This window comes from Salmo salar, chromosome ssa05, assembly GCF_905237065.1.
Source record: "Salmo salar chromosome ssa05, Ssal_v3.1, whole genome shotgun sequence".
Lineage (NCBI taxonomy): Eukaryota > Metazoa > Chordata > Actinopteri > Salmoniformes > Salmonidae > Salmo > Salmo salar.
In genome coordinates this window covers 33,317,002-33,461,180 of record NC_059446.1, presented here as the reverse complement: position 1 = coordinate 33,461,180, position 144,179 = coordinate 33,317,002, and the positions used below count along the sequence as shown (strand labels likewise).

Sequence of the window (144,179 nt, the reverse complement as noted above, 5' to 3'; positions counted from 1 at the left end):
TAATAATAATATATATACACATCAGTCCTCATTTTACAATGCTTACCTACTAGGTATGTAACAATTTACCAATAAGCACCAGTCCCCGATTCCAATTTTTAAAATACAAGTACATCGGTCTGCAGACCCCAAACCCATCCAAATGTAGCATGCGTCTGTCAGAAAATCGCTTCAAACGTTACAAATCACTCACTGAAATGTTTTGCTCATATTACATTATTTCTACCTTTCGAAAATACCTCTCATCTTTTGTCACAACTGATGCGACCTCTCCTTCACTGTCGAACTGCATGTAACTGTGTTGACAGTCATTGATCTACAAGTCATTTTGCATGCAGAACTACCCCAGGCCACATCAGTAGCCTAGTCAAACTGTGCACTTTGCCCAGCTTTGCGTGCTGACCAACGCAAGGGAGGCGGCCTGGTCCTGATCTCGCACATCTGCGAGGCACCTTCAGCATTCAAATTCTACAATTGCTTGTGCGACATTAGGCTTTATTAGTTGAGTGACAACCTATGAAATTTGCTAGGTTATTATTATCTGTGCGCTATTGAAAATTGTGTTTTACCGGAATAAAAGTAAGGTACTGGAAACACAACTCATCTGGCTCTACCTGCTGAACGGGGCTTACAATAGATTTTATTTTGAATGTTCAGGTTCACCATCAGCAATAGTTTGGTAGTTTTGCTTTAAACAATAAGTGTATACGGTCATTTTTAGATATACAGGGTAAAGTTGATCATTTCATAATGAGGACATAAATCACTTTTGTGAGGCGCACTGCATGTCCAAAGCGAGAGAAGATCACTTTGTAAAAAACTTCCAAACAGTCAAAACCATTTGCTTTTGAGATCAGTTCCACAGTTCCGCAATATACTGTACTGTATATGCAGTATACATGCGTTAGCCGTGGCATAGCTCATTTGTAAATATTGATACATTACTAACTCAAACACTTAATCTGAAAAAATGACAACTTCATTAGTGGGTGACGGTGATTTCAGAACCAAAGTGGGGGGACAAAGAAACACAGGCTACATTTTCCCCCTAATCTGATAGTGGTAGTGGGGTGCTAGATGCCTAGTCTCCCTCTCATCCCTACACCCCAGTTCTCCTTTAAAATGTATATCCTTTTTTTGAACTTCTCTAATCTCTTTTTCTTCTCAATTGAGCCCTTTCTTTTTGGGTTATCATTGGATTTCATCACCACTACTGGAGAGGCTGTTTCATTGGATCAGACCCACTGAGGAGCTACACTGCCCTCCTTTGGTCTGACTAAGAACTACACTTGTTTGTGTGTCTGTATGTGCAGGCCCGTGTGTGTTGATGTGTCTGTGTTCGTCTCCAAACCAAAGTTGTTGTAGTTCTGCTCTTTACCCGCCAGCACTGAAGCACTGTGAAAAGGTAATGACTGTACCACATTCTGTACATGCAGTAACTTTATTCCCATGAGCCTTTGGGCTTGACAAGTAATTCTCCCATGGGCCCCATGTGTTTATGTGATGACATTAGCAGACTGATGGCTGTATTCTCTGTCCCTCTGTCTTTCTCTATCTCTCTCTACACCCCTCCACCTCGCTCCATATCCTATATCTCCCTCTCTCTTCCCTAGTGGTTAGAGGGTTGGGCCAGTATCCGCAAGGTTGCTGGATCGAATCCCTGAGCTGACAAGGTAAAAATCTGCCGTTCTGCCCATGAGCAAGGCAGTTAACTCACTGTTCACCAGGGGCCAAAGACATGTATGTCGATTAAGGCAGCCCCCGGCACTTCTCTGATTCAGAGGGGTTGGGTTAAATGTGGAAGACACATTTCAGTTGAAGACATTCAGTTGTACAACTGACTAGGTATCCCCCTTTCCCCATCCTCCCTCCCCTCTTTGTCTCTTCATCTCTTTCTACCTCTACCTTCCTTCATGGACACGGTTGGCTCAGGTGACCTTGAAGATGGGAAATTGCGCTGAAACCGGAGAATGAAAAAAGTATCTTCCTTTTTCCCACCCAGATTTTTGCTGACAGTTCACCTGTGGAGTCTAGAAGGGAAATACAGTGTCACAGTAAAGCAGAGAGAGAGAGAGAGAGAGAGAGAGAGAGAGAGAGAAACAGTGAGAGAGAGAGAGAGAGAGAAACAGTGAGAGAGAAAGAGAGAGAGAGAGAGAAACAGTGAGAAAGAGAGAGAGCGTGAGAGAGAAAGAGAGAGAGAGTGAGAGAAAGAGAGAGAGAGTGAGAGAGTGAGAGAGAAAGAGAGAGAGAGTGAGAGAGAAAGAGAGAGAGAGTGAGAGAGAAAGAGAGAGAGAGTGAGAGAGAGAGAGAGAGAGAGAGAGAGAGAGAGAGAGAGAGAGAAGAGAGAGAGAGAGAGAAAGAGAGAGAGAGAGAGAGAGAAACAGTGAGAGAGAAAGAGAAAGAGAGAGGTCTTTGATGTTGCTGTGCCTCTGAAGTGGTCTACCTCCAGGTGACTTTAGCAGAGAAATCCAAGACTGGCAATATTATTTTCACAAACAGAGACAGAGAAGCGCACTCACACACACAGAGAGAGGGAGAGAGAGAAAGAAAGAGAGAGACAGAGATAGACAGACAGGGAGAGAGAGAGACACGCACATACACACAAACACACTTACACACTTACACACACACACACACACACACACACACAAACAAAAACAAACACACACACCAGATAGACGAACACACAAACACACACACTACCAGATACAAACACAGACACATGCATACACCCATAAACATGCATGTACAAGCTTTGTGTCACTGTTATTGGTGGCAGACTAAAGATCAAATCCACACTTAGGAAAACAACGTCACTGTTCGCCCCCCAGTGCCTTTCTTATTAGGTGTGCTTGTTGAAAGCATGGCACAACTTTAGAAACCGTTCACACTTCTTATGGGTTCTTTTTTCGCTGCCACCAAAACCGCAAAAGCTACCAACACCAAAAACAACTTTAGAACGTGCAGGCTGACTGTTTTCGGGTTGCTTGAGAAAACCTTTTTGATACTACTAATACTTTTCACACTACAACTACATTTGCATAAATCCCAATGCATTTCAATGGCCATAGACTTTGAACGGGAAAAAGTCTGGTTGTAACTAGTCTTAAACCGTTAAAACTTTAAAATGTGCAGACCGGTCTGGAATAGGTATCTTGTATAAAGCTTTTTGATACTATTTATACTTTTTGAACTATAACTGTATTAAATGTGCATAAAATCTCCATAGACTTGAATGGGAAGAATTTACATTCGCCACTGCTCACGCTACAAACACCACTAACGTTGAAATGTGCAGACTGACTTTGATAATCTTTATACATTTGGAACTATAACCATTCTACATTTGCATAAAAGCTCCATAGATTAGCATTTCAGATGTGCAGACTGCCTCAATTTAGATTTCTTCAATAAAGCTTTATGCTACCATTTACCACAGTCACTACTAATACCCCTACTATTGCAGTAACTACTACAAGTACTACAACTACCATCCTTACTGCCACAGTCACCACTACTACCACTACCATTACTGTAGCACACTATAAACTCCACTATAATAACGCCACACTTACAAACCACATAGGTCACTATAACTACCATCACCACTATTACTACCATCACTACTACTACCATCACTACTACTAACACCACTACTAATACCATCACTACTACTAACACCGCTACTACTACCATCACTACTACTAACATCGCTACTAGTACCATCACTACTACTAACATCGCTAGTAGTACCATCGCTACTACTACCATCGCTACTAGTACCATCGCTACTAGTACCATCACTACTACTACCATCGCTACTAGTACCATCGCTACTACTAACACCCCTACTGCTACCACCAGTACTACTACTACTATCACTACTACTACCATCACTGCTGCTACCATCACTACTACTACCATCACTACTACTACCATCACTACTACTACCATCGCTACTACTACCATCGCTACTACTACCATCATTACTACTAACACCACTACTACTACCATCACTACTACTACCATCACTACTAGTTCCATCATTACTACTAACACCACTACTACTACCATCACTACTACTACCATCGCTACTAGTTCCATCATTACTACTAACACCACTACTACTACCATCACTACTACTACTATCACTACTACTACCATCACTACTACTACCATCACTACTACTACTATCACTACTACTACCATCACTACTACTACCATCACTACTACTACCATCACTGCTGCTACCATCACTACTACTACCATCACTACTACTACCATCACTACTACTACCATCACTACTCGTACCATTATTACTGCTGTCACTACCACTACCGCTACTACTACCATTTCACAACCATAAATACTTCACGACTAGCAAGCACACCACATTTTTCTTCAGAAAAGTTCATTTTCAAGCTGTTTTTGTTTTGTTGATGAAACGAAGAAGAAACAGAGTAGAGGAGAGTCCAGCAGCTTGGTATGACGCTTGGTTTGTGCGATGATGTCACAGGGGAAAAAATTGTGTTTGTTGTTTACAGTAACCTCTTTGTTGTTGTAATTATCCCAAACGGACCTCGCTGTTCCACCAATGAAGGATCCAAGCTTTAAAGTGTGCGTACACATGCCTCTCTGTGTGCGTGTGCGTGCGTGTGCGTGTGCGTGTGTGTGTGTGTGTGTGTGTGTGTGTGTGTGTGTGTGTGTGTGTGTGTGTGTGTGTGTGTGTGTGTATGTGTGTGTGTGTTTGTAGAGTATGTCATTAGAGTGCCTTGTATGAATGGTGGAATGGCAGTGCCATATGTTCCTGACACCCACAGTTTTGTTCAGACTGGGCCACCTGCGGTGTGGAACACAGATATATGAAATAGGATTATTATTGGACACATCACATTCTGTTTTCAACTCAAATCTGGGCATTATCCCCCACGCTGACAGGACTGCTCATTACACACAAATCCATACTGTTACAGACTGACAGGGGAACCGACCAGGGGCGCATTCAAAATGGCTGAACATTCTGGAAAGAGATGGAGATGTAAATAAGAGGAACACAACAGCCAGCCGTGATGGATTTGCATACAGTGACTCTCACACATCACCCCTTCATGGGTCAAACACCCACTCACACAAACAACCAGGCTATGGTGTTGTGCTCCAGTGGGGACACACACGGCGGGCAGAGATCGTTTTGTGTGGTGTTGACTGGCGGATCAGGTCTTCACGGGTCAGGCTTCCAGAATGTTCTAGTGTGCAGCTGAGCTCAAAGATCAACCACACCAGCAGTCGTTTCCCCCGACAACCGAGAGCCGCTGAACTGCACCGACCTAATGGACCTCTCTGACTGCCACTACAAACACACACACACACACACACACACACACACACACACACACACACACACACACACACACACACACACACACACACACACACACACACACACACACACACACATTATGCAAACAGAAACACACTAACACAAACACGCCACATACACACACACACACACACACACACACACACACACACACACACACACACACACACACACCACCATTATGCAAACAGAAACACACTAACACAAACATGCCACATACACAAACAGAAGTACTCACACTCTGAAACACACAGTCTCTCTCTCTCTCCTCAGCTTCGTTACTCTTCTGTCATTCTTGGGACCTGTACGGACGTCAAACTTGAATGTCAAACTAGAGTGATCTCCCTGCTCTTCCATTCTGTCATTTTGCATTGATGGGTAACTGCTCCCAGGCACCAGGCACCATGCACCCTCTCTCTCTCTCGTGTGTGTGTTTGCGTGGGTCTGTCTGTCTGTGTGGGTGTATGCGGGCACGTTCATGTGTGTCAGTGCTTGTGTTAAGAGTTAATTGCTCTTGGCTTTCTCTGCCATGCAAATTGAATTCAGCGACATCTCTCTATTGCCCCTGCACTCACCACCCTGTTAACCCCTGACTTCCGGTTAGAACGGTGACCTGAAGCCTTAATAATTTCTGACCTTCGGTTAATGAGGAATCCAACACACACACACACACACACACACACACACACACACGCACGCGCACACGCACGCACTCGCACACACATACGTCAGAGAAGTTTGACTCATTGAGCCGCAGGTTAAGCAGCAATCTGTTGGAAATAAATGGAGAAATACAATGCAATACAGTATGAATTGTTTGTTGTATTGTTTACAGCTGAGGCCAATCATCATCTATAAAGAATGCTTAGAGACGGGGACCCATTCCCTGACGACACAATCAAACACTACATATCACTACACACCACAGACTACGCATCACTACAGACTACACATGACATCACTACACAGTACACACATGTGCTTTTGATCAGCTGATAGGTATTCCCTTGCTGTTAATCAGACCGCAATCCATCAAAAAATGATAATGCGTGGCTTTACTGTAAATTCACAACACGTTATCCAATGGATGTGCACACACACACACACACACACACACAAATAAAAAATACACAAACACACACACACCTTCCCTGCATTTACATAAGGAGTGAATGTGAGACCAGCGTCTCAGTGTGTGTTGAGTCAGTTGCAGCCACAGTGTTTTTGAAAGGCCTGCCGCTCTTCTTCTGTGGTTCTGGTGTGTTGTAACGTCCCTAACTGAGCAGCGAGGCACCCTGCGCTCACACACCATACTCTGAAGAGTCACGGGGACCTCTAGAGGCAAAGCAGGCACAGAGTTCCTCCCCTCCATTCACTAAAAACCAATGGAACCTGGCCGGAATGGCATTAATGACAAAGGACCAGTGACGACAACAACAACAAAACGCTGTGCTCTCAGTTTGGTTCGATGTCCAAATCTGTACACCGTGTGTGTTCCTCCTCTCCAGTCGTCATTAAGATCTGAGAGAAGACAAGAGTGATGGTATCAAACCAGGGAATTGGGTTTGGTGGTTTGGGGGGGGGTACTTTTTTAATAGAATGTGTGGCGCAATAGCGGGTTGTGGAGTGTTGTGTGACAGGAGGTTAGCAGTGTTATCTCCACTGATCCAGGGATCTAGGAGGTGATATGGAGCTGTGGGATATTAAACGTCTATATCTTATCGAGAGACACACAGCCCTGTGTTAACCTGATATTATACAACAGCCCCCCTACACCGCCGGTATAGCGAACACTGTCCGGCTTTATTTCAGCAAAATTAGATAACCTCTCCTCATGGAGTGTTTTTAGCATGCTTTTGAATTACACCCCCTATCGGAAAGGAGGGAATTGTTTATTTTCGAAGTTCGTCTCGTGTCATTTCTCTCAGCTCAGAGAGAGAAATGTTCACCAATCCACAGTTTTACTGTGGATTGGTGATTGAACCTGCCGCATATGGACAGACTAGGGCTTGGATTCAGTCAGGTCACCTGTTAACAGGCGATAGCCGACACCCAAATAGCTGATGTTTTGGCGGTGTCGGAGCTGGAACTGCGTTGGAGCTGTCAAATCAGTGAGCAGCTGCTCTTGATCACTGTCATGAAGCCACACCCATCCAACATGTTAGAAGTTCAGAATGAGAAAGTGTAGGCTATATAGAAATAATTACGCTCATTTTGAAAATCATTCAATGAAATAAATGTGGATTTCTATCAGCTTAATGGAGGTGTAGATCACACCTCACATTCCAGTGTCTGAACTTGTAAACAAGGCTGCATGGGATTTCTCTTAATGCGACTCCGTGCAGCCAATGGCAATGTCCGCTTTAGGTATAATGTCGTGAGCCGTTTGTGGATCTGACAGTCCTAGCGCAGTTCTACCTCTGACACCACCAAAACAACAGCTATGCGGATGTCAGCTATAGCAGGTCTGATTTAATTGGGCCCTAGTCCTTCAGCCAGATATCCATTGCTGAACAATGCCTCGCTCTCACCTCAATTAAATTCAGTTCAATTCAATACAACTTTATTAATCTACTCATGGGCAACCAACAGAGCAGGCATACACCGTTTCCCCACAAAACGACTGTTGTTTAATGCAGGTGAGGCAGACTCCCACAGAGTTAATGCCAACACAACGGAGTCCATAAAAGCTTGAAAGTGGTGTCTCCGTTTGGGCTGTGGAAGCCAATTTGCCGCCAGCGCCATCTAGCCAACCTGTTACAGTGGACTCCACTTTGAAACAATTAAGCCTGTGATGTCTTAGTTCCTTTTGGCTCTGATAAGCCTGTGAGAACAGGGGACACTTTGGCTCTGGAAAGCCTACGTGGAGTTGGTCCATGTTGGCTCTGCGGAGCCTAAAAGCAGGGCTCCTCGTTGCCCCTGATCATCATGGTGGCAGCGAACCATCCTTGGGGAGAGGAGAGGTAGTTACAGCCTCATAATGGTCCCCTTTTGTCTCATATTACCTCCTCCACTCTGGGCATTGTCCCCCTTTATCACATGTAATTGAATCACGACGGAGCCAGAGAGCCTCTCCAAAAACCATAGAGGAGAGAGCCACACTAGGAGGAAAGACAGCAGGGGATGTTTCTTTATATATAACAATCATTAACACCAGTGATTAATAAAAAGGGCCAAGCCGAAATGGCACACTATTCCCTTTATAGTGCACAACTTTTGAGCAGGGCCCATAGGGTAGTAGTGTACTATATTGGGCATACTAAGGTTCCATTTCAGATGCAGCCTCAGTGAAGAGGAAGTGGATTGATTTGGAGGTGATGATTCTGTCCTCTCAGGTTGTAATGAGACAGTTCAAATTGTATGCCTCCGCCTCAACAGGACAATTACAGAGATTAACCATGACCCGAGGGATTACACAACTGGGGGCGGACAATGGGGACGGGACGTGTATCACGTCACTGCAGAAAAGGTCACGAGGAAACAGGCTCAACTGGTCTACCGGGAGGACACGATCTATCGCTCTGGGCGGATTTATCTTGTCTGATCTGTCACGTTTAATCTTCTATCAGGTCTAGTGAAGTGACTAAGGGACCGAGGAGAAACTGTTAAACACAAACCAGTGAGCAGCAGTGAATGGATGAATAAAGTAAATCATAATGGCACTCAATTCCCCTACGGTTCCTGAAACATGACGGCAGGCGGTAGTGATACGCGGATCATCTGTTTGTTCACCCGCACCTGCTAATAACCCATCCACAACCACCCGACTATCTGTGATAAAGTGAAAATCTGAGGACCGCACCCGACCCTAACTTGCAAATAGCCTTGATAAACCCAGAATAATGTCATAAATCGATGAATGCTTCAATCTAGTTGGCATCGGTAAAGTTATCTTTCATCTCTGCTTCTCTCCTGCAGCAGATGTTTAGGCACCGGGGAGAAAATGCAATATTTCTTTCATTCTTTTAAAGCAACATTTCCAAATTACATCAGTTTAACCAAATTAAAAGCAGTGACAATATGCATTCACATAAAATATGGCTGCATATTTTATGTGGTTGAAATACTATCAGATTTTATGATGCTGATAAAGATGGCACCTTTACAGACAGTTCCTAACCACGCATTCATTCTCTCAAGATGCTGAAAGAAAGAAATAATATTTCTCCACTCCTGTTCCAGTTTATCTTTTTACTGCAAGAAATACTTAAATTCTGCAGGAGTTAATATTATATTAGACTATGTGGGAGGTTATAGACCTTCGGTCAGTGTCCAGATTTCAGTTATTATTTAACTCATCTGAGCAGTAGGCTACTGTTCCTTTGATGTGCCATATTTGAAGTCCCTGTCTTGTGACTCTCGAATTTCTATAGCGCCTCACAATAATCACACATAACACTGCTATCGTCCTCTTTTACCACTTCACTAAAATCTTTCCCAAACATTACTGTTCTGAACCTCCTTTCTCTTTATTTTCAACTCCCCATTTTGCAGCTTTTATTAAATTCAACTCCAACATTGTCCTTTTTGCCTCTGTGGATCGACCTTAACTTTTTATGCCCAAGTTCCCAAAAGCATTTGCCGTTTTGCCGTGTATTTGGCATGCGTACAGTAAGATTACACACTAATGGCAGATAAAAAAATAATGAAAGAATAATGAATGCACAAGAATGATACATTACTGGATTTTTTATGTATTGTTTAATCTTCATTCAACCCACCGGCCAACCACCGCCCTTCATCCACACAATATTTCATGACCGTAAACCCGCCCGCCCCGCAGATTAAACCGCGAGGACTGCAGGTTATGAGTCAGCCCACGCATCACAAGCGGGCGCAACCTAACCTTGAACACGCTCTTATAAACACATTTCATAGGATAACACCCTACTCAGCTATGGAAGAAGACGAACACTCTCAGCAGTGTAACTCACTATTCAATAAAGCTACTTGATAGACCACCCATAGAGCATAATAACCATAACATGTACCACCCGTCATATGGTGCACACCGGCCATAAAACACCTAGCGCCTTCCTGTCGCAGCCCGCGGCTGACGAGGCAGTGTGATTGGCTTGTCTGCTTTTATCTGGCTAATGAAGAGAGGAGCGGAGAAGACGAACAATGTCCAGTTAATCTGGGAGACATTTTAAGGGGCTGAAGTTAAGGCACTATTGCATTATAAATCACCTTAATAAAGAAGAGAAAGGAGATGATGGTCCCTCTTGTGTTGAAGAGTGGGGCATCGTTTCACCACGGCTGGTGTGTGTGTGTGTGTGTGTGTGTGCATTAGTTTCTGCATATTACTCATAGTATTGCATAGAAATGGCTGTAAGTTGTAGATCATCAGTAGTAGATTATTCAGTACTGCTATATTACTACTATATTACTACTATATTACAAGTCCTTGGAAACTAGAAACATAATGTTTTTAATGCATGTCCCTGGGAGACAGATTGTCTTGAAAGTCCCTTTTAGTTTGAAAGGGACAAATAAAGAAAGTAATTTTCTCTGAACTGGCTCTTGGACGTAGAGCGGGGTAGAGAGATTGCCCTGGGCTCTGGCCCACTTCCTGCTTTCAGAACAAAGCCAGAACAAACACAGCTCATTGAGAGAGAGAGAGAGAGAGAGAGAGCGAGAGAGAGAATGTTGCATACTAATACAGCCAAAACACCCAGAGTTATTTGGTCATCTGCATTCGTTCCTGACTTTTTAATATAAAAACTCAATTACGAAGGTCTTTACTTTTGTCTTATTTTTCATGGTGGCTGCTGAGTTGAAATAAGAATGTGAGCTTGTGTATAATATATTGACGTCCTGCAAAACCATGATAGCCTGAAGCAGATGTTTTATCACCATAAAGAGTGTTGGACAATAAACTATTCTTCTATTCTCCTTTTTCTTCCTCTTCTTCTCTCTCCCTCCACCGCCTTCTGTATAAATAAGATGAGATGTTTCTCAGGTGAGATTAAAATAGGACCAACCCTGGTGTCACGCCCTCTTGGTTTATAACATCTCCACATACACTTAGGAACACCTGCTCTTTCCATGACATAGACTGACCAGGTGAATCCAGGTGAAAAAGCTATTATCCCTTATTGATGTCACTTGTTAACTCCACCTCAAATCAGTGTAGAAGAAGGGGAGGAGACGGGTTAAAGAAGGATTTTTAAGCCTTGAGACATTGATTGTGTATGTGTGCTGTTCAGAGGGTGAATGGACAAGACTACATGTTTGGTATACGCAGTGTATATGAAATGTTATTAATAAAGGAAATGGATGAGAGGAGAGGAGGAAGTAGGAGCAAGAGAGAGAACGAGAGAGACGGAAGAGAGAAAGAATGAGAAAAATAGAAATGTCCAAGTCTAATTGTTTTCCCACTTGCTGTGTAAGGCAGAGAGAGGGAGAAACATTGAGATGTGCTAGAATCCCTCTCTGTGCTCTTTGGCTAACAGAAAATTACATTTCATTCGCCTCTCCAGGTGATGTATAAGCACAGTGGCTCCTCGCTTTCTCACTGTGAGATGACATTCATTTATCAGCTGGGTTTGCTCTATTCTCTCCTCCTCTGCCTTCTCCCTCTCGATCCCTTCTTCTCACCCCAACCCTCTCTATCCCTTAATTCCTCTCTCCCTCTCTATCCCTCACCCCCTCTCCCTCTGATTCAGACTGGTGTTTATTAATAGATTTCTGCATGGTTGGAGACGGTTCATTACTGGGAGATTGAGCCGCTGTGTTATCCCAAACCCAGTGATAAACTCTTTTTAATTACACCTTATGAAACAATATTAAAAACTACCGAGCTGTGCCTAATTTTTTCCACCCCCTAGCTAGCCACAAACAACGGCCAGCGCATGCGCTCACATACACACAGTCATTTTAGGTGACATGCTACCATCCCAAGTGTACTGACAAAAAGTTACACACTATATCTGTTCTGTAACTCTATCATACTCTGCCGAATTTCAAGGATACAAACCCTATCCATTTCTCTTCCCAGAGAAAACAGGTAGTGAATTTATTAAGAAGGTGAAGAACAGTGCGGATGAAACACTTTGATCCTGGTATTGACCCAAAGCCACCCCTCTGTCATTCTCTGAATGAAGTGAAGATTGGTTCATTTAGACCTCTCCCACTAACGACCTCATTAGTCCATTTGGTGACTAAGCAATTAACTCCAGATATTGATTAATGTTTGACGTGAATAATGTTTCTCAATGGGATAGTACTGGTTAAATATTAAACCTATGGTAATGAGCAACTGATTGATTATATCAGCAGATTAATTAGCAAAGCACATGTACACGGCTCATTATGTGGTTAACAGACTGGTTCACGTGACAGTCTTGTTTTGGACTGGGCTAATAAGATAGGCTCGGAGGCCTTTTGGGTGGTACCTTACGACTCGGCATAACACAGTAGATGACCCATGGGCATGGCTTATCTCTCTGTTGATAATGGTGAGGCGGTGACACGGATTTAATAACGGCAAGACTTTTTTTTTTTTTTTTACCAAGCTCCTATATTTGCCCAATGACTGCCAACTCACATATTCCCATTTCAATAGGCAGCGATGTTGATATAAATATAAAATTACGGTACAGGCTCAAGAATTTAAATGAAGATCGGGATATTCTTAATCTCTATAACCATTTCCCTTCAGTCTGCAGGTTTTTAATTACAGTGGGCCAATAGTAGAGTATCCTGAAGTAGACTCTGCTCAGAGGTATAAAAAGGGGTATGCACACGACAAAACAGAATAAGCAAAGATTCAATACACCACGCACACATGCACACGCACAGCCCTATTTAGAATGTGTAAGGATCTGGCCCTGCCCTGCATTACGGCCGCTGATGTATTGACGCGTTTAATCAGTGTGCCATTTCTCCTCCGCGAGGAGTAATCATTTTTCCATTACACTACCTCCGAAGGATGTCCACTTGCATTTGTTTGGCCTCTTGGTGTTGTGTTTCTGGGCCACAGCTTTCCTCTGACTAATGTTTTGTTTATTTCTTTGATGGATTAGAGTCCTAGCTTTTCTGTTAGGCCCCTGATGCTAAATGTCACCTTCCTCAATCACTGCCTCCCAAACACCCACCCCATCGTGCTAAATTCCATAAAACACACACACCAGAGCTAACTTCCTGCTCTGAGAATTGTGACATTGGAGGGAAATTAAATGAATTATTATTACAAAAGAAGCGAGACGGGACAGAGGGAGATGAAATCAAGCAAAACATAAATATTTTTCCTTGTTTGTTTTTTATTTTGAATCAGAGTAATAATATAAATGCATTTCCTTTTCAGAAACAGCAACTGGAGTGGGGAAAAGTCAACTTTGACCCTCTCAACATGAAAGAGAGTGACTCTCTGTTTGGATCACAACGCTCCTTGCTGCAAAGGATCAGCAAAACATTCCCAGGTCTGTTGTAATGCCATTATAAGGATTATATAGGAGGATCAAAAACTAGGCAACAGAACAGTTCTTGACAACCAAACATTTACATAGATATGCTTGATTAAAAGGTTTGTTGTACCATCATTCTATGGTACAAATACATGTTATTTAGAGTATAAGACAATAACTTGAATATGTGCAGTAGAGAATTCACCATATACACTGGATGTGGTCCTCCTAAACCCACTATGTGGTGGCACATCCACACCATATATAAAAAGGCAAAATAAATGCAAAAAACTAACAGAAATGAAAAGGGAACATCCAGTTTCGTTTGACTTGACGACAGTCTTAATCACAGAAACCTTCCTTGACCCTCGACTTCTTCCTCCGTAATACGCATGCCCTCTTCAGGAGTGTAGTAATGATCAGACTTACCAAAGCCAAAGAGGCTTAAGGGTGGAGAGACAGGGTGGAGCAGGCAGGTATGATGCAGGGCCATGCTACCTTACTGGCGTGGTCTCATTCCATAGAGAGCTGAACACTCTCACTCTGGCCTTGGTGCTGCTGCTGGTCAAATTTCCTAGCTGTTAAAAAGGAATAAAGAATGATACCAATTTAAACAGTGGGATAGATTTAGATATTTGCAGAACAGTTGTGCGAGCTAGAGTTTATAAGTGAATGACACAGAGCTATTTGCTAAACCAGAAATATATTTGACTCGAGTGATTAACAGATTTGAGGTCAGTTCTTCGTCATATTTACAATTTCAATATGCATTTGACCACAGACTCTACCATATCCAAAGGTGGGCAGTATTTCTGCTACATGTATTTTAAATATGCATTTCAATTACTTCTGAGTATTTTGTATTTTACTGGGCTGAACTACACTCCAATGTATTTTGTAACAAGATACTTTCAAGAGCTGTAATTTGTATTTTCAAAATATGAAATACTTTTCTATATCATTTTTAGAGCGGTTCGCCATTTTGTGGCCCTCTTTCACCCTGCATTGTTATCAGAAGTATGATGGCACTATGGTGTGATAAGAGTGTCTGCTAAACTAACTAAATATAAATCTGTATGTAATAATGGACAATTGCACTTGCATGCAGAGTATTATTCTAATGAGCTCCGCCTCGAAACAAGGCGTTGTCTAGAAGGGATACAGCTTTGGCTTTTCGTAGCAGGTTTAGGAGAACTTACACAGCAGGTTAGGAAAATTAACATAGCAGGTTAGTAGAATTCGATTAAGCTCTATCCCATCTATACATGACCCCGAAACAGGGCCAATAATAATAGAGCTTAATCGAATTCTACTAACCTGCTATGCTTTGCGGTCCCGTGTGGCTCAGTTGGTAGAGCATGGTGTTTGCAATGCCAGGGTTGTGGGTTCGATTCCCACGGGGGACCAGTATGGAAAACAAAGAAATGTATGCATTCACTACTGTAAATCGCTCTGGATAAGAGCATCTGCTAAATGACTTTGCAGTTCCTTTTGGTATGTTCATTTTCACTAGGGACGGGCAAAAATGACTAAATACAATTACTAAATACCATAACGATCAATGTATCAAAATAAACTACAAACTGTCAATTAAAATACATGTATTTTGTATTTAAAAAAAATCAGAAATACATTTACAAGTAGCCAGCCTGAACAGCAACAACATTCTCAGTAACGATTACAGAAACGTTTTACTTCCTACTGTATGACTGTGATATGTTGTTGTTTATCTACCTTAGTTGAATGCACTGACTGTATACAGTGCATTCAGAAAGTATTCAGACCCCTTGAATTTTTCCACATTGTTACATTACAGCCTTATTATAAAATGAATTACATTTAAAAAATCCTCCATCTACACACAGTACCCCATAATTACGAAGCAAAATCAGTTTTTTTTTTAAAAGTTAGCAAATGTATTAAAACTAAAAAACAGATACCTTGTCTACATAAGTATTCAGACCCTTTGCTATTAGACTCGAAATTGAGCTCAAGTGCATCCTCTTTTCCATTGACCATCCTTGAGATGTTTGTACAACTTGATTGGAGTCCAACTGTGACAAATTCAATTGATTGGACATCATTTGGAAAGGCACACACCTGTCTATATAAGGTCCCACAGTTGACAGTGCATGTCAGAGCAAAAACCAAGCCATGAGGTTGAAGGAATTGTCCGTAGAGCTCAGAGGCAGGATTGTGTTGAGGCACAGATCTGGGGAAGGGTACCAAAACATTTCTGCAGCATTGAAGCTCCCAAAGAACACAATGGCCTCCATTATTGTTAAATGGGAGAAGTTTAGAACCCCCAGGACTCTTCCTAGAGCTTGCCACCCGGCCAAACTGAGCAATCAGGAAAGAAGGGCCTTCGTCAAAGAGGTTACCAAGAACTCGATGGTCACTCTGACAGAACTCCAGAGTTCCTCTGTGGAGATGGGAGAACCATCCAGAAAGACAACCATCACCAATCAGGCATTTATGGTAGAGTGGCCAGACAGAAGCCACTCCTCAGTAAAAGGCACATGACAGCCTGCTTGGAGTTTGCCAAAAGGCACCTAAAGACTCTCAGACCACGAGAAACAAGATTTACACAGCCAAGACAATGCAAGAATGGCTTCGGGACAAGCCTCTGAATGTCCTTGAGTGGCCCAGCCAGAGCCCAGACACGAACCCGATCAAACATCTCTGGAGATACCTGAAAATAGCTGTGCAGCGATGCTCCCCATCCAACCTGACAGAGCTTGAGAGAAATTGCAGAGAAAAAAAATGGGAGAAACTCCCCAAATACAGGTGTGCCAAGCTTGTAGCGTCATACCCAAGAAGACTGGAGGCTGTAATCCCTGCCAAAGATGTTTCAACAAAGTACTGAGTAAAGTGTCTGAATACTTATGTAAATGTGATATTTCAGTTTATTTGTTATACATTTGCTAAAATGTATATAAAAAAACAATTTTTGTTGTGTCATTAGGGGGTATTGTGTCTAGATTGATGAGGGAAAAAAACACGATTTAATACATTTTAGAATAAGGCTGTAACGTAAAAAAATATGGAAAAAGTCCAGGGGAATACTTCCCAAATGTATTGTATGTGAAAATGAATATACCAAAATGAACTGGCCTTGTTTAGGGGTCATGTCTAGATGGGATGCATTTGAGTGTCTGCTAAATTACCTAAATGTATGTTTCAAAATCAGAGATGGGCAATATTTCTGTTTCATGTATTTGAAATATGCATTTCAATTACTTCTGAGCATTCAACTAAGGTAGATAAACAACAACATATCACAGTCAAAGCAAGTAAAATGTTTCTGTTACCGTTACTGAGAATGTGGTTTCTGTTCATGCTGGCTACTTGCAAATGTATTTCTGCATTTTAAAATTCTAAATATTTTTTATGAAATACATTTCAAAGTATATTGTTGTTTATTTTGACACATTGCTCTTTATGGTATTTAGTCATTGGATTTTGTCATTTTTGCCCCTTCCTGATCATATCACAGGTGAGCACAAGGCCTAACATTGATGCGTCATTCTGCAACAGAACTGAGACTGACAAACTCACCAAGGGAGTACATCTCCAGCTGCTGCCGCAGTCTCACTTTCTGCAGACTGTCATAGAAGTTGGGTTCGGTCGTGGCTCCAACGGTAGGCGGCAGAGCGAATATCCTCATGATCTTCCTCTTATTTCTGTTGGGGAGAATAGAGAACCACAGTATGAGTCATAATACCGATAAAACCTAGTGTCAAACAAGTAAATGGTTCCAATCGTTTTTCCACCATTCATTTTACTCCATAGGGGATTATAGAAGCACTTAAAATAAGGTCTGTGTTTTGTGTAGGCTTAGCCTGGCGTGATGTTTTGATAACTGTGTAAATCTCTCTATATATTTGCATGTATTTACCCCCCCAAAATGAAATGCCAATTAGCTGCCAATGTGGCTATCATAAAGAACTACAAATGCCATGATGATGTGAACGAGCCTGCCGAATTGAGGAAAAGGTAAGAATCTCTGGATTAATTATCTAATGTTAGCTAAATGTAGTAATGAATAAATTGGCTACAGTTCTTTAAATTGACAATTCTGTGCACTGTCTTCTGCAAGTTTTAAATTGACACAATACGTGTTAGCAAAGGATTTGTAAGGATTTGTAGTCTGCATGATGTTAATTAGCATTTTCGAATTTGAGAGTAGATAGAGCAGGATATATTGACAAAAGGCACCTTATCAGAGAGATTTACATGGTTTATCAAAATGTCAGGCGGGGTAAGCCTACACAAAACACAGCCCTTATTGTAAGTGTTTAAAAAATTTCCTATGGGAAAAATGGATGGTGGAAAAAAGATTGGAACCATTTGCCTGTTTGACCACTAGGTTTTATGGGTATTATGACACCTCCAATGTTGGGCTCTATAGGAAGGAGAGAATGAGACCAAACCATATGTAATTCATGCATTAGCTGAATGGAAGTTTTTTAAAAGCAAAGCTAGTAAATATATGTTACTAGTAAGGCACACATTTAGTTGTTGATGATAATGATGCAAATATTTATCAACAGTCAGGCATTTGTTGGGAACTACAAAATGCTAAGGAACCTCTTACTTTCTAGCGTACATCAGCAGTCCGAAGCTAACCAGGATGACGAGCAAATAGACATTGGTGGCCTCGTTCCACGCCTCGTGCACGGAGTAATCCAAAGATTCCTCGTTCTCCATCACCCCATGACCGCCCATTGCGATCAAACAATTGTGAGGTAGCTATTTTTGTAGTTTTATAAATCTCTAAAAATAAGATTCCATGCAACAAGCGTGAGCTCACCGCGACTCCTACGATGTAAACAGAAAGGTGACGTCGTTTCCGGGTTCGTTCACAAGCCCGCCTGCGCTGGCAAGGAGTGGGACTGCATTGGGTGGGATGAGTCAAAGAGGCGTGCCTAATGGGAGTGACATAAATACTAGACGATGATTGGATTTTCAACCTCACAAAAGACCTCCCCCGATTAACTTTTTCAAAAGAGGAAGTGCATTTGGAAGTGCTGTTACTTGACATGGCGCCTGGAAGTGTTTGGAGATTAATTCGTCACTGTAACCTTGTAAGTAGTCGACTTGCTCATTGTTCCTTTTTTATTTTTGCATCTAGCCACGGCATGAACCACATGCTTTGTCTTTCTAGCTAAAATCACCTGTTTCTGTGCAATGGAGTTATTTTATCTTGTGTACGTGCAGGCGTCCCATCGGTATGTGCGGTGCGCGTTATGGCAGCAGAAAGCACCTGTGGCCGTGGGGGCCGCGGTGACCAGTAGACAGTTCTCCAGCGATGTTCCCCCGGAGAACATCAGCCGATACCCGATTCCAAACAAGAAAGACCTGCCATTCGACATGGTGGAACTAATGGAGGAGGTGGAGAACAAGGTAGGATGCAGAGTATTTTCGCGTCTCCGTAACCTCGAATGTTCCTGCCATGAAACAACGCTACTGTGGTGGGAATGGATATCTATATACATGGTAGGATCAGTGTGTTCTGCTCTTTGACAGGGAGGATTCCTTCCCAATGTCTTCAAGGTCCTGGCACATCGTCCAGCAGAGTTCCGTGCTTTCTTTTCCTATTACAACGAACTGATGAACAAGGAGACAGGTGTGTGTGTGTGTGTGTGTGTGAGACTTCAGAAAACCGAAATGTAATTAAGGATTCAACCCCTTTGTTATGCCAAGCATAAATAAGTTAATGAGTAAAGATTTGCTTAACAAGTCACATAAGTTGCATGGACTCATTATTTTTCATTCATCCCTGTACCCCACATGTAAGGTCCTGCAGTCGAGCAGTGAATTTCAAACACTGTGTCCGTGTTGATCTGAAATGTTTGTTGCTCTGTCATGTCAGGGGGACTAACGAAGGCTGACAGGGAGCTGATTGTGGTCGCCACCAGTATCCACAACCAGTGTCTCTACTGCGTTGTGTCCCACAGTGCACTGCACCGCATCTACTCAAAGAAACCCACACTGGCTGACCAGGTACATTCTTATCTCTTTATTTCTCTCCTGATCTGTTCACTGGTGTGCACTGTAAACTGTTATGCTAGTATCATCTTACACATTGGAGCTGTGAGTTGTTTGTCAAGCAGTTGATATCATCGGACTGACCAACCACATAAGTATAAAAGGTGCAAAACTCACCCACTGTCACCTCCTTTCTAAATGTGTTTCTATTTGAACTCTTTCTCCCCCTGGCCCTCATCCCCAGGTGATTGTTAACTATGAGAATGCAGAGCTGTCCCCTCGGGAGCGGGTCATGCTGGACTTTGCTCTGGCTGTGTGTCGCAGCGACACCATCACTGACCAGCACTTTCTGTCCCTGGAGGAAGTGGGCTTTGACCGTGAGGACGCCTGGGACATCGCTGCCATCGCTGCTTTCTTCGCCATGTCCAACCGGCTGGCCCACCTGACCGACATGAGGCCCAACGCAGAGTTCTACAACATGGGCCGTATGCCCCGGGACAAGACCAAGGGGGAGGGCAAGTAGTGAGGTGACAAGGGATACAGAAAACATCACACAGACTTTAAGTTCCTTCCTATTGATTTTTATGGGTGACCTAACCACAGAGACTCAACAGGGGATCTATCTAAGCGTGTGATATCAAATGTGACTGTTTAGTGCTGGTCTGCCACACTATCTACAGTAGAAACAGTTCATGTTACTTTGGAGTTCTCTGGGCTCAATTGTTAACTGAGGATTTTGGAATGTTTAGAAAGATGTTAACTTGAGTTTGGAGTGCAAGTATATGTATATCTCTGTAATATTCACTCTAGGACAGGCGTTTGGGATGTCAAGCAGTAACATAATGGAACACGCACTGCTATGCAATGACAATCCTTAAATTACTCTAAATAAAGAATATGCATCTTCTGTTTCTCTCTTCCTCCGTCTGTGTCAATTAGGTTAAACTAAAACAAACCCTGCTGTCCTGTCCTCTTGGTTCATAACATCTCCATGGACACTGAGTTTACAAAACATAATGAATACCTCTTTCCATGACAGACTGACCAAGTGAATCCAGATGAACGCTTTGATGCCACTTCAATCAGTGTAGATGAAGGGGAGCAGATTTTTTTTTTTTTTTTTTTATGCCTTTAGACAATTGAGACATGGACTGTGTATGGGTGCCATTAAGAGGGTGAATGGGCAAGATCAAAAATTGTGTGCCTTTATTTTTAGACTCTAAAGTCATTAGACATAGGAATCTTTTTCCTATTTAATTTTCATAACCATTGCAGAATTGAATCGTTACCTTCTGACTGTGATGGGTTCATATTCCTGAAGGAGCCATACAACAAATTACTATGCGCATCTCTCATTTAATTGGGCCTAGTAAATAGGCTATGTATTTCAAGTTTTGCAATATCATAGGCAGTGTGGTTTATAATACCGGTATACAGTCTAATTAACAGCTGATATTTTACATTGACGTGTCTCAAGTTTTATTGTCACGTGCACAAGTACAGTGAAATGCCTTTCTTGCTCTTTCCCAACAATGCAGTAATGAATATCAGTAGTACTATAAATTTAAGTAGAAAACACAAGCTGTCCAATAATGTTTCAGAATTTACGGGCAGTCCATATTTGGGTCAGGGAAAAGTCGATGCAAAAACATTGAAGTCAGGTCCATGACAATTTGCCATTTTGTTTTCTAATCTCTTTAAACTGTCAGTCCTTTTGCAGATATAGCATAAATTACTGCTAAAGATTAAAACATTCTGCCAACACATTAAATAGACTGGTAGTTTATGTAAAATATTTGACAGTATGGGTAAGTTACAGTAGACCTACTGCTATGCGACAGGAGCGTGCCATCATTGCCTATTTAATCTCAGAGCCTATGCCAAGGCAGAGCATATCATAAACCCAATAAACTAAATGTTTATCAACAGACCCGTCATTCAGGGCAGGTGGGGCAGATCTCCACCTGTTTTGAGCCTCACCTGTTTTTTGCTGTTGCCTGTTTTACTTGTTATTTTGTCATTAATACGTGTCACATATCAGTTTGCAAAAAACATTTATAATTGAGTTCAAGCCGCATACAAACATGGTCTCTTTTTGGTGTTCTTGAGTAAGGCAGCTCCAAAATGCAGGTGTTTCAGCCTAGCTCAGTGCTTTCTGTGGTGGTGGGACAGCCACCGCAAGGTGACACTATGTCACTGCAAAATCTACGGCGAAAGCTCGAAAATAAAAGCCCCATGGGTGCTGCCATGGAGTTACATTATAATTGCCCATCCAAGAAGGCTAAAAGGCCATTGGCCACAGATAAAATGACGTCAAATCACGTTATATCTACCGTAGCTTTGATTGAACTGATCATGTAGCTAAGAAAGTAATATTACAGTAAGTGTATGTTGTGTAGTAAGATGTTAGCAGCACATGTGCCTCACCCTAATAATTTGGTCCCTTTCCCACTCATAACTTAACCTATTGTTCTGACTTGGTAGTGCACATGTACTCTATAGCCTGTTTTAGAGAAATGTAATCAAACATTGTAAGAGCTGTCATTGTCTGCTTATATGCCCCCATTATTTATCCTACGGTTCTGATTTGGTGTACTGTTCTTACTGTAAGAATGGCTCATGTTCTGAATTCTGTCGCTGTTCATTTCAAAAGTGCTGAACAAATATTTATATTGAGTTTGTCCGTCCTAGCTTGCTCAATGTCTTAATCGAAATTACGGATTGCCTCTTCTCCGCTCGTTGTCCCCTTATGCCATAGTTTGTACATCTCAAGTCAGCAATATCAGCTATGTTTTTTTAAAGGCAGTAAATGAGGCTGAATGAACTGTTTCACTGCCAGACAAGGCTCCACTGATAGCCAGGTGTTGGGACTGCTGTTGGGACTAACAGTTTGTGGGCACCGTTTGTCACCGTTATAGTGCAATTAATGTAGTGTTTAGTGTTGTGTTGTGTTGTGTAGAGGCTTTGCTGGCATGCATCTAAAAAAATTGGGGGAATTTGCCCCACCAAGATTTACATGTTAAAATCGCCACCGTGAACAACAATTAGTCTTTTGCATGCTAAGGCATAATGCCAATAGTTCCAAATGATAAATTATACAGCAAAAAAAGGGCGCTATTGTCACCATAAAAGGTAAATGGAGGTGTTTTCCAGGCGGAGTTTTAGTGCTGTTTACGCGCTCACAGTTTTACGACAGGTCTGATTTATAACAGAAACATGCGTATGTATGGCGTGCGCCAAGTTTATAAATCTCAATATTCTTTAACTTTTCAGAAATGGCACACGCATACGTTAACGTGTAAAATTTATGCAACAGTTAGAAATGAGGCCCCAGCTCTCTATCTATTGCCTTTTTGATGGGAAGAGGGTAGCTGCATCCCAATATGGTAACCTGAGTATGGGCGAGTGGGTGTGTCGAAAGAAAAGTAGCAGGCGTGTGGAAAGGAGTGGGTGTGTCGATAGCACTCTGCTATAGGTTAACCAGTTTTGATTGAGCGCTGTAGAGAAAGAGATGGGTGAAGTCAAATTAGCCCGGTTCATTAGAAATAGTAGTTTGTTAATATTTTGTGGTAGCCAGGCTCAGCAAGGGAAGATTCTGCAAATGGAAAAGCTTAATGGGAAGAAGATTAAATGTCCCTGGTGTTTATACTAGATTGAGGGGAGTCATCACTGGGGTCCCAATATCTACGTCCATAGATGATATTAAAGAAAATGTGAAGGGAGGAAGAGTGATTGAGGCCAAAAGGTTGATCAGTCGGAAAGAGGGTCAAAGAAGTGGAAGCTTATCAGTGCTGCTTAAGTTTGAGAAGGTTTTGCCTGGAAAAGTGCAGATAGGATTCCTTAGTTTCAATGTCAGAGAATTTGTCCCATCCCCATTGTGGGGTTTGAAATGCCATTGAATGGGACATGTAGCTAACTGTTCAGTGTAAAGGAAAGGAAAGACGTGCCAGTGTGGAGGGGAACATGATTACACTGAATGTGGGCGCGACGTGAAGGTTAAGTGTTGTAATTTTGTGGGGGAACATAGTGCAGCGTTTGATGGATGCCAGGTGCAGAGAGAGGCTAGAGAGGCTCGGAGATATAGGATCAGTCATGATGTATTGTATACAGACGCTGTAAGGCAGATTGGTGGAACTACAGTGCAGACTGATGGAGCTTCCATGGCTGCTCCTGTACTAAGTGGACCTAATGTCGAGGCTGGTGGTTCTGCTGGTCCTGGCATGGTTTCGAGATCTGTTCAGAAATGTTGCGAACATGAATGTGCTGTGTCAAATGACACTTTGATAGTGAATAAAGTTAACCTTACCAATGAAAGCTATACAGTTATCAACATGACTCGGGTTGTGGAAAGCAGACATGCCAGGGTTGAAGGTTAATGTGGATACGGCAAAATAGTTGTTGGGGGTAACAAATGTTACTGTTGAAATGGTTGTAGACATGCTGAATAATCCTAAGGGTGGACTGTTTCAGTATGATACAGATAAAGTTGAATGAGTTATGGGGCTTGGGATGTTATTTCTATATTTTTTTTTGGGGGGGGGGGGGTGTAGGGATTTATTATTAGTAGGGATTCATTATTTGATTGTAAAAAAAATAATAGTTTGTCAAATTGTATTTTCTTAGTAGTACAGAATTAGGCAGACCATGATTGATTACACACTCCAGCACAGTAGGTGGCGGCGTGCACCTTAAACGTTTGTTTGCAGACCGCCCTGAAATCATCGAAGAATAAGAGTTTGTACTTCTGTTGGTTTTACACAAATAATTGTTAATTTTAAGTTATAAAACTGACGATTGTTTATTTATGATGTGTGTATTGTTGCTTCATGCGTTGTATGCTTGTGCTTACTGTGACTATCACTCTGACATTGGTTACTATGTACTGTTGCTACTTCCCGCGCCGTTGCTCGACAGTAGTGCTTGTCACGCGGAAGTGAAGGGCACTGTGTCCCGGTGTTGCCGTTTATGCCCTCCCCATTAAGTAGTAACTGTATGTAGGCTATGTATCAAGATGACATCTAAATGGTTATCAATATCAGTAATTTCTTGTGAAGGCTGCCATCCTACTTGAAATATATTTTTCCACGTTAGCTACCGCCGGCGACACGACCAAGTCGGCTGGCAGGCCGATACCACACCAGCGCACTGGTTACCGGCTTATCGACTCGTCGTGCAACCCAATCAGCCACGCTAAACGTGCTTGAGTGTCAGCAAATCTGCCCAATTAGCTGATTCGCTTTCATATACCCACTCCTTTCGACACACCCACTCGCCCATACTCCGTTTGTCATACCGGTTTCCGATAAAACCACTAGAGGGAGGTCTACCTCTATATTTGATCAACAGGACACAAAAAAATCACCGCATTGAAAGGAGACTTCTGGTTCTCTTTTAGTTGAGTGGATGTAAGATTGTCTATTAGCCATGAATAATTTCATTTCTAATGACAGAATATTTTATATTGACCTATCTAATTCACCTGTTAGAAGATCTGAGCTATTTCACTAATGAAAGTGTAACAATTGTTGGGGTCCAACTGCTGCATTGTCCCAGGGGAAGGAGAACCAGAGGTTTTGTATGGTGAGGTCTGGCTGCATGGTCCGGTCTGATCAGAAGGTCTATAGAAGAAGCCAGTCGCCTCCCATCAGGCCTGTCAGCCAGTGATGCATGGCGTGGGAGCAGAGGGAGCGTGACTGCACCATAAAGCTCGCTGTTTGTGTTTAATCTCATCGCACGTCCATTAGGTAATATTCCTCCAGCCCACGGACATCAGAGAGGTACACGTGTGTCTGTACTAGCCCATCTCACAGCCATGAGGACACAGCCCAGCCAAGGGTGTTTACACACCTGCTATCACAGAAAGGACCGGGGGGGAGGAGAGGGGCAATAGGAGGTAGGGAGGGAGTGATTTAAAAAAAGAGTATATCTTGAATGGGTCAATGTGATTTTAGCTATACCTTGATAGATTTATTCATTAATTACTCGGACGATTCAAGTCTCTGTGCTTGTCTGTGGTCCAGTACTGTGTGCTCGAGGCCTAGTTTATTTTCAGAGACACTATTTTTAATTTTGTGTCATCTGCACATGCTGCCACATCCAGTTACCTAGGGTGTGGAAAGACCTAAGAAGCTCTAGTGTGTGTATGCGTGTCTGTGTGTAAGTGTGTGCATGTATGCATGTCTATGAGTGTCTTCCAGCTCCAATCACCTAAGAGAGTGTTTGTACTGAAAGTGTTCTCCACAGGTGGTCCATACATAATACTGTTATTAACAACTCAATCCTATGTGTCCTATCACTCGAGATCAAACGACTTGACAGGAGGGAAATGTATTATACCAGTTATATAGTACCAAATGAAAAATCCCTCTGGTTCACAGCTCTAAAACTGACCCTCATCTTTCCTTTAAGAGACAAGGCTACTACACACATCTCACTAATACAGATTTATGATGAACTATATGGATCTCTTCAGTATTTCCCATTTGTCCAACTCTCCTATATTTCCTCTTCAATTTAGTTTATTACAAACAGTATCTGACTCATGACCAGGGACATGTAGTGTGTGGATGCTGATAGATGGGGTCAGTCATACTGTAAACAGACACTATCGTCTCTCAGGGCAGAGGTTTGGCCCAGGCCTGCAGTGAAACCCTTCAATTAATGTCTTTCTCCATCCATTGACAGCCAGTATAAAACAATGCAGCCATCATGGCGACATGTGGTTGATTGATCAATAGCCTTTATCCATGGGGCCGGGGTCAGGGTGAGAGGGGGTTCAGGTTGAGAGGGGCGACAGACAGAGGAACCATGGCGTTAACTGTCCTCATTCGCTTCCTTCTCTCGAGGAAGCTAAAACCACTGGGAGATTACACACGTCGACGGGGCCACTGTTTACGAGGCAGAGAGAGGACAGGAAAGAGGAGATCAGGCTATCAGCATGCACCGCAGACACAGATCACTTCCTCTCTTCAGTGAGTCTGTCTGACAGCCACAGTGCGGTACAGTAAGCGATAGCGGCAGATCAGTACTGCCTCCATGGCAGGAGCGACTGAAAATGTTCCCTTGAGAAGGGGTGAGCTTGTGGGTCATGTCATGGTAGATTTGTCTGGATGATTGTGCTGCCTCCTTCTGACCAGGGGTCCATGTAACATCAATTCCAATAGGTCTTACCTTGATAAGACAAATCAATTTAATACAGAAAATGGGAGAAATCTGGAGTTAACTGATCTTCTGAACAGATTTTTGACATTCTGTTTTATTTTGTTCTAGTTCTGGGATGTTCTCTCTTCTTCTCTGTGTGTGAGTGTGTGAACCCCCAGAGACCCAGTAGACCAGAGCTATCCTCAGAACATAAGTTAGGGTTTTGCGTGCTTTTCTTCTGCCTATTCAGGCCGCTCTGGGCCTTTTTCGTTTAAGGACAGAACTTTTAGTATCTTTGAGTATCTTTGAGGGTTGAGGGAGCGTGGAGCTAAAATGTAGAATATAAACCCTCTCCATTCTGTCCCAAGGTTTTAAACTCTGTTATCTTGGAGTTTTTGCTTGTGTTATTTTCTTTTCTGTGTGTAAGGCTGTGTCCCACCCACCCCTGAAGGCAGGCAGCCAGGCAGATAGACCGAGACAAGCCTCTAAGAGATATCAGAGCTGACAACCAGAGGGGTTCCAACAAGCATTCTGTCCTGTAAACACAGACATGCACACATTCTGCAGTCTCAGATTTGTCTGTGAGCAATAACAATTCAGGTCATTTGTACCAGTAGGTCATTTCAGAGAACTTGACAGAAGCCTACCTGTTTTCTGTCTAAGATAGCATCTCCATAGGGTACACAACATAGATGAAGCTACATGTACCAGGTCAGCTGTTTCAGTTGGGGGTTAACACTGTTGGGAGAGGAGGAGAAGAGGACTCCACCCAGGAGTGATTTTTAAAATGTCCCAGAGGGATAATCTTACTGCACATTCACAGTTACCTTAATTCCCAGAGATGATCTGTGTACTGGCTGCTGTTCTTAGAGAGATGGGATCTGTAAAGCCCATGTCATTTTCTGAGAGTGCTGCTCCTGCTGTTGAAGCTGTCTGCCACAGTGAACAACACAGTAAATATGGCCATATAACATTACGGAGACCACAGATTACTACTATGGCCGGGTGTCATTTTCATCTGAATACAAGGGATTTGGGTTTGCCTACCAAACACAACTCCATATACGTAGATATACACTACGGTGACAGTGGTGTGTTATGTGACCCTATGGATGCAAAGTGCACACAAACATAAATGCACCCATATAATGTTGTCATGCCTGTGCACATGGGATTTCCCTATCTCCTGCGAGGACCTCATATGCTGTTTAGTTGATCTCAGCATTGATAATGTGTTGTATGTAATGTAATCTCTATTACAGTCTCCGCCGGTCCACTGGGAGGTGTCATGGATTCTGGCCTGCGTGGGTACCCAGAGATGAGACACTGTGGGTGGGCATGATGGATGGCAGGAGTCCCTACCCACCCATGGTTCTCTATCGTCTCCCATATCAAGTCTTCATTTACCTTCCTCTTCATAAATTTAAATACATCTGCCGTCTCCATGGTATGACGGTAGGTCAGTAATTATGTTCCGGAATGTGAGACTTCTGTGGCAGCCATTGCTGGTGACAATCAGTGCCTCATATGGTCACAATGACATTTGAGTTTAAGTTTAAATGACAGGAAATTCCAATGTTATGTTGTTGTCTAGACACATTCAAATTCACCTGTTGACCTCAGACCACACATAAATCCATGTCTCAGACAAATAAAAAATGATTTATAGGTAAACACTGAAATATACAAATAAACATCCACAACAGTTGACAGCTTCTTCCTTTTCTTGCTCTCTCTGTCTCTCTCTGCCCACAGTATGTGTAGGACTGCTCTGTTGGAGGCTAGACAGCAGCTTTTCACACTGTGATTCACACACACACACAAACCTGGTCTAGAAAAGAGGGATAGAGGGGGAGGGCTGTGAGGGGGGCCTTAGTGTGGAGGTCAGGGGGTGAGAGAGGAGTGTGATGCTCTGTCACGGTGAGAGGACTGGGCCAATGGGAGGCTGGGGGGCTGCAGGGTCCACTCATCTCACACGGGGCTGAGCCTGCAGCAACTTGGGTGGTTTTTAATGTGTGTGTCCTCGCAGGGATGGTGAGAGGGAGGGTGCTTGTTAGTGTCTGTCTATGGAGGAGAATCACCCCCGGAGAGAGAGAGAGAGAGAGGGGGGAGGGAAGGATGGAGGGATATGTTGGGGTGAGAGCAGCAGTGTGAAAGAAGAGCAAGAGCGGGGAAAGAGGGGCGAGAATTTGTTTACTATGCCAATCACAAGTCATCAGTCACTGATGGAGCTAGCCATGACATATTCACCAGAACCCCACCATACAAACATCAGATATCATACTTATTCAAATCATACAAATGATTAAATTAAAACATTAAACAGTGCGAGCTAAGTTGGAGGGGATAATCAAACTCCTAAAAGAGGAAACAGAATCACTTTAAAATCATTGTGCGGCTCAGAGGACTTGAAACTGGCAACCCAACTTCCTTCATGAGCATTATTTTCCATGAACTGTTTGAGCAGGAGAAGTTGTGTCCCATGCAGCTTATGAACATTGCGCACCGCATGGATCAACTCTGCAACTCTTCAGCTTTTTGAAATCAAGCGGCAAATTGGACGCCTTGCAGCGGAGGATCAGCATCTACCCCGACGTAAGTGCTGAACTGCTGAAACAGAGGGAGACCTAGAGCGAGGTGAGATCCCAGCCACGCAAGCTAAACCTGAGATCAGGCTTCATCCACCCGGCGAAACTCATCTTGACCTTCCAGAACACAACACGCACGTTTTCCACTGCCAAGGAAGCTAAGGACTTCTTTGAGAAGCACATCAAACCCAACACACAAGGGGACAAGCCAACAGATGGATCCCTAGACTGGCTCATTATTCAAGTATGCTATCCATGTACAATCATACAGCATATGCCGATGACGCTGCCCTCAGCATTAGACAATGATGAGGACATCCCCTCATGTTTGGGTACAAGGAACACTATTACCATACTCAATTATATTGCCTATGGTCCAGGACATTTACACAGGGGTGACACCACAGCAATTAATGAACAATGGACATTATATGGAGGTGTCATACGTACTGGGACTGCTTTCTTGTGTGACTACAGCACATTGAATCCAGTTGGGCTAAATATGGCAATATACTGTACATTTGTAGCTATTCCCTACTACACTGAACAAAAATATAAACGCAACATGTAACGTGTTGGTCCCATGTTTCCTGAGCTGAAATAAAGTATCCCAGAAATGTTCCATATGCACAAAAAAATGTATTCCTGTCAAATTTTGTGCACAAATTTGTTTACATCCCTGTTAGTGGGCATTTCTCCTTTGCCAAGATAATCCATTTACCTGACAGGTGTGGCATATCAAGAAGCTGATTAAACAGCATGATAATTACACAGGTGCACCTTGTGCTGGGAACAACAAAAGTCTACTCTACAATGTACACTATGTGCAATTGGCATGCTGACTGAAGGAATGCCAACTGACATTTACTCCTGAGGTGCTGACCTGTTGCACCCTCGATAACTACTGTGATTATTATTATTTGACCATGCTGGTCATTTATGAACATTTGAACATCTTGGCCATGTTCTGTTATAATCTCCACCCGGCACAGCCAGAAGAGGACTGGCCACCCCTCATAGCCTGGTTCCTCTCTAGGTTTCTTCCTAGGTTTTGACCTTTCTAGGGAGTTTTTCCTAGCCACCGTGCTTCTACACCTGCATTGCTTGCTGTTTGGGGTTTTAGGCTGGGTTTCTGTACAGCACTTTGAGATATCAGCTGATGTAAGAAGGGCTATATAAATACATTTGATTGAATTTGATTGATGTCCACCACAGCTGTTGCCAGATAATTTAATATTAATTTCTCTATCATAAGCCACTGTCACACCCTGATCTGTTTCACCTGTCTTTGTGCTTGTCTCCACCCCCCTCCAGGTGTCGCCCATCTTCCCCATTATGCCCTGTATATTTATAACTGTGTTCTCTGTTTGTCTGTTGCCAATTTGTTTTGTTTCGTGAAACCTACCAGCGTTTGTTCCCCTGCTCCTGTCTGTTCTTGCTCCTGTTTTCTAGTCCTTCCCGGTTTTGACCGTTCTGCCTGCCCCACCTCACTGGATTATTGACCCCTGCCTGCCCTGACCCTGAGACTGCCTGCCATTCTGGACCTTTTGCACCTTCTCTGGATTACTGACCTCTGCCTGCCTTTGACCTGTCGTCTGCCTGCCCCTGTACTATAAATAAACGTTTGTTTCTTCGACACTGTCTGCATCTGGGTCATACCTGAAACCTGATAGCCGCCTCCAATTTCATTTTATAGAGAGGCTATTCTGAGTGGGGAGCGATCCAATGGGTGGGTTTCCCTGTGGGTCCTGCTTTTTATTTTACATCCATGGGCTTACCAACATTAAAGATGATAAATACATTTTAGAAAAACAATGGCAATGCTAGCTATTCTCTCTTGGAATTTGAAAGGCCTTAATAGTCCTATCAAATGTTCCAGCTGTCTAAAATGTCTTGCAAGAATTCATATTGGTATAGAAATGCTCCAAGAAACACACCTGCTCCATAAGGACACACAAAGAATAGAGAACAATTTGTCAAACTGTCTGCTTGTTCATCAAGCAACCAGTTTGATGAAGTACATTGGTCCTCTTGTAGCGGAATGCTAACAAATTTAGCACAAACTAACAGAGAAATCACATAGATGCTGTTAGCTAAATATTAATGAGCGAAAACTAACGTAAAATAATTGCAAAGACAGGCAAATCCAGCTCTTAAAGTTATAAAAGCATAGTTAGTAGCTAATGTCATTTTCGGTGAGTGTGGAAATTTACAAGCAAAAGTGAACCAAAAGAAATTGTGCAAATTGTGATGCATGCTTTTCTGAAGGAAGAACAGCATGTGTACATGGAGCAGATGGGAGAAGAACAGAGGATAACTCCTCCAGAGCTCTTTGACTTCTGGCAGAAAGCCATTATAAGATATCTGATGGCAAACATTTAGTAGTGAATTGCATACAGTGTAACTTAATCACCTCTAGTGCACCGCACAACAGATATAGAACACTAAGGACTCTTCCATTGTGCTATTTACAAAAAAAACACGTGACTGGCTCAACTGTTCTGGGGAACTACGGTAATTTAAAATAACGTGGCAGGAAAAACGAAGAACGCGATCTGCTTTATCTCCTAAGGTATTGCACAAGTTGACTGCAGATAATACCTTAAAAAGTAGCAAAAAATATTCAAATTGAATGAAAAACTTTATAAATAGTTTTGAGGGTATTGAAAAACCATTCCGTGGCTTTTCCAAATACCTCAGTATACGCTATACTGTGTATGGTATACTGCCCAAGCCTAGTTCTCAACAAAACAAATGTTCAGACCAAATAGCAACTACTGTCTCCAAAGTCAAGACAGAACTATATATATTGATAAGAGAGAGAGCATAATTTGCAATCCAATCGAGTTAGACTCAACCATTACTTCCATGGTAATCGACCCAGTCGTCTACTGGCTAACAAGCTTGAATCTGAATCCTGTACGTGACAATTAAACACTGAATCTGAATCAGGTGAATTACTATCAGAAGCCAGACAAATCAACCAAAGATTTTCCAGTTTTTATAAAGAATTGTACACCAAGATAGATTTGATTATTGCTTTAAAGATATAAGAACTCCCCTAAACTGAGGAAGCCGGTACGCTGGGAGCCCAAATCTCTCTCCATGAACTCAAAAGGGCATCACCTGGTTGGGACGGTATTGGGACGGAGGCCTATTTAACATTTTTGAACCAATTAGGTCAACTATTACTCTAAATGACTAACATAGCCGTTCACATAGCTTCATTTGGAAGGAATGTAAATACTGCATCCTTCCAAGCACGAAGGATGCCACACAGTGCTCCCACTTTCGCCACCTATTTTTGATAAACACAGATATAAAACTATTTTCAAAAATTCTGTCATCCCATCTCGAAACTTACCCAAATTGGTATATTCAGACCAAAGCGGGTTTGTTAAAAAACTATTATCCTCAGATAACCCCCGTCGTCTATTACGTACTGTATCTTACATCAGAAACTAAAAGCTCCTTGGGGAGTTCTATCTCTCGACGCAGAAAAAGCTTTTGATGGACTAGAATGGTCATATCTTTAGTCGGTTTTGGGTCAGATGGGACTTGGCTCCAATTTCATTAATATAAATAAAATACCATATGCTAATCCCTCAGCCATAGTAATAACAGACAATACCTGCTCTGCTCCATTCAGAATAACTAGAAGTAGCAGGCAAGTCTATCCCAGCTTACGTCTGCTATTTTTTATTGTATATTAAGCCCCTGGCACAGGCATTTCGACAATCGAAAGAAATTACAACAAAATCACTCAATTCTACGGACCACCTCATCTAATTATATGCTGACAATATCTTACTTACTTCATCTAGAAAATGTATTTCAATCTATCCCAAACGCTTTGAAGATCATAGACAAATTCAGCTCCATCTCAAGTTATAAAATAAATCTAACCGAATCTGCCCTACTTCCCCTCAAGAACCCAAAAGGGGACCCCATTCCTATTTATGGAATCCCAATCATTTCCCATTTTAAATATTTAGAAATATATATTTCCTTCTTTAGATAAAACAATTTCCAAAAACTTAAACAGAACGCTCAAATCAATTCAATCTCAGTAGATGGACTAATTACCCAGTTGGTCTAACTGGCAGAATATCAATTGTGAAAATGAATATACTGCCTCGGTTGAATTTTGTGAGCTCCTTCTCTTCCGGCTATTGGGATAAAACCCACAGTGCGTTTTCAAAACTTAAATGTAAAGGTTAGAGATCCCGGATTAAATTAACACATTTACAGAAAGGGAAAGATGCTGGCGGTCTATCTGTTCCAAACTCAAAATTGTATTTCCAAGCATGAAATGCTAGATGAAGATGCGGGAGGAGGGAGGAGGGGGGGCTAGGAGGGTGGGGGGGGGGACATGGTTTCCTATTGGGGAGGGAGGATGCGGGCAAGTGGATGGGGACTGAGGGGGTTGGGGAGCGGGATCCTTGTTTATTTTCCTTGCATAGAGAATTTTACAAAACTGTTTATGGTGCTCTTTGTCTTATGACTAAACAAATGAACATACAGTATCTGAATTAATATGATTTTGAATGTTATACCTCTACCTGTAAACCCCTTCTGAAAAAATGACAAACTAAAAAAGTTTGTAACAAAAGAAAAACATGAATTACTCTTAAAAATGAAATTTCCATAATTGGAATTTCAATCGAACATGCTCTTTTATCTGATACGAAGGAGACTTTTTCCAACGCAGGAATTAATATTCCATCGTCAGTTTTAGAATTAGCCAAAATCATTTGCATGTCATTCGGTTGCGTTATCAGCATATTGGAGACAACCTTAGTTTTGGTGCCTCCCGAGTGGCGCAGTGGTCTAAGGCACTGCATCGCAGTTGCTAGCTGTGCCACTAGAGATCCTGGTTTGAGTCCAGGCTCTGTCGCAGCCGGCCGCAACCGGGAGACACATGGGGCGGCGCACAATTGGCCCAGAGTCGTCCGGGTTAGGAGAGGGTTTGGCCGGCAAGGATGTCCTTGTCCCATCGCTCTCTAGCGACTCCTGTGGCAGGTCGGGCGCATGCATGCTGACACGGTTGCCAGGTGTACAGTGTTTCCTCCGACACATTGGTGTGGCTGGCTTCCGGGTTAAGCAGGCATTGTGTCAAGAAGCAGTGCGGCTTGGTTGGGTCGTGTTTCGGAGGACACTTGGCTCTTGAGTCTGTACGGGAGTTACAGCGATGAGACAATACTGTAACTACCAATTGGATACCACGAAATTGGGGAGAAAAAAAGGTTAAAAGTAAAAATGTTAAAATAAATAATAATGTTGGTATAGTGGTCATGGCTGTACACTGAGGTGTACAAATTGGAGGGAGTTTGTGGCAGTTGTCTCTGTTGTTCCCTCTCTCTTTCACATACACATCCATCTTCATTTCCACAATTTTTCTCATAAGTTATACCTGCCAACCCAGCGCTTTTGTTCTTACAAAACAAAATACAGCAGCCGTCCAAATCTCCCTCATGTCTCTGTACACAGGAACACGCAGCTGAATTCATCTGTTTGGGGATCTCTCTTGTCAGGATCCAGGATTTAGCCTGAATGGTAAAAGATTGACAGGGGGTTTAACTGTAAGATAATACATTGATTTTATTTTGGAATCCAAAGTAATCTCATTTTGGGTATATTTACAGGAAAACGTGTTTGGAAATGTAGGTTTGCTAGATTAGGTATGGAGAGAGGTAACACAGTTCCCCTCATGAAAATACAAAAATACCCACAAACACACACACACTCCCCAGCTGCAGGCATATCTGGGTGTCTGCATCAGAACTTCATACAGTAGCTCAACCAGAGTGAACCTCATTTTGACTGAAAGTTACCTCATCTACAGAGCTGTGTGTGTGTGTGTGTGTGTGTGTGTGTGTGTGTGTGTGTGTGTGTGTGTGTGTGTGTGTGTGTGTGTGTGTGTGTGTGTGTGTGTGTGTGTGTGTGTGTGTGTGTGTCTGTCTGTGTGTGTTGTCCTTAGTGCATCATACTTCCTTTTAGGTGGTTGTAGAATTTAACGTAACTTTTTTGGATTATGATAATTAGCGGTTATCGGCCTTATTCTGCTCTGCATGCATTATATGGTGTTTTACGTTGTACAAGGAGGATATTTTTGCAGAATTCTGCATGCAGAGTCTCAATTTGGTGTTTGTCCCATTTTGTGAATTATTGCTCTCTCTCTCTGTCTTAGAAATTAGGTGATGAGTGAGTTATTGGTGTGTGTGTGTGGGGGGGGTTAATGTTCAGTAGCTCATTACTATTACTGTGGGAAGCAGTCCTCTGCTGATAGCTGAGGTAAGCAAAGATAGACTGAGGTATACACGCACACACACACACGCACGCACGCACGCACGCACGCACACACACACACACACACACACACACACACACACACACACACACACACACACACACACACACACACACACACACACACACACACACACACACACACACGCCAAGTAAAATATGTGGAACTATACGCATGCTGCGCTTTGGTCAGTCTCTCCTCACGAACGTGACACTAAGTCGTATATTCATCAGATGATCTGTGATTTTACGATGATCCATATCATTAAAACTGCCCTTTATTACTCTGTTCGTCTTTCAAAATTCCCTCCTTCTCAATCGCTCTCTTTCTCTGCCCCTCTCCCCATCTCCCCCCTCCCTCTCTCTTTTGCTATCTCCCCCTCTCTTTTTCTCTATCCCCATTCCTTCCCACCTTTCTTTCTTTCCCCTCTCCCCTCTCCCTCTTTACATCTTTCTCATGCATCATCTGTGGTGTTGGGGAGGGAGGGAGTGAATCTTAAGATACAACACATTCTGTCATTTGGCTGGTAAACCCTCCACCACTCATAAACACAGAGCCTTTAAAACCCTTTTAAAACATCATCCATATCTGTCTTACACACACACACACACACACCACAAACACACGGACACGCATGGGCACACAAACCCAGTCATAAACACACACAATCATCTACAATGAAATGATCAGTGATGGTGATTTTGGAACACAAAGATCAACGGTATACACAGAGTAGTTCCTATAACCTTAGAGGCTTGGCGTATAATACACTCCAATGACTGGGCCTAGAATTGCTGGACAGTCACATCAACTTCTCTAAACATACTGTATATGGCCATGGCTGAAATTGGCTTTCAGTTCTCGGCTATCGATAAGCCCTCTCAGCTCGCCAAGCTACTTTATACGGCATTTATACAGTATTACCATTAGAGGGCTGCTAAGCTTTGAACCAGTTAAGTGGTTTGAATAGACAAAAACCTGAAAGGTCCATGAATATCTCCAATAGTGCAGAACCTAACTTTAACAGAACTGGGCCAACTAGAACAGATTGGAGTTACACAGAGGTAAAACAGAACCAAGGTGATGTCAGCGGTCGAGGTCATAGAAATAGAGCAGACAGAAAAAGCACAGTGGCAGTTTTCCATTGTCATTTGAATGTGGCCTGTGCAATATGGCTGTGCAATTGGATCAGGATGTTGTTGCATACATAATACTGATAAATGTTAGGCTGATCCATCATAGGGTTACTGTGTAAGCTTTGATGAACTGCACAGCCATGGCATAGGCAACCATAGGGTTCACACATCTCAAACTGCCATTTTCATCTCCATAGACTTCACTGTTTGCTTTTCGAGATCTGAGCAGTGAGGCCTTGCATTTCAAGTGGAGCAATTACGCCCTCCCTCACTCTCTCTCTCATGTCCATGCTCTCGCCCTCCACTCCGATGCTGTAGTTATTAATCAGAGGGACAGTGTAGATGGTAGAAGCCAGCAACTCTAGAGAGGAGTGCACCACGTGCGTAGCTGTCCCAGTGTTCGTTGTGCTATTGTGCCCTCAGAAGCACCCTGAAGGCTGTCATTCACACCAACAACACAAAGACGGGCCGCAGCCCCAGGGGGTAAACTTACCATGCATGTTCAACTTGTCATCACTTCTCACTCGTTCTATCTTCCCCCTCTCTTGTGAAGAAGCTGTGTCACGTTATGGACCCTGAACTCATATACTGCCTTCCACATAGTCCCTCTCTCCCACCATCCTCTCTATCTTTACCCCTTTCACTGTCTCAGCCAAAGAACATTCACTCTTACCATTTTGCTTAAATGTTCTATCTATCTTGAAGATGGATCAGAAGAACTAAGTGCAAGAGAAGTATTGGTATTGGTGAACGTGTTGCAAGACTCACGGATGGTCAGCTAGCAGCCCGAGTACAATGTAGAGACAGAGCCCTTGGACATATCATATTTCAGTGGTCTAAGAAGTAACCTTTGGGTCCCTTCTGCTTACGGGGTTGGGGTGCAGCCAGGTCAGATGTCAAAGTCAGCTAAACCCCTCCCGTTACCAACCTCCACGTCCCCTCTTAATAATGGCAGTCAGCACATTCCAATCCTCTGCAGCGACCTCATAATGAGAAATTCAGAGTGCTAAAAAACGAATTCTAAAAACAGACAGGCACTTTGCCCTGAGCGTTCCTTCTAAAATAAACACAAACACCTTGTGGCTAATATTTCCCCTCACTAAGAGTTATCAAATAGGTTTTGGCCTATGTTCCACTTTTATAAGTATTAACAAATCAGCATTTCTTATCTCTTTATCTCTTTCCTGGCTACAAGCCTTGAATGGGAGTTGCATGATAAAATATCAATGAACAAACCTGTGAGATACCAAGATTACTGACAAAATACTTATTTCACCCCAATTCTCTGGGACCCTAAACAGTAATCTAACTCACCCCCATATACACCCAGTCAGCCCATATCCACCCAGTCAGCCCATATACACCCAGTCAGCCCATGTATACCCAGTCAGCCCAAATAAAAACACCCAGTCAGCCCATATAAAAACACCCAGTCAGCCCATATAAAAACACCCAGTCAGCCCATATAAAAACACCCAGTCAGCCCATATAAAAACACCCAGTCAGCCTATATACACCCAGTCAACCCATATAAAAACACCCAGTCAGCACCCAGTCAGCCCATAAACACCCAGTCAGCCCATATACACTCAGTCAGCCCATATAAAAACACCCAGTCAGCCCATAAACACCCAGTCAGCCCATAAACACTCAGTCAGCCCATATAAAAACACCCAGTCAGCCCGTATACACCCAGTCAGCCCATATACATCCAGTCAGCCCATATTCACCCAGTCTGCCCATATTCACCCAGTCAGCCCATATACCCCCAGTCAGCCCATATACACCCAGTCAGCCCATATACACCCAGTCAGCCCATATCCTGTTATGGTTAGGGGGCAGTATTTTCACGGACGGATAAAAAACGTACCCGATTTAATCTGATTAGTACTCCTGCCCAGAAACTAGAATATGCATATAATTATTAGCTTTGGATAGAACACACTCCAAAGTTTCTAAAACTGTTTGAATGGTGTCTGTGAGTATAACAGAACTCATTTGGCAGGCCAAAACCTGAGAAGATTCTGTACAGGAAGTACCCTGTCTGACAATTTCTTGGCCTTGTTGATTATCTCTATCAATTACAGGGGATCTCTGCTCTTACGTGACACTTTCTACGGCTCACATGGACTCTCAGAAGGCGGCAAAATGCTGAATCGTGGCTTTGCAGGCTCTGGCTGAAACAAAGTAGCGCGTTTGGGTAGTGGCTGGTTACAGTACTGTGAGACTCAGGCTCGTGCCCGCGTCGACCGAAAGCTTTGTTTTCTTTCCTCTGTTTAGCTAAATGGAGATTCCCGGTCGGAATATTATCGCTTTTTTTACGAGAAAAATTGCATAAAAATGGATTTTAAACAGCGGTTGACATGCTTCGAAGTACGGTAATGGAATATTTAGAAATCTTTTGTCACGAATTGCGCCATGCTCGCGACCCTGATTTACCATTCGGATAGTGTCTGGAACGCACGATGCTATTCGGATATAACGATGGATTATTTTGGACCAAACCAACATTTGTTATTGAAGTAGCAGTCCTGGGAGTGCATTCTGACAAAGACAACAAAAGGTAATCAAACTTTTGTAATAGTAAATCGGAGTTTGATCAGGGCTAAACTTGGTCGGTGTCTAAATGGCTAGCCGTGATGGCTGGGCTATCTACTGAGAATATTGCAAAATGTGCTTTCACCGAAAAGCTATTTTAAAATCGGACATATCGAGTGCATAGAGGAGTTCTGTATCTATAATTCTTAAAATAATTGTTATGTTTTTTGTGAACGTTTATCAGTGAGTAATTTAGTAAATTCACCGGATGTTTGCGGGGGGTATGCTAGTTCTGAACGTCACATGCTAATGTAAAAAAGCTGGTTTTTGATATAAATATGAACTTGATTGAACAAAACATGCATGCATTGTATAACATAATGTCCTAGGGTTGTCATCTGATGAAGATCATCAAAGGTTAGTGCTGCATTTAGCTGTGGTTTTGTTTTTTGTGACATTATATGCTAGCTTGAAAAATGGGTGTCTGATTATTTCTGGCTGGGTACTCTGCTGACATGATCTAATGTTTTGCTTTCGCTGTAAAGACTTTTTGAAATTGGACAATGTGGTTAGATTATCGAGAGTCTTGTCTTTAAAATACTGTAAAATAGTCATATGTTTGAAAAATTGAAGTTTTCGGATTTTAGAGGAATTTGTATTTCGCGCCACACCCATCATTGGATATTGGAGCAGGTGTTCCGCTAGCGGAACTTCTAGATGTAAGAGGATATACACCCAATCAGCCCATATACACTCAGTCAGCCATATTCACCCAGTCAGCCCATATACACTCAGTCAGCCCATATAAAAACACCCAGTCAGCCCATATACACCCAGTCAGCCCATATACACCAAGTCAGCCCATATACACCAAGTCAGCCCATATACACCAAGTCAGCCCATATACACCAAGTCAGCCCATATACACTCAGTCAGCCCATATACACCCAGTCAGCCCATATACACTCAGTCAGCCCATATACACCCAGTCAGCCCATATTCACCCAGTCAGCCCATATTCACCCAGTCAGCCCATATTCACCCAGTTAGCCCATATACACTCAGTCTGCCCATATACACTCAGTCAGCCCATATCCACCCAGTCTGCCCATATTCACCCAGTTAGCCCATATCCACCCAGTCAGCTCATATCCACCCAGTCAGCTCATATCCACCCAGTCAGCCCATACACACTCAGTCAGCTCATATCCACCCAGTCAGCCCGTCTCCTGTCCCATTCATGTCCATATGAATAGTCCAGGTTGATCTTATCTTAGGCTATTTGGGATATTTATTAGGTAAGAGCAAAAAAAATCACAGGAAGAAGAGGACAGCAGTGTGACAACAACAGCTACAACAGAGGAGGACTCTGACTGTGGGGTGGGAGGAGTATGTTCAGTATACAGTAACAATGATAATTCATAGAAAAACAGATGCACGGACTAACTCTCTGACATGACAGGCAGTTTAGCTCAGTTACTTACAGTATTGACTGTCTGGCCTGAGGGCTTCCATATACCATGGTCTTTATGTCGAATTTAGAAAACCACATGATGTTTCAATCAATATCAACAGGAAGAATATGTTGATCTTTAGTTATAATAACCTCTCTGGGGTTGTTGTGTTCTCCATGTAACCTTTACATTTAGGTTAGATATCATCACAACAGACAGACACAGAGATCCTCCATGTTAATGTAACACCACTATATCCATTGCCCTATATGCAGCACAGATACATTTATGTCATATAAACTGATTACACCTACTAATAATAATAGATGGATAATGGATCAATAACAGATCTACAGTGATTCTCCAATAAATGGTGGGATTACGTGTCCATATTAGCACAGCCCCAGTCTCAGCAGGAGTTGTTTCACTTCTTCAGTATCCACTTGTCCAGTTGCTTGTTTCAATAGCTCTTGTTGTTTCAGGTTGTTGCAGGCTGATTCCTCTTCTAATGTGCAGGCGAGTCTTACATCATGATGTCACTATTCTGTCTATGAATCATTCCAGGTTTTCACAGTGGCACAGTCAACGTCAAGCAGCTACTACCGTGACAACAATGCCAACTGGGACCTAGAGAACACATCACCTCTACACCCGTGACAAAGTTAGATGCTATTTAGCGTCGACAAGCAAAAAGTAAACGGTGTGTACTTACAATATAGTGAAAGTAAAACAGTCAAAAAACAATAAGAAGCTCGTAAAGTCACAGTGAAACATCTCTGTATATAGACAGTTACCTTAACCACACTACATAATGTTGACAACAGTCCAGAACGTCCAAGACAGTTCAAAGTTCTAAAGGTCATGGATTGGAGGTCCAGGAATCCAAAGTTCAAATGGCGAGTTGATATTTTCATGAGATATCTGGATGGCAAGGCAACACACAGGAACAACCTCAGTTAAACTGGATCTATGGAGAGGAAAGGGACTATGGACAACCCTTGCATTGATACATGTACAGCATACATCTATTTACATTAAATCGATTTTTCTCAAATACACTCCAGAGTAATCTGGATAGAACATAAGGTTGGTTTCCCATACACAGAGAAAGCCTAGTCGTGTACTAAAAAGCATGCTAAGTGGTTCTTAGTCCGGGCCTAGGCTTAATCTGTGTCCGGGAAACTGGCATATGGTTGAACATATTGACACTATTTCTTTAAATAGTCCTTGGTGACGGCCTCTAAGAAGTTGGGAGCAGACATGAGAATGGTGAAGGTGCCGACGATGGAGAAGAGAGTGAAGGCCACCAGACACAGTCTGTCCACCACGGCAGCAGCAAACTTCCACTCGCTGCAGATCGCCACTTCCTCATCCTGGTCCCTGAAGCGCTGGGCGATATACGACACCTCCTCCAGGATCTGAAGGACCTCCGGAGGAGGAGTAAAGATCAACCCCCTTCCTCCTCCTCCAGCACCTCCCCCTGGGGGCTCAGCCTCCTCGCAGGGGGTCCCTTGGGGCCGTCCCCCCAACGCCACGCCTGAATCGCTGGAGGGGGGGCAGCGGGGGCTCTCCACGGCATGGTAGCTGAAGTAGAGGCTCATGCTGCCGTTGGGGGTGCCGGTGGGGCATGTGGAGCAGGGGGCCTGGGAGAGGGGTGTGGTGAGGCCCGTCATGGTGCCCATGGGTCCCATCTCGATGGAGCTGGCGCTGGAGTGGTGCTGTGGAGTGTGGCGGTACTTGTAGCCTGTGGGTTTACGCTCCTCGCCTGGCTGTTTCATACGCAGGAACCAAGCACACCAGTTCAACAGCACTACCCTGACCTGGAGAGAGAGAGAGAGAGAGAGAGGAGAGGGGGTTGAGACTACAACACACATATACACACAATGTGTGATGGTGGAAGACAATAACGTGTTGAGAATGACAATGATGACGACGATGAGGACGACGATGATGACAACAATGATGAGAATAAAGACGACAATGATGACGACGATGATGACAACAATGATGAGGATGAAGATGACAATGATGATGATGATGACAACAACGATGATTACGAAGGTGACAATAATGAGGACGAAGACGACGATGATGACAACAACGATGAGGGTGAAGACGACGATGATGACGACGATGATGAGAACGAATACGACGATGATAACAACAATGATGACGATGATGACAACAACAATGATGACGATGATGACAACAATGATGAGGACGAAGATGACGACAATGATAACAATGATGAGGACGAAAGCGGCGACGACAATGATGACAACGATGAGGACGAAGACGACGATGATAACAACAACGAGAATGATGAGAGATATGATGAAGATTGGGAGCGGGACTCACCCATCTGGGCATCTTGCCGCCCTGAGGGTCGTGGTGATGGAACTGCAGGACCAGAACAGTCACCACCACAGACAGACCTACTATCATCATGGTGCTTGCAAAGTACTGAGCTACAAAACACAAACCACAACCAGATCAAACATTAACACCGTGACATCATACATCACACAGACACTGACCAACAGAAGGGAGAGACGGTGCATCCAAAATGGCTCTGGGCAGGGTCTGTTCAAAAGCAGCAAACTAAAGAAGGAATAGGTTGCCATTTAGGACACAGCCAGAGAGTCTTGTCTTCGTAGTTGTAGTGTGGTTTCAGTTGAATGTGTCTTTGTATATCAGTGGTTAATCAAGCAGCCTGATAATATAACACTTTGGTAAAACACCGACGAGGGTGGGGGCAAACACCGCCGAGGGTGGAGGCAAACACTACCGAGGGTGGAGGCAAACACCGCCGAGCTTAAGAGCTGACTCTTTGAGAGCACATCATGGATGTGTCCTCTCAGGGGAGGGACTGAAGGAAGGAAGGGAAGAAGGGAGGGAGGGAAGGGAAGGGAACTCCACTCCACTCGAGCGTTAACCCCCTCCATCTCTCTGTTAGCAAACAACCGCTAAATGCTTCAGACATGAACAAACGCTAGCAGGAGGCTAGCAGGGCAAAGGGCACATGACCCACTGTGCGATCAGGGGTACAGATTATCCCTAGTCGGTTTATGAGGAGGAGAATGTGAAGGAGTAGGGATTTATATTTTCCAGAAAATCTAGAAAATCTACCAAGTTTCAATACTGGGAATAATTCATATTCATCACGGGAATCCCAGGAAATACCGCAAAAATCAGAAGCCATTCAAAGCTGCACCATATTGCCGGCTTGGCTGTGGCACTATGTAAAGATTTCAGAGCAAATGAAACTGATATTTAGTAATGATAAAGTTACTATCGCCAATGACATTGCTATGAATTGCGAAACAGGTCATTCATAAATGCAGAGCATTATCATGTTCCTCAATTAATTCAGCACATTTCAGCAATAGGCTATCTCAACACAGAGCGCGCTCAGGGCACACGGAGCGCACAACGAGTATAGCATTGTCGAATCATACAAATTTTGTAACGGCAGTCAAACAAAAGTCAAAGGACCAAAGTTGCTAAGCTTTCTAGATAACCTACTTCAACAAATGACAAAATATCTCCTATACTTGGCAAAACCTAGTTGATGATTATACAGATAGCAGATCAGCTCATGAATAACAGAGACATGAAAAGTGGAAAGATACTGAGAACACAAAACATTAGGAACATTAGGAACACTCTTTCCATGACATAGACTGACCAGGTGAATACAGGTGAAAGCTATGACCCCCTATTGATGTCACTTGTTAAATCCACGTCAATCAGTGCAGATGAAGGGAAGGAGACAGATTAAAGAAGGATTTTTAAGCCTTGAGATAATTAAGATATGGATTGTGTGTGTGCCATCTAGAGGGTGAATGGGTACGACAAAAGATTTAAGTGCATTTGAACGGGTAGTAGGTGCCAGGCGCACTGGTTTGTGTCAAGAACTGTAATGCTGCTGGGTTTTCATGCTCACCAGTTTCCAGTGTGTATCAAGAACGGCCCACCACCCAAAGGACACCCAGCGAACTTGACACAACTGTGGGAAGCATTGGAGTCAACATGGGCCAGCATCCCTGTGGAAAGCTTTTGACACCTTGTAGAGACCATGCCCCAACGAACTGAGGCTGTTCTGAGAGCAAAAGGGGAGGGGTGCATCGCAATATTAGGAAGGTGTTCTTAATGTTTTGTATACTCAGTGTAGTTTAAATATCAAGGTATCTTAACTTTTTAGGGTATAGGGGGCAGTATTTTCGATTTCAGATGAAAAGCGTGCCCTGAGTAAACTGCCTAATACTCGGGCCCAGAGTCAAATATTTGCATATTATTAGTAGATTTGGATAGAAAACACTCTGAAGTTTCTAAAACTGTTTGAATGATGTCTGTGAGTATAACAGAACTCATATGGTAGGCAAAAACCTGAGAAAAATCCAACCAGGAAGTGCGGAAATCTGAGAATTGTAGTTCTTCTTTTGAATCCCTATCAAAACTACAGTCTGTGGGGTCACGTTGCACTTCCTACGGCTTCCATTGGCTGTCAACAGCCTTCAGAAAGTTTTCCATCCTTCTCCTGTTACTGGGCAGAGAATAGTAGCTCAGTCAATGAGTGGACTGCCTGAGGACAAAGAGCTTGGTGATGCGCGAGCCCGCCAGTGCGCCCCTCCTTCTTTTTCTTCTTGAATGAATACGCTATTGTCCGGTTGGAATATTATCGACGTTTTATGTTAAAAATACCCTAAGGATTGATTGTAAACAACGTTTGACATGTTTCTACGACCGGTAATGGAACATTTTGACTTTTCGTCTCTGGTACTGCGCTCGCCCGTTATGCCTTTGGATAGTGATCTGAACGCACAAACAAAACGGAGGTATTTGGACATAAATATGGAGTATTTCGAACAAAACAAACATTTCTTGTGGAAGTAGGAGTCCTCGGAGTGCATTCTGACAAACATCAGCAAAGGTAAGACAATATTTATAATACTAATTCAGAGTTTTGTTGATGCCAGAACTTGGTGGGTAGCTGTATAGCTTGCTTCGATGGCTGAGCTATATACTCAGAATATTGAACAATGTGCTTTCTCCGTAAAGTTATTTTAAAATCTGACATAGCGGTTGCGTCAAGGAGTAGTGTATTTATAATTCTTTCAATAACTGTTGTCAATTTTATCAACGTTTATGATGAGTATTTTTGTAAATTGATGTGCACATTCACCGGAGGTTTTGGTGGGAATACATTTTCTGACCATCACGCGCCAATGTAAAATGCTGTTTTTGGATATAAATATGAACTTTATCGAGCAAAACATACATGTATTGTATAACATGAAGTCCTATGAGTGCCATCTGATGAAGATCATCAAAGGTTAGTGAATATTTTAGCTGTACTTTTGGTTTTTGTGATGCATGTCCTTGCTTGGAAAATGGCTGTGTGGATTTTCTTGTGAAGTTTATGTCCTAACATAATCTAATTTTATGCTTTCGCCGTAAAGCCTTTTTGAAATCGGACAATGTGGTTAGATTAACGAGAGTCTTATCTTTAAAATGGTGTAAAATAGTTGATCGTTTGAGAAAATGAAATTATGAGATTTTTGCTGTTTTGTATTGTCACGTCCCACCTTGCCCAGAGAAGTTAAAGGGGGACTAGGGGGTCTATGTAAAGCTGAAGCATTTCAGATTCCGCGATAGAAATGTCAGTGGTGTGAAGTACTTAAGTAAAAATACTTGAAAGCACTACTTAAGTCGTTTTTTGGGGTACCTGTACTTTACTTTACTATTTATATTTTTGAAAACTTTTACTTCACTACATTCCTAAAGAAAATGCTGTACTTTTTCCTCCATACACTTACCCTGACACCCAAAATTACTCGTTACATTTTGAATGCTTAGCAGGACAGGAAAATGGTCTAATTCACACACTTATCAAGAGAACATCCCTGGTCATCCCTACTGCCTCTGATCTAGCAGACTCACTAAACCCATGCTTCGTTTGTAAATTATGTCTGAGTGTTGGAACGTGCCCCTGGCTATCCATAAATAAATTTAAAAAACTAGAAAATGGTGTCGTCTGGTTTGCTTAACATAAGGAATTTGAAATTATTTATACTTTTACTTTTGATACTTAAGTATATTTTAGCAATTACATTTACTTTTGATACTTAAGTATATTTAAAACCAAATACTTTTTGACTTTTACTCAAGCAGGAATTTTACTGGGTGACTTTCACCTTTACTTGAGTCATTTTCTATTAAGGTATCTTTACTTTTACTCAAGTATGACAATTGGGCACTTTTTCCACCACTGAAAAAATGTAAAGGTCATTTGTGATTGAGCCGACATATGCAGCGTCTACCGTGAATGCAGTCTCTGTAAATGCAGTCTCCGTGAATGCAGTCTCCTCATACTGTTTGCTGATCACACATTCTCTACCGAAGGGCACCAAGTACGAGACAGCGCAGAGAAGCCCAGGAAATGTTACAGCGGTATTTTGACATGCATAGGCGAGAGATGTGCTTTGATAATTCAACCTATGGATTACAGAATAGAGTTAGGAATTTTCATGTGAGACAGGAGTCAGGATTTTGGGGATTTCAGTAGGATTGGGACTGGATAGGAAAATAGCCTAGGATTTAGGACAGGAGAAACCTATGTAGTGAACTGTTCATAGACCTATCAAATCTGAAGAGTCACAGTGACAGCTCAAAGAGGCACAGGTTATTTTAGATAAAGGCTTCCATGCGACAACCTGTTTGGATAATGTGCTATTTTATTTTTCGTTAATCTGCTGCTGCGCATGTTGTGTATTTTGTGGAATTGCATTAGTGCCACATTGGAGAACATTAGCGCCACACCCCGGGATCCCGGTTGCCCGTGTTAATCCCTAGGAAGGAGTACTGAAGAAGAGGAGGAAATGGAGAAGACAGAGGAAGAGTATGGTGAAGAGGAGGAGCAGCAGGAAGAGGAGGAAAACACTGAAGTAGAACAAAAATGAAAGATGATAAGTATGAGAAAGAGGAGGTCGAGACAGGAAAAGAGTGGGATTCTAATTAGGAGGAAGAGTTGGATGAAGAAACCAGATAAGAGCCCTGCCAGAGGGTGTAATAGCAGAGTGGAGGTGGGAAGTGCAGAGATGCCCCTACATAGTGCTGACTAACACTGCCCTTCACTTATAATTCTACACAGCCCATGCCCATCTGAGCCTGTCAGCATCTTCACACACACACACACACACACACACACACACACACACACACACACACACACACACACACACACACACACACACACACACACACACACACACACACACACACACACACACACACACACACACACACACAAAGAGATAGAGCGGTATTGATACATAATAAACACAACTAATGGAGCATTTCTCAGTAAAAGACGCGCTCTGTTACACTAACTCAACTGAGACACACACATACACACAGTCTATGGTGCTAGTTCAATAGCGCTAACACAAAAGCACACACACACACATATTTACATAATTAACAAATGTATTACTATTTTTGCAGGATTATACGTAGAAACTGCACATGTGTACAGGTACACACACACACACACACACACACACACACACACACACACACACACACACACACACACACACACACACACACACACACACACACACACACACACACACACACACACACACACACACACACACACACACACACACACACACACACTCCTCCCAGGCCTCCACTCCATGAAAGTGATGTGATGGGCTGAACTTGTGAGCACTATCATGAGTGTCTCATCACAGCAACGGAATCCTTTGAACTTCTCTCTCTCAGAACGTTACCCACTAAAGGTTACTCATCTCACACCACCCATCCATCTATCAATCCTGCCTTCTATTCTGCTCTTCTTCCTCTCCTCACAGGGAGCCTGGCTTGTCACGACCCACTAATAATGTTGCCAGTATCATCCTCATTGTCAGCCTGTTCCAACACCATCCTGCTCAAACATGACATCAGGGTATTGAGACTGACATTAAAGACATGTACAGTGAATTCAGAAGGTATTCATAGACCTTGACTTTTTCCACAGCCTCATTTTGAAATTGATTAAATCGTTTTTTTCCCCCTGATCAATCTACACACTATACCCAATAATGACAAAGCAAAAATAGTTTTTTGAGAAATATTAGCTAATTTATAAAAATAAAAAACCAAAAAATTGAATTTACATAAGTATTCAGACCCTTTACTCAGTACTTTGTTGAAGCACCTTCGGCAGCGATTACAGCCCCGAGTCTTCTTGGGTATGACGCTACAAGCTTGGCAAACCTGTATTTGGGGAGTTTCTCCCATTATTCTCTGCAGATCCTCTCAAGCTCTTTTAGGTTGGATGGGAAGCGTCTCTGCACAGCTATTTTCAGGTCTAGGAGCAGGTTTTCATCAAGGATCTCTCTGTACTTTGCTCCATTCATCTTTCCCTCGATCCTGACTAGTCTCCCAGTCTATGCTGCTGAAAAACATCCCCCCAGCATGATGCTGTCACCACCATGCTTCACCGAAAGGATGGTGCCAGTTTTCCTCCAGACATGATGCTTGGCATTCAGGCCATCGAGTTCATTCTTGATTTCATCAGGCCAAACAATCTTGTTTCTCATGGTCTGAGAGTCCTTTAGGTACCTTTTGGCAAACTCCAAGTGGCTGTCATGTGCCTTTTACTGTGTAGTGGCTTCCGTCTGGCCACTCCACCATAAAGGCCTGATTGGTGGAGTGCTGCAGAGATGGTTGTCCTTCTGGAAGGTTCTCCCATCTCCACAGAGGAACTCTGGAGCTCCGTCAGAGTGACCATCGGGTTCTTGGTCACCCTGACCTAGGCCCTTCTCCCCCGACTGCTCAGTTTGGCTGGGCGACCAGCTTTAGGAAGAGTCTTGATGTTTCCAAACTTCTTCCATTTAAGAATGATGGAGGCCACTGTGTTCTTGGGGACTAGAGGTCGGCCGATTAATCGGAATGGACGATTAATTAGGGCCGATTTCAAGTTTACATAACAATCGGTAATCGGTATTTTTGGCCACCGATTTGCCGATTTTTAAATTATTTTTATATATATATATATATATATATATATATATATATATATATATATATATATATATATATATACACACACACACACACACACACACACACACACACACACACACACACACAATCTCTCTGGCTTAACATTCACTAACGCACAGCCAATCAAACCAAACCATAAGAGGAAAGAAGATCATGTATAATAAACACGTGCACACACACACACACACACACACACACACACACACACACACACACACACACACACACACACACACACACACACACACACACACACACACACACGAACCCACCGATGAGAGGCACAGAGTCTGAGGTGGCAGGCATGATCTCAGCAACCAGTAGCATGAAGACTGTTAGAGAGAGCAGGACTGTGATACCTGGAGAGAGAGAGAAAGTCATCTGAAATAATTATTGGAATACGTTACGCTAGTGATCAGTTATAACCTCTTGGCTAAACCAATTTGTTACACTGATGGTTTCTCTGACATGTTTGAGGCAAGTTACCAATTGGAAGCGATTACAGTTAACTGCTCCCCCTTTGATATCTATTACCGTAATTTCCGGACTATAAGCCGCAACTTTTTTCCCAGGCTTTGAACCTCGCGGCTTAAACAATGACGCGGCTAATATATGGATTTTTCCCGCTTTCCATTTTTTTTCTCTCCAAAAAACACATTCTGTGACGTGCTCAGTTTTTTGGCGGCATGAAGCTTTCATTAGACCAATGAAATTGCCGAACGGTTTAAGGTCAAACATCTTTTTTGTTTACTGTTTAGATTAAATCGAGCGCTCTCAAACTTCCCATCATTCTGATTACGGTAGTCATTTTGTCACCCTCATCATGGCAAAGACACGGAGAAATGCATATGATGCAGCTTTCAAGTTGAAGGCGATTGATCTGGCTGTTGGAAAAGGAAATAGAGCTGCTGCACGGGAGCTTGGTCTTAATGAGTCGATGATAAGACGTTGGAAACAGCAGCGTGAGGAATTGACTCATGACAAAAAGACAACTAAAGCTTACTGCTAATTTTTTATTTTCTTTACAAGCCGTGTTTCGTTAAAGCCTATTTATTTTTGTTACAAGCCGTGTTTCGTTAAAGCCTATTTATTTTTGTTACAAGCCGTGTTTCGTTAAAGCCTATTTATTTTTGTTACAAGCCGTGTTTCGTTAAAGCCTATTTATTTTTGTTACAAGCCGTGTTTCGTTAAAGCCTGTGTAAAGTTAATTTGTTTCAATGTACCGGTAGGCACCTGCGGCTTATAGACATCTGCGGCTTATTTATGTTCAAAATAATAATTTTAAAAAAATTCAGTGGGTGCGATTTATATTCAGGTGCGCTCAATAGCCCGGAAATTACGGTAATCAAGCCTAATATCCCTGAGAGAATTTCAGGAAGTAGAGGATTCCAGAATGTGTTCAGACAGCAGGAAGATAACCCATCATCCCAAGACATCCATCAATCAACCCAAATAATACACCTGGCAGCAGTTTGGTATGGATAGAATTCCATAACAGACGGAATTCCAAGACGGCTTCCCAGCGTTCCTTCCTTACCCAGGGAGATCTTCTCTCCAGAGTCGGCGGGCAGCAGGAAGACCAGCAGGGCCAGGCCAGAGATGAGGACACAGGGGATGAGAAGGTTGAGACCGTAGTAGAGGGTTCGTCTTCGCATGGTGACCGTGAAGGTTACGTCAGGGTAGGGCTCCTTACAGCAGTCATAGTACAGCTCATTACGCTTGGCCGGGACTCCTAGGAGACACACACACACACACTATGAAACACTGTTAGGGGTAATTCCAAATCAATGCATTTACATTGATTCAACAATGACCTGTTCACATGTTCTTTGACATACATACACACACACACACACACACACACACACACACACACACACACACACACACACACACACACACACACACACACACACACACACACACACACACACACACACGAGTAGGAACCACACACTCCAAAAGACGGTCTTACACACGCCAGAGATCTACACACTCTCAAACACTTGTTCCTCTCACTGTGCAGAGTTGATCAAGTAATATGCCCCCTCTGGCAGTGTGGAGTGAACATGAAATGTAGTCTGACACCCCCCATACCCAGACACCCCCCTCAGGGACCGTCCAATGGCCCAGGTGGGTCACTGGGTCATAACTGGCTGGGGTGACACCCCCACCCCCTCTCCCACAACACCATTCCCACCCACCTCTGTAGAGATAGACACATGCTGATACAGAGACAGAGGGACAAGCAGATAGATTAAAAGAGACAGAGTAGAGAAAGAGACGGAGACACAGAGAGACAGAGAGACACAGAGATAGAGAAACACAAACACAAGCACAAAGCAAAATGCAGTGCTATCTGGCCCTAAATCGACAGTACACCGTGGCTAACTATTTGACCATTGTTACTGATCAAAACCTTAGAAAAACCCTGACAAAGTACAGGCTCAGTGAGTACAGCCTTGCTGTTGAGAAGGGTAGACACAGGAAAACCTGGCTCACTGTAGAGGAAAGGCTGTGCAACCACTGCACAACAGCAGAACCTGAGACAGAGCTGGATTTCCTGACAAAATGTAAAAAATATAAAACAATTAGAGAGTGTCATTTCCCCAAATGTGAAACCCTTATTCAAGGTTTCAAAGACCTCTCTGATGAGAATAGGCTACCCGTCCTGTGGGGAGGACGCAGAGAGCTGTGGGTTGGCAGCACACTACATTGCTGCCTGCCATAAGTTGAGGGACAGTGTCTGACAGACCAATCAACCTGCACATGTTCTCTACTGTATGCTTATTATTATTGTTCAATGTATGGTTATTTTGACCCTTGGTTATTGTTGTTACTGTTGTCCCGTTGACAATTGTGATTCTTATTATTTTAATATTGTAAATATCCAAAGTAAGCTTTGGCAATATGTACATTGTTACGTCATGCCAATAAAGCAAATTGAATTGAGACAGTTGAGAGAGAGAGAGAGAGAGAGAGAGAGAGAGAGAGAGAGAAGGAGGGAGATTAACCAAATCGTACCCACGAGGTCCCACTCCCCGTTGGGTATGTAGGTAGACGTGTCCACATCCAGCATCTGGAGGTCCAGCAGCCAGCCGTTGTGGGTCCAAGAGCCAAACTTCAGGTCACACTTCTGGACGTCGAAGGGGAACCAGCGCACGTCGATATAGCAGGTACTCTTCAGGATGCCCGGGGGGATGTACTGGCAGTAACCTGATGCATTCACCAGCACGTTAGTGTGGAAGGTAGCATCAAACCTTTCATCAGCACTAAAGGGAGAGGGAGGTAGAGAAAGGTAGAGGTAGAGAGAGAGAGAGAAAGAAAGAAAGAAAGATAAACATCTTTAACAACCTATAAGACTTCTCAATACATCCATGTCAATATGTAGACAGACAAATGTATTTATCTGATCCTATTTAGTTCGATGTCAATAATAGGATGGAATTTGGTTATATGTCAATCTTAGTGGACGTACTGCTAAACTTTACTGACTGTAAAAAGCCAGACGAGCGCAGATACATTGCAGAAGTGATGCATTAATTATACACATCAGAGAATACAAGGATATATATTGTGTTTAAAGGAGAAACAAAACGCAAGAGAGAGAGAGAGAGAGATAAAGAGAGAGAGAGATAAAGAGAGAGAGAGAGAGAGAGAGAATCTGAAGTCAAATGTCTACTGTTTGCTGATGATCTGGTGCTTCTGTCGCCAACCAATGCGGGCCTACAGCAGCACCTATATCTTCTGCACAGACCTGGGCCCTGACAGTAAATCTCAGGAAGACCAAAATAATGGCGTTCCCAAAAAGGTCCAGTCGCCAGGACCACAAATACAAATTCCATCCAGACACCGTTGCCCTAGAGCACACAAAAAACGATACATACCCTGGCCTAAACATCAGCACCACAGGTAACTTCCACAAAGCTGTGAACGATCGGCGAGACAAGGCAAGAAGGGCCTTCTATGCCATCAAAAGAAACAAGAAATTCAACATACCAATTAGGATCTGGCTAAAAATACTTGAATCAGTTATAGAACCCATTGCCCTTTACGGTTGGGTGAGGTCTGGGTCCGCTCACCAACCAAACATTCACAAAATGGGACAAACACCAAATTGAGACTCTGCAAAAATATCCTCTGTGTACAACATAAAACACCAAATAATGCATGCAGAGCAGAATTAGGCTGATACCCGGTAATTATCAAAATCCAGAAAAGAGCAGCTAAATTCTACAACCACCTAAAAGGAAGTGATTCCCATACCTTCCATAACAAAGCCATCACCTACAGAGAGATCCCTAAGCAAGCTGGTCCTGGGGCTCTGTTCACAAACACAAACAGACCCCACAGAGCCCCAGGACAGCAACACAATTAGACCCAACCAAATCATGAGAAAACAAAAAGATAATTACTTGACACATAGGAAAGAATTCACAAAACAACAGAGCAAACTAGAATGCTATTAGGCCCTAAACAGAGAGTACACAGGGGCAGAATACCTGACCACTGTGACTGACCCAAACTTAAGAAAAGCTATGACTATGTAGTCTCAGTGAGCATAGCCTTGCTATTAAGAAAGGCCGCCATAGGCAGAACTGGCTCTCAAGAGAAGACAGGCTAAGTGCACACTGCCCACAAAATGAGGTAGAAACTGAGTGGCACTTCTTAACCTCCTGCCAAATGTATGACCATTTTAGAGACACATATTTCCCTCAGATTACACAGACCCACAAAGAATTTGAAAACAAACCCAAGTTTGATAAACTCCCATATCTACTGGGTGAAATACAACAGTGTTCAATCACAGTAGCAATATTTGTGACGTGTTGCCACAAGAAAAGGGAAACCAGTGAAGAACAAACACCATTGTAAATACAACCCATATTTATGTTTATTTATTTTCGCTTTTGTACTTTAACCATTTGCACATCGTTACAACACTGTATATAGACCTAATATGACATTTGAAATGTCTTTATTCTTTTGGAACTTCTGTAAGTGTAATGTTTACTGTTAATTTTGATTGTTTATTATCTACTTCACTTGCTTTGGCAATGTTAACATATGTTTCCCATGCCAATAAAGCCCCTTGAACTGAATTGAATTGAGAGCGAGAGAGAGAGAGAGAGAGAGAGAGAGAGAGAGAGAGAGAGAGAGAGAGAGAGAGAGAGAGAGAGAGAGAGAGAGAGAGAGAGAGAGAGAGAGAGAGAGAGAGAGAGAGAGAGAGAGAGAGAGCAAATGAGTCATTTTACCTGTTTATAGATTGCATGATAAAAGACAAGCCGCTCTAGAGCAACGGGTGGTGTGGGGCCGTGTGAGTGTGTGTTTGTGTGTTTTGTATATCAGATACTGTTTTCTACTGTGTGCGGGTGTGTGCGTGCACCTCTCTGCTGCCTCAGCTCAACCTGTCACAGTATTGTTCAGTGAAGCGCTATGCATGGCTAGCTGTGGACCGACCAACCAGCACAGGGCCAGACAGGTGATGCCCAGGTGAGCTGATAATGTCATGAGATGTTAAACATGCAGCGACAGACAGGGAATAAACAAACCACTGTCGTCCTTCATAACTCAGCTGCTTGCCTGCTGTGCCTGCAAACGTCTGTTACACTGGGGTGCAAACACACATTTCTATGGTAAAACAAATACATACACTTTGAGGTCAACTAAAGCCTGAGTTAAAGAGTTAAAAACAGTCAGACAACCTGTCCTGTGTTAACACACACAACCACACACACACAACCACACAAACACACACTCCGTCAGATCATGAGATGAAACCTGACCAGCGTATGCGGGAGGTCCACAGAAACCCTCTCAGTATAATTCTCATTGGTGACGTTCCTCTGCCAATGTTCACACACACACACACACACACACACACACACACACACACACACACACACACACACACACACACACACACACACACACACACACACGCACACACACACACAGGAGATGTCTGAAGATGTCATCAGACAGAGAGAGAGTTAACATTGGAGTGACTGCCGATGGGTTTGTGCACTGTGAGTCGTGAACGGTGAGCCCTAACAATCTCCCTACCTCCCTACCTCCCTCTCTTTAGGACCAAGAGAACACACTGGATGATGATAGATATAGAGATTCAACCAGAGAGGAGAGGGATATGTTCCGGTTTGATGAGGCATTGTGACACAATGGAGATAATAAGGACATGATATGATCTACTTGGTCTAGTGGGTCTAGAGGGTCTACTTGGTCTAGAGGGTCTACTGGGTCTAGTGGGTCTAAAGGGTCTAGAGGGTCTAGTGGGTCTAGAGGGTCTACTGGATCTAGTGGGTCTTGTGGGTCTAGAGGGTCTTGTGGGTCTAGTGGGTCTACTTGGTCTACTTGGTCTAGTGGGTCTACTTGGTCTAGTGGGTCTACTGGGTCTAGTGGGTCTACTGGGTCTAGTGGGTCTAGAGGGTCTACTGGGTCTAGTGGGTCTACTTGGTCTAGTGGGTCTACTTGGTCTAGTGGGTCTAGTGGGTCTAGAGGGTCTACTGGGTCTAGTGGGTCTAGAGGGTCTAGTGGGTCTAGTGGGTCTAGAGGGTCTACTGGGTCTAGTAGGTCTAGTGGGTCTAGAAGGTCTACTGGGTCTAGTGGGTCTAGTGGGTCTACTGGATCTAGAGGGTCTAGTGGGTCTAGTGGGTCTACTGGGTCTAGTGGGTCTAGTGGGTCTACTGGGTCTAGTGGATCTACTGGGTCTAGTAGGTCTAGTGGGTCTAGTGGGTCTAGAATGTCTACTGGGTCTAGTGGGTCTACTGGATCTAGAGGGTCTACTGGGTCTAGAGCGACTACTGGGTCTAGTGGGACTACTGGGTCAACTGGGACTTGTGGGTCTACTTGGTCTAGTGGGTCTACTGGGTCTAGTGGGTCTAGAGGGTCTAGTGGATCAACTGGGTCTAGAGCGACTACTGGGTCTAGTGAGACTACTGGGTCTACTGGGTCTAGAGGGTCTACTGGGTATCGTGGGTCTACTGGGTCTAGAGGTTCTACTGGGACTAGAGGGTCTACTGGGTCTAGAGGGTGTACTGGGTCTAGAGGGTCTACTGGGACTATACTCTAGAGAGTCTACTGGGTCTACTGGGTCTAGAGGGTCTACTGGGTCTAGACGCTAGAGGGTCTACTGGGTCTAGTGGGTCTACTGGGTCTAGAGGGTCTACTGGGTCTAGAGGGTCTACTGGGTCTAGACGCTAGAGGGTCTACTGGGTCTAGTGGGTCTACTGGGTCTAGAGGGTCTACTGGGTCTAGAGGGTCTACTGGGACTATACTCTAGAGAGTCTACTGGGTCTACTGGGTCTAGAGGGTCTACTGGGTCTAGACGCTAGAGGGTCTACTGGGTCTAGTGGGTCTACTGGGTCTAGAGGGTCTACTGGGGCTAGAGGGTCTACTGGGACTAGAGGGTCTACTGGGACTAGACTCTAGAGGGTCTACTGGGTCTAGAGGGTCTACTGGGTCTAGAGGGTCTACTGGGTCTAGAGCAACTACTGGGTCTACTGGGTCTACTGGGTCTTGTGGGTCTACTTGGTCTAATGGGTCTACTGGGTCTAGAGGGTCTACTGGGTCTAGAGGGTCTACTGGGTCTAGAGCAACTACTGGGTCTACTGGGTCTACTGGGTCTTGTGGGTCTACTTGGTCTAATGGGTCTACTGGGTCTAGAGGGTCTACTGGGTCTACTGGGTCTAGAGGGTCTAGTGGATCATCTGGGTCTAGAGCGACTACTCGGTCTAGTGGGACTACTGGGTCTACTGGCTATAGAGGGTCTACTGGGTCTACTGGGTCTAGTGGGTCTACTGGGTCTAGAGGGTCTACTGGGACTAGAGGGTCTACTGGGTCGACTGGGTCTAGAGGGTCTACTGGGTCTAGAGGGTCTGCTGGGTCTAGAGGGTCTGCTGGGTCTAGAGGGTCTACTGGGTCTAGAGGGTCTACTGGGACTAGAGGGTCTACTGGGTCTAGACTCTAGAGGGTCTACTGGGTCTAGAGGGTCTACTGGGACTAGAGGGTCTACTGGGTCTAGACTCTAGAGGGTCTACTGGGTCTACTGGGTCTAGAGGGTCTACTGGGTCTAGAGGGTCTACTGGGTCTAGACTCTAGAGGGTCTACTGGGTCTACTGGGTCTAGACTCTAGAGGGTCTACTGGGTCTAGAGGGTCTGTGGGTTGCAGGCTACCTTTCATGACTCAACTCACATTGCATATGCTTGAACTGAAAAGGACGATGAGGCTAGTGGTGATGCGGGGGGCTAGGGTTATGGGGATGGTTCTAGGGCTTAGTTCCGACTGGGACTGGGGTTGAAGTTATAGTTGGAGCGATTGGGTGAAGAATCTTAACTCTGTGAATGATCCAGGATCAGATATAATATTCACGCATGCAAACACATAACCACAATGTAACTACCACAGGTAGCACCAAGCAGCACAGTTCCAGAAACGAAACACACACACACACACAAACAGACTGCGGGTCCTATCGGGCAGACCATGCCTTCCCCTTTTATCAGTGGTCCATCCCCAACAGTGGAAACCCATTAAGGCACCTGACAGTTCTATTCAGACCCCTATCAACGACCACTTATACCCCCGACAACCTCGAGACACCCCAAGCGATAACGTAGCCACGCCTGGGAACACAATCCCCCGGCTTACACACATTCAGCGAGGTGACAAAAGACTGGCCCGAGCCTTAGACAGGATTTGCTGATTTATCTATTTTCTCCATCTCTTCTTCCTGTTCGACTCAGTGGGTCGAATGATCTACCTTTTCAGAGTTTAGTCGTCATTTATTTCTACTTGGTGTGGGTGTGCGATCTGTGCTGGTCGGGCAGGATGAGATGCGAGCACGCGCCTGTGTCTGTGTGTGTGTGCGTGCCTGTACGTGTCTGTGTGTGCAATGTGCACATGTGCGTGCAGGATGAGTGTATCTGTGTTGGCGGGGCAATGGGAGATGTATGCATGGGCAGGGCTTTATTCAGAGCTCTGCGTTATTGTATCAGCTAGTGCGTAGCCAGAGGGTGCATATACACACTCTCATACACACACACACGTACATGCAATCTGAACACAGAGACACATGCAGAGCACACACCGAGCTCAGAACAGGGTGCATCACAAAGCAGAGGAAACGAAAGACAAACGACAGAGAACACACGCACAATTCACATGAGTCCATTTTCACAACAATAAAAGCACAGACACATGACAGGAAAGGTGATAGGTGATATCCCTGGGAGAGGGGACAGAGAGAGGGGGCAGAGTTCAAATCACACGCACATGGTGGAAAGAGTAAAGTCTTAAACATGTGGGGACAGTGAAAGGGGGCAAACACAAAAATGAGATGAAGCAGATCAACTGGGTACCCAAACAGGGAGTGAGAAAGAGAGACGAGAGAGAGAGAGATGAGAGAGAGACGAGAGAGAGAGACGAGAGAGAGAGAGACGAGAGCGATGAGAGAGACGAGAGAAATATACGAGAGAGACGAGAGAGAGACGATAGAGACGAGAGAGAGAGATGAGACGAGAGAGAGAGATGAGACGAGAGAGAGAGAAATGAGAGAGAGACCAGAGAGAGAGACGAGAGATGAGAGAAAGATACAGGAGAGTGAGACGAAAGACAGAGCGATAGAACCCAATAAAAGACACAGAGAGAAAGCAAGAGAGAAGTAAAATATATGAAGGAAACATCCAACCAGGGCAGAAGAGACAGTCCGTCTAGTCTACCCTGAGAGGAAGAGAGAAGAAGAGAATGTTCCCTGTGGGGGGGAGGGTCCAGGGTTCTAGCATATCATTCCCCATGTTCCTTCACTGCCCTCAGATCACTAGGATCAGGCATAGACTGTACAGTGACACCGCCCCAGGGGCCTGATGAGTGGGAGTTGGGACAGAACATATGTCCCTCTCTCTGTCTCTGTATGCCTCTCACACAGAGCATCAGTGTAATGACAACAGACAACGTCTATGTTCCCAGTACAAATAGACATATAAACCATTTTCAGTGCAGAGAATGAGGGAGGAAGAGAGAGAGAGTGAGTGATGATCTTACTCGCTTTTTTTGAAACTGAACGTGTCCATTCACAATACTGTCACGGTCACGTCGATCCTAATTGAGAGTACGATATGCCAAGGTTAGAGGAACGCACACACAGGGGCTTGTGCAGTTGATACGCTCTATATTGACAGACAGACGAGAGCGAACACTTCCCAGTCGTCAGGGAAACCCTGTGGATGGCTGCCTGTCTGTTTAATATGAGATCTGGAAAGACATGCACATTTCCGCAGACAGCGTGGGAGACGTGCACAGACAGCCACACCAAATTAGAATGGCAATTTGTCAACTCACACACTTGATATATGATTGTATTAGGCAGCGCTGCTCAATGCCCTGTCGTGTAACTGTGTTATAGTATGTCTGGGCTCTACGTACACTATAGTTGATTGCTAGTGTATTATTCTGATCTGTACTGTGCTATCCTATGTTCTGTCACCCGGATGTCCATGGTCTGATCGGTCAGCACAGCAATAAAAACATTGACTTCCTCAAACTAGACACTCTAATGTACTTGTCCTCTTGCTCAGTTGTGCACCGGGGCCTCCCACTCCTCTTTCTATTCTGGTTAGCCCCAGTGTGCGCTGTTCTGTGAAGGGAGTAGTATACAGAGTTGTACGAGATCTTCAGTTTCTTGGCAATTTCTTGCATGGAATAGCCTTCATTTCTCAGAACAAGAATAGACTGACGAGTTTCAGAAGAAAGTTTTTTGTTTCTGGCCATTTTGAGCCTGTAATCGAACCCACAAATGCTGACGCTCCAGATACTCAACTAGTCTAAAGAAAGCCAGTTTTACTGCTTCTTTAATCAGAACAACAGTTATCAGCTGTGCTAACATAATTGCAAAAGGGTTTTCTAATGATCAATTAGTCTTTTAAAATGATAAACTTGGATTAGCTAACACAATGTGCCATTGGAACACAGGAGTGATGGTTGCTGATAATGGGCCTCTGTACGCCCATGTAGATAATCAATAAAAAATCTGCCGTTTCCAGCTACGATAGTCATTTACAACATTAACAATGTCTACACTGTATTTCTGATCAATTTTATGTTAATTTAATGGACAAAAAAATAGCTTTTCTTTCAAAAACAAGGACATTTCTAAGTTACCCCAAACTTTTGAACGGTAGTGTGTATGTGTCATGTTTGAGTTGTTTTTGTATCATACAGTAATGTATAGCATTTCACACCCCCATGCTATTATATTCAGCACATATTCTTTAGGAAACACATGTTGCTATTCAGGATTCCTTCACAGCTAACTCAATGCTGCCGACAGTTTACCAATGCAATCAACAATATTTTGTAGTCTAATCCTGCTATGTGTTGAGTCACAAACAAACAGAAATCAGACGTGTTCAACGTCCCTTTCATCCCCCAGCCCTCGGCGGCTGAATACCAGGCAGACTGAGATGTGACAGGATCTTTCAGAGGGGGAATGAATGAAATGGAATGCAGAAAAACAATGCATAATCTGTCACATGTTGTTGATCCTTCTTTTGTGTGTACTTATAAAGCATTCAATAATAAAATGGTCTTTTTAGATCAAAACACTAATAATGTATTAAACTGAGTCAATCACCTCCCATTAAATTACAATAGAAGTGAATAAATGAATATTTACGTTCTCTCATCTATGAAGCATACTGATGAGCCTGGGTGCCTCAGCTATATACACTGCTGCCAGACCAGCATGTTATTGGTTGCACATTCATGACGAACGGTTTAATGGTGTGTGTGTGTCATTAAAGTCTGTTGCTTTGGTGTGTGTGTGTGCGTGTGTGCGTGTGTGCGTGCATGCCGTGTGAGCGTGCGGTGTGTGTGAGTCTCAAAGTACTGTGTTTAGCCGTGCGTGTGTGAGTGTCAATGGTGCATATCATTGCAGGAGACTGTAAATGTAAGGTTCCCTTTGGGGCAGCTAAACCTCAGCAGCACTGCTATAAAACTGATTATATTTTGCAGCTCCATGATATTAGAAGGTCTACAAGGTTAACCCTGCTCTTATGGTGAAATTCATCAACATCTGTGATGTTTACTTCAAAATGACCCAAACCAATGACCCTAACTTTTATAGTGTCATAAATGTACGCACACCAAAAATACTAGAAGCATTTTCATTTTATATGAAGAATATAATATAATAGAATTGAATATAATAGAACAGGATAGAATAGAACATAATAGAATAGAACATAATATAATAGACCAGAACAGGATAGAATAGAACTGTAACGACTGTCTTCTGAAATGAACCAAGGCGCAGCAGGTATGTGAATACTCATTTTTTAATTACCCAACAAAAGGAGTAAAGCATCCACAGGAAACAATAAACGTGACAGCAGCAACAGTTTGCAGGCTAAAAAAAACCGCAGTGCAAAACAACCACCCACAACCCCAAAGAAAAACACACACACCTATATAGGACTTCCAATCAAAGGCAACTCAACACACCTGCCTTCAATTGGAAGTCCCAATCAACAATACAAACATACCCAACACAAACATGCCACGTCCTGACCAAAACTAAAACACTAGCTCCTTCTGCTGGTCAGGACGTGACAAGAACAGAATAGAACAGAACAGCATAGAATAGAACATAATAGAATAGAACATAATAGAATAGACCAGAACAGGATAGAGTAGAAAATAATAGAATAGAATAGAACAGGATAGAATAGGAAGGAAATCTCCTGCACTAGTTACCCTTTTGGACAAAGTGAGGCAGGGAGAGGGGGGAAGCCGGTTAGGTAAAGAGAGGGGTGAGAGGTTAGGAGAGGAGTAATCCCTATTCTAAATGCAGCAGGGCTTTTAAAATCAGGATGAAATACTTTTTGTTTTTTTCTCCTTAATCCTGTGATCCTGTGATGCTGTGGTGTGTGTGTGGTGATTACATGCATGGAGATTGTAATTATGTGTCTCTACCTCACTCCATGTATTTCTCTTTCTCACATGTCTAACCAGTGCATCTGCTTGTGTTTTGCCCTACATAGCTAAGTGAAGAAGGGTAGATACAATCTCTGTAAATTTGCCACTAACAGGAGGAGGGGGTGATGAAGGGAGAGATGAGACAGGACGACACAAACCCCACCTGAATCCCAAACACTGTGCACGTCTAAAAACATGCTTACCCGACTGCCTCTCAATGCTAACACGTCCGCACACACACACACACAATCTGAGGGAGTTCTGCACTTAACACGTCTGTAAACATATTTTCCTATTCAATATTTCCTGGCCCTCCAGGCAGGGTGATGCCAGCTCACAGACGCTCCGATGCTGTTGGTTTATAGACAATGTCAGCTCGAAAGTCATCCCAAGAAAGGATCAATCATAAATGACTGCATCACAAAGTTGCCATTTAACAGGGGATGGAGGTTCCACCTCTTGTAATGCGAGAGCTCATCTGTAGAAGGGGAGGATCATGGCAGGAGATCAGGATGATGGGAGGAGAGAGGGGTTGTGGGAGGAGAGAGGAGAGAGGAGGATGATGGGAGCAGAGGAGGAATGTGGGAGCTCACCTGTTGTAGAGGAGGATGTCAGGGGTCCAGATCTGGCTGGAGGGGAAACGTAGGTTCTGCACCCCAGGGTATTTCTCTGGGTTCCAGCTCAGGTACACATCAGTCCAGTACTGAGGACAGAACACAGAGACACATCAGTCCAGTACTGAGGACAGAACACAGAGACACATCAGTCCAGTACTGAGGATAGAACACAGAGAGACACATATTCAGGTCCACCTGTACCTGAATACCTGAGACCGGGACCCGAGTGGGTCCAGAATTCGTAATGATCTCACGAGTCTAGGTTGGATCTGATTTGATTGTCACCGGTCTCATTGTGTATGTGGAATTATAACTGATTTGCCAGTAAGGGCCCGTACAGACCCGACAGGCCTGCTGCAGTAGAAAGAGAGAATTATATAATTATGCTGCTGCTCCGTGAAGACCTCTAGTACTGACGGAAGGACATAGAGAAACACATTAGAGATAGTCACACAGAAGAGAGGCACATTAAACAAATACTGAGGACAGAACCCAGAAAGATGGTCAAAAATGTCTTCCACCAAGCTTCACAGGAGGGGGGGGGCTTTTCATTGATTCTCTGATGAAAGATCCAGTCTGAGCTTGTGTCTTGGCAGTCTGTCAACTGAAGGGTTGTGGCAGCACTCTGAGCCTGAGGGCGTTCTCTGATGATATGAGCCAAAGCCAGCGTCGCATAATCCACACAACATTGACTAGCTGAGTGATTGGCTAGAACATTGAGGCTGGCGTCCTAATTGGACAATAGGAAAATAATGAATAATTGCAAGAATTCTATATAGGGGTAAATGAATAAATAAATACAATTTTAATAAAGTAATGGGGAAATGTAAATTGGTCAGAAGTCTGTTTGTAATGATTGTGGAGAGTGGAGAGTGGAGGCATTGTTCTTTCGGTTGTGTGTCATGTCAATGACAGAGATCAGACTAAATAAGGTCCATTCCAGAAATCCGACCTCATCAACTCTCTATAAGCATGTATCCTCCAGATTACCAACGGAACATCAGGATAAGCAATCCAAGCTGTCCAATCCAATATGTTGGATCAAGATCAGAATGGCAAAAAAATAACTGCCAGGTTTAACACAACAGAAGCAATATTTTTAAGAGACAATAAGGACAGGCTATTGATATCTCAATATACAACTAATAGGATGTGATCCAGCAGACAACCCCTCTGGCATATCAATCTGAGATGGTGTTACTGTCTCTTCGGTGGGATGGGGGATATGCTATTTACCATATGGGGGAAATGCTATTTTCCTGCGTGAAAAATGAAGAATTCTGAATTCTGAATATGAACATCTGGAAACCGGCCAACCCTAGGCGCTCAATACAGAAGTGGTCCGATGAACCAGATACTAAGCTACAGGAATGTTTCACTAGCACAGACTGGAATATGTTCCGGGACTCATCCGATGGCATTGAGGAGTTTACCACATCAGTCCTCGGCTTCATTAATAAGTGCATTGACAACGTCATCCCCACAGTGACAGTACGTATCCCAACCAGAAGCCATGGATTAAAGGTAACATCCGCCGTTTTCAAGGAGCGGGACACTAATCCGGACGCTCATAAGAAATTCCGCCAAATCCCGCGTGCCTATCAAAAGAGCTAAATGCCTTCTATGCTTGCTTCGAGGCAAGCAACACTGAACAATGCATAAGAGCACAAGCTGTTCCCAAACAACTGTGTGATCACATTCTCCTTAGCTGATGTGAGGAAGACCTTTAAACAGGTTAACATTCACAAGGCAACAGGGCCATTACCAGGACGCAAACTCTGAGCATGCGCTGACCAGCTGGCAGGATTTTTTCACAATTGCAAGACTTATATAAAGGGGTAAATGAAAAAATAAATACACTTTTAATAAAGTAATGGGGAAATGTAAATTTGGTCAGAAGTCTGTTTGTAATGATTGTGGAGAGTGGAGGCGTTGCTCTTTCGGTTGTGTGTCATGTCAATGACAGAGAAAAGACTAAATAAGGTGGACTGCATGCCCCTTCCAGAAATCCAACCTCATCAACTCTCTATAAGCATGTATCCTCCAGATTACCAACGGAACATCAGGATAAGCAATCCAAGCTGTCCAATCCAATATGTTGGATCAAGATCAGAATGGCAAAAAAAATAACTGGCAGGTTTAACTCAACAGAAGCAATATTTTTAAGAGACAATATAGACAGGCTATTGATATCTCAATATACAACTAATAGGATGTGATCCTACCAGACAACCCCTCTGGCATATCAATCTGAGATGGTGTTACTGTCTCTTCGGTGGGATGGGGGATATGCTATTTACCAAGAGAGTTTTCATAAAATTTTTTTCATAGCTGTCTATTTACCACCACAAACCAGTGCTGGCACTAAGACCGCACTCAACGAGCTGTAAAGGGCCATTAGCAAACAAAACTGCTCATCCAGAGGCGGCGTTCCTTGCCAGTGATTTCAATGCAGGATAAACTGAGACCCGTTTTACCTCATTTCTACCAGCATGTCACCTGTGCAACTACAGGTGAAAAAAACTCTATACCCCCTTTACTCCCCACATAGAGACGCATACAAAGCTCTTCCTCGCCCTTCATTTGGCAAATCTGACCATAACTATATCCTCCCGATTCCTGGTTACAATACAAAACTCAAACAAGAAGTACCAAACACTAGGCTCGGGCGGTATACAATATATCGTAGTTTTTGGAAATAGCCACAGGATAGTTTTTCAAAACCGTCAATACTGTTGAAACTATTTAATTTACATTTTTCAATCAATGTTACTATTTGAAGCTTCTTTTTAAATAAATACCTGCAGTCAATGCGTTAGGAGATAAAGCACGTTCTTCATTTCACCCTTCACATTATTTCACATTATGAAGGTTTATAGTCCCCCAGAACAGTTGAGCCAGTCACATGTGTGTTTGTAAATAGCACAACGGGAGAAAGAGGGAGCAAGTGAGTCCAGCTGTGTATTGACAGGGGTGGCGTTTTATATTGAAAGTCAGTGTTTTTTTTAACTTCAATAAAATGATCAGGGACGTGCAACTATAGTTTTCCTTCACAGAAAATAGTTTAATTTTCATGAACAGAAGTGTAATGCTATTTGGTTGGTAGCCACACAAGTAAATTCGTTTTTTTTGCAAAAACAATGCATTGCCATCAATTTCTAATGTTTATCATAGAAAGAATGTAGCCAGCTACATTTTCTAATGTTTTGCTTAAAGATAATCTTGGAATTTACAGGAGAAAAGTAGGCTGGCTACACTGAAAAAAGTACCAGAGAAAAAAGCTGCCCATCAGTCAGAGTGCTGTCTGCTGACAGAATGCCTGTTAGTGAATTCTCATCTGAGTGGAGAAGTACAACTGAAGCACAAAATGAGTCTGATGCCCAGCAAAAATTACAATAAACGTTTTAAATCTGCGTTTACAAAACGCAGCCTGAGTTTTCTTACACGAATTATCTTATTTTCCTGTGTGAAAAATGAAGAATTCTGCGTTAACGTGACACCTAGGTTTAATTTGCTCGTTATCCAAGTAAGTTACTGAAATAATAAGGTGACAGGGCATCATATTGTTAAGCTTTCTGCCATGTTTGAGAAGTCAAAGCCCTTTGGATGTGTTGTCTGTACAGCTGCCACTGCTATCTTTTGATTTCCTTTGATTTTTTCTTCTCTCTGTTCTTGGCCTGTCTGCTCCTCCCTGTCTGCTCCTCCACCATCTTCTCCGAGCAAAGCAGGCAGGGCCGTTGCACTACCGACTCAAGACAGACATGGTGTGTATACATGCTGCTTCAGAGAAGACAAGCATGCGTCAAAACTTTGTTCATTTCTACAGTCTCTTGTTCATATTCACTTGCAAATGTCCAAACTCACCAAAAATGACATTTGGTAGCTTCTACCTATTCATGTATAACTTCATGAGCTGGATTGCCCATCTTTGCAATTAGTTTATTTTCATTTGCGCTCATTAGCATATTTAGCTAGCAGCCTCCATGGAAATTCACTATTACCTTTGCTAATTTTGTTAGCATTCTGGTAACAGATGCCCAATCATCTTTTTAGAATTCGTTGGCGCCCCCTTGTGTACTAAGCCGGTAAATACCGTAAATCCCGGAATGAGAGAAGGACGGTATGACAATATGAAAATCTGGAAACCGCCCAACCCTAGGCGCTCAATACAGAAGTGGTCCGATGAAGCAGATACTAAGCTACAGGACTGTTTTGCTAGCACTGGAATATGTTCCGGGACTCATCCGATGGCATTGAGGAGTTTACCACATCAGTCTCCGGCTTCATTTATAAGTGCATCGACAACGTCATCCCCACAGTCACCGTACATATCCCAACCAGAAGCCATGGATTAAAGGCAACATCCGCACCGAGCTAAAGAGCTGCCACTTTCAAGGACTGGGACACCAATCCGGACACTTATAACAAATCCTGCTAAATCCCGCGAGCCTACCAAAAGAGCTAAATGCCTTTTGAGAGCTAATGCCGCTATCATCCAGAAGGCGAGGTCGGTACAGGTGCATCAAAACTATGACCGAGAGACTAGAATCACTGGCCACTTTAATAATGGAACACTAGTCATTTTAATAATGTTTACATATTTTGCATTACTCATCCCAAATACTATATATTCTTAATTCCATTCCATTCCTTTATTTTAGATTTGTGTGTATTGCTTGTACTGTTGTGAAATTGTTCGATATTACTTATTAGATATTACTGCACTGTCGGAGCTAGAAACACAAGCATTACGCTACACCCGCAATAGCATATGCTAAACACGTGTATGTGACAAATAAAATGAGATTTAATTTTATTTGATTACCTATGTAAGAATGCTGTTCAGTGACTACAGCTCAGCATTCAACAACATAGTGCCTTCCAAGCTCATCATGAAGCTAAGTACCCTGGGACTGAACACCTCCCTCTGCAACTGGATCCTGAACTTCCTGACGGGTCACCCCCAGGTGGTGAAGGTAGGCAACTATCTGCATTGACCCTTTTGGCTCTAACTTTTTTTTGACTCTTCACATACACTGCTGCTAGTGTTTACTATCTCTCTGTCACTTTATTCCTAGTTATATGTATCTACCTCAATTACCTCATACACCTGCACATCGACTGGTACCGGCGTATACAGCCATGTTTACGTTACTTATTGTGTATCTATTATTACTTATATTTTACGTGTTTTACTTTTCTATTATTTCTCTATTTTCTTTCTCTCTACATTGTTGGGAAGCATTTCACTGTTAGTCCACACCTGTTGTTTACAAAGCATGTGACGAATACAATTGTACAATTTTATGCATGAGAAAATAATAGGTAATTGTGTGTCATTCAGTCCTCAACCATTTACTCACCAGCTGTAGCCACGCATTGGTCATCAGGACCTGGTTCTTCTCATCCTGACGAAAGACAGAAGGTAAGAACAATTCAATTCAATGGCTACAACAGGATGTCATTACAGTAAACAGAAAAGGGTAAGGTTTTGATGATTGTCTGCTTTTGGTTTGGCATGGGTACAAAACAACTGGACTGTGAAACCTCACATTTATGTAACCACAGTGTTTTTATACGCATTGGGTTCAGTGGAGGCACGTAGCATATAGTTGGCGCATCGTTTCAATCTAAAACAACAAGCCCCATGAACCTAAACAACTCAACACACAGCAGAGAGACAGACCTCAGACTGCTTGATCTGAGTAAATAAGTGATTATCCAGATATAAGTTTCCTCCTCTGTTGTTCTCTCTCTCTACAGGACATCTCTTAGTCTATCTCACTTTTTGTCGGTTTCTGCCTCTCTTCCCCTCTATCAATCACTAACACTCACTTCTAAAAAGTAGGCCTGAGAGTGGAGGCTATGTGACAATATATTCCATCAAATGACCCCGATGATGAAGACAGTTCCATTCTTTCTAAAGGGAATGTGTACTTGTGTGTGTAGCGACAGCTTGCAGATCCCCCTCTCCTCAATGTGTGTGTTCTGATCCTGCAGTAATTGTGTCTGACTAGCAGATGGGAGCGGGCTTGGTGGGTGTTGAAGGCTGTTAGGGTCAAATTTATGAAGAGAAAATATCAACCCTCCACCAACTCAAGGTCACCGACTATACAGCCCTGCATCGCTCAGCTGTGAGGGTCTCTGGACATCCCAGGTGGCTGGAACTCACTCCATTTCTAATATGAGCCGTCCTCCCCTCAGCAGCCTCCTGTGCTGGATATGGCATCCCTTACCATGGGAACACACACACACACACACAAACACACCCCCAACCACACAAACACTCACACACACACGCAAACACACGCAAATTCACTGTCTCCCTCATTAGTCCAATAGAAAGTTTCACAAAAAATGGAAGTCACGTCTTTGAAATTTCATAAGACCTTGGCATAGGCACTTTAAACAATATTTCACATCTGAATGTTTTAAGATTGTTATCATTCTTATCCCTTCAAGATGAACTCCAGGATCTTAAGCACAACAAATTCTTAAAGGTAAATTCCACCACATTTCAACCTCATATTCATCATCTCCAGCACCAAACCAGTGTCTACATATGTGAAAACAATGTGTTTCTATGATCTATGGTTAAAAAGATTTAGAAATATCCTAAAAACATGCTTCTCTGTGACATCACACGGTAGGATTAAAAGTAAAAAAAGCCCGATGATGATGTCATCGGGTAGAAAATTTTAACTTTTTTTTTTTTACAAAATGTAGAAATTAGCTGTTTTCACATATGTTGACAATGGTATAATGCTGAAGATAATGAAAATGTGGTGGAGTTGCCCTTTAATATATTGCACAAATTGGATTTGTAACATATCACACGAATTGCAAAATTCGTATCTTATCACACGAAATGGATGACGTAGTACACAATTGGATGACGTAATACACAAAAAATGGGAATCAGTTTTAGCTCGTGAGCACCACTTTCAAACTACTGGCTGAAAATATACAAAAGTTCCAGAGTGTATCTTTAAGTCTAACAATGTGTCTGGGCTGGTGTCTGATGCTTGTCTAATTGCTGTCTATGGGGAGCCAGAAGCCAATCAAAACTAACTGGCTCCCCGACACAAGCAGCAAATAGACACCCACAGATTGGAATTTAATTTGCATTATAATTAGCTAGCACAATGTAGAAAACTATTAACAAGACTTTGTGGAATGTGAAAAGTAATTCTCTCTCTCTTCTGCTCTCTCGCTCTCTCTCATTTCTCTCTCTCCCACAAACAAACACAAACACCACAGCCCATCAAATGCAGCATTATCTTAAGTGCCAAAGTATAAATAGCATAAAAGAGTGTTGCCCCCCCCCCCTTACTGCCCTTTACACTCCCTGTAATCATACTCACAAGAAATGACTTGCAGCAACATCTTAATGTGTGATGTATTCAGTGTGTGTGAGTGTGTGTGAGTGAGTGTGTCAGGGGGGAATGGGGACCTGACCTAAAATGTTGTTTTCGCAAAGGTAGTAAATAAACGATTAACTCCACAGTTAGCAAATCACCAACTTACAGTATCCTGGCTAATATCCACTGTGCTATGCTAACAGAAGCAGGCTCTGAGAGCATTTGGACTATGTTAAGCTAATACTGTATCTGCTATGTTAATACAATTTGTGTGGCTAACAATTGAAGCCTAGCTTGTTGGTTTGCAGTGGCATGGCCTAACCAATGACCATCGTGTCAGAAAGGCTAAATTGACTATGCTAATCAGCTACTGTAATACCAGTTTATGACTGTTGATCTAGAGACATTACTGCCAGTGATTAAACCATTACACCTAATCAAGCAGTCCTGTTATTGTCTCAAAGCTGTATACAGTGAACCATGTGTAGAGCTGTGCTGTAGCTATGGCGACAGGTAGGCTACTTTGAAAGGTAAAATATGACGTTTTGACACCAGGGAGATTTCATGCTTAAAGTAGCTATTCCTCTGAAATATCCCCAAAATCATGTGGCGCATTCTCATCTACTCATTGTTTTTATGCATCAAATCAAATCATCATCCAGAAGGTCAAAGTTGGGCCACATTCAGTGTTCAACATGACTGAAAAACTAACTAAAGTTGGCTCTGCATGATGCACGACCCAACCACACACACACATCAATACACACATTAACAACACACACACAAACACACACACCCATGCCCAGTGGAGCGTTGGCAGCTGTGCTCGTCCCATTAGCCAATCGCGTTAAATCATGCATTGAGTCTTTCCCAGACAGGACCCATGGGCACCCCTCACCATCTGAGTCTCACTGCCCTGCCCTGAGTCACAACACTGGACCTGACCTCAACTAGACTAGACCCCAGGACTGGACCTGACCTCAATGAGACCTGACCAACAGACTGGACCAGACCTCAACTAGACTAGACCCCAGGACTGGACCTGACCTCAACGTGACCTGACCAACAGACTGGACCAGACCTCAACTAGACTAGACCCCAGGACTGGACCTGACCTCAATGAGACGTGACCAACTGACTGGACCAGACCTCAACTAGACCTAACCAACAGACTGGACCAGACCTCAACGAGACCTGACCAACTGACTGGACCAGACCTCAACGAGACCTAACCAACAGACTGGACCAGACCTCAACGAGACCTGACCAACAGACTGGACCAGACCTCAACTAGACCTGACCAACAGACTGGACCAGACCTCAGCTAGACTAGACCCCAGGACTGGACCAGACCTCAACTAGACTAGACCCCAGGACTGGACCAGAACTCAATGAGACCTGACCAACTGACTGGACCAGACCTCAACTAGACCTGACCAACAGACTGGACCAGACCTCAGCTAGACTAGACCCCAGGACTGGACCAGACCTCAACTAGACTAGACCCCAGGACTGGACCAGACCTCAACGAGACCTGACCAACAGACTGGACCAGACCTCAACTAGACTAGACCCCAGGACTGGACCAGACCTCAATGAGACCTGACCAACAGACTGGACCAGACCTCAACTAGACTAGACCCCAGGACTGGACCAGACCTCAACTATACCTGACCAACAGACTGGACCAGACCTCAACTAGACCTGACCCCAGGACTGGACCAGACCTAAACTAGACCTGACCCGCAGGCCTGGACCAGACCTAAACTAGACTAGACCCCAGGACTGGACCAGACCTCAACTAGACTTAGCCAACTAGATTAGACCCCAGGACTGGACCAGACCTCAACTAGACTAGACCCCAGGACTGGTGCAGACCTCACCTAGACCTGATAAACAGACTGGACCTCACCTAGACCTGACAAACAGACTGGACCAGACCTCAACTAGACCAGACCCCAGGACTGGACCAGACCTCACCTAGACCTGACAAACAGACTGGACCAGACCTCAACTAGGCCTGACCAACAGACTGGACCAAGACAAAGGACCACACCAGCATACACACCACAGTTCCGGCCTGAGCCTGAACTAGATCACACCAAAGGAACCATAGCACATAGCTGTTTGGCCTCCTGAGTGGCGCAGCGGTCTAAGGCACTGCATCTCAGTGCAAGAGGCCCTGGTTCAAATCCAGGCTGTATCACATCTGGCCGTGATTGGGGGTCCCATAGGGCGGCGCACAATTGGCCCAGTGTCGTTCGGGTATGGCCGGGCTAGGCTGTCATTGTAAATAAGAATTTGTTCTTAACTGGCTTGCCTAGTTAAATAAAAGTTACATTATTTTTAAAGCTGCAACCAGACCACAAAGCCAAAGCCAATACACACAACAACAAACATTTCAGAGCAAATATAAAATCTCCCGTAGCCCTGAGGGGAACTGTGCATGCCCTCCTGGGCTACGCACGGCTCTATGCCCTCTCTGTTTCCTCTCCCTCTTTCCTCAGAGTCTGGTTGACGAATGGGATCAGAGATCTGGCTTTTGTAAAAGCTATATTTAAAACACAAACAGTTTTGTTCTCTCTGTGTGTTTTACAGACTCTGGTTTCTACAGCTCTGAACGACTGACTGGCAGCCAAGGGGAAAAACACCACTGCCCCAGGGCCCGGGACAGAGAACAGAATATGGAGAAGGGAGAACACAAGCACACTCCTAATCTGCTAACACATCCTACACACTTTGAAGACTATATTTTGTACAGTAACATGCTGAACACTTTTAATACTCCTTACACACTCCTAACACTCTTAACCATTGTCTTGAAGCTGTTAACACGTGCACACAGATTCATTTAGATTTCAAAGATTATTGAATGAGCTGATGTGGCTGGAGAAGGTTGCCTGAGAGTGGTGATGGGATGGAGCAGGTTGACTGAGCGAGCTGATGGGATGGAGCAGGTTTACTAAGAGAGCTGATGGGATGGAGCAGGTTGACTGAGATGTGGTGATGGGATGGAGCAGATTGACTGAGAGAGCTGATGGGATGGAGCAGGTTGACTGAGAGTGGGGATGGGGATGCAGCAGGTTGACTGAGAGAGGTGATGGGATGGAGCAGGTTGACTGAGAGTGGTGATGGGGATGGAGCAGGTTGACTGAGAGAGCTGATGGGATGGAGCAGGTTGACTGAGAGAGGTGATGGGATGGAGCAGGTTGACTGAGAGAGGTGATGGGATGGAGCAGGTTGACTGAGAGAGCTGATGGGATGGATCAGGTTTACTGAGAGAGCTGATGGGATGGAGCAGGTTGACTGAGAGAGCTGATGGGATGGAGCAGGTTGACTGAGAGAGCTGATGGGATGGAGCAGGTTGACTGAGAGAGCTGATGGGATGGAGCAGGTTGACTGAGAGAGCTGATGTGATGGAGCAGGTTGACTGAGACAGAAGGAGATAAAGAGAGAGCAAGAGGAGTGGCTGTGCCCTGTTTAAATTAAGAAACCCTCTCTGCATCATTAAACAGCATGGTAGAACAGAGGATTTGGCTACTGACCTTCTCCTAGAGATGTACTGTATCAAATATGCCTGGTGATTAAATGGACATTATAAAAATATGATTATATACCCTTCACAGGTCAATGTAGTCTCTCTCTGTGTGTGTGTGTGTGTGTGTGTGTGTGTGTGTGTGTGTGTGTGTGTGTGTGTGTGTGTGTGTGTGTGTGTGTGTGTGTGTGTGTGTGTGTGTGTGTGTGTGTGTAAACGTCTGTCTGTCTATTCTCCTGTCCGTGTATGAATGATAGGGATATTGAGGACCTAATGACCAGAACATAGGGATTAGACAGCCTACTATAGGGTGGTGATGTGTCCATGTGTCAGAGTCTCAGCATGGGTCTGTTCTGACTGTGAGAGGATGGAATGGTGGTGCAATATTCCATCAGTGTTTCTCTGCACAGTGCACACACGCACGCACGCACGTACACACACACACACACACACACACACACACACACACACACACACACACACACACACACACACACACACACACACACACACACACACACACACACACAGCAAAGGGGAAAGTGTGACAGAGTTTCTAGATTTTTGCTAAAGCTAAAAATATGCTGCATTAGCATCCCTCTGTTGAGACTCTCTTTCTTGTACACACCAGGGTTTTTGTTAGCCGCTAATAGCCGGCTTTTGGCCAATACCAAACATTCAAAGCCGATAAATAAAGTTGTCACTGGCCAATTGTCAAAAAATACATTTAAAAAAGCCTATTCAATGATGGAAATACCAGTTGATGGAAATACATTTGACCGGTCATAATCCTAATCATTGCCCTACAATTCTAAATGCAATTGTGAGTTAAAAAAAGTTTTTGGTCCACGATTAAAAATAGCTACAATTTTTATTTCTCAACTGGTAATTGAAGCGCACTTCCCATTTGCCATTTAAATGCATAGGCAACGGAAGGCAGGCTTCATCAACGCATCACAAACGAATTTGAAATAAGCTGGAGGCAGTATGCATTTTTAAAATATATACTTAAGTGTTTGAAACCCTGAACACTTTACTACATATTATGAGGCATGTTTTACCTTGCTTCAAAGTAGCCTAGGCAAAATCCCACCATATCCGTGGAGGTAATAACTTTAGAAAGACTTCCATATGTCATTGAAACCAGTATCCTATGTTTGTCATGTTCTATTGGTTTTCAACTTTCTTTCATTGTCCAGTAGTCAAATGCACTTTCGTCTGTCTCCTACTGCCTTGCGCGCATTTTTGTGCTAATAATGTTAATAAATCTACATTTTAAGCTAAACGTTGTGATTTGTTGCATCAAACTCATTACTTTTTAACATTTTTCTTTATGTAGCCTAGGACAGATGACAGACGCACTACCGAGGAAGAGCTACACACTTCAGCACTCGGTGGTCCCGTTCTGTGAGCTTGTGTGGCTTACCACTTCACGGCTGAGCCGTTGTTGCGCCGAGATGCTTCCACTTCACAATAATAGCAGTTACAGTTGACTGGGGCAGCTCTAGCAAGACAGACATTTGACAAACTGACTTGTTGGAAAGGTGGTATCCTATGACAGTGCCACGTTGAAAGTTACTGAGCTCTTCAGTAAGGCCATTTTACTGCCAATGCTTGTCCATGGAGATTGCATGGCTGTGTGCAAAATTTGATACACCTATCAGCAACGGGTGTGGCTGAAATAGCTGACGCCACTAATTTGAAGGGGTGTCCACATACTTTTGTATATACAGTACAGTGTACTTCCATTAATTTTTTCAACTGGTACTGGGGGACCTTCAGATGAGTCTTGTGAGGCCTGTTGGCAAAACAACCAACATGTACGTGTTCGTGAGAGTCTCACCTTTCCACAGAGGGGTCATATTACTATGAGTCCCAAGACGCTTGTGGGAGTCGTAGATGCCATACGGACTCTACAGACAATTTTGTAAGAAGATACATTTTTGGGATGTCTCATGGTCTGACAAACACCGCTCTAGCTCTGTCACCTTTCACTGAAGATGCGGAAGTGCAACATCCCCGGATGTGGTGGATTGAGACGCATCCAAGGCAAAAAAACCTGATATCTGATATTCTAGCTTAAATGTACAAATTTTTATAGGATTTTTGTATTATGCTAATTAAATTTCCTTAATTCTCAACTTAATTGAGCGAACAACAGTAGGCCTATATTTTATTGGCACCAGCGGAGCGCATCGGCCATATTCCCGATGAGTGTGCACTGAGCATATTCACTCTTTATCATTGTTAGCTCAGTGCCACTTAAAAGTTTGTTCTGGGACAATAATTTCCTCCTCCAGTGGATGTCGTTTTCTATTTGTGTCTCCCCTTCTCGTAGGCCTATTATATGGACAGCGTCGTTTTTATATGTCTGTTTGTCAGTATCAGCAGAGTAGGCTACCCTGTAATTTCTCATATTAAAAAAAGATTCTGCTAATATCTCCAGTCATATAAAGTGTAGTAGAACTGCATGAAATGTGTTTATAAAAGGCCACATTTTTCCCCTTGCAAAGAAGGAAGAAACGTATCTGATATAGCCTATAGCCTAGGCCTCTACGGCTATACTCGTTTAGCCATGAGAACAATGATTGAGTTTCAGTATATTACTAGCCTAAATTATGACTATCCAATCGACTCATCACATTACAAATAGTAGGCTATCTTACAGTAGTCTGCAAATGGCTGGAAATGCGATGATGCATGGAATGCTTTATTATAAAGTTCTGTTTTTATGGTGAAAATTAGCTTCCCCAAACTTCAATTAGAGTTGTTAGCATAATAACAGTCATTTTTATATAATGCAACACTTTATTTGACCATATTGTTATTGTCATTTATAGTAATAGCAGTTTGTAATGTTGGTGGTAGATAAGCAGTAGCAGTAAAAATGTCATTTCAGTTTGTACCTACTTCATTATTCATAACGCAGTCAATGGCGGGCTTCCTATGAGTTTCAACTGCAGCCTGTTGTAATGTCGCTTAGATGTCAACAGTTTCCATTTCCTATCAGACGCTAGTGAGCGGTGCTGTTGCTATCTTTAGCACCATTCTATTTTCAGAGCAGGCAGAGAGGCAGCAATACAACTCTGCACACTCCTAGCACACCTTGAAATATCATCAAGCCTGGGGAAAACCTTGTCAGTCCTAGCCTGTGTCACTTTGCCATAGTGTATTGTCACCAGGAACAAGTTTGAGGTAGAGGAACCTCAGAATGAGATGGAGGCCTCCAGAAGCCAGGGACTTGAAAGGGCTGCCGAAGCCCAAAGTGAGAGCCCCAAGCTGGGGGAGGGAGTGCAACAGGCAGGCTCTCTGAGGGTAAGGGTGGAGGGAAGCGTTTTAACTGTGGACCGGGCTTTGCTGGAGCAGTGCAGCGAGTACTTCCGCGCCCTCTTCCGGTCTGGCATGAGGGAGAGCCAGGAGGATGAGCTGCATCTGAAAGGAGGAGTGCATGCACGGGGTTTCCTGATTGCTTTGGCAGTGTGCAGGGGCGAGAAACTTTCTCTACAGGACCCGGATGAACTAATAGAGGCCGTGGAATGTGCTGCCTTTCTCCAGGTGGTGTCACTGTCCCAGCATCTCTGTGATATCATTGACTCTGACAACTGCCTCCTACTCTACCACGCGGCGGCCATCTTTGGTCTACCCAACCTGTTCCACTGTGCTGCCCTGTTCCTCTGCGACGCCTATAGTGACCTGAAGGGGGAGGCAACAAGCACTCTACCTGAGGAGTTGATACGGTATGCAGAGTCTTTGTCGCCAGCATCTTTTGTCGCTTTGGGAACCCACTCACCGTCTATGGAGCTGCTGAAGGACTCCTTTAGGACCGTGTGTTATCTGGACGAGGTGGAGGGAGAGTGGAGGCACCTAACAGACCTCCCCACCCACGCCAGCACCTCCATGGCGGGAATTGCCGTCCTGGACAACCGGCTGTATGTGGTGGGGGGTATTTATGGCTATGGCAAAGGCACGGTGGATGGTGGCTTCTGCTACGACCCAGGGACGAGTACGTGGAGCATGCTTCCTGGACCCCAACAGCCCCGTGCCGACTTCACCCTTCTGGGACACGAGGGGAAGTTGTACGCCATCGGCGGTGAGCACCAGAAAAAACCATGTCCTCCGCCGAGGCTTATGATGTAGCCACAGGAGAATGGGCGTTTGTGCAGTCCGCACCACGGCCTGTGGCAGCTGTGGCATGCGCCATCGCCCGAAGGCGGATGTTTGTTTGTTTCTGGAGGCCGCCAGACACCACGGATATCTACGAGTACATCCCGGCGAAGGACGAGTGGATGTTAGCCACCACGATGATAAGGCCGCAGAGCTACGGACACTGTATGGTGGCCCACAGGGACAATTTGTATGTGATGCGCAATGGGCCCTCAGACGACTTCCTACGCTGCCTCATGGACCGTTACAACATCACCACGGGACAGTGGACCGCCATACCAGGAAGTTACATCAACACTAAGGGAGCGCTGTTTACCGCCATGGTCAGGGGTGACTCTGTGTTCACAGTCAAACACATGCTAACTCTGGAGTATACCATTGCTGGGGACACATGGAAACCCCGTAGGGAGACGAAGAAAGGCTTTCCCAAGAGTGGCTCACTATGGACATGCTTACTGAGGCTTCCCAAGGCTGGCCTGTAATGGTGCACACTGATAGAGCTGTACTACGGTGCTTGGGGGGGGTTGCTGTATTAAAGTACGGGTTAACTTCAGACACCTCTCCCCTGTCTCTGTTCTGTCACAACACACAACATTGTTACATGGTGTCAGAAGTGAACAGTAGCACGGCCCAGTTAAACCCCAGGAGGCAGATGGAGGAAAAACGACAGAGAAAAGACAATTAAGCAATTTGTGGAAAACCTTAGAACCCTGAAATACCCTTAATGTTTTATGAGAGAAAACAAGCATAGAATATTGTACTAGAAAACAAGTATAGAATATTGTGCTCAAAAGTATGCATAATAAAGAGAAAATGAATAGATTTCATTCAGTCTAGTCAAATTACAAATCAGAACCACAGGTGCTGCATCTGTATGGATATACAGTATGGTCTAGGTCCAGGACAACTCTTTTCACATGGCTAGCAACTACAGCAATAAGGTGAAGACATGCACATACACACTCACACACATAGACTAATACTCATACTAATACATTACGCTTATGCGCACACACATGCACATGTGCTTACACACACACACACACACACACACACACACACACACACACACACACACACACACACACACACACACACACACACACACACACACACACACACACACACACACACACACACACACACACACACAGGACTCTCAACAGACAATGTTCAAAGCTTCAAAATCTCTCTTATAAAGCCCACCAGTAGTGAAAGTGTCAGTCGTGGTTTCATCAACATACACCTACACCCACACCTGTGGAGGCTCCTCAGAGGAGGAAGGGGAGGACCATCCTCCTCAGAGGCTTTCAGAAAAATAAAAATAGAAAAACACATCCTTTAAACTATCTACTATACTAAATATATTCACATCACCAAATAATTGATTAAAACACACTGTTTTGCAATGCAGGTCTACAGTAGCCTCAGCAGCACTCTGTAGGGTAGCACCATGGTGTAGCAGGAGGACAGCTAGCTTTTGTCCTCCTCTAGGTACAATAACTTCAACACAAAACCTAGGAGGCTCATGATTCTCAACCCCTTCCATAGACTTACACAGTAATTATGACAACTTCCGGAGGACAACCTCGAACCTATCAGAGATCTTGTAGCATGAACTGACATATTGTGCACCCAATCAACGGATCAGAGAATGAATCTAGTACTGAAAGCATAAGCTACAGCTAGCTAGCACTGCAGTGCATAAAATGTGGTGAGTAGTTGACTCAGAGAGAGAAAGACCATAGTTGAACAGTTTTGAACAAATTCATTTCTTCCAAAATTAAGGAGAAGCAAAAGAGAGAGAGCTAACTATATTTCATAGTATATATTCTTTCTCACTTTTACTTACCTAACTAGCGTAAAATGCAGCTAGCTATTACTGAACAAAAATATAAACACAACATGTAAAGTGCTGGTCACATGTTTCATGAGCTGAAATAAAAGATTTTGTGCACAAATATGTTTACATCCCTGTTAGTGAGCATTTTATCCTTTGTCAAGTTAATCCGTCCACCTGACAGGTGTGACATATCAAGAAGCTGATTAAACAGCATGATCATTATTACACAGGTGCAGAATGTGCTGGGGACCGTAAAATGCCACTCTAAAATTTGCAGTTTTGTCACACAATGCCACCGATGTCTCAAGTTTTAAGGGAGCGTGCAATTGGAATGCTGACTGCAGGAATATCCACCAGAGCTGTTGCCAGATAATTGAATGTTCATTTCTCTACCATAAGCCAACCTAATTTTTACGAATTTGGCAGTATGTCCAACTGGCATCACAACCGCAGACCACATGTAGCCACACTAGCCCAGGATCTCCACATCCGGCTTCTTCACCTGCGGGATCGCTGGCTCCCAAGTGAGTGGGCCTGTGGGTGGGCCTACGCCCTCCCAGGCCCACTCATGGCTGCACCCCTGCCCAGTCATGGGAAACCCATAGATTTGGGCCTAATGAATTTATTTAAATTGACTGATTTCCTTATATTAACTGTAACTCAAATCTTTGAAATTGTTGCATGTTGCATGTTATTTTTTTGTTCAGTATAGTTTAACCTACTCAAACACGCAGGTCAAACAGAGAGGGATGCTATGTTAGATAACTGGCTATGACTAACCAACACTGGAACTCTTCCAAGTAAATGTAAGCTTTTGGTTTTATTAATTTATTGCCACCGGGGCCCACTGGTGTAACTGCTAAACTGATTGCTGCTGACTACAGTGTACCGCATGATTGTACAGGGTTTAATAACACGTTAGTTCTAATAGCTATGTTGACTACGACATGACAAGTCTGTAGGCTGTGTGTAACGGTTAGCAGTCATGATATGAACGTTTGGCTTGGAAAGGTTTTTTCGCCTGACGTGTTGTGCACCGAAGTCCACAAGCGAAGGGAAAAGGTGAGAGGAGAGAACGTAGATAGATGTGAGAAGGAAATATATATACAATGAGGTGTTTGTACAGTATGTGTCTGGTATGAAAGTGAACTGTGTTTGCGTGTGATCAGGGATGTATTTATTGCACTGATTCTGTTGAAAAACATTTCTTAAAAGGAAGAAAACGGAACGAAACGGTGATAAACATACCTGAATTTGGCCAATAGAAACTCTCTGTTGGACTAATGATTACAGCCTTGATCGGCTAGATGCAGGAAAGAATGTGCAAGGCGGTATTGAATGTGACACTGTCTGTCACCTTGATTACTCAAAATTCTCCCGACCTGTGCACCTACGTTATACAATTTCATTCATAGGCTAGGTTGTAGCAACCTCATGATGGGTATAGGGCTAATTCTAGTATCATGTAGTAGCCTAAACCTATCAATGTTACATTGAGCTGGGTGAATGGAATATATATGGAGATCATCCAATATGCTGTAATAGAAATAAGGCCATGTTCATTAAAAAAAATTATCATCCTACCTCATCTTAAACGGCAACGACCGCCATTGCTCTGCACACATAAACAAGTAGCTAACACAGTGATGCCCCCCTCACGCACAGACACACTCCCTCCCTCCCTCACCACATCTATGATCTGCAGCAGAGTCATTCCCAGCTCCACCAGAAGAGGAGAGGAGTCGTTGATCACTGGTCTCTCCAGACGATTGTAGTTGGCCATCAGTTCCTTGTACAGTCTGCGCTGGTGCTCCCCCTGTAGGGACCCTGGTGTACAGCAAGGAAACAAGTAAGCGTTCATGTTAGTAAAGGGAGAGAAAACGTCTCTTCTGTAGCTATTATTCTCTCAGTCAGTTAGCTGGGTGGGAGGGGGTCAGTGGTGATTAAGATAATGTGTTTGCTGGCCCAGCTCTCATCCCCTTATCTCTTCTCCTCTCTTCTCTCATCCTTTCCTCCCTCTCTCCCACTGATCCTATTAAGATCCAGCACTAAAGCTGAGGCCAGAGGAGAGAAGATACACCACTGGTCAGTTAAGGATGAGGGACATTAAACACACAGACATCACAGTTGTGTTAGTCTAGGGCCAACTGGCACCAGAACAGACTGTTCCTTAATTGATCCTAAAAGTGGGTTTGTTCAGAGCTACGGCTAAACAGATGCATGACCTAAATGTGTTCTCTTCATATGTGAGGAAGAAAGGAATACATAAATGTTCACACAGTGGTTATAAAAAAAATACTCAGTCCAGTCCTAAAAAAGGGTTCCAAAGGGGTTATTCGACTGTCCCCATAGGAGAACCCTCTTTGGCTCCAGGTAGAACCATTATTGGTTCCAGGTAGAACCCTTTTGGGTTAAATGTGGAACCATTTTGGGTTAAATGTAGAACCCTTTTGGGTGAAATGTAGAACCCACTTTAGAAAGGGTTTTTACATGAACCCCAAAAGGGTTCTACCTGCAACCAAAAAGGGTTCTTCAAAAGGTTCTCTTTTGGGGACAACCGAAGAACCCTTTTAGGTTCTAGATAGCACTTTTTTTCTAAGCCACTGTTATGGGTTGGTTCATAGAGGACTGTATAGAATACAGATAGAGACAAGCAGACGTAGTCTACAGTACATGTTGGTTTGAGATTCAAACATCTTGCCCCATTGCACAGCCAACCCCAGACGGGGCAAACTGTGGAAGACAAGCACTGCTGTTCACATCATTCACAGGCGCGCACACACACACACACACACACACACACACACACACACACACACACACACACACACACACACACACACACACACACACACACACACACACACACACACACACACACACACACCACTGACAGTCTCATATGCATATAAAAGAGAAACAGAGAAAGCAGGGAGGGTTAGCAAGGGAAGCGGGGAGACAGGTACAGTGCATGGAAAAGTGCAAGAACAGAGAGAGAAAGAAGATAGAGACATATCTCTGTAACAGTGTGTTGCTGATGAGGTCCATTAGGGCCATAAAGAGGTGAGTTATAGCAGGACAGGAATCTACTGGAGGTCAGAGAGAGAAAGAGAGAAAGAGAAACAGAGAAAGGGATAGAGAAATGGAGAGATGTATCTCTGTCCCAGCGTGTTGCTGACGAGGTCCATTAGGGCCATAATGAGGTGAGTTATAGCTGGTCATGACTCTACTGGGGGTCAGAGAGAGAGGTAAAGGAGAGAGAGAGAAGGAGAGAGAGAGAGAGAGGAAAAGGAGAGAAAGAGAAGGAGAGAGAGAGAGATGAGAAGGAGAGAGAGGAGAAGGAGAGAGAGCGAGAGGATAAACCTGAATGCTGCAGCACTTAGCCACTTATTAATCTATAGACATTAATCTATACAACACACGCATACTGTATTAAAACATATATAGTACTGTCACGGATCCCTCCGGAACTGTCATTACGCACACCTGTCCCCTATTCCCACTGATTGTATTTGTATAAATGTAACCTTTGGTTTCCATTGGGTGGCCGATTATTGTTACAATGTCCGTTGGTGCGTGTGAGTACCTGTGCTGTGTGCTTTGGGCTTTAGAGCCCTTGTGGATTGTGTTGATGATTACGGGTCTCGTCCCGTGTGTTAATCATTGTGTGCGTGTGTTATTTATTTGAGGTACTCCTCGCTCTTTTGTTTGGGTCTCAACCCTGTGTTTTTATATAGTGTTTGTTTGGTCTTTGTCCCCGTGCCCTTACACGGCACACCGTCATTTGGGTGAAATAAAAACCCTTATTACGAATTCCTGCGTCTGAATCTCTTCATACCAATGTGACAAATACATACATATAGTGCATTCGGAAACTATTCAGACCCCTTTCCCTTTTCCACATTTTGTTATGTTGCAGCCTTATTCTAAAATAGATTTTTTTTTAAATCCTCAACCTTCAAAGCTAAAACATGTTAAGAAATGTTTGCAAATTTATGAAAAATAATAACAAACAGAACTACCTTATTTACATAAGTATTTAGACTGTTTGCTATGAGACTGGACATTGAGCTCAGGTGCATCCTGTTTCCATTGATCATCCTTGAGATGTTACTACAACTTGATTGGGGTCCACCTCTGGTAAATTCAATTGACTGGACATGATTTGGAAAGGCACACACCTGTCTACATAAGGTCCCACAGTTGATGTCAGAGCAAAAACCAAGCCATGAGGTTGAAGGAATTGTCCGTAGAGCTCAGAGACAGGATTGTGTCGAGGCACAGATCTGGGGAAGGGTAGCAAAATATTTCTGCAGCATTGAAGGTCCCCATCAACACAGTGACCTCAATCATTCTTAAATGGAAGAAGTTTGGAACCACCAAGACTCTTCCTAGAGCTGGCTGCCCAGCCAAATTGAGCAATCGGGGGAGAAGGGCCTTGGTCAGGGAGGTAACCAAGAACCCGATGTTCACTCTGCCAGAGCTCTAGAGTTCCTCTGTGGAGATGAGAGAACCTTCCAGAAGGACAACCATCTCTGCAGCACTCCACCAATCAGGCCTTTATGGTAGAATGGCCAGACGGAAGCCACTCGTCAGTAAAAGGCACATGACAGCCTGCTTGGAGTTTGCCAAAAGGCACCTAAAGGACTCTCATACCATAAGAAACAAGATTCTCTGGTCTGATGAAACCAAGATTGAACACTTTGGCCTGAATGCCAAGCGTCACGTTTGGGGGAAAACTGGCACCATCCCTACGGTGAAGCATGGTGGTGGCACCATCATGCTGTGGGGATGTTTTTCAGCAGCAGGGACTGGGAGACTAGTCAGGATCGAGGGAAAGAAGAATGGAGCAACGTACAGAGAAATCCTTGATGAAAACCTGCTCCAGAGCACTCAGGACTTCAGACTGGGGCGAAGCTTCACCTTCCAACAGGACAACGACCCTAAGCACACAGCCAAGACAACACAGGAGTGGCTTCTGGACAAGTCTCTGAATGTCCTTGAATAGCCCAGCCAGAGTCCGGACTTGAACCCGATTTAACATCTCTGGAGAGACCTGGAAATAGCTCTGCTATAGCTGGGCTATCCATATTCACATCGATGCATACAACGTGTATACTTATATACAGTAACTATCAGCAATACAGCACCTAATGTATAACACATAGGCCTATGGGTTCTGAAAAGGTGTTGAGATGTCATCTACATACTGTACATCCACAATGCACATCAATGTATCTGCATGTCTCCTGCACACTCTGCAGCCTTGCAGAAACTAGAGCCTTCACTTTCCCTCTTTCATGTTTTATTCCTCTCTGATATGCAAAGTGGGGAATATATACACTAGAGGTGTATCGGCATGGCTGATTAATTAGGGCCGATTTCAAGTTTTCATAACAATTGGTAATCGTCATTTTTGGACGCCGATTATGGCTGATTATATTGCATTCCACGAGGAGACTGCGTGGCAGGCTGACCACCTGTTACGTGAGTGCAGCAAGGAACCAAGGTAAGTTGCTAGCTAGCATTAAACTTATCTTATATAAAACAATCAATCTTAACATAATCACTAGTTAACTACACATGGTTGATGATATTACTAGTTTAACTAGCTTGTCCTGCGTTGCAAATAATCAATGCGGTGCCTGTTAATTTATCAGCGAATCACAGCCTACTTCGCCAAACGGGTGATGTTTTAACAAAAGCGCATTCGCGAAAAAAGCACAATCGTTGCACAAATGTACCTAACCATAAACATCAATGCCTTTCTTAAAATCAATACACGGAAGTATATTTTTGGAAACGTGCATATTTAGTGAAAATAAATTCATGTTAGCAGGCAATATTAACTAGGTAAATTGTGTCACTTCTCTTGCGTTCATTGCATGCAGAGTCAGGGTATATGCAACAGTTTGGGCCGCCTGACTCGTTGCGAACCAATTTGCCTGAATTTTACATAATTATGACATAAAATTGAAGGTTGTGCAATGTAACAGCAATATTTAGACTTAGGGTTGCCACCGTTCGATAAAATACTGAACGGTTCCGTATTTCACTGAAAGAAGAAACTTTTTGTTTTTGAAATGATAGTTTCCGGATTTGACCATATTAATGACCAAACGCTCGTATTTCTGTGTTATTATATTATAATTACGTCTATGATTTGATTTTTGATTGCGCGGTGGTAGGCAGCAGCAGGCTCGTAAGCATTCATTCAAACTATACTGCGTTTGCCAGCAGCTCTTAGCAATGCTTGATTCACAGCGCTGTTTATGACTTCAAGCCTATCAACACCTGAGATTAGGCTGGCAATACTAAAGTGCCTATTAGAACATCCAATAGTCAAAGGAATATGAAATACAAATGGTATAGAGAGAAATAGTCGACGCGTCATAATTCCTATAATAACTACAACCTAAAACTTCTTAACGGGAATTGTCACGCCCTGACCATAGAGAGTCATTCTTTCTCTATGGTGAAGTAGGTCAGGGCGTGACTGGGGGGTATTCTAGTTTATTATTTCTATGTGGGGTTCTAGGTTATTATTTCTATGTTGGTGATTTGTATGATTCCCAATTAGAGGCAGCTGGTAATCGTTGTCTCTAATTGGGGATCATATTTAAGTAGCTGTTTTTCCCACCTGTGTTTGTGGGATATTATTTGTTTTTTGTGTAGGTGCCTATTTGCACTTCACTGTCTTCACGTTCTATTGATAATTCATTGTTGTTGTATTTTGCTGAAGTTTCACATTATAATAAAGATGTGGAACGCTACTCACGCTGCACCTTGGTCCAATCATTACGACGACCGTGACAGGAATATTTAAGAACTGGGAATATTGAACCACCAGCTTTCATATGTTCTGAGCAAGGAACTTAAAACATTAGCTTTTTTTACATGGCACATATTGCACTTTTACTCTTTTCTCCAACACTGTGTTTTTACATTATTTAAACCAAATTGAGCGTGTTTCATTATTTATTTGAGACTAAATACATTTTCTTTATGTATTAAGTTAAAATAAAAGTGTTCATTGTTCATTCAGTATTGTTGTAATTGTCATTATTACAAAGATATATATGCATAAAAATCGGCCGATTAATCGGCATCGGCATTTTTTGGCCCTTCAATAATCGGTATCAGTATCGGTGTTGAAAAATCATAATCGGTCGACCTCTAATATACACACACCTAAACTAATATGGTGAATGATGACATTAAAAACTCACTCTGCGTGCATCCAAAATGGCACCCTAGCTATTCCTTATATAGTGCACTACTTTTGATCAGAGCTCTTTGTGTGTTTATGGCGTCACCATGGGCCCTGGTAAAAAGCAGTGCACTATATAGGGAATAGGGCGCTATTTGAGACGCAGCCTCTCACACCCCAAGCTCTCACAGCCTTGTGAAGCCTTGTGAAGATGTGGTTAAATGACTTACAGGCTGGGATGTGGTAATCTAATAAAACATATTACACAAACTTCAATTCCCCAACAACATATCAGTATGTTGTAACACAGCTTACACCAGGACTCTGTAAGGCTACTCTATGAGCTTGTTTTCTTTAAAGAGCCATGAGAAGCAGAGAGGCTGAGTCTTCATCTAGCAGACACCGCATGGTACCCAATCAAACACAGAGAGATGAAAGGAAGGAACACAGAAAGTCATGTTTCAGATAACATCTGTGAGGATCTCTCTCTGCATCTTCTCCATCTCTCCATTTTTACCTCACCCCCCGCCACCCCACCACTCTCAACATCTCCCTCTTTCTCTTCATCTCTCCCTCTCCATCCCCCATTAAAACAGTGTGATAACATAAGCTAGTCATTAAAGCTCTTCTGTTACATGACTGCCGGGAGGATTGTAGCGGCTCCTTGACTGACAAAGAGAAAGTCATCTCTGATTGGTTCTGGTTGGTTTTTAAGTGAGTTTGTGTGTTTATGGAGTCACAAACGACATACAACACACACTCGCAGAACACACACACTCTCCTGATATGCATCATCTCTTCATTCCATTAGAAAAACGGCCTCTCTGTGGTCTCAGTGTCTATCACACACGCTCACACACACACTCACACACACGGGAGGAGATTTAAATGGCAAGACCTTTCCTGTTATTAACCAGGGTGTCACGACTTCCATCGAAGTCGTTTCCTCTCCTTGTTCGGGCGGTGTTCGGCGGTCGGCGTCATCGGTCTTCTAGCCATCGTTGATCCACTTTTCATTTTCCATTTGTTTTGTCTTGTTTTCCTACACACCTGGTTTCCATTTCCCTCATTAAGTGTTGTGTATTTAACCCTCTGTTCCCCCCATGTCCTTGTGTGGAATTGTTTGTTTGTAAGTGCTTGTGCACTATGTTACTGGTGCTCGTTGGGTTTTGTACCCATGTAGGTTATTTTTTTATTGCCGTTGGTTTTGAAATTAAACTGCTCCAGCTATTACCTATTTCTGCTCTCCTGCGTCTGACTTCACTGCCACCAGTTCCACAACCCTTACACAGGGATTCGATAGACATCCCTTAAACCTCTCTTGCGCCTACCAAAGGAGAGGTGGGGAGTGTTTTAATGGATCGAGTATCTCTCTGTCTCTGTTTGTGAGACCACCTGCGACTAACCGTGAGACAAACTTCTGTATTTAACAATTAAAACACTCAATTTAAGCTACAGAGCGTAAAAATACCTACTTTGTTTTCCCTCTTAATTGTAGAGTATTTATTCTTGTTGTGACTGGTAAACAGGGAGTGCAGTGTTTAAACTGCAAACCTATTTGATTGTCCCAGAGAGGATAATTGGTAACATTGAAATGTGTCACTTAAGGCATGGTTTAGCACCTTGATTGAGATGTTTTACTACGGTAATGTTTGTTTATGGCCTGAAAATGTGTGTCGTGTCATTCATGCCTTTATGAGATTAATTAATAAATAGGTATAATGTAATGTTCCATTGGTGAAATGCATTATGGGTAAAACCAGGCACGTGCACAGATAGAGCACTAGAAGAAGCAGAGAAAGATGGTGGACGCCGATGTTCTGCTTGAAACTGATAGCATGTCGGGTAAAGATGAGAACACAGAGAGTGAGATTAAAAGTGGGATACAGCGGGGAAAAAGAAAGGAAACGAGAAGTAAAGTTGTGGTGGAAACTAGGAAACCCAAGGCTAGCCTAGACTCGTTTTTAGTCGGAGTGAGGGACCAATGTTATCTGGGACATCCATTTGACGTCTTGAGTAAAATCTGGGATGGGTTGGAGGATAATGTCGGTCAGAGTCACAAATGGTCTTATTTACATTTTTTGTGTGTCCGTGGCGCAGAAGATGCGCCTCAAAAAGATAGAGTGGAATGTTCTGTGTACAGCTCTTCGAAGCAGAGCGCCTATCAAGGGGGTTATCTCTGGGGTAGTGCGTGCGTGGTTGGTGCATGTCGACTGACCCGTATGGTGGATGGAGTGATTTCTTCACTCCATACTTTTGTCCTTTGATGAAGAGTCTATTCCTTCTGATGTCTGCATCATTGTGAGTGCAGATGTACCTTTTTTGGGACTCAGTGATTTTACAGATGAGGCCTTGCAAGGAATTCTGTCGAAGAATGTTCCACCCTCCCAGGCCCCTGGGGCTTCATTTATAGACTGTGCTTACGTACAAAATACATCCAAAAACATGCGTGCGCCAGCTTTCACACTAAAGTATAAAAACTGACTATGGTGGTGAGAATGTGCTCACCTTCCCGTACGCAGTTTCTAGTGGTTGAAGTATTGCATTGTAAGGAGGCAAGTAGCCTAGTATTTTGTCTAAATGGGGGATAAGATGGACATGTTTGTTCATAACAAAAAAACTGGTTAATAACAAGATGCAATTGTTTGCTGTTAGTGAGAAGAGAGAACACATTCCTACCTGCAATAGGACCAACGGTGGGGGGGCACCAAAGGTCTGTGTATGGCCCTGGGTAAAACTCTTAATTTCCTGTTGTGGCCAGACAGGGGATGGTTGAGCTATGATTGCTGCTGCTCATGCACTTGCTATCAGGCATTATTGAGGCTTGGGTTGAGTCATTGCTTTTGACTTTTATTTTACTCTTTGTCCTGCTTGTGGTTTTGTAAATATGGTAAGTAAGTTTTGAGCTTAGCCTAATTTATCAACGGCCTACCTCACAATGGGTAAGTAGGCCTATTCGCTTTCCTCAGAGTAACAACTGTTCCTTCTTCCATATTTGTTTATCTGGCCTTCAGATACATCCTTTAGTTACAAAATGACTATTCAAACAGTGAATTACCACCACTGCACTCTATGTCTAAAGTGAACTTTTCAATCTATCGTAAATCATGAAACATTCCTCTTGGGACATTAAGGTCCATTGCTCTCAAATCAAATCAAACTTTATTTGTCACATGCAACAAGTGTAGACTTTACAGTGGAATGCTTACTTACAAGCCCTTAACCAACAGTGCAGTTCAAGAAGAGTTTTAAATATTTACCAAGTAGACTAAAATAAAAAGTAAGAATAAAAAGTAACATAATAAGAATAACAATAATGAGGCTATATACAGGGGCACCGGTACCGAGTTAATGTGCGGGGGTACAGGTTAGTTGAGGTAATTTGTACATGTAGGTGGGGTGAAGTGACTATGCATAGATAATAAACAGCGATTAGCAGCCGTGTACAAAAGAGAGAGGGGGGGTCAATGTACATTGTCCGGTGGCAATTTTATTAATTGTTCAGCAGTCTTATGGCTTGGGGGTAGAAGCTATTGAGGAGCCTTTTGGTCCTAGACTTGGCGCTCCGGTACCACTTGCCATGCGGCAGCAGAGAAAACAGTCTTTAACTTGGGTGACTGGAGTCTCTGACAATTTTATGCATCTTCCTCTGACCCCGCCTATTGCATAGGTCCTGGATGGCAGGAAGCTTGGCCCCAGTGATGTACTGGGCCGTTCGCACTACCCTCTGTAGCGCCTTACGGTCAGATGCCGAGCAGTTGCCATACCAGGCGGTGATGCAACCGGTCAGGATGCTCTCGATGGTGCAGCTGTAGAACCTTTTGAGGATCTGGGGACCCATGTCAAATCTTTTCAGTCTCCTGAGAGGGAAAATGTTTTGTCGTGCCCTCTTCACGACTTTCTTGTATGTTTGGACCATGATAGTTCGTGGTGAGGTGGACACCAAGGAACTTGAAACTCTCGGCCCGCTCCACTACAGCCCTGTCAATGTTAATTAGGGCCTGTTCGGCCCGCCTTTTCCTGTAGTCCACGATCAGTTCCTTTTGTCTTGCTCACATTGAGGGACAGGTCGTTGTCCTGGCACCACACTACCAGTTCTCTGACCTCCTCCCTTTAGGCCGTCTCATCGTTTTTGGTGATCAGGCCTACCACTGTTGTGTCGTTAGCAAACTTAATGATGGTGTTGGAGTCGTGTTTGGCCACAATACAGGAGGAATACAGGAGGGGACTAAGTACACACCCCTAAGGGGCCCCAGTGTTGAGGATCAGCGTGGCAGACGTGTTGTTGCCTACTCTTACTCTTACAGCCCATCATCAACAGCCATCATTGATATGGCCAGGTCCTAATGTCCAGGTATTGGTGCCATTAGAGAGGTGAAAGGTCAGTCATGGCCAGTCAGGTCCTGATCGATCAGTATTGATCACTTCTGATGTGACCTCATTCAGTAGGCATTGTTAGGGTGATGATGACCCATTGAATTACATTATACTAGAGATAGCGTCCCAAAACATTTTAGAAATGTCTATTAAAATATAATGAGCAAAAGTCACACCTACAGTATTTTCTAGAATATCAAAGTATCACAAATGTCAATATCAAATATTACAGGAAAAGTGTTATACAAACACTTATCAGACCTGATGCATACTGTATCAATTAATTGCAAGTGGACTGACGTGGATAGATTTTTGTATTACAAATATATGGGTATCTAGTATAGAAATGAGATATATTCCATCCTTGGCTCTGATTGGAGAGACAGATTGTGAAAAGGGCCCTGTGAAAGGGCCCTGTGAAAGACAGATTTACATTTACATTTACATTTACATTTCTCATTTAGCAGACGCTCTTATCCAGAGCGACTTACAGTAGTGAATGCATACATTTCATTTCATGCATTTTTTGTATTTTTATAAAAAGCTTTCAAATGAAACAAGCAATTTTACACACGGTAAAAAGTAGTTATCTTGACAATACTGCGTTCCAAAAGAGTAGCAGATTTTAACATTAAACATGTTTGGCTTTACCTTAGGCATTTAGAGATGAGGGAGTGTGAAAGAAAGAGAAACACTTCCCTGAAGTGGTGATGCTCAATATTTACATTTGAACCTATCAAGGGGATGAACAGAGGAAGGCAGAGAAATTGAGAGAAGAAGCTATAGGGAGAGGAAGTGAGTGGCAAGTAAAGCAGTGTCTCCTAATCCCGCTCTAACTCACCCTTACACTTTTTATGACCCTCTCTCTCTCTCAATTCAATTCAATTCAAGGGCGTTTATTGGCATGGGAAACATATGTTTACATTGCCAAAGCAAGTGAAATAGATTAAAAAAAAAGTGAATTAAACAATAAAAAACAATGAACAGTAAATATTACTCACAAATGTTCCAAAATAATAGAGACATTTCAAATGTCATATTATGTCTATATACAGTGCTGTAACAATGTGCAAAATAGTTAAAGTACAGGGAAAATTAAAGTAAAGGGAAAATTAATAACCATATGGATTGTATTTAGAATGGTGTTTGTTCTTCACTGGTTGCCCTTTTCTTGTGGCAACAGGTCACAAATCTTGCTACTGTGATGGCACACTGTGGTATTTCACCCAGCAGATATGGGAGTTTATCAAAATTGGATTTGCTTTCGAATTCTTTGTGGGTCTGTGTAATCTGAGGGAAATATGTGTCTCTAAAATGGTCATACATTTGGCAGGAGGTTAGGAAGTGCAGCTCAGTTTCCACCTCATTTTGTGGGCAGTGTGCACATAGCCTGTCTTCTCTTGAGAGCCAGTTCTGCCTACGGTGACATTTCTCAATAATAAGGCTATGCTCACCGAGACTGTACAGTCAAATATTTATTTAATTTTGGGTCAGTCACAGTGGTCAGGTGTGTTTCTCTCTCTCTCTCGCTCTCTCTCTCTCTCTCTCTCGCTCTCTCTCTCACCTGCTGTTTTCTCTCTGCTTGAGCTATGAGCTATGTGCCTGAATCACCAGTAGCCCAATCACAGCACGCCTCAGGCCTCCACACACACACACACACACACACACACACACACACACACACACACACACACACACACACACACACACACACACACACACACAGACACACACACACACACATACACGTTATCACGCTAATACACATTTCCTCTAATATGTGTCTTTTTATCCCAGATTATTGTCCAGACAGGGCACAAAAACCCCAAAGCAACTTCCAGTCACATACACGCATACATGTTCCAGCTAAAACACACCTTTTATATTAATATGGATATTAACCTTATAACTTACTTTAGCTCAGTAAAATACATAAAATCCTAATGGTGTGAATAATCTATTTCTTAGTAGGAATCATGAATCATGAATCATGAATCTCAGCCATGTCTACAATGTCCTAAAGAGGAATTCCTTGTTACTTTGTTAGAAATACAGTCATTCCTAGTCTGGACAGGTGAGAGGAGTGTCTCACTATTCTCTGACAGCAGGCTTCTCTCTGAGGTATTGGAGTTCTCATAGTCACAGGACAGAGTGAAAGAACTGAAGAGAACAGAGGAAGGGAACGAGAGCGAGAATGGCAGGCAAGTGTGTGGGTGTTAGAGTGGCGAGAGTGGGAGGGGATATGAGGGGAGGGGAGGGTTAGGTAAAGTGGTATATTTAAGAGTCAGTCATAACTCCACAGTTAGACTTGGAGCTGCACAGCCCACACACTAACATGTAATTCATTTACACCCTCAGCAAGAATGACAGACAGTAAACAACCATCTCTCTCCATCTGTCATTCTCCATATCCCCTTCCCCTCTCCCCCCTCTCTCTCTGTCTACCTGTCACTTCCTTTATCTCTCTTTCCTCTCCCTCTCTCAATCTAGGCATGAATATTAGAGCTCTTTTTGGTTCAGCTGTCCTGTCACCCAAACCTTGCTGATTCACTGAGTCTCTGTTTAACCATCCTAATAGTGAGTAACATTTGTTCACCATAGCATGCAGAAAATACTACATGCAGTGCTGTGTTGCTATTATTAAACAGCTCCAAATTGGACATGCTTACTGGCATGGAGCGTGTGCTGTGCAAGTGAAGTGTTCAGGATTCTTTTCTTAATTTTTATTATTCTGTATTTTACCCCCTTTTTCTCCCAATTTCGATTATGACCTTGTCTCATTGTTGTCTTCCCAACGGGCTCGGGAGAGGTGAAGGTCGAGTCATGTGTCCTCCGAAACATGACCCGCGCTCCTTAACACCCACCCGCTTAACCCGGAAGCCAGCCGCACCAATGTATCAGAGGAAACACTGTTCAACTGACGACCGGAAGTCAGCCTGCAGGTGCACGGCCCACCACAAGGAGTCGCTAGAGTGCGATGAGCCAAGTAAAGCCCCCCCCGGCCAAACCCTCCGCTAACAAGGACGACGCTGGGACAATTGTGTGCCGCCCTATGGGATTCCCAGTCACGGCCAGTTGTCACACAGCCTGGGATCGAAAGGATTGGCTTTATAAAAGATCTGAGCTGGTATAGTCTTGAAAATCCGACCCTAGGCAACATTGACTAGGGTCTGGTTTCAATGACGGACTCTTTAGGCATAGAGGAACTACCTCACTGCCTATGTTACTACCTTATCCGCTTCAATAAAATACAGAATAGTAGCTAGCAAGATGGATATCACAGGAGTTATTTTAAATTAGTGCATTTCGGAAGTGGCTAGTTTGCATTAACTACCTTCACTAAAACCACTGCAAAGGTTTTGCCTGCAAACTTTGGTTTCGAATCGCAACGTTCTGGTATGTGTCTGCCTCGTGATTTGTTGGGGAGTTGTCTGTCTGAAGAGAAGCCTTCCCAGATTTTTTTTTTCTTTATCGAAGTTGCCAAAAGAGTCCTTCATTGAAAACCGACCCTAGTCACTGCTGCCTAGGGTCAGGTTTTCGAGACTATAACTGGTAGGCTGAGAAAGCCTGAAGAAGAAGTGTCCTAATAGATTATCTAGTGATGATGGTTCCCCGCCTTGTAGACGCATAAAGAGCGTTGTCTGTGTGCTAATGTGTTCTCCTTGTGGGCTGATTTACCCTGAACACATGAATCAGGAAATAAGCCTCTGTTCTGGGTAGCATCTGCAAACAGAAGCTGAGACAAGACAACCTCCCTCCCCCATCACACACTCACACACACACACACACACACACACACACACACACACACACACACACACACACACACACACACACACACACACACACACACACACACACACACACACACACACACACACACACACACACACACACACTGATAAGACTGGCAGACACTCTCATACCCCTTCCTTCCATCCATCCCTCCATTCCTCCCTTCTTCCATTCCTCCATCCCTCCCTACTCAGTGATCATGCCCCATCTGAGACTCTTTACTGGGTCAGTACGCTCAGATGTGATTCCCACATTCAGCTCCAGACACAAGGCACAGGCTGAAGCCTAGAATTAAGAGTTCCTCCTACTGCACCAAGACAAACAGACAGAGAGTGTAATGCTTGGGCAGACTGGTCCATATAGGCAGAACTGAACTACTATTGATGACTAGGCTAATTATACCAATTCATAATCACTTAACTACTGTGTCACTGTAGCTAAAACAAGGGTACATTACAAGGGTCCGTCCCTAAGGAGACTTGGCCATGCCAGGCACACAGAACAAGTGTCCCTACGGAGGGTCCCTAGAGTCAGATTAGTCCCAATGGACATGGAGTCGGGAGACCAGTATATGTAGGTTAGTAGTTAGAGCTCGACCAATATTTGGATTTTTTGTGTCCAATACCGATTCCAATTTTCGGGGGGCCAAAATGTACTGCCGATATACTGTTTAACAGCAGGGAAATTAAAAAGTGTAATTGTCCACACTGAATTCTCAGAAATTGCCATTGAAAAGTGCAATTTGACTTTCTTTTTTATTTAACCTTTATTTACAGATGAGCCCTAAATTACAGAAGTTACAGAAAATACACAAATCAGGATATAAATACAAAGTGCAAGCAGACAGAAAAACACGGTGATAAAAAAACAAACACATTCATCAGTAATAAGGTCCTCAATCAGCTTTCTGAATGGCCCTAGAGGCACCAGAACATCACATTTAACAACATTTTGAAGGCTGTTCCACAAATAAGGTGCAAGAACTAAAAGCTAATTTACCTAACTCAAAATTTCCAGAGTTAGCCTTCCCTGAGACCGGTGTGGTAACTCGTATGCCCAAAGTTTGGTAAAGATGTTAGGTACAGTGATTTATTTATTAATTGTCCAATAACTATGCTTCAAATTTGGATTTCATACATTGTGACAATACTGGCACGGCATGAGAATGGCCACAAGTGTTCAGATAAGCATTAGATTCCCTTTTTTCATCCTATACATTGAATATCGATTACAGATGGAGCGGTAAAAGGCCAATATCGGCCAATAATGTCAGTGAACTAATGTATCGGTCGGGCTGTATTAGTAGTTCTCTATAGGGCCGTGGTCATCAGGCCAGAAACCAACAAACACATATATAACTTCTTAGTATGGAACATTGGATCGTATGGAACACAAGATCTAAGAATACAAGAACAGAGTATCGGAATTGAGAACACATGAGCTCAGAGCATCATGTATGGAACAAAACATATTGCCTGCAAAGCTAATGTACATTCTACTCATTCTTAGTCTATACATCAGAGGGACAGTTAGGAACACAAGGTCTCAAAAAGACCAGCAGAATGTAGAACAGTAGGGGCCATAAGCCTATGTTGTAAACTTTCATTCATCGGTTGTAGCAACCTCATGATGGGTATAGGGAAAATTTGTAGTAGCCTAAACCTATAGCTGTTACATTGAACTGGGTGTATGGAATATGCATGACAGTCATCCAATTTGATGTAATAGAAATAAGGCCATGCTCGTGAACAAAATAATCAGCCTCCCTCATCTTAAACGGCACCGACCCCCATTGAAACAGACATAAATAAAATCATTCAAAATACTAAATATAGAACAGGTTGTTGCATTGTGGCCATAGACATATAATTCATAGAAGGGTTTTGGAAACTCTAACCATGGCAAACTCCTGGGTACACTATGGCTGCCAGTACTGACTTGAATGGGAACTGCTATCTATGGATTATATTTCTATGGTTGGTTGCGGCTCTCAGTTTGCCTTTTGCAAATTTCCAAAATAGAAATCGCAAGAAAAACGTACAGTTTGGAAAGCAAATGCCTACTCCTGAAAAGAGTACACTAATCTGTCATTTGAATGTATTAAAAAAGATTCTGTTAATGTCAGCTAGCATGTAAAGAACATGGAATTGCATGAAATGTGTTTCTAAAAGCCCCCCCCCAAACATCCACAGACCCTGCAAAAAAAACAAATCCCCATGTGTGGTGAACCTAACAACGCATATGCTCAACTGTATGCCACTACGAAAATGTGATTATAGATGCTTTATTCAAAAAATGGGATTGCTCCCCAACTCAAAACATCTACCCGCGGCTATGCAAACATTCACACACACACAAACACACACACAGTAACCCCTGTGGGAGGTGAAGAGAAGCAGACAGACAGATATAACTAATTGTTAGAGCTGGGACGATAATCCCAAAATGATTGACACCGACCATACCGATCATCTATCACAGGGTTTTTAGCTGATATCATTCATTACGATAAGTAGCTGTATACTAGAGAAATGTGAAGTTGATGGCTACAAGCATCAAACTAATAGTAGTACTTTAAATCATTTAAAAAATAACTTTGGTGCACATTAATGATATAAAGTTAGTGTTCTATTTATCATTATCGCATCAATTCAGGCAATATGTATTTTGGTCCATACAGTGCCTTCGGAAAGTATTCAGACCCCTTGACTTTTTCCACATTTTGTTATGTTACAGCCATATTCAAAAATGTATGAAATAAAACAAATTGGCAGCAATCTACACACAATATACCATAATGACAAAGCAAAAACAGGTTTCTACAAATGTTTTCACATTTATTAAAAATAATGAACCGAAATAACTTATTTTACATAAGTATTCTGACCCTTTACTATGAGACTCGAAATTGAGCTCAGGTGCATCCTGTTTCCATTGATCAGCCTTGAGATGTTTCTACAACTTGATTGGAGTCCACCTCTGGTAAATTCAATTGATTAGACATGATTTGGAAAGGCACACACCTGTCTATATAAGGTCCCACAGTTGACAGTGCATGTCAGAGCAAAAACCAAGTCATGAGGTCTAAGGAATTGTCCGTAGTGCTCAGAGACAGGATTGTGTCGAGGCACAGATCTGGGGAAGGGTACCAAAACATTTCTGCAGCATTGAAGGTCCCCAAGAACACAGTGGCCTCCGTCATTCTTAAATGGAAGATGTTTGGAACCACCAAGATTCTTCCTAGAGCTGGCTGCCCGGCCAAACTGAGCAATCGGGAGAGAATGGCCTTGGTCAGGGAGGGGACCAAGAACCCGATGGTCACTCTGACAAAGCTCTAGAGTTCCTCAGTGGAGATGTGAGAACCTTCCAGAAGGACAACCATCTCTGCAGCACTCCACCAATCAGGCCTTTATGGTAGAGTGGCCAGAAGGAAGCCACTCCTTGACTGCACTCCTTGACTGCACATGACTGCACGCTTGGAGTTTGCCAAAAGGCACCTAAAGACTCTCAGACCATGAGAAACAGGATTCTCTGGTCTGATGAAACCAAGATTGAACTCTTTGGCCTGAATGCCAAGCGTCATGTCTGGAGGATACCTAGTACCATCCCTACAGTGAAGCATGGTGTTGGCAGCATCCTGCTGTGGGGATGTTCTTCAGCGGCAGGGACTGGGAGACTAGTCAGGATCGAGGCAAAGATTAATGGAGCAAAGTACAGAGAGATCCTTGATGAAAACCTGCTCAGGACCTCAGACTGGGGTGAAGGTTCACCTTCCAACTATACAATGACCCTAAGCACACAGCCAAGACAACGCAGGAGTGGCTTTGGTACAAGTCTCTGAATGCACTTGAGTGGCCCAGCCAGAGCCCGGACTTGAACCCGCTCAAACATCTCTGGAGAGACCTGAAAATAGCTGTGCAGCAATGCTCCCCTTCCAACCTGACAAAGCTTGAGAGGATCTGCAGAGAAGAATGGGAGAAACTCCCCAAATACAGATGTGCCAAGCTTGTAGCGTCATACCCAAGAAGACTCGAGGCTGTAATCGATGACAAAGGTGCTTCAACAAAGTACTGAGTAAAAGGTCTGAATACTTATGCTGATATGATATTTCAGTTTAAAAAAATTATACATTTGCAAAAATGTCAAAAATTCTGTTTTTGCTTTGACATTATGGGGTATTGTGTGTAGATTGATTAGGGGGGAAATTATTTAATCAACTTTAGGAAAGGCTGTAACCTAATAAAATGTGGAAAAAATAAAGGGCTCTGAATACTTTCCAAAGGCACTGTATCTACTAATTGTGCCCATCTCTTTTAAAGTTTAGGACTGACTTTCATGGGTGTCCTTTTAACTGCCTGTCAGAAAGCCATTCCAAAGTGAAGAAATAAAGTATAGATTAGTTTTAAACAGCTTTAAGTTATACATGTGTGTGTTACGGGTGTCGTAGGGTTTAGACCAAGACGCAGCGGGAAAATGTATACTCATCTTCTTTTATTAAAGGACAAAGAAGGAAAACCGAAATAAACACGTATACAAAAACACGACGACAAAGACCAGGCCGGTAAGGCACAAAGCTATACACAGCAACAATCTCCCACAAAATCCCATGACAAAAACACTCCTAAATATAGGACCTTCAATCAGAGGCAACGATAGACAGCTGCCTCCAATTGAAGGCCCCAATCCCCATTACCAAAACATAGAAATACAAACACCTAGACAGAACATAGAAAAACTAACATAGAACAATAAGAAAACCCTGGACTAATAAATCAAAATACCCCTCTACATACATAACCACCCCGAACCATATAAACCAAATACCCCCTCTACATGAACACAAACACACCCTGAACCACATAAAACAAATACCCCCTGCCACGTCCTGACCAAACTATAATAACAAATAACCCCTAATACTGGTCAGGACGTAACAGTACACCCCCCCCCAAAAAAAAGGTGCAGACCCCGGATGCACCTTACACAAATAACCAAAAATAACCCCCAAAACAAAATAAATCCCAAAACTACATGGGAGGGAAGGGAGGGTGGCCACCATCACCGACGGTGCTCCTGCAACACCCCCCCCTTTCCCCAAATACTCCCCCCTCAGGAGGTGGCTCTGGAGCTGGACGCAGACCCCGCTCCACCCCTGGCTAAATCCGCTCACATAATGTCTCTACAGCGATGTCCCTCTCCGTCGACCCCGGACCGTAGGGCGACTCTGGTTGCTCCCGACCGTAGGGCGACTCTGGGAGCTCCCGACCGTAGGGCGACTCTGGGAGCTCCCGACCGTGGGCCGTCTCTCCTGGTTCCGGACAGTGGGCCGTCTCTCCTGGTTCCGGACAGTGGGCCGTCTCTCCTGGTTCCGGACAGTGGGCCGTCTCTCCTGGTTCCGGACAGTGGGCCGTCTCTCCTGGTTCCGGACAGTGGGCCGTCTCTCTTGGTTCCGGACAGTCTGGACGAGGCACTGTTGCCGGACACTCTGGACGAGACACTGTTACCGGACACTCTGGACGAGGCACTGTTGCCGGAAGTTCTGGACGAGGCACTGTTGCCGGAAGTTCTGGACGAGGTACTGTCGTCGGAAGCTCGGGACTGGGCTGACGCACTGAAAGCCTGATGCGTGGGGCTGGTAGTGGAGGTACCAGACTGGGGACACGCACCTCAAGGCTAGTGCAGGGCGCAGGAACAGGACGAGTTGGACTGGGCTGACGCACTGGAAGCCTGGTGCGTGGTGCTGGTTTAGGAGACGCCAGACTTCGCACCTCAGGGTCAGCACGAGAAGCAGGAACTGGATACACCGGTACATGGGTAAGTACTGGAGGTCTGGAGCGCACCTCTTGCACAACCCGTCCTGGCTGGATGGAAATAGCAGCCCTGCACAAGCGGAGTACTGGTACAGGGCGAACTGGGCTGTGCAGAGGCCGGATGGTTGCCGTGCGTAGAGCAGGCGTAGGGTAGCCTGGGCCTAGGAGGCGCACTGGTGGCCAGATGCGCTGTGCAGGCATCCTCCTTCCAGGCTGGATGCCTACTCTAGCACGGCACTTGCGAGGGGCTGGGATCGCTCGCACCAGACTGTGCGTGCGCATGGGTGAGATCGTGCGCACTACAGCATACTCCGGCGCTCTCCACTCCAAATGCTTCCCATAATAAGCACGAGGAGCTGGCTTAGGGCTCACCCTTGGCCCAGCCAAACTACCCGTGTGCCCCCCCCAAACATTTTTTATTGGGGGTGCCTCTCGTGCTTCTCCATCGGCGCGTACATAGCTTCATACCAGCGCCGCTCCGCCTTGGCTGCCTCTATCTCCTCCGGTGGGCGACAATATTCCCCAGCCTGGTGCCATGGTCCAGCCCCGTCCAGAATTTCCTCCCATGTCCATGATTCCACTCGGCTCTGTTGCTGCTCCCTCCTCCGCTGCTTGGTCCGTGTTTGGTGGGAGATTCTGTCACGGGTGTCGTAGGGTTTAGACCAAGACGCAGCGGGAAAATGTATACTCATCTTCTTTTATTAAAGGACAAAGAAGGAAAACCGAAATAAACACGTATACAAAAACACGACGACAAAGACCAGGCCGGTAAGGCACAAAGCTATACACAGCAACAATCTCCCACAAAATCCCATGACAAAAACACTCCTAAATATAGGACCTTCAATCAGAGGCAACGATAGACAGCTGCCTCCAATTGAAGGCCCCAATCCCCATTACCAAAACATAGAAATACAAACACCTAGACAGAACATAGAAAAACAAACATAGAACAATAAGAAAACCCTGGACTAATAAATCAAAATACCCCTCTACATACATAACCACCCCGAACCATATAAACCAAATACCCCCTCTACATGAACACAAACACACCCTGAACCACATAAAACAAATACCCCCTGCCACGTCCTGACCAAACTATAATAACAAATAACCCCTAATACTGGTCAGGACGTGACAGTGTGCTGATCTGTAACTAAAGAAGTGATGTGTTCTTTAGAAATGTTTTAGAATCCAGAGGGAATACCCCAAAATTGTGAAGACAGAGAATGCATCCCAAGAGGCACCCTATCCTCTATATAGTGCACTACTTTTGAGCAGAGCCCTATGGGCACTATAAATGCAGTAAGGTGCCATTTGTGACGCAGATAGAACTGATTTTACCACAAGAAGGTGGTTTCACCATTTCAAGCACATTTTTCTATATTGTGTTCAAAGCCAGTTTAATCTAGAGTTATCCTATAGTGTTTTTACTATAAAAAAATAATATCCAGTTGAGTAGTGGTCCAGACAGCTGTTTTGTCTTCACACATCAAAGTAAAGGTGTGCATATTCACTGACCTATTTCAGCCCTCAGCCCAAGAGAGGAGGGAGGGAGGGAGGGAGGGAGGGAGCGAGGGAAAGCAGAGCTAGTGAGTGTGAGAGAGGGGGGTAGTGGAGAAAGACAGTAGAGAGAGTTCAGACATAAAAACAATGCCGCAAGAAATTATACATTTTACATGAGGGAGTTCAAATGCGACAGTGATTTTCTAAGGCTGACTAGATTAGAGTCAAGTCAGTGTGTGTGAACACAGTGTGAATGTTCCCCATCTATTACGACTGTACTCCTTGCACATGCATTTGCCTGCACGCTGAAGTTAAACCAGCTGACAATGCCAGGCTTTTGCCTTTTAACACACCAGCTCTCCACCATCATGTGACTGGGGTTGTAACCCTTTCTCCCACCCTGCATCACTGAGCTCAGAGAGTGGGTGGGGGTGGGGTAGGGTGGGATAGGGTAACGTAGCATGGTAATGGCAGTATAGGGTCTGGGGTGAGATGATGTGAGTGGTTGATAATCTACAGTCGTGGCCAAAAGTTTTGAGAATTACACAAATATTAATTTTCACAAAGTCTGCTGCCTCAGTTTGCATGATGGCAATTTGCATATACTGCAGAATGTTATGAAGAAGGATCAGATGAATTGCAATTAATTGCAAAGTCCCTCTTTGCCATGCAAATTAACTGAATCCCCAAAAAACATTTCCACTGAATTTCAGCCCTGCCACAAAAGGACCAGCTGACATCATGTCAATGATTCTCTCGTTAACACAGGTGTGAGTGTTGACGAGGACAAGGCTGGAGATTACTCTGTCATGCTGATTGAGTTCAAATAACAGACTGGAAGCTTCAAAAGGAGGGTGGTGCTTGGAATCATTGTTCTTCCTCTGTCAACCAGGTTACCTGCAAGGAAACACGTGCCGTCATCATTGCTTTGCACAAAAAGGGCTTCACAGGCAAGGATATTGCTGCCAGTAAGGTTGCACCTAAATCAACCATTTATCGGATCATCAAGAACTTCTAGGAGAGCGGGTTCAATTGTTGTGAAGAAGGCTTCAAGGTGCCCAAGAAAGTCCAGCAAGCGCCAGTACCGTCTCCTAAAGTTGATTTATGAGTACCTCGTCATGCCGTATTTGTTGATGAATGCTCCATCAGTCTTCCAAGCCTTTGTAGATGAGATTTTCAGGGACCTGCACGGGCAGGGTGTAGTGGTGTACATTGATGACATTCTACATGGTGAATATTGATGACACCACTACACGCGCCGAGCATGTGTCCCTGGTGCGCAGGGTGCTTGGTCGACTGTTGGAGCATGACCTGTACGTCAAGTTTGAGAAATGCCTGTTTTTCCAGCAGTCCGTCTCCTTCCTAGGGTACCGCATTTCCACCTCGGGGGTGGAGATGGAGAGTGACCGCATTTCAGCCGTGCGTAATTGGCCGACTCCCACCACGGTAAAGGAAGTGCAGCGGTTCCTAGGGTTTGCCAATTAATACCGGAGGTTTATCCGGGGTTTTGGTCAGGTAGCGGCTCCCATTACCTCACTGCTGAAGGGGGGCCCAGTATGTTTGCAGTGGTCGGCTGAGGCGGACAGGGCTTTTGGTCACCTGAGGGCTCTGTTTACCTCGGCTCCCGTGCTGGCCCATCCGGATCACTCTTTGGCGTTCATAGTGGAGGTGGACGCGTCCGAGGCTGGGATAGGAGCCATGCTCTCTCAGCAGTCGGGTATGCCACCGAAGCTCCGCCCCTGTGCCTTCTTCTCGAGGAAGCTCAGCCCGGCGGAGCGAAACTATGACGTGGGGGACCGGGAGCTGTTGGCTGTCGTCAAGGCTCTGAAGGCGTGGAGACATTGGCTTGAGGGGGCTAAACACCCTTTTCTCATCTGGACTGACCACCGCAATCTGGAGTACATCCAGGCAGCGAGGAGACTGAACCCTCGCCAGGCAAGGTGGGCCATGTTTTTCACCAGTTTTGTTTTTTCCCTTTCCTACAGACCAGGTTCCCAGAATAAGAAGGCAGACGCACTGTCCCGACTGTATGACACAGAGGAGCGGCCCATGGATCCCACTCCCGTACTCCCGGCCTCCTGCCTGGTGGCGCCGGTAGTGTGGGAGCTGGACGCGGACATTGAGCAGGCGTTCCGTGCAGAGCCCGCTCCCCTCCAGTGTCCCGCTGGGCATCTGTACGTTCCGTCTGCTGTCCGTGACCAGTTGATCTATTGGGCCCACACGTCACCCTCCTCTGGTCATCCTGGGATCGGTCGGACGGTGCACTGTTTGGTTGGGAAGTACTGGTGGCCTACCTTGGCCAAGGACGTGAGGGTGTATGTTTCCTCCTGCTCAGTGTGCACCAGCGTAAGGCTCCTAGGCACCTGCCCAGAGGGAAGCTACACCCCTTACCCGTTCCACAGCGGCCTTGGTCGATCCTGGTCGTTGTGGATCGGTTCTCTAAGTCCTGCCGTCTCCTCCCTCTGCCCGGTCTCCCTACGGCCCTACAGACTGCGGAGGCCTTGTTTACGCACGTCTTCCGGCATTACGGGGTGCCTGAGAATATAGTGTCTGATCGAGGTCCCCAGTTCACTTCGAGGGTCTGGAAGGCGTTCATGGAACGTCTGGGGGTCTCGATCAGCCTTACCTCGGGGTTTCATCCCGAGAGTAATGGGCAGGTGGAGAGAGTGAACGAGGATGTGGGCAGGTTTTTGCAGTCGTATTGCCAGGATCGGCCAGGGGGAGTGGGCAGCATTCGTGCCATGGCGCGAGATGGCTCAGAACTCACTCCGCCACTCCTCCACTAACCTCTCCCCCTTCCCGCGCGTATTGGGGTACCAGCCAGTTCTGGCACCTTGGCATCAGAGTCAGACCGAGGCTCCTGCGGTGGACGACTGGTTCAGGCGCACGGAGGAGACATGAAACGCCGCCCATGTTCACCTCCAGCGGGCCGTGCTGCGCCAGAAAGCCAGCGCAGACCGTCACCGCAGTGAGGCCCCGGTGCGAACCGGGTCTGGCTCTCAACCCGGAACCTGCCCCTCTGCCTGCCCTGCCGGAAGCTGGGTCCGCTGTTTATGGGGCCATTTAAAGTCCTGAGGAGAGTGAACGAGGTTTGTTATAGGTTACAGCTTTTCCCCCTGATTACATATTAACCCCTCGTTCCATGTGTCTCTCCTCAGGCCGGTGGTGGTTGGCCCGCTCCAGGAGTCTGAGGTGCGGGAGGTTCCTCCGCCCCCTCTGGACATCGAGTGTGCCCCGCCGTACTCCGTTCGCTCTATACTGGATTTGAGGCGTCGGGCGAGGGGCCTTCAGTACCTCGTGGAGTGGGAGGGGTACAGTCCGGAGGAGAGGTGCTAGGTTCCGGTGGAGGATGTGTTGGACCCTTCAATGTTGCGGGAGTTCCACCGTCTCCATCCGGATCACCCTGCGCCTCGCCCTTCGGGTTGTCCCCGAGGCCGACGTCAGCGCGCTGCTGGAGCCACGCGTCAAGGGGGGGTACTGTCATGACTTCCGCTGAAGTCGGGTCCTCTCATTGTTTGGGCGGCACTTGACGGTCGTCGTCGCCAGTCTTCTAGCCATCATCGATCCATTTTTCATTTTCCATGTGTTTTGTCTTGTTTTTCCTCACACCTGGTTTCAATTCCCTCAATTACTTGTTTTGTATTTAACCCTCTGTTCCTCCCATTTCTTTGTGTGGGATTGTTTATTGTAGTGCTTGTGCACGTTCCCCCGTTAGCGCACGACAGGTTATTTTTGTGCCTATTTATCTTGTTGTTCTGGATGCCGTTGGTTTTGCTTAATAAATCTCTGGTTATTACCCAGTTCTGCTCTCCTGCGCCTGACTTCTCTGCCGCCAATTACGCACCCCCGCTACAGAAGCAAAGACTTTTGGAGGATGGCCTGGTGTCAAGAAGGGCAGCAAAGAAGCCACTTCTCTCCAGGAAAAACATCAGGGACAGACTGATATTCTGCAAAAGGTACAGGGATTGGACTGCTGAGGACTGGGGTAAAGTCATTTTCTGTGATTGTTTGGGGCATCCGGAAAAAAGCTTGTCCGGAGAAGACAAGGTGAGCGCTACCATCAGTCCTGTGTCATGCCAACAGTAAAGCATCCTGAGACCATTCATGTGTGGGGTTGCTTCTCAGCCAAGGGAGTAGGCTCACTCACAATTTTGCCTAAGAACACAGCCATGAATAAAGAATGGTACCAACACATCCTCCGAGAGCAACTTCTCCAAACCATCCAGGAAAGGTTTGGTGACGAACAACGCCTTTTCCATCATGATGGAGCACCTTGCCATAAGGCAAAAGTCATAACAAAACATCGATGTTTTGGGTCCATGGCCAGGAAACTCCCCAGACCTTAATCCCATTGAGAGCTTGTGGTCAATCCTCAAGAGACGGGTGGACAAACAAAACCTCACAAATTCTGACAAACTCCAAGCATTGATTATGCAAGAATGGGCTGCCATCAGTCAGGATGTGGCCCAGAAGTTAATTGACAGCATGCCAGGGCGGATTGCAGAGTTCTTGAAAAAGAAAGGTCAACACTGTAAATATTGACTCTTTGCATCAACTTCATGTAATTGTCAATAAAAGCCTTTGACACTTATGAAATGCTTGTAATCATACTTCAGTATTCCATAGTAACATCTGACAAAAATATCTAAACACACTGAAGCAGCAAACTTTGTGAAAATTAATATTTGTGTCATTCTCAAAACTTTTGGCCACGACTGTATACTTCTGTGGTCAGAACACCAGGAAACTAACTTTCTTCCAAATGGTCTTCAGTACATCTCCCACAGCCACACTCCCTTGAGAAAAATTATTTTCCTTTACGTCCTGACAAATGTTGTCGCTCCTGAACACCAACAGCTGAGTACAACATTAACGATAATGATATAGGGTCTAATCTCAGGGCTCTAGTCATAATCCTAATCTAATCCAATGGCTAAAACTCTATGTCACGCCACAATGGAATACTCTATACAAAAGTAATTTTACTGCTGCTACACATGAATGTGTATTCATATATATATTATGATTGACCTCTTACACAGATGTTAGTAAGATTGATTATGTAAATCCATATCTTCATCAGTGTCTTTTGGCTCAAAGGAAACAGAAATATACACTGAGTGAAATAAACCTGCTCTTTCCATGACAGACTGACCAGGTGAATCCAGGTGAAAGCTATGATCCCTTATTTATGTCACTTCAATCAGTGTAAATGAAGGGGAGGAGACAGGTTAAAAAAGGATTTTTAAGCCTTGAGACAATTGAGACATGGCTTGTGTATGTGTGCCATTCAGAGGGTGAATGGGTAAGAGAAAATATTTAAGTGCCTTTGAACAGGGTATGGTAGTTGGTGCCAGGCGCACCGGTTTGTGTCAAGAACAGCAACACTGCTGGGTTTTTCACACTCAACAGTTTCCCGTGTGTATTAAGAATGGTCCACCACCAGTGGAGGCTGCTGAGGGGAGGATGGCTCATAATAATGGCTAGAATGGAGTCAATGGAATGTTAGCAAACACATAAAACACATGGTTTCCATGTGGTTGATACCATACCATTGACTCCATTCCAGCCATTATTATGAGCTGTCGTTCCCCTAGGCCCCTCCACTGTCCACCACCCAAAGGACATCCAGCCAATTTGGCACAAAGGTGGGAAGCATTGGAGTCAACATGTGCCAGCATCCCTGTGGAAAGCTTTCTACACCTTCTACAGTCCATGCCCCGACGAATTGAAGCTGTTCTGAGGGGAAAAGTGAGGATATAACTCAATATTAGGAAGGTGTTCTTAGTGTTTTGTACACACAGTGTATGTTCTCCTTCATAGAGTTATAGAGTAGTGCATATACAGTACCTTATGTACATGGATGTATACCATGCCATGGAAAGATAACTGCTACCATGCTGCTACTGGACGGAACTGTATGCCTTCCTCCTACGGATGCCCGTCACATGTATAAGCATCATTTAGTTGAAGCCACAAAAATACCCAAATCAATAATGCACAGGATGAAGCAGGAGTTTGAATTGACATAAACTAGAGATTAAAGAAAGTGGGAGGCTAGAAAGTCTCTCAGGAGTTACTGCTGACCATGGGGGAAAGAGAGGGGGAAGAGAGAGGGAAGAGTGAGGTGTTGCATAGGAATCAGAGAGATCTAATTTATGGACAGATGCCATGCAACTCTTCATACCGTATCGAGAAGGTTCTGGAACAAAGGTTAGAGGGAAACAATAAAAACAGAATTTCATTGGAAAAAGTTAAGATGTCTTTATTGCGCCACAGTTACTCTTACTCTTCAGATGCATCTCACAGAATAATTTTTTTTAGTATCGTAAACTAAGATTGATTGAAAGCAGATCCGTGGTGCTGAAAGACATTATTGAAAGTTGATGTGTAAATGATTTGATCACCAACATTTCCTGTATTCGTTGCATGGCCTCATGCACAAGAGTGCTAGTCTTCCTGACTTCAGAGTCTGGAAAGGCTCCATGATGTTGTAGGCAAGATGCGCAGATAATGAAGGAGGCTGTGCTTTATTACCAATTGGTTCACCTGTGTCTTTCTCACTCAAACACTCACATGGACAGCCACACACACAGCCCCCGAGTGCCACCCCCTTCCAATACAAGTGTAGGATTTTCAAACGAGAGGTCTAAAAAAAAAAACATTTGAGAGAACCAAGCTCAAGCCAACTTCTGTGTAAATACTGCACTTACAACAGGGTCCTGTCCAGACCGGTTTGTCACAGCTCTCCACCTGAGTCGCATCAGTCAAGCTACAACAGTGCCCCATCAGACTGGCAATAAGGAGTTTAATGTCTAGAAAAAGATAGTCTGCTTCAACTATCAATCAAATGGTTATAAAGACCAGTCTGTCTATCAGACATTGGCAATCGTAGGACAAGTGTGCCTGAGACCAAAGCCCTGTCTGACCAAAGCCCTGTCTCTCCCTCCAGCCATCCCTGGCCAGTGATGTGAGTGAAGTAGGTAGTTGAGGACAGGGAGACTGTCTGTGTGCTGGACACACACAAAGAGACGGAGAAACAATGCACAGAGACAGTAACACCCAACACACTGGAGAAATGCCTCTATGCCAATAAACCTCTGTAAACCCTGTGCTGTGCTGCGTCACAGTATATAAAGTAGACCCAGATGTCAGGGATGATTGGGGGGGGGTGGAATGAGAAGGGGGGGCTTTAAGAACAAATGCATTATCCCTATGAATAAGCACAACACACTGTCCACATACACTTTTAACTATTTTAAATGAACCCCAACAGCATGTGACCTGCATATGCATTAGGTAATATGGTATATTATGCCTACTGTATAGAATAGATTACATAATCCTACTATAGATTGCCACAGCACATGAATGAAATCGACTGCACTGTGACAGGAAAGGAATTGACACTTAAACCTAGGCTATTTAGAATAATCCATCAAAATACAAATCGGCCTACTCTCTTCCCAAAACCCATCACTATGTTGGATCACAACTGTATTTGTGTTTCAATCAAATATTACAGGTAACGTTAACTGTTATTTAGAGAGAGAAAAAAATCACTTTCCTCTCATATCAATGTCCCCTCTCTCTGTGCTTTTATTTCAAACGTCAAAATCGTGCCCAAAATTACCTGGAAACCGGAAACCTACTTTGTTGTGTATACCCAAAACTCAAATCAGAGTTTTCAGCCTATCACTGAGGGGTAGCATTCACACCACATTCTCTCTAAACATACATGAAACACCGTTCAACAGAGAGAAGTGGACTCGGAGCCAGCCATACCTTTGAAAAGGACCGCCATCCATAGATAGATCCCAACCGAACCTTGTCCAAAAAACTTGTGGCACCGCATCCTTTCGTTCACAGGAATCCGACGACCCTCGAGCCTTCACTGGCAGCTAGAGAGTAGGCGCTTGTTCAGCCAGGGTATGAGCATTGGGCTGGGGAGAGGTGGAGATTGATGGGCTGAGGAGAGGTGGAGAGTGATGGGCTGGGGAGAGGTGGAGAGCGATGGGCTGAGGAGAGGTGGAAAGTGATGGTCTGGGGAGAGGTGGAGAGTGAATGAGTGAGATAGAGATAGATAGTGAACAACATTTGCGCTTGCACGATGGTTAAAAAAACATTCTCATACACCCGGGCGCATTCTCGGAGCATAGGCTACTCTAAGAAAATAACTTTTACGCATAACAAAATAGTCCTCGCGGTCTGAATATTCGGATTTTGTGAATCTTACACTGATAAACTTGTGGCTGTGGTTGCGCTGTCTCTCTTCGCGTGCTCACCCGTTTCCCGCCTCGTCTGAGCCTTCGGTCTGCTCGAGCGCATTCCTCGTGCCACTTTTTGAAAATCGACGAGAGGCGGGGATGGCGTCAGGCGCCCCGCTAAGAGCTTCCAGAGAGGTCTGAGCCTCTATGTCTAGGTCAGAGTCTGGGAAAACATCAACATTTCTAAAAAATAAAAAATAACACGCAGACACAAAAGTTCGTTATGAACTGTATTTATAGTTTAAACTTTACATTGATCATAAATGTTGTTCTGAAATGTGTATAACAATGTGATGATATTTTACGCAAATGCCTAATAGGCATAACTATGTTACAAAATAAAATAAAAAAACATGAGACTGATTCATGAATCCATTATGTGCAATTGGGCGAGTCGACTATATTCACAATTCTCAGATATTTAATCTAAAATGAAATCTAAACTTTTATTCAATTTGATTGTTTTCCTGCAGGTGTATACAACCTACTCCATATAGAACATGCTCCCAATTTAGAAAATAAAAAAACAAAGATGTCTTCATTGCACACTGTATATCTTCACACCCCAGAGTTAATATGATATGATATACTTTATTGTCCCGTGGGGAAATTTGACTTGGACAATAGAGAGTGCTGCTGCTTCCACATACAGTAAATACATAAATACATAGAATCATCATACACTCCCCTCCCCACCAACACAAAAGTTGAATCAATTAATGTCAGGTGGCAGGTAACCTATAAGAGCATTGGGGCCAGTATCTGAAAGGTCGCTGGTTCGAATCCTAGAGTTGACTAGGTGAGAAATCTGCTGATGTGCCCTTGAGCAAGGCACTTAACCCTAATTGATCTGGATAAGAGCACCTAATAAATAACTAAAATGTCAATGTAAAAAAATGTCTAGGTGGCAGTTTCACATGATGAAGGCCAGGCTCCAGTCTATCATTGCTTCTGCCTCCCCTGCTGTTAAGCAGTTTTATTGACAGGGGGATAAACAAATGTTTATATCTGTTCAGCCAGCTTATAACACCTCCTTGATGGAAGTTCAGTGCATGTGTGGGGTTCGACATGACCTTTCTGGCCTGTCTGATGATGGTCTCCTGGAAAATGTCCTGGAGAGAGGAAGGAAGTGTCAAGCCTATAATCTTCCCTGCTGTCTTGGTCAGTCTCAAGATTTGGGCTTTGAGCTGCATGGTCAGGTTACCAAACCATGTAACAATGCCTTAGCACACGTGTCAAACTCATTCCACAGAGGGCTGAGTGTCTGCGGGTTTTCGTTTCTCCCTTGTACTTGACTATGGTCACAAATTAGTAAATAACTCCCCTCACCTGGATATCTAGGTCTTAATTGAAAGGAAAATCTGTGACAAGCATTGAACATTGTTCACCAATAATTTCCAACCAAATTTATTGAGCATAAGTAATTTTGACATGGATAAGTTGCCCTAAGAGTTGTGCAAGGTTAGTAGAATCTTATTCAAAATGATTCACAGCTATAATGGCTGCCAAAGGTGCTTCCAACAAGTATTAACTGGGATGTGAAGACATAATGCAATCAATACATTTTCATTTATAATTTTTTCATAAATTTGTCAAATGTAAAAAATATATTTCTTTCACTTTGAAAAAGAGGAGTACATTCCATTTTTAGATGTAGTTTTAATTAAGGCAGCAAAATGTGAAGACTGTGCAAGGGGTGTGCAATCCCGTCTCCATTATGGTCATTATCATATAATTGTTTATTTAAAAAATGCAATAATCAATATAAACAATTATAATTATTGATATCAATGATTTACATTTTTAATAGGCTATATAAAAACATCACATTTTTGATATCGATAATTAAAATGTTGATTTAAAAAATTGAATTATTCATAGGAAACATTTAATTGTTGATATAAAACAATATATATTGATGTAAAAAAAATATATGAATGTATGTTAAAACAGCTTTCTATACACTGTAGGCTTCACATCTGCTTGCATTTTGTATTTATATTTTGTATGTTTATTTTCTGTAAAATATGTAATTCAGTGCACATCAATAAAAAAGACCTTGGTCTTAGTATGACTCCCTGATAAAGGTTAAATAAAATAAATACAAATATAATTGAAGGCTGACATGTTATTTTGGAATGCAGGGAGTAGCCTACCTCTTTTCCACAGATTAAAAACAGTTTACACACACTTGACTTCATCATACAAATAGCATGCCTTCAACAAAGCCTATTTCTAACTAGTGATGAAGTATCCACTAATAATATTATAATATTATATAGACTAGTTATTTCATAGAGGGGTGTTTGAAAACATGCAGTTCAATGTTGATGTATACTATAGCCTATGGTTTTTGAATGATGGTCTCAGGCTGGGTGAGGGAGCGCATGTGTACATTTTTCGTGATTTCTCACAAAAATATAATCTAACAATGGTCTTAATTTAGAGCCTCTAACCCTGGCAATTTGACTGGTAAACCCATGGGTAGACCTACACTCGCTATGGCTGACCTGGTATTGTGCAATCATTTTTATGTTCATTTAGAATGTTCTATCAACTGATGCTGGATTGCCATGCACTGTAAACCCCAAGGCATTTTAACTCAAATACTTCTACTTAGTTGAATTCAAAGTCAATGTAAAATCATTATTACCTCAAATGTTTATGTGGTACTGACTCAAAACTATATGAGAAGTCACATCAACTCTATTTGTTTAAGTTATGATAACAAATGAACTTTTTCCCAGCATGCTCTACAGCAGGTAGATTTTGTGGATATTTTATATATATACTGCTCAAAAAAATAAAGGGAACACTTAAACAACACAATGTAACTCCAAGTCAATCACACTTCTGTGAAATCAAACTGTCCACTTAGGAAGCAACACTGATTGACAATACATTTCACATACTGTTGTGCAAATGGAATAGACAACAGGTGGAAATTATAGGCAATAAGCAAGACAGCCCCAATAAAGGAGTGGTTCTGCAGGTGGAGACCACAGACCACTTCTCAGTTCCTATGCTTCCTGGCTGATGTTTTGGTCACTTTTGAATGCTGGCGGTGATTTCACTCTAGTGGTAGCATGAGACGGAGTCTACAACCCACACAAGTGGCTCAGCTAGTGCAGCTCATCCAGGACGGCACATCAATGCGAGCTGTGGCAAGAAGGTTTGCTGTGTCTGTCAGCGTAGTGTCCAGAGCATGGAGGCGCTACCAGGAGACAGGCCAGTACATCAGGAGACGTGGAGGAGGCCGTAGGAGGGCAACAACCCAGCAGCAGGAACGCTACCTCCGCCTTTGTGCAAGGAGGAGCAGGAGGAGCACTGCCAGAGCCCTGCAAAATGACCTCCAGCAGGCCACAAATGTGCATGTGTCTGCTCAAACGGTCAGAAACAGACTCCATGAGGGTGGTATGAGGGCCCGACGTCCACAGGTGGGGGTTATGCTTACAGCCCAACACCGTGCAGGACGTTTGGCATTTGCCAGAGAACACCAAGATTGGTAAATTCGCCACTGGCGCCCTGTGCTCTTCACAGATGAAAGCAGGTTCACACTGAGCACATGTGACAGACGTGACAGTCTGGAGACGCCGTGGAGAACGTTCTGCTGCCTGCAACATCCTCCAGCATGACCGGTTTGGCGGTGGGTCAGTCATGGTGTGGGGTGGCATTTCTTTGGGGGGCCGCACAGCCCTCCATGTGCTCGCCAGAGGTAGCCTGACTGCCATTAGGTACAGAGATGAGATCCTCAGACCCCTTGTGGACCATATGCTGGTGCTGTTGGCCCTGGGTTCCTCATAATGCAAGACAATGCTAGACCTCATGTGGCTGGAGTGTGTCAGCAGTTCCTGCAAGAGGAAGGCATTGATGCTATGGACTGGCCCGCCCGTTCCCCAGACCTGAATCCAATTGAGCACATCTGGGACATCATGTCTCGCTCCATCCACCAATGCCACGTTGCACCACAGACTGTCCAGGAGTTGGCGGATGCTTTAGTCCAGGTCTGGGAGGAGATCCCTCAGGAGACCACCCGCCACCTCATCAGGAGCATGCCCAGGCGTTGTAGGGAGGTCATACAGCCACGTGGAGGCCACACACACTACTGAGTCTCATTTTGACTTGTTTTAAGGACATTACATCAAAGTTGGATCAGCCTGTAGTGTGGGTTTCCACTTTAATTTTGAGTGTGACTCCAAATCCAGACCTCCATGGGTTGATAAATTGGATTTCCATTGATTATTTTTGTGTGATTTTGTTGTCAGCACATTCAACTATGTAAAGAAAGAAGTATTTAATAAGATTATTTCTTTCATTCAGATCTAGGATGTGTTGTTTAAGTGTTCCCTTTATTTTTTTGAGCAGTGTATATATATATATATATATATATATATATATATATATATATATATATATATATATATATATATATATATATGTGTGTGTGTGTGTGTGTGTGTGTGTGTGTGTGTGTGTGTGTGTGTGTGTGTGTGTGTGTGTGTGTGTTTGCATGTACATTAGGCACGTTCACACTGCACCATAGCCCGGGGCTAAGCGAGTGTTCACACTTGCACGTTCTACATTATAGTTGATCAATTTTAGTTTTTTGCAAACTAAATTGCTTCTTGATTGCTTTGTGAAATACCCCCTTGCAATTAATAATCAACCCATCTGCAACTTGGTTGCATCCAGTTGAAGCTTTTCAACTTTGTGCAACTAGTTGGAAACAACAGCCAATCAAAACAAACCCTTTTGTCACATGATCCATTTGAAGGTTCAGAATTCAAACCCAGTTGTCATGTCAACACAGCTGTCAGTGCTGCTCAGCACAACCCACAATCAGCATTGACAGAACAGAGACTAGCACAACAGGAGATATATGCAAATTATTGTACAACAGGAGATGTATGCAAATGATTGTACATGGTTTAGCAGTCAATAAATGTCATTTTGAAGTGAACCCAATCCTCTCCCTGACCAGTTTCAACTAAAATTGTGCACCATGAACTGTGCTAGCTAGCTTAGTTTGTTGCTAGCTTGGTTAGCTTGTTGCTAGCTAGCTGTGTTGTTGGTGTTTGCAATGTCATTTGGCTAGCTAAATTGTACAGGCTACATTTCTTCTATACACTTGTTACAATACTGTTGAAAGATTCCTGGAATTGGGAATTTTGGGAAAGTTACCAGAATTTTGCAACCATACTTGCAGGCCTGATGTGGCCTGTAAATCACGAGTTTCAGGCCACTGTATTAGGGTAATGCTAGGCCTCAAAATAATGCCTTATGAGATATGTAATGTATTGTCAAAAATAGTTTAATTATAACGATAACATTCACCTAGGAACTCACTTGGTGAAGACCACAGGAATGAAAATGAACTTATTCAACAACCATGTCTCTTTCACTAACAAATAGTCATGGTGGTAACTCTACAATTAATTTGAAAAGGCAAGGCACACTGGGGAATTATATTGGAGGTGTGGCTTAGTTGGGGCGTTACTAAAAATGTTCAAGCTGATACAACTCAAATCTGGACCCCCTAGGGTCACAGTGACTCTATCAGTTTGAATAATAACTCCAATATCACTCTAAGTAACTGTACTCATATATATTAATTCCAAAAGGTTTCCTCAAAAGTTTTGAGTAATGACAGCACATTGGACTTTACAGTGGGTGCGTTCGTAAATTCACTCTGGCTATCTACTCTGATGTCAGAGCATTCTCGTCTGAGTGTGCCAGAGCGTAGAATAACTGATGAATTTACGAACATGTAACATCCGCTAATTATGACCGGTGTCAGTAAACGTCAGCAAAAACACGTAATTAAATTGTTGCCAGCAGCACAGTTAGTCACTAAGGCTCTAGATAACACGAAAACAGCCTAAACAGCTCTGCTAGGGTGAGTAAAATGGTCAGAGTGAGGTGTTCTACCTTAAAGTCTTTATTGAAGACTCATCTCTTCAGTAGGTCCTATGATTGAGTGTAGTCTGGCTCAGGAGTGTGAAGGTAAACGAAAAGGCACTGGAGCAACGAACCGCCCTTGCTGTCTCTGCCTGGCCGGTTCTCCTCTCTCCACTGGGATTCTCTGCCTCTAACCCTATTACAGGGGCTGAGTCATTGGCTTACTGGTGCACTTCCATGCCGTCCCTAGGAGGGGTGCATCACTTGAGTGGGTTGAGTCACTGACGTGGTCTTCCTGTCTGAGTTGGCGCCCCCCTTTGGGTTGTGCCATGGCGGAGATCTTTGTGGGCTATACTCGGCCTTGTCTCAGGATGGTAAGTTGGTGGTTGAAGAGATCCCTCTAGTGGTCTGGGGGCTGTGCTTTGGAAAAATGGGTGGGGTTATATCCTGCCTGTTTGGCCCTGTCTGGGAGTATCATCGGATGGGGCCACAGTGTCTCCTGACCCCTCCTGTCTCAGCCTCCAGTATTTATGCTGCAGTAGTTTATGTGTCGGGGGGCTAGGGTCAGTCTGTTATATCTGGAGTATTTCTCCTGTCTTATCCGGTGTCCTGTGTGAATTTAAGTATGCTCTCTCTAACTCTCTCTCTCTTTCTTTCTTTCTCTCTTTCTTTCTTTCTCTCTCTCGGAGGACCTGAGCCCTAGGACCATGCCCCAGGACTACCTGGCATGATGACTCCTTGTTGTCCCCAGTCCACCTGGCCATGCTGCTGCTCCAGTTGTTCTGGCCGTGCTGGCCGTGCTGCTCCACTGTTCTGCCTGCGGCTATGGACCCCTGACCTGTTCACTGTGATTACTATTATTTGACCATGCTGGTCATTTATGAACATTTGAACATCTTGGCCATGTTCTGTTATAATTTCCACCCGGCACAGCCAGAAGAGGACTGGCCACCCCTCATAGCCTGGTTCCTCTCTAGATTTCTTCCTAGGTTTTGGCCTTTCTAAGGAGTTTTTCCTAGCCACTGTGCTTCTACACCTGTATTACTTGCTGTTTGGGGTTTAAGGCTGGGTTTCTGTACAGCACTTTGATATATCAGCTGATGTAAGAAGGGCTATATAAATACATTTGATTTGATTTGATTTCTATCATTTGTGTCTGGAAGTAGCTAGCAAGCTAGGCAACTTTAGCCAGTTAGCTTTTGTGCTTGACTCCCGTTGTGAGGTGTGAACGCTCAGATCAACCCCACTCCTCAGCCAGAGCATCCAGTGTGCGCTCTGAACACTGAGAGCGAAATGCTCTGAATTTACGAACGGACAATCTGACAACGTTCTGAATTCATGAACGACCCAGTGCGCACTCTGACACACTGGAGGCAATTTACGAACGCACCCAGTGTGGTAATGTAGAATATTCATCCAAATTATGCTAACTGGTGTGGCTCATGGAAAGGAATGTATTTTTTGTAATGTCAGTTGAGTTGACACAACAAATCACAGCACAGATTGAAGAGTACACTTCCTGCTTTTACTTCCTGGCATAGGTAAACCCAACATGGCTGCCAGTCCACCCATTATGCCATCATTGACTTGAATGGGGATGGACTTTATATTCATTCTATTTCTGTGGTTGTGGTACTTGGCTTCAACTCTTTACAGAGCATGGGACTGAAGGCCTTAAGGGTCAACTGTAGATCTCTGAAGACCTCCTCAATGACATATATGTAGAATTGGACAAATGTGGACAGGTGCTGCCCAAGCCCGTCCAGAGACTTCAGACCACCACCTTCCACCACACCTACCAAGCCCATCCAGACTGAACAACCACCCAACAGCATGCCTACCACTATCACGGGAGTCTCCTTGCAAACCACTAGAGACACTGTGGATCCATGAACTTTACATAAACCTTTCAAGAAAGCCCGGAGTAGTGCCTAAAAGTGTATGGAAGTAGATAATTGAGGCATGCAGAGCTGATTTGATGCCAAATAAAGGTCATTCCCCCTATTCACTTCTTCTCTCGGGCCGACTCTTTTCTCTGTATATATCAATGATGGTGTTCTTGCTGCGGGTGATTCTTTGATCCACCTCTACGCAGACGACACCATTCTGTATACATCTGGCCCTTCTTCGCACACTGTGTTAACAAACCTCCAAACGAGCTTCAACGCCATACAACACTCCTTCCGTGGCCTCCAACTGCTCTTAAATGCTAGTAAAAACGAAATGCATGCTCTTCAACCGATCGCTGCCCGCACCTGCGTGCCTGACTAGCATCACTACCTTGGACGGTTCTGACTTAGAATATGTGGACATCTATAAATACCTAGGTGTCTAGACTGTAAACTCTCCTTCCAGACTCACATTAATTATATCCAATCCAAAGTTAAATCTAGAATTGGCTTCCTATTTCACAACAAAGCCTCCCTCACTCATGCTGCCAAACATACCATCGTAAAACTGACTATGCTATTGATCCTTGACTTCGGTGATGTCATTTACAAATAGCCTCCAACACTCTACTCAGCAAATTGGATGCAGTCTATCACAGTGCCATCCGTTTTGTCACCAAAGCCCCATATACTACCCACCACTGCGACCTGTATGCTCTCGTTGGCTGGTCCTCGCTACATATTCGTCGCCAAACCCACTGGCTCCCGGTCATCTATAAGTCTTTGCTAGGTAAAGCCCCGCCTTATCTCAGCTCACTGGTCACCATAGCAACACCCACCCGTAGCACGCGCTCCAGCAGGTATATTTCACTGGTCATCCCCAAAGCCAACACCTTCTTTGGCTGCCTTTCCTTCCAGTTCTCTGCTGCCAATGACTGGAACGAATTGCAAAAATCACTGAAGTTGGAGACTTATATCTCCCTCACTAATTTTGCGCTGTCAGAGCAGCTTACCGATCGCTGCACCTGTACACAGCCCATCTGTAAATAGCCCATCCAACCAACTACCTACCGCATCCCCATATTTGTTTTTTGTTTCTGCTCTTTTGCACACCAGTATTTCTACTTGCGCATCCTCATCTGCACATATCACTCCAGTGTAAATTGCTAAATTGTAATTACTTCGCCACTATTGGTCTATTTATTGCCTTACCTCCTTACTTCAATTGCACACACTGTATACAGATTTTTCTATTGTTATTGACTGTACGTTTGCTTATCCCATGTGTAACTCTGTGTTGTTGTTTTTGTCGCACTGTTCTCAACTGGCCTACCTGGTTAAATAAAGGTGAAATATTATTTTTTAAAGCCGCCTTTGCCATAGAGAACAGAGAAAAAGCTGCAGATGCACAATTTAGCTGTCTGTTTTTAACTTTGACGCCAGCCATCAAAGAACAAATGTATGTCCAGCTGTCCTTCGGGTCCATTATACACGGCTGTTCAGCAGGACTGATTTAGGACACTTTTGCCAAAGGAGACATCTCTGAGACCTTCATTCCTCCTGATTGATTCTACCGCATTGGTCTGAATAGTCTGGGACAAGTTTTTATCAATGAGGAACACATCAGGATCCTTTTGTACAAAAAAAGTCACTGATATTTGAGTCTATGCCCATCTAGCGCATAACATTCTGAAACCCATATGTTTCTTAGAGCTGGGTTAGAGCGTGTTTGTCCTATTTTGCATACAACTTTCCCACAACATTCTGGGAATGGTGCAGGATACCCAGCTAGCACATACCATTCTGAGACCATATGATTCTCAGGTGGGAATTTCAGTACTTCAGCATAACATTTCCTACAGATGGTTCTATATAAACGAATGTTCTAAAACCGTTCCGAGAATGTTAAGAAACAAAATTGTTCTGTGGAAATGTCAGTACTTCAGCATAGTGTTTTTACAGGTTTCATCATGGTTCTATAGTCATGTACTCCAAACGTTCAGAGAACGTTAAGAAACAACGTTCATCTGTTTGAATTTCAGCACCTCAGTATAAGAAAGAAAACATTAGTAGCATTCAAAGAAAGTTTTAAAAATGTTATTTAAAAACATATGCATTCCATTCTCAACGTCAACAAAACTCTCTGTATCCTCTATTTTTAAGAGTGCTTGTTTCCTTTTAAATGGCGTCTGTTTGAATAGACTAAAATGCTTTGCATTAGTTAAAAAACATTGCATGCTAGCTCTATCCTGGTGGCGCAGTGGACTAATTCCATGGATCGAGAACAGAAGATCATAGATTAATGCCTAAGCAAATTAATTTCCATTTGTCCCATCTGTGCTTGACGTTCAGAAACAATGAACCCAAACCAAGCTAGCAGTGTTATTAAAAGTCGTATCGAAACATTCAATGAACGTTTTAAAGAAGTTATTCAAAAACCTCCAAATAACCTATAATTTCCATTCTCAGAACGTTAATAAAATCTCCCAGGAAAACTTTCAGGGAACCATAGCAAAATGTTCTCAGAACCTCCCTGCAACCTAAAAATGTGCTTCCCAGAAATGGCACCATTTTCACCTCCATTCTCAGAGCATTTAAAAAACGTAAAATGTTACATGTTAGGAAACTTATGGCTTCATTCCCAAAATCAGTGGGAAACCAAAAACGTATGTTCCAAGGAACCAAATGTGCTAGCTGGGTGTGGACCCTCCCCATCATGGTCAGATGTCTTTCTATGATCTCATTGTTTGAAGCTTCTTGTTGATTAAACAGTTGATTGCATAGGAGTCATTTGGGCAATTTTTTTACAAGAAAGGTTTCTAGGTCTACTACTTCACTAACCATACATCATGTGGGTCTTTCTGTAAATTAGGGTGCCAGTGATGATTTGTTGTAGTGGACAACTGTTTAGAGCTGTTACAAAGTCATTAGGATATAAAGGGGGAACCTGGGTAGGCCTAATATTTTCAAAGCTGAACAGATTTGTAGCCTAAAGAACTTTTGTAGCCTAGGCTAATGAAAAACTGAGGAATGGAGTAAATAGACTGGAACACCTAGGCCTATAGGTTGTTTTGTAATACTAACAACCTTTGGCCAATGTAGCATCTTATGGCAACGTGTATCAAAGTGATTGTTTTGCCATCCTGGCATTAAAATCAACTTAATTTAGGTCTGTTTATCTTACTTTTGCCTCCTCAGGGCTTGTACAGTAATCAACTGACCTATTTATGCTGTTCCATAAATAATTTCATCAGGAAGAGAATCCGATAAGCGGTGAGAGGGAAACATTGCGCAATATACCAAATTTGATCTCTCTCTTTCGTTCTCTCAGGCTGTGTACCCTGTGTACTTTATTTTGTGTAGTCATAGATTTTCTAGAGAAAAACGAAAATGACATGTTTCTTCTTGCTATTTTCCAGTTTGGTTGTCTTGATACCAGCAGGATGGCTTGTTTTTGTGTGCACACTGACAGACAAGCACCATGATGCCCGGTGCACACAGACAGTAGTAGTCTAGCAATTGGGGGGAGTAGGAACCAGATGGAGTAGGAGCCAGATGTGACGAGAGCGCTGCGCAACTGACTGGTGCAATGAAGTCTGGAGTTGATAAATAGATGATGAGTTCTCTTTTTGTCTCTGTCTGCGTCCTGTCTGTCCTGTCTGAATCTAGACCTCTTTTGCAGGTCTAAATTGCTCTGTCTTTTCACCACTTGGGATGTGGCAAAGTGTGTGTGTGTGTGTGTGTGTGTGTGTGTGTGTGTGTGTGTGTGTGTGTGTGTGTGTGTGCCTGTTTCCTCTTTCAGTGTCACTAACGCACCAAACACCAGGAGAATTTGTCCCAATTTTCTCCCTCCTCCGCCCACGCCTTATCCCTTACATTTACACTAGGGGGACTTTTCTTTCTCTGAGAGCAGTAAACACATAAGGCACAATAACACACACACACACACATTTGGATAAGCAATAACACACACACATACACAGTCACACATTCTGCTCAGAGCAGACTGATCTGTCACAGGGGAACTCTTCTGAACTCTGGTCTGATGGTGAGACAGAGTTTGAGTGCCAAGCATCCAGAACATGAACCCAGGGCTCTATTCAATCAGATCCGCTTTAGCCGACATCCACATAGCGGAAATGCGTTACAGCTATCAAATCCACAAGCGGCTCCTGGTATTATATCTAAAGGGGACATTGCTAGAGTCGCATTAAGAGAAATCCCATGCAGCCCTGTTTACAAGTTAAGACACTGGAATGTGAGATCTCCACCTCTATCTCTCTCTCACTCTCTCTATCTCTCTCTCTCTCTCTCTCTCTATCTCTCTCTCTGTCTCGCTCTCTCTCTGCCTCTCATTCTCTCTCTCTTTCTCTCACTATCTCTGTCTCTCTCTCTCTCTCTGCCTCTCTCTCTCTCTCTCTCTCTCTGTTGGAGGTGATATCCAGAGTGACAGAGACTGAGTGGCCTGATCTTTACGAGCAGGAGCCCCACTGTGAGCTCATGATCCGATATGGCAGCAGGACAGACCACAGGAGTCAAAAAGCACCCTGTGTGTGTGTGTGTGTGTGTGTGTGTGTGTGTGTGTGTGTGTGTGTGTGTGTGTGTGTGTGTGTGTGTGTGTGTGTGTGTGTGTGTGTGTGTGTGTGTGTGTGTGTGTGTGTGTGTGTGTGTGTGTGTTTGTGTGTATATGTGTGCGTGCGTGCGTGCGTGCGTGCGTGCGAGCGTGCTGACATTTTGGTAGTCCCCACAAAGTCAAATGCTATTTCTAGGGGGTTTAGAGTTAAGGTTAGAATTAGTTTTAGGCTTAGGGTTAGGAGTTAGGGTTAAGGTTAGGGTTAGAATTAGATTTAGGTTTAGTGTTAAGGTTACGTTTTCAGCTTAAAGTTAGGGTTAGGGTTAAGGTTAGGGTTAGAGCAAGGGTACAGGTTAGGGGTTAGGGAAAACAGGATTTTGAAAGGGACTGAAATGTGTCCCCCATAAGGTTAGTTTAACAAGACTGTGTGTGTGTGTGTGTGTGTGTGTGTGTGTGTGTGTGTGTGTGTGTGTGTGTGTGTGTGTGTGTGTGTGTGTGTGTGTGTGTGTGTGTGAGGAAGGTGGAGGAAGGGAAGAGAGAATGAGCAAGGTGGAGGGAGGGAAGAGCCTAGTGTGTGGTCCACTTTCCATTAGATTAGTGTGTTGTCCACTCACCAGTATCCTAGTGTGAAGTCCACTTTCCGGTATCCTAGTGTGTAGTCCACTCTCCAGTATCCTAGTGTGTAGTCTGCTCTTCAGTATCCTAGTGAGTAGTCCACTCTCCAGTATCCTAGTGTGTAGTCCTCTCTCTAGTAGACTAGTGTGTAGTCCACTCACCAGTATCCTAATGTGTAGTCCTCTCTCTAGTAGACTAGTGTGTAGTCCACTCACCAGTAGACTAGTGTGTAGTCCACTCACCAGTAGACTAGTGTGTAGTCCACTCTCCAGTATCCTCGTGTGTAGTTTACTCTCCAGTATCCAAGTGTGTAATCCACTCTCCAGCATCCTAGTGTGTAGATAACTATCCAGTATCCTAGTGTAGTTTACTCTCCAGTATCCTAGTGTGTAGTCTAGTCTCCAGTATCCTAGTGTGTAGTTTATTATACAGTATCCTAGTGTGTAGTTTACTCTCCAGTATCTTATTGTGTAGTCCACTCTCCAGTAGCCTAGTGTGTCGGCCACTCTCCAGTATCCTAATTTATAGTCCACTCTCCAGTATCCTAGTGTGGCATCCACTCTCCAGTATCCTAGTGTGTAGTCTACTCGCCAGTATCCTAGTGTGTAGTCCACTCTCCAGTATCCTAGTGTGTCGGCACTTCTCCAGTATCCTAGTGTGTAGTTTACTCTCCAGTATCCTAGTGTGTAGTCCACTCTCCAGTATCCTAGTGTGTAGTCCACTCTCCAGTATCCTAGTGTGTATGTCCACTCTCCAGTAGCCCAGCGTGTAGTCCACTCTCCAATAGCCTAGTGTGTAGTCCACTCTCCAGTATCCTAGTGTGTAGTCTGCTCTTCAGTATCCTAGTGAGTAGTCCACTGTCCAGTATCCCAGTGTGTAGTCCAGTCTCCAGTAGGCTAATGTGTAGTCCACTCTCCAGTATCCTAGTGTGTAGTCCACTCTCCAGTAGACTAGTGTGTAGTTTTCTCTCCAGTATCCTAGTGCGTAGTCCAGTCTCCAGTAGGCTAGTGTGTAGTCCACTCTCCAATATCCTAATGTGTATTCCACTCTCCAGCATCATAGTGTGTAGTTTTCTTTCCAGTATCCTTGTGTGTAGTCCACTCTCCAGTATCCTAGTGTGTAGTTTACGCTCCAGCATCCTAGTGTACAGTTTACTTTCCAGTATACTAGTGTGTAGATAACTCTCCAGTATTCTAGTGTGTAGTTTACTCTCCAGTATCCTAGTGTGTAGTCTAGTCTCCAGCATCCTAGTGTGTAGTTTACTCGCCAGTATACTAGTGTGTAGTCTACTCTCCAGTATCCTAGAGTGTAGTCCACTCTCTAGTAGACTAGTGTGTAGTCCACTCTCCAGTATCCTAGTGTGTAGTCTAGTCTCCAGTATCCTAGTGTGTAGTTTACTCGCCAGTATCCTAGTGTGTAGTCTACTCTCCAGTATCCTAGTGTGTAGTCCACTCTCTAGTAGACTAGTGTGTAGTCCACTCTCCAGTAGACTAGTGTGTAGTCCACTCTCCAGTATCCTAGTGTGTAGTTTACTCTCCAGTATCCAAGTGTGTAGTTTACTCTCCAGTATTCTAGTGTGTAATCCACTCTCCAGCATCCTAGTGTGTAGATAACTCTCCAGTATCCTAGTGTGTAGTTTACTCTCCAGTATCCTAGTGTGTAGTCTAGTCTCCAGTATCCTAGTGTGTAGTTTATTATACAGTATCCTAGTGTGTAGTTTACTCTCCAGTAGCTTAGTGTGTCGGCCACTCTCCAGTATCCTAATTTATAGTCCACTCTCCAGTATCCTAGTGTGTAGTCCCATCTCCAGTATCCTAGTGTGTCGGCACCTCTCCAGTATCCTAGTGTGTAGTTTACTCTCCAGTATCCTAGTGTGTAGTCCACTCTCCAGTATCCTAGTGTGTAGTCCACTCTCCAGTATCCTAGTGTGTATGTCCACTCTCCAGTAGCCCAGCGTGTAGTCCACTCTCCAATAGCCTAGTGTGTAGTCCACTCTCCAGTATCCTAGTGTGTAGTCTGCTCTTCAGTATCCTAGTGAGTAGTCCACTGTCCAGTATCCCAGTGTGTAGTCCAGTCTCCAGTAGGCTAATGTGTAGTCCACTCTCCAGTATCCTAGTGTGTAGTCCACTCTCCAGTAGGCTAGTGTGTAGTTTTCTCTCCAGTATCCTAGTGCGTAGTCCAGTCTCCAGTAGGCTAGTGTGTAGTCCACTCTCCAATATCCTAGTGTGTATTCCACTCTCCAGCATCATAGTGTGTAGTTTTCTTTCCAGTATCCTTGTGTGTAGTCCACTCTCCAGTATCCTAGTGTGTAGTTTACGCTCCAGCATCCTAGTGTACAGTTTACTTTCCAGTATACTAGTCTGTAGATAACTCTCCAGTATTCTAGTGTGTAGTTTACTCTCCAGTATCCTAGTGTGTAGTCTAGTCTCCAGCATCCTATTGTGTAGTTTACTCGCCAGTATACTAGTGTGTAGTCTACTCTCCAGTATCCTAGTGTGTAGTCCACTCTCTAGTAGACTAGTGTGTAGTCCACTCTCCAGTAGACTAGTGTGTAGTCCACTCTCCAGTATCCTAGTGTGTAGTTTACTCTCCAGTATCCAAGTGTGTAATCCACTCTCCAGCATCCTAGTGTGTAGATAACTCTCCAGTATCCTAGTGTGTAGTTTACTCTCCAGTATCCTAGTGTGTAGTCTAGTCTCCAGTATCCTAGTGTGTAGTTTATTATACAGTATCCTAGTGTGTAGTTTACTCTCCAGTAGCTTAGTGTGTCGGCCACTCTCCAGTATCCTAATTTATAGTCCACTCTCCAGTATCCTAGTGTGTAGTCTACTCGCCAGTATCCTAGTGTGTAGTCCACTCTCCAGTATCCTAGTGTGTCGGCCACTCTCCAGTGTCCTAATGTGTAGTTTACTCTCCAGTATCCTAGTGTGTAGTCCACTCTCCAGTAGACTAGTGTGTAGTTCATTCTCCAGTAGACTAGTGTGTAGTCCACTCTTCAGCAGACTAATGTGTTGTCCAGTCACCAGTATCCTAGTGTGTATTCTGCTCTTCAGTATCCTAGTGAGTAGTCTACTCTCCAGTATCCTAGTGTGTAGTACAGTCTCCAGTAGGCTGGTGTGTAGTCCACTCTCAAGTATCCTAGTGTGTAGTCCACTCTCAAGTATCCTAGTGTGTAGTCCACTCTCCAGTATCCTAGTGTGTCGACCACTCTCCAGTATCCTTGTGTGTAGTTTACTCTCCGGTATCCTAGTGTGTAGTCCACTCTCCAGTATCCTAGTGTGTAGTCTATTCTCCAGTATCTTAGTGTGTAGTCTACTCTCCAGTAGCCTAGTGTGTAGTCTACTCTCCAGTATCCTAGTGTGTAGTCTACTCTCCAGTAGCCTAGTGTGTGGTCTACTCTCCAGTAACATAGAGTGTAGTCTACTCTCCAGTAGCCTAGTGTGTTGTCCACTTTCCAGTAGACTAGTGTGTCGTCTACTCTCCAGTAGCATAGAGTGTAGTTTACTCTCCAGTAACCTAGTGTGTAGTTTACTCTCCAGTATCCTAGTGTACAGTTTACTTTCCAGTATACTAGTGTGTAGATAACTCTCCAGTATTTTAGTGTGTAGTTTACTCTCCAGTATCCTAGTGTGTAGTCTAGTCTCCAGTATCCTAGTGTGTAGTTTACTCGCCAGTATCCTAGTGTGTAGTCTACTCTCCAGTATCCTAGTGTGTAGTCCACTCTCTAGTAGACTAGTGTGTAGTCCACTCTCCAGTAGACTAGTGTGTAGTCCACTCTCCAGTATCCTAGTGTGTAGTTTACTCTCCAGTATCCAAGTGTGTAGTTTACTCTCCAGTATTCTAGTGTGTAATCCACTCTCCAGCATCCTAGTGTGTAGATAACTCTCCAGTATCCTAGTGTGTAGTTTACTCTCCAGTATCCTAGTGTGTAGTCTAGTCTCCAGTATCCTAGTGTGTAGTTTATTATACAGTATCCTAGTGTGTAGTTTACTCTCCAGTAGCTTAGTGTGTCGGCCACTCTCCAGTATCCTAATTTATAGTCCACTCTCCAGTATCCTAGTGTGTAGTCCCATCTCCAGTATCCTAGTGTGTCGGCACCTCTCCAGTATCCTAGTGTGTAGTTTACTCTCCAGTATCCTAGTGTGTAGTCCACTCTCCAGTATCCTAGTGTGTAGTCCACTCTCCAGTATCCTAGTGTGTATGTCCACTCTCCAGTAGCCCAGCGTGTAGTCCACTCTCCAATAGCCTAGTGTGTAGTCCACTCTCCAGTATCCTAGTGTGTAGTCTGCTCTTCAGTATCCTAGTGAGTAGTCCACTGTCCAGTATCCCAGTGTGTAGTCCAGTCTCCAGTAGGCTAATGTGTAGTCCACTCTCCAGTATCCTAGTGTGTAGTCCACTCTCCAGTAGGCTAGTGTGTAGTTTTCTCTCCAGTATCCTAGTGCGTAGTCCAGTCTCCAGTAGGCTAGTGTGTAGTCCACTCTCCAATATCCTAGTGTGTATTCCACTCTCCAGCATCATAGTGTGTAGTTTTCTTTCCAGTATCCTTGTGTGTAGTCCACTCTCCAGTATCCTAGTGTGTAGTTTACGCTCCAGCATCCTAGTGTACAGTTTACTTTCCAGTATACTAGTCTGTAGATAACTCTCCAGTATTCTAGTGTGTAGTTTACTCTCCAGTATCCTAGTGTGTAGTCTAGTCTCCAGCATCCTATTGTGTAGTTTACTCGCCAGTATACTAGTGTGTAGTCTACTCTCCAGTATCCTAGTGTGTAGTCCACTCTCTAGTAGACTAGTGTGTAGTCCACTCTCCAGTAGACTAGTGTGTAGTCCACTCTCCAGTATCCTAGTGTGTAGTTTACTCTCCAGTATCCAAGTGTGTAATCCACTCTCCAGCATCCTAGTGTGTAGATAACTCTCCAGTATCCTAGTGTGTAGTTTACTCTCCAGTATCCTAGTGTGTAGTCTAGTCTCCAGTATCCTAGTGTGTAGTTTATTATACAGTATCCTAGTGTGTAGTTTACTCTCCAGTAGCTTAGTTTGTCGGCCACTCTCCAGTATCCTAATTTATAGTCCACTCTCCAGTATCCTAGTGTGTAGTCTACTCGCCAGTATCCTAGTGTGTAGTCCACTCTCCAGTATCCTAGTGTGTCGGCCACTCTCCAGTGTCCTAATGTGTAGTTTACTCTCCAGTATCCTAGTGTGTAGTCCACTCTCCAGTAGACTAGTGTGTAGTTCATTCTCCAGTAGACTAGTGTGTAGTCCACTCTTCAGCAGACTAATGTGTTGTCCAGTCACCAGTATCCTAGTGTGTATTCTGCTCTTCAGTATCCTAGTGAGTAGTCTACTCTCCAGTATCCTAGTGTGTAGTACAGTCTCCAGTAGGCTGGTGTGTAGTCCACTCTCAAGTATCCTAGTGTGTAGTCCACTCTCAAGTATGCTAGTGTGTAGTCCACTCTCCAGTATCCTAGTGTGTCGACCACTCTCCAGTGTCCTTGTGTGTAGTTTACTCTCCGGTATCCTAGTGTGTAGTCCACTCTCCAGTATCCTAGTGTGTAGTCTACTCTCCAGTATCTTAGTGTGTAGTCTACTCTCCAGTATCCTAGTGTGTCGGCCACTCTCCAGTGTCCTAATGTGTAGTTTACTCTCCAGTATCCTAGTGTGTAGTCCACTCTCCAGTAGACTAGTGTGTAGTTCATTCTCCAGTAGACTAGTGTGTAGTCCACTCTTCAGCAGACTAATGTGTTGTCCAGTCACCAGTATCCTAGTGTGTATTCTGCTCTTCAGTATCCTAGTGAGTAGTCTACTCTCCAGTATCCTAGTGTGTAGTACAGTCTCCAGTAGGCTGGTGTGTAGTCCACTCTCAAGTATCCTAGTGTGTAGTCCACTCTCAAGTATGCTAGTGTGTAGTCCACTCTCCAGTATCCTAGTGTGTCGACCACTCTCCAGTGTCCTTGTGTGTAGTTTACTCTCCGGTATCCTAGTGTGTAGTCCACTCTCCAGTATCCTAGTGTGTAGTCTACTCTCCAGTATCTTAGTGTGTAGTCTACTCTCCAGTAGCCTAGTGTGTAGTCTACTCTCCAGTAGCCTAGTGTGTGGTCTACTCTCCAGTAACATAGAGTGTAGTCTACTCTCCAGTAGCCTAGTGTGTTGTCCACTTTCCAGTAGACTAGTGTGTCGTCTACTCTCCAGTAGCATAGAGTGTAGTTTACTCTCCAGTAACCTAGTGTGTAGTTTACTCTCCAGTATCCTAGTGTACAGTTTACTTTCCAGTATACTAGTGTGTAGATAACTCTCCAGTATTTTAGTGTGTAGTTTACTCTCCAGTATCCTAGTGTTTAGTCTAGTCTCCAGTATCCTAGTGTGTAGTTTACTCGCCAGTATCCTAGTGTGTAGTCTACTCTCCAGTATCCTAGTGTGTAGTCCACTCTCTAGTAGACTAGTGTGTAGTCCACTCTCCAGTAGACTAGTGTGTAGTCCACTCTCCAGTATCCTAGTGTGTAGTTTACTCTCCAGTATCCAAGTGTGTAGTTTACTCTCCAGTATTCTAGTGTGTAATCCACTCTCCAGCATACTAGTGTGTAGATAACTCTCCAGTATCCTAGTGTGTAGTTTACTCTCCAGTATCCTAGTGTGTAGTCTAGTCTCCAGTATCCTAGTGTGTAGTTTATTATACAGTATCCTAGTGTGTAGTTTACTCTCCAGTATCTTATTGTGTAGTCCACTCTCCAGTAGCCTAGTGTGTCGGCCACTCTCCAGTATCCTAATTTATAGTCTACTGTCCAGTATCCTAGTGTGGCATCCACTCTCCAGTATCCTAGTGTGTAGTCCACTCTCCAGTATCCTAGTGTGTCGGCACCTCTCCAGTATCCTAGTGTGTAGTTTACTCTCCAGTAGACTTGTGTGTAGTCCACTTTCCAGTAGAGTAGTGTGTCGTCTACTCTCCAGTATCCTAGTGTGTCGGCACCTCTCCAGTATCCTAGTGTGTAGTTTACTCTCCAGTATCCTTGTGTGTAGTTTACTCTCCAGTATCCTAGTGTGTAGTCCACTCTCCAGTATTCTAGTGTGTAGTCCACTCTCCAGTAGCCCAGCGTGTAGTCCACTCTCCAGTATCCTAGTGTGTCGGCCACTCTCCAGTGTCCTAATGTGTAGTTTACTCTCCAGTATCCTAGTGTGTAGTCCACTCTCCAGTATCCTAGTGTGTAGTCCACTCTCCAGTAGACTAGTGTGTAGTTCATTCTCCAGTATCCTAGTGTGTAGTCTAGTCTCCAGTATCCTAGTGTGTAGTTTATTATACAGTATCCTAGTGTGTAGTTTACTCTCCAGTATCTTATTGTGTAGTCCACTCTCCAGTAGCCTAGTGTGTCGGCCACTCTCCAGTATCCTAATTTATAGTCTACTGTCCAGTATCCTAGTGTGGCATCCACTCTCCAGTATCCTAGTGTGTAGTCCACTCTCCAGTATCCTAGTTTGTCGGCACCTCTCCAGTATCCTAGTGTGTAGTTTACTCTCCAGTAGACTTGTGTGTAGTCCACTTTCCAGTAGAGTAGTGTGTCGTCTACTCTCCAGTATCCTAGTGTGTCGGCACCTCTCCAGTATCCTAGTGTGTAGTTTACTCTCCAGTATCCTTGTGTGTAGTTTACTCTCCAGTATCCTAGTGTGTAGTCCACTCTCCAGTATTCTAGTGTGTAGTCCACTCTCCAGTAGCCCAGCGTGTAGTCCACTCTCCAGTATCCTAGTGTGTCGGCCACTCTCCAGTGTCCTAATGTGTAGTTTACTCTCCAGTATCCTAGTGTGTAGTCCACTCTCCAGTATCCTAGTGTGTAGTCCACTCTCCAGTAGACTAGTGTGTAGTTCATTCTCCAGTAGACTAGTGTGTAGTCCACTCTTCAGCAGACTAGTGTGTTGTCCAGTCTCCAGTATCCTAGTGTGTAGTCTGCTCTTCAGTATCCTAGTGAGTAGTCTACTCTCCAGTATCCTAGTGTGTAGTACAGTCTCCAGTAGGCTGGTGTGTAGTCCACTCTCAAGTATCCTAGTGTGTAGTCCACTCTCTAGTATCCTAGTGTGTCGACCACTTTCCAGTATCCTAGTGTGTAGTCTACTCTCCAGTATCTTAGTGTGTAGTCTACTCTCCAGTAACCTAGTGTGTAGTCTACTCTCCAGTATCCTAGTGTGTAGTCTACTCTCCAGTAGCCTAGTGTGTGGTCTACTCTCCACTATCCCCTGCCTGCATGAGAGGTTTACTTACTTTTAACAGACTGACCAGGACAGTCACACAGATAATGTTCACACACACACACACACACACACACACACACACACACACACACACACACACACAGACACACACACACACACACACACACACACACACACACACACACACACACACACACACACACACACACACACACACACACACACACACACACACACACACACACACACACACACACGTGTAGAGAGAGAGCACCGGCGATACCCCTGGACAGGGACAAGCAGGCAGTATATAATGCCACCGACTTTGCCAAAGCACAGCCCCCACACCACCAGAGGGATATCAACAGACCACCAACCTACTACCCTGAGAGAAGGCTGAGTATAGCCCTCGAAGATCTCCTCCACTGTATGAGCCCGAGGGGGCGACAAACACACACACGTACACACACATACATGTGCACCGACATTATGTACATACACACACAGCACACACACGCACACACACACATGCAAACTAATCTGCACCTGATCTATGTCCACACGCAATCATACAGACACGTAAGACAGCCCTGGCTTTAACATGGCCTGGGCGCATCCCTCACAACCTAGGGATGTGATGGAATGGGGTCAGGTGAGTTGTGATGTGTGTGTCTGAGGCTCTGTGACTTTGATGCTTGGGACTGGGGGTTTCACTGGTCACAGGGGTGAATGTATCAAGCCTGTCAGAGTAGGAGTGCTTATCTAGGGTCAGGTCTCCCGTGTCCATGTCATCTTATTCATTGTGATCTAAAAGGCACAACTGATCCCAAATCAGCATTCAGTGAAAAAACGGATGAAATACACCCACACATGGTTCGGAAACAAGCCCATGTTGATCTGCACTGACTGCCATGACATAACCAGGCCAAGGAGTATGGAACTCCGTTTGAGTCTTTGTGTGTCAAAAAAAACTATTTCACACGTCAAAAAAGCTTGTTAACAAATCAGGACATGAATATAACTGCACGTCACATAATAATTTAACACGTTCATTAATTGTTTACGCAGTTATTACACATTGATTACACTATTACTAGTATTTCATACATCATAGCGATTCACTGATACTTATACTATGATCTTGGGAATGTTGTCTCGCACACCTGCTGCACGAGGCAGACACACACTTCCCCAAGCTCTGGGACAGTACTGGTCAAACACACACTTCCCCAAGCTCTGGGACAGTACTGGTCAAACACACACTTCCCCAAGCTCTGGGACAGTACTGGTCAAACACACACTTCCCCAAGTTCTGGGACAGTACTGGTCAAACACACACTTCCCCAAGCTCTGGGACAGTACTGGTCAAACACACACTTCCCCAAGTTCTGGGACAGTACTGGTCAAACACACACTTCCCCAAGCTCTGGGACAGTACTGGTCAAACACACACTTCCCCATGCTCTGGGACATTACTGGTCAAACACACACTTCCCCAAGCTCTGGGACAGTACTGGTCAAACACACACTTCCCAAAGCTTTGGGACAGTACTGGTCAAACACACACTTCCCCAAGTTCTGGACAGTACTGGTCAAACACACACTTCCATAAGCTCTGGTACAGTACTGGTCAGACACACACAGCCAACCTCCAGTTTCCAAACTGTCATCAATATTGCCAAAATGCTTGCTTATTATTCTGTATTTTGACTAGCTAGGATGAATCAGGTGCAACTGTTTGGAATATGGCTGGCTAGCTGGCTGGCAGAAGCAGCAGAATCACCATCCTTTCTCCCCTGTCTCTGGGGCGGTTGCATGTCGGGGAGAATGTTGGACTACCTAGCTAACATTTTTGAACCTGCTCTTTTGATCCTGATCTCATTTCAAATGCTCACACCAACATTTTCCCATTTGGTCGAACAAATATTGGCTTATTACCAATGCATCATTGTAAACACATCGTGGCCGCCGTGTGTACAGCGCTTCTTTACAGATTGTTTTATATATTTTTTTACAGTTTTGACTGTGCTACTGAGAGTAATGGTGGCACTTGGCTATCTTCATATTTGTAACAGAGTTATTATGATTTGTCTGGGAAAGGTTAGACCTCTCACACACACTTAGAGGGAAAAGGTCAAGGTAACATGTGGGGGAAAGGGGAGAGAGAGGGGGAGGAAGAGAAATAAAAATTGCTCAAAATGTGATTTACCTGTGTGTTGTATACAATGTCAGTATAGCGTTGGACCTGGGAGCTTTACACTTTGCTGAGAATATGTCCAATGCATGTTACAAGCTCAAATAAATGACTGATTTGAAGGGCGTACAGTACAGGTTTTCTAAGACACGTATACAGAGAGCTAAAAAGAAGCATCCTACATTTATGATTTTTTTTCCTTTTCATTGTATTTGTCTTGCATGCACTCTGGCAAGGTGTCTACTTTTTATAATATAGTGGCTGTGCATACTGTATGCGTGTGTTTCTGCATGAGTGTGTGCATGTGTGGGGACATGTCTGGAGACATCCCATAGGAAAGGAAAATCAAGGATGAGATCTCTTTTTTATGATCTTCATGTCTCCTAGACAAAACTGAGTATTATTCAACACCAAAGAGAGATTTAGAGCATTTTCCTAAATACTGTATCTCAAATGTTGCTCCTGAGAAGCAACCATGGAATAGTCTCACATTGATATGTTCTCTTAAATGTGTCTCCTTTCAACTCCCTCAATTCATGAAAAAAAGAAAAGAAGAACAAGATATCAATGACAAACTTCAGTAAGTTTTCAAGGTTATTAGTCTTTAAATTTGACCAAATGATGTCGATGTTGGAGGATGTCAAAACATTTCACTGCTTTTACTCACTTTAAACTGAGTCTGCTAAACAAACTCTAGGAGGCAGGGCACAGCCTGGTTGCAAAATAACAGTGTAGCTACGTACTGTATGGGACTGGGGGTAAACCATGGCTTCATGTTAACACATTTCAACATCTGGATTTGGCTAACCAGGCCATGGTATGGGGTAAACTGTTGCTAGCATAGCTAGCTACTTTCTTAAGAAGCCTATATTCCCATGTGGCTCAGTTGGTAGAGCATGGTGTTTGCAACGCCAGGGTTGAGGGTTCGATTCCCACGGGGGAATCAATGTATGCATTCACTACTGTAAGTCGCTCTGGATAAGAGCGTCTGCCAAATGACTAAAGAAAAAGGTAAAAGGCTGTTTTGGTTGCTCTAATTAATTTAAATTAAACATCAATCAATGTGTTACAGTTTATTTTAGTTTCAGTTATCCCAAGAGTTTCAGTTGCAATTGAAAAGCAGCTATGTTAGCAACGTGATCACAAGCTTTTCTTATTTTTTTTAACCTATTCTACCTAGCTAGCTAATGTTACCCCTATCCTGTATTCCACTAATTAGGTTCGCAAGTGATCAAAGCATGTCAAACAGTTCAAACTTACTGTTGACAGTGGTGGTACAGTGGCATCGTGCCACATTGTGCTTGATCAGCTGTAATATCAAAGAACACTCCTTTCTTAGAAGAGTTAGTTACTATGACTTCTCAGTGGTCACTACTGTCTCTTGCTTCTTCTCTTGAGGTCACGTGGTAGCCTGTTTTACTTTGTGATTGGCTGGAAGGGAGTTAGATGTATATATTTTTGTAATCATTGTTCCTCTAATTTTCCTGGCTGGCAAAGTATCAGATGTTGTTGAGAGGTTACACACAGATTTGTAAATGAATCTTTCATTTCCACATATAGGCTGCTGGCCTAGCTGTTAGAATAAGATAGTATGCAAGGTGTTGGCATACGCAGTGGATTGAGGATAACATTATAAATAGCGAAGGGCAGCCTCACAAGGACTGATAAGCAACTCCATGTCTTTTCACAGTCAGTGATAGTAGGCTACCAAGACTGTCATCGGTGTCCTGACAACGCACCATGGCTGTTAGAAGGCTATCCTGTATAGCATTGCTTCGGGGATACCGTATGTGTGTGTGTGTGTGTGTGTATGACTTCACCTCTTCGAGGACCACATTAACTTAGCCTAACACTTTACAGTGTATAGTATTGGCAACGCTAATCTCCCCTGCACCGAAGAGGTAGTGTCCACTTGAACCACAGACTTTTAGAAATCCCCCCCGTTTTCCCAGCCACACTAATATTTTTACTTACATTTTTCAAATGAAAAAAGGTAGATTAGAAAATTGGAAAAACAATATCAAAATCGACATTTTACAGGGTAGAAAAAAAATTATATTGAAAAATGTACACCTATTTTCTATTAGGCCTATTCAATTTGAACACGTGTATCAGAAAATGTTGAAATGTAAACATTAAAACAAAACTAGATGGTAATTTTCCATGAAGAAGAATTGTGTGACTTGCTTCAGCTCTTTGAAAGTATTTTGTGGCAGTGGATAGGATAGCCTAAAAGTTGATTTGGTGTCTCTAGCTTGAACAGTTCAAGGGTTACTGTTGGTGAGTTATTTTAGGCTAATTTATGCAAATTTATATAGTTATAGTTTATAAAAGATTAAAGAATTTGAAGTTGGGAAATGGTCAAAGTAGCTGATTTGTGTCAAAAGTTACATTGTTTACAGTGAATAGAATAGAATGTTGGGAATGATGATCCCATGAAAGTGGATGGTGGACAAAAAAAGGTTCTACATGTTTTAAAGTTTGAACGGTTCTGCTTGCTTAAACAGTGTAAGAGGATTAGCATTGTAATTAATATTGATAATAACTATAGGTCAGCAATATCTATTGGACAAAACATAATCCGAAAACACAACCAAAACAAGCTGTAAATGCATCCAACAAGTGTGTAGCGTCACTAGCTTGATGAAGTCTGTGTGTAAGGAATGTGGGACCAAATACTAAACATTTGAGTACTTAAATACACTGTCATGATGTTGCCCTGTTGGGTGAGGTTTATGACACCCCCATAAATACCTTTCCCAATTTTCTCTCCACTCTGCAGAATGGACTCTTGGAAAGCCCTTTGTTAACATAGAGAGAGTATGGTAACACAAAAGGTTGGGGAATGGAACAATATTTCCCTTTCTCAACCAGTTGAGTGTCCATTGGTATTTAAAGAATATGATGTCAGATCAGTTGGTGTCTGGGACAGATCTGATGATAGGATGACATAAATTGTATCTTGGAAAGTCTACACATTCTAGTTATCAGATTCACATGGAATTGTTGTACAATTTAAATGTTTAAATATGAAACTATTTGTGAAAAGATTAAGTGTAATTTTCGCTTCTAAATGAGATAATTGTTTTCATAAGTAAACTTTTGCTCACTCAGTGGCCAAGTCCAAGTGAACAGACATTGGTTGAGAACTATGAAACACGCCCTTCTCTCTTTCAATGTGGAGGTGACGATCACCACGCTGGAATGGTGAATTTTGACTAGACCAGCCAGAATGCAGCACAAGCTGATTATGGCAACTTGGTATGAACTTTGAACAGTTATTCACTAAAGGAGTGATACATCTTAGATGTTGAGATATCAGCTGCAGCTGTAAACGTACGTGGCCTAGGAAAGTACAGACAATCTTCGAAAAACGACAGGGTACTTTAACGTATCCGTTCTACAACACTACGACCAGAAAGATTCTTCAAAGGACAATGACGATCTCTGCTGGGTTAACCAGTCTTCCATCTTCGACACATCTATCGAAGCGCAGCTCAGAGTAAATATATATTTCTTGCATTTTCCTTTTCTGAATGGGTGGTTATTAGAATGCATAAGATTCTGTATTTACGGAAGCATAGCTTCTCAAGGTCCGATAGAGACCCAATCCCTTTGTGCCTCAGCCTTCCCGCTCTTTCATTCAAACCCAACCCCCTTCCTTTATGTAACCAGCTGTCATATCAGGTTAGCCCACTAGGGGCTTTTCATGACATGATTAGTAATCGATGTGTGATCTATCCTGGGTATATATTTGTAATTCTGTGTGATTATTTAGGTATTTAGTAAATAAATAATTAAGCCAATTTGTGTATTGCTGATTCAACTTATTAGCTAGGGTTCGTGCAGATAACCAAGTACTTATGGCAATCAGAATAAGACCGATCGAGGTGACGATTAAAATGGTTAAAGACCTGGAGAATAAACCCTCCTCCTCACAGCTGTCCAAGTCCCTTAATGTAATGATGTGGTTGTTACTGACAAGAAGCACAGGGCTGAGCTCTTTAATCACCCCTTCATTAAGTCAGGATTCCTTTTTGACTCAGCCATGCCTCCTTGCCCGTCCAACATTTCCTCACCCCTTCCACACCCCGTCTAATGTGACTATCCCCTATGCTTCTCCCTCTTTTTCCCCTGCCCCGCTACAAAGTTTCTCCCTGCAGGCAGTCACTGAGTCCAAGGTGCTAAAGGAGCTCCTTCAAGTTGACCCCCAAAAAACATCTGGGTCAGATGGTTTAGACCCTTTCTTATTTAAGGTTGCTGCCCCTATCATCACCAAGCCTATCTCCAACCTTTTTAACCAGTCTCTTTCTGGGGAGGTTCGCATTACTTGGAAGGCAGCCACGGTTCATCCTTTAATTAAAGGGGGAGATCAAGCTGATCCTAACTGTTATAGGCCTATTTCTATTTTGCCCTGTTTATCAAAAGTGTTGGAAAAACTTGTCAATAATAATAATCAACTGACTGGCTTTCTTGATGTCTATAGTATTCTCTCGGGTATGCAATCTGGTTTCCGCTCAGGTTATGGATGTGTCACTGCAACCTTAAAGGTGCTAAGCAATATTGTGCTGCTATTTTTATTGACTTGGCCAAAGCTTTTGATACGGTAGACCATTCCATTCTTGTGGGCTGGGCCATCCCTTTATATCCAGATGAAACAGTCTTATACTCAGCTGGCCCCTCCCTGGACTTTGTGTTAAATGCTCTACAATAAAGCTTTCTTAGTGTCCAACAAGCTTTCTCTACCCTTAACCTTGTTCTGAACACCTCCAAAACAAAGGTCATGTGGTTTGGTAAGAGGAATGCCCCTCTTCCCACAGGTGTTATTACTACCTCTGGGGGTTTAGAGCTTGAGGTAGTCACCTCATACAAGTACTTGGGAGTATGGCTAGACTGTGCTCTGTCCTTCTCTCAGCACATATCAAAGCTGCAGCCTGAAGTTAAATCTAGACTTGGTTTCCTCTATCGTAATTGCTCCTCTTTCACCCCAGCTGCCAAACTAACCCTGATTCAGATGACCATCCTACCCATGCTAGACTACGGAGACATAATTTATAGATCGGCAGGTAAAGGTGATCTTGAGCGGCTAGATGTGCTTTACCATTCGGGCCTTCAGATTTCCCACCAATGGAATAAATTAATGTTTTTCCTCATCAGTCTACACACAATACCCCATTATGACAAAGCGAAAACAGTTTTTTAGCAATGTATGCAAATGTAATAAAAATCTAAAACTGAAATACCTTATTTACATAAGTATTCAGACCCTTTGCTATGAGACTTGAAATTGAGCTCATGTTTCCATTGATCATCCTTGAGACGTTTCCACAACTTGATTGGAGTCCACCTGTGGTAAATTCAATTGATTGGAGAGGATTTGGAAAAGCACACACCTGTCTATATAAGGTCTCACAGTTGACAGTACATGTCAGAGCAAAAACCAGGTCATTAGGTCGAAGGAATCGTCTGTAGAGATCCGAGACAGGATTGTGTTGAGGCACAGATCTGGGGAAGTGTTCTCAAACATTTCTGCAGCATTGAAGGTCCCCAAGAACACAGTTCGTCCATAATTTTTAAATGGAAGAAGTTTGGAACCACCAAGACTTTTCCTAGAGCTGGCCTCCCGGCTCCCTAAGGGAGGTGACCAAGAACCCAATGGTCACTCTGATAGAGCTCCATAGTTCCTCTGTGGAGATGGGCGAATCTTCCAGAAGGACAACCATCTCTGCAGCACTCCATCAATCAGGCATTTATGGTATAGTGGCAAGACGGAAGCCACTCCTCAGTAAAAGGGACATGACAGCCCACTTGGAGTTTTCCAAAAGGCACCTAAAGACTCTCAGACCATGAGAAACAATATTCTCTGGTCTGATGAAACCAAGATTGAACTCTTTGGCCTGAATGTCAAGCGTCACGTCTGGAGGAAACCTGGCACCATCCCTACGGTGAAGTATGGTGGTGGCAGCATCATGCTGTGTTTTTCAGCAGCAGGGACTGGGAGACTAGTAAGGATCGAGGCAAAGATGATTGGAGCAAAGTACAGCGAGAACCTTGATGAAAACCTGCTCCAGAGCGCTCAGGACCTCAGACTGGGGTGAAGTTTCACCTTCCAACAGGACAAGGACCCTAAGCACACAGCCAAGACAATGCAGGAGTGGCTTCAGGACAAGTCTCGGAATGTCCTTGAGTGGTCCAGCCAGAGCCCGGACTTGAACCTGATCGAACAACTCTGGAGAGAACTGAAAATAGCTGTGCAGAAACGCTCCCCATGCAACCTGGCAGAGCTTGAGAGGATCTGCAGAGAAGAATGTGAGAAACTCCCTAAATACAGGTGTGCCAAGCTTGTAGTGTCAGTTGAGTAAACTCTTACTGACAGTTGTGGCTGCTTTGCGTGATTTATTGCTCTCACCCTTCTTGCCCTTTGTGCTGTTGTCTGTGCCCAATAATGTTTGTAACCTGTGCTGATACCATGTTGTGTTGCTACCATGTTGTTGTCATGTTGTGTTGCTACTATGTTGTGTTGCTACCATGTTGTTGTCATGTTGTGTTGCTACCATGTTGTTATCATGTTGTGTTGCTAACATGTTGTTGTCATGCTGTGTTGCTACCATATTGTTGTCATGTTGTGTTGCTACCATGTTGTTGTCATGTTGTGTTGCTACCATGTTGTTGTCATGTTGTGTTGCTGCCATGCTATGTTGTTGTCTTAGGTCTTTCTTTATATGCGTGTCCCTTGTCGTGATGTATGCTTTTCCTTATATTTTTTATTTATTTTTAATCCCAGCCCCCGCAGGAGGCCTTTTGCCTTTTGGTAGGCTGTCATTATAAATAAGAATTTGTTCTTAATTGACTTGCCTAGTTAAATAAATGTTAAGTAAATAAAATAGTGTCATATCCAAGAAGATTCAAGGCTATAATCGCTGCCAAAGGTACTTCAACAAAGTATTGAGTAAAGGGTCTGAATACTTATGTAAATGTTATATTTCCATTTTCTTTATTTTTTTATAAGCAAAAACATCTAAACCTGTTTTGCTTTGTCATTATGGGGTATTGTGTGTAGATTGATGAGGGAATTTTAGAATAAGTGTCACGTCCTGGCCAGTATAAGGTTAATTGGTATTGTAGTTTGGTCAGGACGTGGCAGAGGGTATTCGTTTTATGTGGTTCGGGGTGGTGTGTTTTGTTGAAGGGGCATTTGGTTTAAGTATTCCCGGGGTTTTTGGGCACTGTTTGGTTTTCAGGTATTCTATGTTTAGTCTAGTATGTCGGTTTCTATGTTTGGTTAATTGGGGTTGGGACTCTCAGTTGAAGGCAGGTGTTGTCTATCTGCCTTTGATTGAGAGTCCCATATATTAGGGTGTGTTTGTTATTTGTGGGTGATTGTTCCGTGTTTAGTGTATGTCAAACATTATAGGACTGTCAGTTTATCGTTCGTTCTCTTTTGTTATTTTTGTGTTCAGTTTGGAGTGAATAAATGTTCAAAATGAACAACCGCATGCCTGCTGCGTTTTGGTCCTCTTTAACCAACGACAAGCGTGACAGAATCACCCACCAAACCAAGACCAAGCAGCAGAGGAACGAGGAGGAAGGATGGACATGGGCCGAGTTAAGGAGGAGTGTTTTCAGGGCGATGGAAGAATTTAGGAAATTCGAGAGGCAGCCCCAATAATTTTTTTGGGGGGGGCACAAGGGCAGTTTTGCGGGGCAAGAATGGAGCCCCAGGCCAGCTCCCCGCACTAGCCTGGATGTACGTGTTCCCAGTCTGGTACGTCCAGTACCAGCACCACGCACCAGGCTTCAAGTGCGTCATCCCAGTCAACAGTCACCAGAGCTGCCCGCCAGTCAACAGTCGTCAGAGCTGCCCGCCAGTCAACAGTCGTCAGAGCTGCCCGCCAGTCAACAGTCGTCAGAGCTGCCCGCCAGTCAACAGTCGTCAGAGCTGCCCGCCAGTCAACAGTCGTCAGAGCTGCCCGCCAGTCAACAGTCGTCAGAGCTGCCCGCCAGTCAACAGTCGTCAGAGCTGCCCGCCAGTCAACAGTCGCCAGAGTGGCCAGACTGCCCTGAACTGCCGGAGTGGCCAGACTGCCCTGAACTGCCGGAGTGGCCAGACTGCCCTGAACTGCCGGAGTGGCCAGACTGCCCTGAACTGCCGGAGTGGCCAGACTGCCCTGACTGCCCGGAGTGGCCAGACTGCCCAGACTGTCCCGAGTGGCCAGACTGCCCAGACTGTCCCGAGTGGCCAGACTGCCCAGACTGTCCCGAGTGGCCAGACGGCCCAGACTGTCCCGAGTGGCCAGACTGTCCCGAGTGGCCAGACTGTCCCGAGCTGCCAGACTGCCCAGACTGTCCCGAGCTGCCAGACTGCCCAGACTGTCCCGAGCTGCCAGACTGCCCAGACTGTCCCGAGCTGCCAGACTGCCCCGACAGCCTGGAATGGCCTGAGCCGGAGCCACCTCCAGAGATAGGTGGGTTGGGGAGGGGGGGGGTGTAGCACAGTGCCGTCGTTGACGGCAGCCACCCTCCCTTCCCTCCCTTTAGTAAGGGGGAATTTTTCTTTTTTGTGTTGCTTGGGGTTATTTTTGTTAAGGTGCTTCCGGGGTTAGCACCTTTAAGGGGGGGGTACTGTCACGTCCTGGCCAGTATAAGGTTAATTGGTATTGTAGTTTGGTCAGGACGTGGCAGAGGGTATTCGTTTTATGTGGTTCGGGGTGGTGTGTTTTGTTGAAGGGGCATTTGGTTTAAGTATTCCGGGGTTTTTGGGCACCGTTTGGTTTTCAGGTATTCTATGTTTAGTCTAGTATGTCGGTTTCTATGTTTGGTTAATTGGGGTTGGGACTCTCAGTTGAAGGCAGGTGTTGTCTATCTGCCTTTGATTGAGAGTCCCATATATTAGGGTGTGTTTGTGTTTGTTATTTGTTGGTGATTGTTCCGTGTTCCGTGTTTAGTGTATGTCAAACATTATAGGACTGTCAGTTTATCGTTCGTTCTCTTTTGTTATTTTTTGTGTTCAGTTTGGAGTGAATAAATGTTCAAAATGAACAACCGCATGCCTGCTGCGTTTTGGTCCTCTTTAACCGACGACAAGCGTGACAATAAGGCTCCTGTCATAATTGTTGCCGTGTTGAAGGGACCAAATTGCAGGCAGAATGTGGATGCTCATCTTTTAATTATATAGAATGAAACGTACACAAAAAAACAAGAACGACAAATGACAGTTTTACAGGCTAACTCCTGAATGCTTAGCAGTGCAAAATATAACTACCCACAAATTACAAACCAAACACACACCTACTTATAGGACTCTCAATCAGAGGC

The 144,179-nt window shown here is 43.8% G+C and overlaps 4 protein-coding genes across 6 annotated transcripts; 2 read left to right on the top strand and 2 right to left on the bottom strand.

The window, feature by feature from the left end:
- Nucleotides 1-13,624: 13,624 nt before the first annotated feature.
- On the bottom strand, nt 13,625-18,654 carry smim19 (small integral membrane protein 19). The gene is made up of 3 exons (XM_014199587.2): nt 18,386-18,654; nt 17,347-17,471; nt 13,625-14,366 (listed from the first exon to the last, which is right to left on the bottom strand). Exons 1-3 carry the CDS (start codon nt 18,514-18,516, stop codon nt 14,302-14,304), a joined length of 321 nt encoding a protein of 106 aa, XP_014055062.1. The 5' UTR covers nt 18,517-18,654; the 3' UTR covers nt 13,625-14,301.
- On the top strand, nt 18,421-20,686 carry si:ch211-175m2.5 (uncharacterized). The gene is made up of 5 exons (XM_014199586.2): nt 18,421-18,875; nt 19,009-19,194; nt 19,318-19,417; nt 19,664-19,794; nt 20,024-20,686. The coding sequence occupies exons 1-5, from the start codon at nt 18,831-18,833 to the stop codon at nt 20,300-20,302; spliced, it is 741 nt and encodes a 246-aa protein (XP_014055061.1). The 5' UTR covers nt 18,421-18,830; the 3' UTR covers nt 20,303-20,686.
- Nucleotides 20,687-40,764: 20,078 nt separating this feature from the next.
- Nucleotides 40,765-111,618, bottom strand: LOC106604681 (neuronal acetylcholine receptor subunit alpha-7). Of its 3 annotated transcripts, XM_014199580.2 has the most exons (10): nt 111,472-111,618; nt 111,021-111,278; nt 82,222-82,361; nt 68,995-69,039; nt 63,608-63,717; nt 53,048-53,295; nt 51,561-51,755; nt 50,296-50,382; nt 43,304-43,413; nt 40,765-42,765 (listed from the first exon to the last, which is right to left on the bottom strand). In XM_014199580.2, the coding sequence occupies exons 2-10, from the start codon at nt 111,088-111,090 to the stop codon at nt 42,154-42,156; spliced, it is 1,617 nt and encodes a 538-aa protein (XP_014055055.1). In that variant the 5' UTR covers nt 111,091-111,278; nt 111,472-111,618; the 3' UTR covers nt 40,765-42,153. The 3 variants fall into 3 exon arrangements, with proteins under 3 accessions (XP_014055055.1, XP_014055056.1, XP_014055059.1); XM_014199581.2 differs by having other exon boundaries at nt 111,021-111,618; XM_014199584.2 differs by lacking the exons at nt 82,222-82,361; nt 111,021-111,278; nt 111,472-111,618 and adding an exon at nt 77,438-77,525.
- On the top strand, nt 77,594-79,244 carry LOC106604682 (kelch repeat and BTB domain-containing protein 13). The gene is given in 2 exon segments (XM_014199585.2): nt 77,594-78,635; nt 78,638-79,244. Coding segments are annotated over 2 exon segments (1,428 nt in total). The 5' UTR covers nt 77,594-77,743; the 3' UTR covers nt 79,174-79,244.
- Nucleotides 111,619-144,179: the final 32,561 nt, after the last annotated feature.

Excerpts from the sequence above, each read along its gene's own strand:
- smim19 (XM_014199587.2), bottom strand. The coding sequence starts at position 18,516 with ATGGGCGGTCATGGGGTGATGGAGAACGAGGAATCTTTGGATTACTCC. Across the intron at positions 17,472-18,385 it reads CTGCTGATGTACGCTAGAAA|AAATAAGAGGAAGATCATGA; the intron begins GTAAGAGGTTCC and ends TCTCCCCAACAG. Across the intron at positions 14,367-17,346 it reads GCTGGAGATGTACTCCCTTG|CTAGGAAATTTGACCAGCAG; the intron begins GTGAGTTTGTCA and ends CCTTTTTAACAG.
- si:ch211-175m2.5 (XM_014199586.2), top strand. The coding sequence starts at position 18,831 with ATGGCGCCTGGAAGTGTTTGGAGATTAATTCGTCACTGTAACCTT. Across the intron at positions 18,876-19,008 it reads TAATTCGTCACTGTAACCTT|GCGTCCCATCGGTATGTGCG; the intron begins GTAAGTAGTCGA and ends GTGTACGTGCAG. Across the intron at positions 19,195-19,317 it reads TGGAGGAGGTGGAGAACAAG|GGAGGATTCCTTCCCAATGT; the intron begins GTAGGATGCAGA and ends GCTCTTTGACAG.
- LOC106604681 (XM_014199581.2), bottom strand. The coding sequence starts at position 111,090 with ATGCGGTGCCACAAGTTTTTTGGACAAGGTTCGGTTGGGATCTATCTA. Across the intron at positions 50,383-51,560 it reads TGGAGAGAAGATCTCCCTGG|GTATCACAGTCCTGCTCTCT; the intron begins GTAAGGAAGGAA and ends CTCTCTCTCCAG. Across the intron at positions 43,414-50,295 it reads AGACTCTGTGCCTCTCATCG|CTCAGTACTTTGCAAGCACC; the intron begins GTGGGTTCGTGT and ends TGTGTTTTGTAG.